The sequence below is a fragment of the Tauraco erythrolophus genome, chromosome 7, assembly GCF_009769465.1.
Source record: "Tauraco erythrolophus isolate bTauEry1 chromosome 7, bTauEry1.pri, whole genome shotgun sequence".
Taxonomy (NCBI): domain Eukaryota; kingdom Metazoa; phylum Chordata; class Aves; order Musophagiformes; family Musophagidae; genus Tauraco; species Tauraco erythrolophus.
Window position 1 is genome coordinate 52,564,292 of NC_141471.1, and position 144,179 is coordinate 52,708,470.

The 144,179-nt window shown below is 41.3% G+C and overlaps 1 protein-coding gene across 2 annotated transcripts; it reads left to right on the forward strand.

The window, feature by feature from the left end:
* The first annotated feature begins 23,199 nt into the window (after positions 1 to 23,199).
* On the forward strand, positions 23,200 to 97,396 carry STAC (SH3 and cysteine rich domain). Of its 2 annotated transcripts, XM_009981422.1 has the most exons (11): positions 23,200 to 23,316; positions 47,848 to 48,124; positions 69,922 to 70,022; positions 72,264 to 72,345; positions 74,101 to 74,216; positions 78,604 to 78,685; positions 83,308 to 83,372; positions 84,270 to 84,358; positions 88,121 to 88,172; positions 88,287 to 88,424; positions 97,298 to 97,396. In XM_009981422.1, the coding sequence occupies exons 1-11, from the start codon at positions 23,200 to 23,202 to the stop codon at positions 97,394 to 97,396; spliced, it is 1,218 nt and encodes a 405-aa protein (XP_009979724.1). The 2 variants fall into 2 exon arrangements, with proteins under 2 accessions (XP_009979724.1, XP_009979725.1); XM_009981423.1 differs by lacking the exons at positions 69,922 to 70,022; positions 72,264 to 72,345.
* Positions 97,397 to 144,179: the final 46,783 nt, after the last annotated feature.

The window sequence follows — 144,179 nt, forward strand, 5'->3', positions numbered from 1 at the left end:
TTCATGCTGGAACAAACAATACAAAAACACTAGAAGAGCTTATCTGGGACCTTGCTGTTTATCCTTCTGGCTGCAAATCCGTAGAAGTGAAAAGCATTTTGACATTTCATGGTAGCGACTGTGTCTACGTAGTCCTGTAAAGACACCCCCAGCAGCAAGTTCAAGGCTGAACGCCTCAACTGTCTGCCTGCTGTGAAATTCTGGGAACTGTCATGCAAGCATATCACCTGATATGCTGGGAGTCCACAAAGAATATTTTAAGTGCACCTTGCCCCTGTTGTGCTGACAATAGGAGCCAGTATGAAGAGCATGGCTGACGCTTGTTCAGAAAGGCCACTACTCCTCCCTCCCAGGGCGGTACATCTGTGGAGCATTGCACTGATCATGCCCCTTGAGAAACCTTGGACCTTACCACCTTTTGCCTTACTGGGCAACCCTCAGAGCTGTGGCAACACCAGGCTTCCTGCTAGAGCCATGCCTTTTGCGGGCACCTTTCCTACTGCCCTCAACACAGGAGAAATGTGTCCCATCCGCACGTGTCACCTGAACTTGCTTTGCAGCTACTGTGCGTGGGTGATGAACTACCCTAAAGAATTCACTCCTTGCAAAGGTAACTGGCACACCTCTGAAGGCTTTTTTTTCTACACAGGTTGCCTTTGCACAGAGGTCAGGTTTGCACGGGGGTCAAAATCTCAGTGTGCAACCCCAGGGTGGCATTAGCCATCCCGCCTACACCTTTTTGTAGTTGTGCTCGTGCACTTTGTAGTATCTTGGGTCTATTCAGCTTCTTTGCATGGCCATGACTGTTGTCATCTCAGCTTTACCTCTCTCTCTTCTCATCCTCACCAACAGATCCAAATCCAGAAAGTCTTAATAGTTTCAGACAGGTACCAGTTTTGCTTCTGGCAAATAGCTACAGAAAAGTTTAACCATTATGGTCTTCCTTGACATGCACCAGTCCCTCTTTGCCTCAACTGGGCTATGCTCATCTGCTCCACTTCTCTGAGGTGCTGTTGGCTTCTGCTGGCAAACTTAAAGTTCTTTCACCTTCCTCGCAAACACAGTTTCCGGAAAATCTCCTTCCACCTAATGGGGGTTGAAGTCAAGTGAGAGGATTGAGTCATAGCTACAGATGCCCTTAGGAAGCAGGGAAACAGACATTTGTTAGAATGACAGTTTTCTATCTCAACTTTTTTTTCTTTTTCCTTTTTTTTGGTTTAATGAAATATTCATTAGTTTTAAAAGTGCTTGTATCTCTTGCCTGTTTTATTCAGTGGTTCTTAGACTATTTGTCTTCAGGAATCTAATCTGAACAGAAGTTAGGCAGTCCTCACATTCTGGGCCAGATTTTGCAAACTGATTTAACTCACAGTAAGTATTTAGTCATGAGGCTAAAAGTTGGATTGTGTAGATTAAAATTCCACCACAAATGCTACAGCAGGAAAATGGTGAGAGTTCTCTAGTTCTCAAAGCAAATACACAAACAAAAAAACAAGTTCTCTGTCTTGGTAAGGGAAGAGATAATTTGAAAAAGCCTACTGTATTTGCAGACACTAATTCCTGGAAATGATACTACAAATACTCTTAGATTGATTGTGCAATATACTTGGTGTAAACACAGTTCTTCCTATCACTAATAGGGAATTGCAAGTCTTGTATATTCTGGTAACAGAGAAAGCTCATATGCCTTTGTTGCCAAGTTTTCTACATTTTATTTTTCAGAATTCAAATCAAACTTGGTTTGCAATGAAAAAAATGTTCAGGTCAGTGCATTTTCACTTCTAGTTTAATTGGAGGGTAGTGTGTCTGGCTGGCTTTGTTCGTTTGATGGTGTTTTCAGTTTGTTGAGGTTACAGTGGTTTGAGATGTCCTTTACTTGTAAGTACATAAAGGCACAGTCAGCATACAAGCTTTTCTTCAGGCCATGTTATTCTAGTATAAAGCTACTGTGTTCGTAAAGGAGTCAGTGCCTATTGGTAATGAGCAACAATCAATACTGTCTTGTAGCAAAGTCACTCTCTTCCTCTTCCCGTCTTTTTATTTTGTCCTCAAAGTGCCATTCTCTCTCCAAATACTCTGCTTGGGCTGAACAGTTACTGGTACTCAGTGAGTGCAAAAATAGTGAGGCTGCCCGACAAGGTAGGATGGATCTCTAATTCATCACTGGGAGGACAAGGCTTTAGTGTAAGCCATCTCCAAGGTACAGGATTAGATCTGCGCTTCGGATCACAGGCCAGAAGGGTGCTGGCAGTGAGCTCCAAGGTCAAAGAAAAGCTATGCACGTGTTGATGCTGGCTGGAAATGATGACTCACTTCTTTCCAAAATGATGCACCACAGTTTAATGTTGTTGTGGAGGATTTCCCAAGAGTTCCCTTGATCGCAGATTTCCTTTATTATAGACTCATCTACTGCTCACGCATCATTACATGTGTATAATGCCAACCCTAAAATAAAAATTAACAGAGTGGCTCTTCAACTCCACTTACAGAAGGGAAAGTTTCATTTTTGTATTAAGGAAGCGTATTGTTTCCACAAAGTAGTAGCATTAAGAAAAAGCCTCCATCAAGTCACTGAAATGTCCTATGTGCAGCTGGGGAGGAATGAGCACTGGGGAAATGAGGAGGAAGTGTAGAAAACTGAATCAGAAGACAGAAATGACCACTGTTTTAGTCCTTCTTTGAAAATTTAAAGAGAAGATTTTGAAACCGCTCACTCCTTCCCCTTTTCGCATTTCCACCTTTCCCCTGAACAAGAATCAGTTCTTCTCACATGCCCTGTTAGAGACTTTGTTCTGTTTCTCTCTGGTCTCTGGCATGTTCAGGATCCTTGCCTTCAGTTCTTACAGGTGCTGTTAATAGCCATTTTTCAGGAAACTTTCTGTAGAGACATCCTCACAGAAACACTCCAAGAAGTCTGCTTCTCAGGAGGAGAATTATCAAGCAGTGAGAAGAGCGTAGCAGGCAAGCTTTTCAAAATGGAGTCAAAGCTGTAGTGAAACATTTGCCTCAAGCTAAAATAAGCCAGGTAGACTAGAAGTAAAGCAATCACATGGTGCAGACACATGCTGAGTAGATGTAGCATTGCTATTTATCATAAAATCTTCCACAGTTCATTGTATAACGTAAAAAAGCATCAGCTACTCAGCACCATCATTCTCTACTCTCTCATGGTGGATTAGCACCAGGTACTGGCCGAGGGCCCCCCAGGTATCATGTAGGTACACATACATACTAAGTCACTCAGAGCGAACCCAATGCGTGCTGGATTTATCAAACACACGGTTCACATGGAAGCTGATTCTATAGTGAATGCATCTGTGTTTCTATCTGAGACTGTAATTTAGAGTATTAGATGAAGATTCACGTTATATAAAGTTGTCTCGGGGCAAGTCTGTCCACTCAGAGCATCCAGGCTCTGTAACGCACTCTGTGATGTACACACGGTTGATGCCTGTAGAAGGGCTGTCCAGACCTCTGGATTTTGGGTAGTCCACTCAGACCTAGTGCTTCAAGAGGAAGTCTGTGTGTGTTGAAATCTCAGGAGACTAGCTAAATGCCTTATCTATTCCTGAACAAAATGTATGAGGGACAAGAGGTCAGAACAGGAAAATTCAGACTTATGATAACTTTATCCTAAGAGAAACAGGTTCGTCATTTAATATATCCACTTTCTGTATATTCATTATCCTTCTGATTTCAGAAGGACTTTTCATTCCCTCTCCTCTCCTCTCCTCTCCTCTCCTCTCCTCTCCTCTCCTCTCCTCTCCTCTCCTCTCCTCTCCTCTCCTCTCCTCTCCTCTCCTCTCCTCTCCTCTCCTCTCCTCTCCTCTCCTCTCCTCTCCTCTCCTCTCCTCTCCTCTCCTCTCCTCTCCTCTCCTCTCCTCTCCTCTCCTCTCCTCTCCTCTCCTCTCCTCTCCTCTCCTCTCCTCTCCTCTCCTCTCCTCTCCTCTCCTCTCCTCTCCTCTCCTCTCCTCTCCTCTCCTCTCCTCTCCTCTCCTCTCCTCTCCTCTCCTCTCCTCTCCTCTCCTCTCCTCTCCTCTCCTCTCCTCTCCTCTCCTCTCCTCTCCTCTCCTCTCCTCTCCTCTCCTCTCCTCTCCTCTCCTCTCCTCTCCTCTCCTCTCCTTACTGCCTTCTTTCTCTCCCCTGTTTGTTTTTAAACAAAACTATTGCTACAGGAATTTTGGCCAGATTGCCCAGCAGGGCAGCGTGGGTGAAACAAGCTGAGCTTTGGCTGAAATTAATGAGGGCTTTCCATAGCAGCAGGGATCCTGACATGCTTGTGCAGCTCCACTTAGGAGCCTGTGAGCTGGATGATGGCTTTTAACCCAGAGCCCTAGTGTCTAGCTCCTCGCAGGCAGTGGGAGTGCAATCTTTTTCTCTCCATTAGAAGTGCTCTCCTTGTCCTATGTGTGGACCTGTTGTGTAAGTGGTGGAAAGGGAAGAAAGCCCTGTCACTTCTCCAGACTTCCTTAAGCATCCTGCTTCCCCTTCATGAGAGTAAGAGTGGAGTAGTTTCTGAATGACCTAAAATACAGAGATTTCTTCTGTTGGCTGCTCGCAGGGAGGAAAAGACTGCAACTGAGAGATGTTGGAAGGGTAGCTGAGATTGTTTTTCTCTTTTTAGTTGGCAGTATAGAGGCATAATAGCACTTAAGTATATATGTTTCTGGATGATCTTTACAAACATCATCACCTGTTAGCCCCGGAGAGAAAGACTTACACCTTTTTTTACTGCACTGTATATATACATTATTTCTGCCTAGTAGATGAAAACAATTGTTTTAGTTGTGTAGCAAAGGAGGAATAAGTATGTATAAATACTTTTACCACCTTTAACCTTCCTAGCCATGTATAAGGAGATGCTAGCATTTGAGAACAATTTAACTTTTTCTGGTCATACTCTAAATAGATGTGCTGGTTTTATGGGAGGGTCTGTGGCAGTGGCCCCTGTAAGTCGCTGTGAAAAGCTTCCCTACCTCCAAAAGTGGTCCAAAATTTGGCCTCTGGCCAGGTGAGACCCTCCCCATTCCCTCAGGCCAGAGCTGAGCCAGTCAATGCCTCTTCGAATGCCTTATTTAAGATGGCAGCTGCTTATTAGCAGCTTTCCGGTACCTAAAGGGGGCCTACAGGAAAGCTGGAGAGGGACTTTTTACAAGGGTGTGTAGTGATAGGACAAGGGGCAATGGATTTAAACTGAAAGAGGGCAGATTTAGGTTAGATATAAGAAAGAAATTTTTCACTCTGAGAGTGGTGAGGCAGTGGAACAGGTTGCCCAGAGAAGTTGTGAATGCCCATCCCTGGCAGTGTTCAAGGCCAGGTTGGACGAGAGTTTGAGCAACCTGGTGTAGTGGAGGGTTTCCCTGCCCATCGCAGGGGGGTTGGAACTAGATGATCTTTGAGGTCCCTTCCAACCCTAAACATTCTATGATTCTATGGGGACAAAGGAGCCCGAAGGGGGGCTGGACCTACACTGAAGAGAGGGGGGAGGCAAGGCTGGCCCCTCGGCCTCCCCGACAAGTGACAGCCCCCAGTGGGCCACTGTTACCTGACTGGAGATGGCTGCAGCAGCACGGGTTGGAGAGCTCTGAAGCTCCTCGCTCCCGGGGTGCCCGCTGGGAAGAGTTTGCCTTGCCAGGACTGCCGAGGTTTGTCGAGAGGACTGAGACCTGAGAGAAATGGCCATGCAGACACCAAGGTCAGTGGAGACGGAACTGGTGTGCTGGAGCTGAGATTCCCCTGCAACCTCTGGTGAGACGGCAGGTGGCCCCCTGTCACCTGTGGAGATTAACGGTGGAACAGAGATCCACCTACAGCCCATGGAGAACCCCACATTGGAGCAGAGAGGCCTGTGCTTGAAGGAGGTCGTAGAGCATGGTATCTGTGAGCTGCTGGAGGCTGATGACGAAGTGGAGAGGCATCTGAAGCCCGTGGAGAACCCCATACTGGAGAGGGTGGCTGCGTCCTAAGAAGCCGTGACTCTGTGGGAAAGAAGCTCGTGCTGGAGCAATCTGATGGGTAAGGATTGCATCCTACAGGAAGGACTTACGTTGGAGAAGCCTGTGGACTGTCCCACGAGCAGAAGATCCACTGGGCACTGGAACAGAGCGCAAGGAGTCCTCCTCCTTTAAGAAAGGAGCAGCAGAAACAACGTGTGATGAACTGACCTACACCCCCCCATTCCCTGTCCCCCTGCACCACTGGAGGAGGAGGTACAGCCAGGAAGAAGGGAGTGTGGGGGGGAAGGTGTTTTTGATTTCTGGCTTTATTTCTTGTTATTTCTCTGAATGAGCCATTCATTAATTAAACTGATTTGTCCCCAAATTGAATCTGTTTTGCCAGGGGCCATGGTTGGTGGGTGATCCCTCTCTCTTCTTATCTCGACCCTTATGTCTGTCACATTTTTCTCCTCTGCACCTTATTGAGGGGGAGGAGTGAGCGAGCAACCTCGTGGTGGCTGGGCTGAACCACAGTAGATGAAAGTGGTAGTAATTTCTAAGACTCCCATTCTTAAATGTTACGACAGTACTTGAAATGACTCAATGTGTGCTGGCTGCCCTATGTTGATATTATCGTGGCATATTTGCCAATATATTTTCCAGTAGCAAAGTAAATAATTAGCACAATGGGAAGAGGTTATTTGGTTAATAAACAGCATACAGTGCCAGTTCATCCAATCAATATAAACCTATTGCATCTGTCTGTCTAGATAGCGCATATACTCTATAGGACCATGGCCTCATAAATTCTAATAATCTGGGCAGGGTAATGGTGGTTGCTAAGTGGCTGGAAACCAGAAGGGATGCAGGAAGAGATGATTCAACAGTTGTGCTTCTTCCTCAAATAACCAATGATCCAAAGCAGCTGTAGGGGATACTCTGCCTCTGGACATGCTGCCAGATTAGTAGCATTTTAAAAAAAAGGCCCTGATGAACAACAGGTGTAACCGCTTCATATAGCTTGCCATGGCAGTAGAGGTTCCTATCCATCCTAGTGAGGATAATGGTAGTAATGCCTGTCTCAAGTTCTCCTTCCAGTCAAACTGAACATGATGCAGTATAACCATCTGTATAAATTGGAGCAGTCCTGCTCATGTAGGGAAGTATAAATGCAGCAGAGGATGCAGAGCAGCACCCTTAGAAAAAGTTTCCTAGCAAACCCTGTAGTACAAGTGGATTTGGTTGAACGGTTGGTCTCTTAACTCTCCTCCAACCTCCTTCAGAAGAGGTGAGGATATGGCTTTTCATACAGGCGTCATTGAGAGGAGGAGCCAGAGGCTGGAGCCCACCTGTGTGGCAGGCCACCAGGCGAGTTCACTCTGTGAGTGCAAGGAGGGAGACCTGATTATCAAGAGTAGGGTGATGAACCTTTTTAAATCAATTCACAGTGATCCAGACAACACTGACAGAGATGTTTCAGCCCCTGAAATTCTCGCTACTAAATGATGAAAGAAACAAAAGCACCAACAAATTTGAAGAGCATCCAGAGCCCAGAGAGATACACGTTTTGAGTTGGCATTTCCCCAGTTGTGAGACATGAGAAGGGAGGGAGGATGTAATGGGATGGCAGTGAGGTTCAAAAGAAATATGTAAATTAAGATTACTCCTTTCCTAATGGGACCAGTGGGGATGAGTTTCATTTTTCTTGAAGATGCTGCTTTCCAAAATCTGTGACTCTCTCTTAGGCTGTGTCTTTTTAAGGCAGTTTCTTTTTCCTTCCATCTGTCACGCAGTCATCATGAAAGCATAGTTGCTGCAAGTTTGAAAGTGAAGCTTCCCTTACCTTAAAAGAACTATTTCTCACTCCCCTTTGTCATGTTTTGACTCACTGTGATAAGCAAAACTGATAACCTTAGGTATCCTCCTCCTAATTAGGCAACAGCATTAAAACTCTTTATTAATGCCACCCCTCCTGGGTGGTTGCATATATATATATACTTTCACAGAGTAATTGCTTTCTGGCCCTCATTTTAATTGGAGTCAGTGGGGAGTCTGTGGAGTTCCACTGCCTTCATCTCCCACGGGTTCATTGTGCCTGTGACACAAATTTAGAAACAGGGAACTACTTTCCAGATCTGCATCTGAAAGAATGTGCAAGCGAGGGGAAAAAACCCCAAATCGCTGAGATGTAAGAGGAATTAGAGCTGGAGAAAACAAAGTCTTTCTCTTTGATTTCTTCTTTCACTGGGAGAAAAAAAAATAAAAGGAACAAATTGGTGAAAAAACTTTCCAGCATTTATTTTCTGGCTTGTCTAATGTGGTGCAGCTTGTAACTAGGTTAACTAAATCCTGAAGGAGTTTGAAGACCATTTGAGGTTAAGCTTAAATGTTAGTTCAGGATACACCTAATTTGCAGAAATGACCTTCAGTTTTCTGGGTCCTTGGAGTCCCAGACAAAGTGTGTAGGGAGAGGTAATATCATGGTAAAAGGGAAATGCAACACACAATGTTACAAACCTGAATATGATAAAAACTGCTTCTTCCAGTCCAGATGTTGTCAACTTCAGCTTCAGAAAAATCTTTCAGTTTTGTTGAATGTTCATATTTTTGAGGAGCAGAAAGATACCATTTGCTGGAAGAAAACCTTTCTGTCAAAGAAACTCCAACAATCCAACAGGTTGGAAGAAGAATATCTGTTCATACTTGATTGCACAAAATAGTTTTTTTTTGTGCTTAGAGAAAATACAAGTTTTGGAGATATGTACTCTCACTAGATATTTCGAATTAAATGAATAATAGTGAAAAGGTAACAGCATTGTTATTATCAGTCTTTGGAGTTAATATACGCTAAGATGGATGAAGTAATTCATATCCATCCCAGCTATTGTTTCAGACAGTGACTGCAGACGTTTCTACTGTGTACAGTGTTCCAATTAATGTTTTCTAAATTATAGTTATAATCATAAAGACTAGAAACTATAATTATTCAAAAAAGTGTGCAGATACGACAGCATGAAAAGAAATTCTGTCTCATTTCAATATTTAAAATAAGAAGTTTTGTTAATAACTTCATAAAACTGCAGGAATATAATTGCCTTTTTTGGAGCTTTTTTTTTCCCCCAACATCTCACAGTTTTGACAGTTTTCAATTAATTCCGCTAGAACTTACATCCATCCTTCATTTTTCTTTTTCTCCTTTCTTGGTAAGCCTAGCTACTAGAGCTGCTTCATGACAACCTAAAAATTCCTCAGTGCCATGAACACAGATACACATGGCTCTGCGCCTGAGTGTGTTCCGTGGTAATTGTGGTGCTAATGTTTTGCTTCTTGTCTGATAAAAGGCTGATTACTGTTGCCAGCTCCATGCACAGTTGGGTTTTTCCAGAGAGGTCAGTAGCTCCTCATCACGTCTGTCTAATTAGGCTGATTGGTTTACAGCACTGAGCCAACCTGATTGAGAGGTGTGCTTGGCTCAGCAACCTTTTTCTAACTGGTTTTGTCTTGTGTTAAACGAACCTTTGCTGATGCTCTTCCTGAGCTATTCTAGCTAGAAGCAGATACCTGACCAATATAATTCTGAAGAAGTAAAACCTGTCCTGCTGACATGCTGTGGGTAAGCTATGCCACAAATACACTGATGTCTAAGTTTTAAGTTGTGGCTGCGTTGAGAGAAAAAATGGCTGGGGAGGGGGGGGATTGTAGATTAAGGACTTGAAAGCACTTTCACATAACAGTGAGCTGTACATGGAAATAAGTACAGGTTGATTAACCTGGTTTTCTGTTTAAAGGTAGTTTGGCCATCCCAGGTTGCTTTAAATCTGCATTGTAGAAGGTATAAGCAAAAGATCTGAGAGGACTGTGCTTGTTTCAAAGGCTGTGAGGCTGCAGCAGATGTGGTTTTGGGCTCCAATTTTTGCAGCCCTTTTATAATTCAGTGATCCCATTCAATTCTCCTCCAGGGACTGAGACATTTACTTAGGACCATTGACCTCCGAAATGCAGCTTCCAGTGTTGCATAAGAAATAGATTTTGTAGTTGCAGCAGCAGTATGAAAACATATGAGGAGGGTAGGCATTGATAAGTTACACTGGAAGTGAGAAGGATGGGATAGCATTGTGCCTGGAATGAACTGTCTGACTTCTGGGCTGCAAAATCAAGAGGGAAGCAAGGGACAGGAGGAGGCTGCATGGCGTGAAGCAGAATTCAGATGTTGGTTTGTCCTTTCAATCCCAAACTTTGAGATGTTTAGATTAGTGAGATTTATTCACTCCATAGTGATGGCTCAGGAACTAATTCTCTGTTGGCTATAGTTCTTGTAACCAAAAAACAAGTATAGCACATCATGCCCAGAAAAGCATTTGCAGCATTAATATATATATCTTCATATAAAATTGGATTTTGAAATCTCTCCTAAATGCAGGATTGCCCTACGCACAAAGAAAAAGTAGCTCTTACATTACAGCCTTTAAATTATCTGTCGACTTTGACAAGCAGTCACAGGAATGCTGAGGTAACATTGAATTTAATATGGGCAAAACTTCTTTATTGTTGACCCTCGCAAGGAAGATGGTGCTAAGTGTTTGGAAAACTAAAACTATCAAATGCTTTACTGGGTTCAAGTTCTGTTATGGGTAAGTCACAGTTAATGTCAAGTGCATCAAAATTTGCAGAAATCATCTTCTAAAACAGATAAACCACCTGATAGATTTACATCAAAATCACAGACACATTTTGCAGTTTCATTTGATTGCATGTGAAGAGTGTTTCATAATCCCATATTTTGCTGTGCAAATTTAGAGTGCTGCCATTAGCTTTGAGAGGACTGCAGTGAATTCCACCATTCATGTATCTAACCCCGCAAAACTAAACCAGAACCCCACATTCCTTGTCAAGATCTGAGTTCTTAATATTCTGCTCTTTTACCTTTATTTATTCTTGAGGGATTGAAAAAATAAAATCAAATCGGTCCATTTTGGAAAACAAGGAAGCTGATACAGCTGCAGCACTGTGCAACATTTGATCCATTTTCCATTTCAAATATGCATCGGTATGTACAGCTGACATCCAAGAAGAATTTTACATTCAGAATTAAAAGCTCATTTGAACACATTTTATCCAGTGCATCAGCTCCTTTTATAGAAAGACGATCGCTCATAGCAGTTGCGTAGAAAAAGACTTACTTCAGGCACACAACAGATAAGTAAGTAAAGCATTTCCACACACACACTCTTTCCTCCTTTCATGAGCTCATGTGTCTTGATCTAATGACTCACAGGTTTGAAAGGCTTTGTCCACATCATAAATGATAAACAACGGAGAGATTTGTCTGAAGAGACGAGAGAAATTATGTACGACTGTTCCAATCAAAGGCCAAGGTAGAGCATGAGTGGGAGAGAGGAGTTTGTACTGGTGTAAGAGTGAAGGAATTAGGAGATATGTTTGGTGGTTCAATAAGTAGATTTGGTATTAGCCTTCAGACTGCCAACTCGACTAAGACCTTACAGCTGAAAACATGACTCAACAGTCATTGATAGGATGTTTTACATTGTTGGTTTAGAATTTCAAGGAGTGAAAAAACACCTATTCCTCTTCAGTTTGAATGACAGATCTTCATGCCAGCATCAAGTCAAAATGGCCAATGAGGCTGTGGTGGATAGGTGTTTATTTCTAATAAATAGGAAACAGCTATTCTGCTACATCTACGAAGCCAACTAATCAGTGACCAAACCCTAGCTTTCTCCTAAACATGTTCTGAAGCCTTCCTGCAGTCCATTCCTGAGTCCACATCATGTGAACACAGGCACACAAGTTTTATGTAGACAAATCACTCTAACCCCATCTGAGGAAGGGAGATTCCTCTGGCCACAGCTCAAAGTGGTATGGTCACAGACATTCAGAAACTGTCCCCCAAGAAGTGTTACTGTTGATGACTTTCTACTAGGTCTGTGTTGAGTCTTCAACAATGGCCAAGACACCAGCAGTGCTCTCACTAAGCAGCAGTTTGCCTCCTTCACGTTGTGAAAACCTATCCAGCTGGTTACAACACGGCCTAAGCTGACAACCATGCTTCTCTACATCTATCAATGAATCCCAAGAGAGGTTATAATGTAGTGATATTCTTTAAGTGAAAAAATAGTAGGTTAAATTTGTTGGAGAGCCCTGACAAACTATTAGATAAGGCACTCTAATATCAAAGCTAGCCTTATGAGGAATATATAAATAATTCACATGTCCAGGACTGATAGTGGAATATGAGTTGATAACTAAGGTGACTAATTAAAGCAGAAAATCCTTGTTTCCTGAACTAACATGTAACATTTGAAGGGAATTAATAGGAACCCCTGAGGCTGAAATAGGGACATGGCTTTTAAACTGTGCTGAAGTGCATTGGAATAGTTACAATTCTTTGTGAGACAGACTATACAGAAAAATACAGAAAATAGGAACATGTGTGCTAAAAACAGGGATTGTCCTTTCTGAGTAGGAATATCTGACAGCTAAGATGCATTGGTTTGGCTTTGTCATTTAAAATAGTAACTGATACTTTGTCAAGTTGTTCCCTCATGGGTAGACTCTTACAAAATGAGGGCGATGATTCCATTAATTTGTGTCTCTTCTGTGGTCCCAGGTGATGTATTTAATATAGTTTTTGTAATGTCAAGTTAATACTTGTTCCTCTTTTTCGTGCATTCTTCTATAAACTTGCTCTCAGCTTGTATCGTTCCCTCCGGTAGTAAAGAAGTTGAAAGTTGATAATGGAGACTTTAGGCTTGATCTAAAAGAAATTACAAGAGCCATCAAAATGAAACTTCTACATGTGTCTTCAAATGCAATTTAGATTCTGACTCATCTACTTTCCAGTGTTACTTCATTCTTCTACACCCATATTGTTATATATATGTTATACATACATGTGTTAATTTACACAACTCTCTAAATTCAGTTGAGCTGTGGCTTTTAACCCAGGTGAATAGCAACCAATATTGGGCCAAACCAACACCTGGACATTTCACAGAATTTTCCCTCTTCTTCCATTTGCTTTTGTCTCCACTTTCTCCTTTTTTTTTTTTTTTTTTTTTTTTGAGTGCTACATTATTAAAGGAAAAAAATGTGAAGAGCACAGTCCCATAATATCTTGACTTGTGAGAATGACAAGGTATTTCAGCAGGAAATGCAAAAATGCAAAAATTTGCCAAATGCAAATCTGCTCTTGACTTGCATAATTCTTCCTAAGAGGCTTGGACAAATAGCTGGTTCTCAGTCCAGGGAACCTCTAGGCAGAAGATGGAAGGCAGCCTAGTAATACTGGTCATCAGAAGATCTCCTAACTCAGACATTTCATTTCTTGAATTAGGTGAAACAAGCTGAACATATATGAAGAGAAAACATATGTTTTCAGGAAGGAATTTCAGCTGAACCCTAATTTCTGTTTTATAAATCAGTCACAATTGATGAGATTAAATAGTTAACAGAGCAGTCATTGATATTCTTCATGGCTCTAGGAATTTATGAGTGGTCTTCTCAGAGTTGAAATGAATACTGTCATAAAAACATATTTCACAGAGTAATTTTATATGTTTCCAGGTTTGCTTCTCTCACAGTGACTGAGATAAAAAAATAACTAGGGTAATTTGGTACAGTCAGACGGTACAAGAAGAGCTAGAAAGTGGTAAGCATTTGAAAGTAATATACACTAGGATTATTTTGCCTTTTTTCATGTCACTTGGAAAAAAAGAAAACCCACAGTTGAAACATAGTCAAAATCGATGCTGATCTCTTAGGCTAACATTGTCATAAGTGGAAACTTCAGGGAAGTTTGTCTGTATTCCATTTTTTCAGTTCTGTACTCTTTTAGGAATTTTAATTTTTTCTTGGATAATTAGATCTCTGACATTAGACGCACATAATTAACAGGGAAAATGGTTTGCATGCTGACTATAATAGCACTGTCTGATCTGTTTGCCAGATAACTGTTACGGCCTGTTTTTTCAGAATCATTTTATTCCCACAGATAGCAGCAGACGTGCCTAACTGGAACCACCTGGATTTGTTTGCAGGGATGATATCCTGGGACCTGTTACTGATGTCAGTGGTCTCAGGGTTCTGCATGCATCCTCAAAATTTCCCTTTAAGATAATCCTCTTTCAAAATATTTATTCTTTTGATAGTTGAATGTGAATGACTTCCCCTTGCCAATAGAATAATAAGACTGAAACTTCATGTGCAAAGCTGTATTGATCAGGGAAGATGTTTTTTAGAATTAGCACAGAATCTTTTACTGTAATTTTCAAAATGTGCCTCTCTGGGTGGGAGGGATATGTGTTCTCTTTAAATTGAAAATCAGCTTTATTTGTCTTTTGTTAACCAAAGTTCAGGACTCTGGTGTCATTCATGTCTTTTGGAAAATTGTCCCCAAGTCTCTTTTAATAGCCTATTTACCAGCTGCTAAGCAAAAAACACCTAACAATAAAGGACTGGGGAAAAAGTGATTGCAGCTGCTTGTATCATGTATTTTATGCTACTTAAAATTTTTTGTATTTAGATCAGCTAAAGTTTTGTTTCAGAAGAACAAAGCTTTCAATTCTGACTTATAAAGAAGTAAAAATATGGACATGACACAAGTGAAGCCAATGCCAGATTACTTTTATTTTTGTTTCTAAACATGGGGTCCAGGAGTAATTTTTAGATGTATAATAATAAAATAATAATAATAACAAGGAAAATAGACCTGAACTGTTTTGGACCAAAGTGGTGTTAGGGTTCAGCTAAATGCCCAATTATGGTCCAACTTTGCTGTCCAGGTCAAAGGCAGGCAGCTTTTACATATGGGGAAGAAAAGAAAGGTCCATGAAACATTTTTGAAAAATCCCAAGATGATTTGAGCACAGTGTATTTCAGTTAAGGGAGAAATGACTTTTAAGACATATTACAAGCATCCTTATAGCTCCACTGGCTGCAATGGGATTATAAAAATATCCCAAAGAAATCAAAACCTTTACAAACTATCTGCAGTTGAAGCAAATCATTCACAGCTCTGCACATTCTTTGCTTTTCTATGTGGAAGATGAAAATATGTTTCTTGCACAAAGGTCTCATTAGGGGGTCACACAAATACACAGCAGACTTTTTTTGTAAATAGGGTCATTCTCTACACTACTTCTTTTGATGTATGGTGTCCTTACTGCAGTGATCTTCCCCTATCATTCCAGAGCATTACTGCCTGTTATTGTGTATCATTCAACATGGCTGCGATATATGAAGCCATTACTGTGCTAAGTATGCAGCATATGAACAAATAAAAAACCCTGCTGTTTAGCTTCTACTTTTTTACTTCAATGTCTTTGTTTAAGCTTTCAGTCTTGAAAATACCATTGAGGGTTGGTTTTTTTTTTTTTCATTTTTAAAAATGCTTTTATACTTCTTCCTCCAGTTTCTAATAATCAGTGCAGAAAAGCAGAAGTTTTTTTTTCATAACAGAATGAAGGTTGGGGGGGAGCAGAGGGGAAAGCAAAGGGAAAATTTTGGTGATAAAATCTTTGAACATAGCCAAATATTTCACAAGTTAGATGTGATCTCAATCCTAGTGCCGCTAGGATTGAGTAGACACACATTCACTTCTTAAAATGATTATTTGTTTGTTTTACTGTAATACCTAAGACCAGACAGAAAGCAAAACTAGCTGCTAGATTCTGTACAAACTCAAAATAGAAAAATAATACCTAGCCTGAAAAGCTCATAGTTTAGGTATAAACCTCCAGACACAGAAGTATTATGGACCACAAGAAAATAGGATTTTAAAATCATACAGAGATATATTAGCTAAATCATCATTCATGTAACTTTAAGTGCCTCAATTATCTATGAAAAGCAATTTGTCTAATTATATGGATAAATCTGCAACATACTTCGGTATCTTGTTTACTCTAAGTCTGAAGCCATAGAGTTCAGTTATTAGGCATCTGAGTTTGAGATACCCCATTCCATGGAAACAGCAGAAAAGGTCCAGTGTGGGTCTGGTGTGCAAGCCATTTCTGCCTGAACACTTCAGAGACTCTGAGGCATCAGAATGACAATTATAGAATGGTATTACTGCAGGTGGTATGACTAACAAACATAAAGAAACCTTGAGTGATGTTTTTCTTTAATCAAATAAAGAATAGAAATATCGAAGGTAATATACTTTGGACAATTTTTCCCCTCATTTTTCTTTTATTTCTCTTCTTTTCTGACGTTTGTGCTTCTAAAAATCTTGACTGTTTTTGTTATTGAAATTGTTTGCTCTTGCAGCTGAGCTTGACCCTTTGAATAATAAGAGGCAGTGATGTGTACTTATCAAAAGAGGCAGTGACTCCAGAATGCTCTGTGTTGAGATTTCAAACGGAAGTAAGTGATTATATTCTTTCCTATTGCTTTAAGCAACAAAATATAACAATTGCATGCACTGGAGCACTTTTAAAAATGGATGCTATTTCTTATGAAGAAATCTGGTTGGAAAGGTTCTCAACTACAATGCTTAGTGGTTTTATTGCTGCTTGTAGACTTAATAGTGAGAACTGTGGTTTGTGTTGTTTGTTTTTTTCTATTTTATGTAAATTGACCTGAATCCTTTTTAAAAGATATTGATTATATTTGATAGGCTCGTAGAATAGTGATAGTCTTGACTTTACCAAGATGACAAACTTATCTTCCTATTATCATTTTGCACTGAACTCTAAGACTTTATATTGCTTTAAATAAAATAATGCAAATTATTATAGATAACCTCTTGCAGTGTTTTTAGGCTTTATTCTCATTTTTTACTCAATTAAAATTTTACTTCCCATTTTTATTTTGAACTCATAACTATGTAGAGAGATAACAACCCATCTACCATCAAATCTTTCAAATTTTGCATATTAACAAGGTTCAAGGAACAAAACCAATATATTGGGACTGTAAGATATTCACTTTCCCATCAGATTTATAACAGGCTGAACATTTATTTTCTTTATTCTTGTTTGAGAGCTGTAATAGATCATTATAATAAGTTATGTAATTGTGGGCAACCCTCATCATGCACACTTCTATTCCAGTTGACACATGCACTAATCTGATAGAGTGGAATGTTAATCTCGATAATGATAATTTCTGATATTTCTACAAAGCTGTTCTTCCTATAGGATCCAAAGGCATTTAAAGGATTTGCTGTGCATAACTGAGTTCTACCACACCCTATAGAAAAGCCTCACTTTCCTGACAAATGTCATTGGCACACTGAGAAATTCTTTTTTCTTGCAAAGCAAAATATGATAGCACAACTGTTGCAGGTTTGCAGTTGACAATGAGGTTCATTTTGCATTCAACATGCGTGTTTGTTCCTAAATATTACAGTGACAGGCTTTCTGTAACTACCTAAGACAGGAAATACTGTGCATGCACAGCCTTTTAAAAATTGGTGCCTAGCCATAAGATATCTGAATGAAAAAAAATACATATACATATCCTTGTGTTCACCACCAGCTATGCTGGGAATGTTTGCCAGATCTTATTTTGGATTCTATTTACAGTCTAAGCAAAACGTTGTTCTCAATGCATTTTCACTGACATTAGTTAAGAAATAGCTTGTGATGACGATATTCAGTACCAGAGTGAATGGAGAAAACAGGAACCTGAGATAAATCCAGTAAAGCACTGCAAGCCGTAATACCCAGCTCATGCCTGAAAAGGCTAACAAATGGACAAAGGAATTTTAGGCACAATTCAGGTCAAGGAAGGTCTAGGAAAGAAAGAGGCAATTGAAAGCTCCCTCCTATCAAAAGCCTTTCAGAAGAAATAATAAGCCCAAGATCCAGGGTAGTGACCCTGTGGGGGATTCCTCTCACTCTACCCTGGAAAAGGCTGAGAAAAAGAGGTAGATAGAGCTGGCTGAGACAATGTGATTATATGAGACCCTTCTGAGTGGTACTGAGAGCCATCAGGAAGAGTCTTAATGACTATCCAAGGAAACAGAAGTGAAGTTAAAGCAGAGTCCAGAAGGTGTGGAGGAGATCTTTGTTTTCTCTTTAAATACTTGGAGCATGAATACCCTGAAGGGATTGAATACATGGTTAAATCACCACTGCAGCAACTCGTTGAACTGGTTCAAGGCATTTCTGCTACAGTTATATTGGACCAAGTCAGTTAATGGTTGTTAAACAGTAGGAATTTCTAGGAGTGTCTGTGAGTTGCAGGAAATGATGCTACTGATTCCAGGGGCCTCTTCTTTTTATATCACATTCCTATAAAAAGTGAGAAGGAATCATATTGCCAGCAGAGATGTAAAATCAGGTCGGGACTGTCGCTGGTTATTTAAAGGTATTGCAATGCTTTTTGTAAGACTGAACATATTACATGCTGTAGCTTGGCTAAATTCCATCTTTTATAATTACATCCTCTTCTGCCCTCCTCAAACATTTCTTGCTGTCACAAGAGGATGCAGCATTCTTCTTTCTCCTGGTCTAGATGTCTGGGTAGCGGTGTTTCAGTCTCACCGGGATCTCTCTGAAAGACAGATTCAAGTTGCCCAAGATGCGGCGTGATCTCTGCGTCACTCCCTTTAGCATTGCTGTGGATGGAGAGAAAGAGGGTTTTGAAATTAATACTCGGGCAGAGGTTCCGTTTTTCTCCCTGCTTAAGTACCAGCACAAATCTCTTGGTTTGGCTTCCTCCACTGTTACTCTTTTGTTACAGTATAATCACTCCCTGAAGCAGTGGAAGGCTTCATACTTTAACTCTAGAAAATATTTTGTGATAATTTTAGTCAAAATGCAAATCACCAGTATCCCGTTAGTACCGGGAATGCTTTCAGAGCATTGACCAGCTTGCACTTCCAGCTTGATGAGCTGGTGATTGTAGCCCTTAGACGGCATTTTAACAAGCAGAATCCAGGAGGGGTTGTTACTACATTAGCTGCTCGCTGAACCACTGAGATTGTACTGAAAGCAAACAAGGGGTGTGTGACTATAAACAAAAAAAACCCACAGCCACCTGATAACTATTTTAATATTGCTTTCTCTGCTGGTACAATGTTCGCTGGTGGAGAAGTGCCCACGAGCCTGTTACTTGGAAACAGAGGCAGATGCTCCGCTAGAGCAATGGTCTGGTCTTTGCAGTCTAGTAGCCACCTGTGAGCGACAGTGGATGTTTGAGAGCAGAGCCTGGTAAAGATGTCCATGAGTACATCTGGCCAAATGCACAGTGTCAAAAGCAAAATTCCCATCACAAGTAGCACTAGAGGGGTGTCCTATTGCCGGTTTCCACAAAGACAAAATTGAATTGACTAAGAAATGAAGCTACTGTTTCTCACCTGGAACACTCTCAAATTGGACTGAGGGACTTGAGGACAGGTTGATCAAGTTTCGCTGCAAGTGCCAGAACTACAGTCTTTTTTCTGTGGCTAATAGTTTTCTGTGGCGTTCAGTCTGCATCCTCTTGGAAGCTGGGCTCTCAGTAGACTTAATTCCTCTTTCCTTCGAGTGCTCTGCTTTGTTGACAACTAGCCTGATCCTCACTGCTTCGCACATTTGTAGAGAGAGATACATAGTGGTTTAAACCAGTGGCATTTATTAATAGTATTGTCTCTATATGTTCCCTTATACCCTCTTTGCTCAGGAGTATGAGATGGTTTATGCACCAGGCAGTGAATAACGACACCTATAGCTCTCTCTCCTTTTTACTACTACTTTTTTTTTTCTCTAGTAGATACACGGGGGTCTAAAAGGGAAGAACATCTTTGATAACTACTGATTTCATATCTTTCCTTTAGTGAAATCCAGCTCTATTCATGTACCTTTTTTTTGCAGAAAGGTGTTCAAATATTTCAGTGGAACATCTCTACTGGAAAAAGAAGGCAAAAGAACACAGAATGAGACAAAACTCCTACATCAGCTTAATCTTACCACTGTGGAGCTCTACAGCAGGTAGGACTTGGCAGTACAACAGTGTGTATATATTCCTGGTGTCAGGAGCCTCTAAGATGATCTTATTGTGCCAGCTGCAGCCAGAGCTCAAGAACTGCTGGAGCCCTGATGTAGAGTAGAGGAGTAGTTCTGCATCATACTGTCACCTTTGTGTGCGGCCAGAGAGCTGGAGGGAGAGAGGATGGACAAGACACAGCACCCATGCAGTCAGCCTTGACCACCCAGCAGGTGAATGCTTGACGGCAACTTCAGGCAACATTCAAGCAGTGTTACATGGTGCAACAGCTTCAGCTGGGGGCTGAGAATCGGCTCTCATGTTTTATTCATCCAAATTGCCTTTCCCCACTTCAGAAATCTACACTCATCTCTTCACTAGAGAATCTGTTCAATTTCCTCTTGTTTAGCACTGTGCTGTGGTGCTCACATTTCCGTTGAGTACTTTCACTGAGAGACTGATCGGCAGTAATCACAAGTCCAACTTCTCAGGAGTGAAGCATGGGAGAGAGAGGGAGATGTAGGCTCATCTAATTTGATCAGCTTGTTTTGTTATACTGAATATTTGATTTTCAAAAACCAGCTCCTGTGGAAGGAAATAAAAATATAAGAAATCCAGCTTCTATTCCTTTTTAGCTTTTTTGGTAAGATTTTAGATTTGACTCATCTTTCCCAGGCTAATTGTCAAGAAACTGACAGATCAGGCATGGTTGACAAGTGAGTAATTTGGAGAAGAGAGGGAGTGCAGCAGGTGTCAGTACTAATTTGGTAAAACAACAAAAAAAAAATAGTAGAGAGTGGTGTGATAGTCGTTTACACAGTCATGACGTTACAAGCTTTTCATACAAAACGTGTGCAAGATTTTACAACACTTAGAGCATTAACTATTAACCAGCCACTCCAGGTCCACTTCAAAGGAGGACCTGTAAGTTCACTGGAAGAAGGTATTTTTGAGCCTCTTAACAGGGAAGGCTGGTTCACAACGCTGCTGGGGAACTGGAGAAAAATTAGTTTCATGATTCTCACCTGTTGCATTGCTGGGCACACAGAACAGTCCTTGCAGGGGGCAGACCCTGTGCCCTGGCCCTGACTTGGCTGGGCTAGGCTAGACCATCAGGGAAGGATACCTCTGCCAGAGCTGGAGCATTCAATCGCTGCTGCCCTGCCAAGATGTCCATTGCCCACAGCTGCCCTAATTCTCCCAAACTGTGATTCTGCCGAGTCCCCACACACTGCTGATTTTACACCGAAGCCCAAATCTCACTTGCTGAGCAGAAGAAATGAGCTTTGCACCTGGAGAATTCCTCCAGCTCTGAAGACAACAGTCTGACACTGCTTTATTTTAGAAACCAAACTCTTGGAAAGAACTTGTTTTACTTACCTGTCAAATCTGCCCCTCTGAGCTCCGTATTTGCTTGCTTCAATCTCAGTCATCACTGACACTGCCTCAACAGCAACCAGTGTTCTTGTTTTGATCTCTGTAATGGTGTTAGTGACTACAGGCCAAATAATAGGTTTTACTGACAGGCTCCTAAGACACACTTTTGCTCTGAAGTAGCTGTACAAATAGCATTGCAGCGTTTCATGTTTATTGTCTGCTAAAGATTTCAGTATCTTATATGCTCTATTTCAAAGAAATAAAGTTTTTTCCCCATCTAACTGCCAGTCCTGAAAATTCACTGGGGATTAAAGAAAAGCTGATTTTTTTTTTTCCTGGCTTCTGCATAGTTATTAAGAATACAGAGGCTGCAGGGCAATTTCTGCTCTGGCTTTCATCAGTATAACCCCTACTATCTTGAAAACTTGCCTTCACTTTCACACATGAATTATTTGAGATGGAGGGGGCCTGCAAGGCAGCTCTGAGTAGCAGTTGTGTTTCTAAGGGATGGGACTGGAAGGAAATCCGGTACTCTCCCCCAGAGCTACAAGGTACTGAAGCTCCTATCTGACTCAGACCTCAGCAAATCACCTCCAAACACCTGTACCTCCAGTATGGATCAACTAAGTGACAATTGTTTTATTCTCACTTTCTAGGATGTAAGTATTGCTTATTGGAAATGGTAGGGTGGCTTTTTTGTGTTTTCTTTGAGTGAAACAGGCATCTCCACCAGCCATATGGAGTGGGTCCCACTCTGCGAAACACGTAGCTGCTGGGAAGCGCATCCATTCAACCTTTCACAACACGGACCTTAATTCAGCAGGGAAGAGAGCTGACAGGCACCTTTGCAGCGGATTTAAATCAGAGGCAAAAACTCGAGCAGTGTAAAACTATCTGTGCCAGCCAGCAAAGTCATGCTGACCTTCTGCCAGTACTACTGCAGCCCCAAGCATGGCTTTGGGTGCTGCATCCTTGGGAATGACTGCATTAGGGGAAGCCAGCAGGGCCTTCCCAACTACTGCCTCTGCTGTGTTGCTGCCCGATGGAGTGTTATCACTATGACAACCTACAGGTATAGGATGTGCACAGTAGCGGGAGCTCCAGCTGACCGTGATTGCGTGTGCATGGCTCAGAGCAGGGCTTCCCTGCCTGGGAGGGGAGCAAAGAACACATGGATCCGCAGGTAACTCTCCCTTGACTCTGTCCTGTCACTTGCTGGCAAGTTTAGGATGTAAGGCAAGGTGGGAACTTTAGAGACATGGGCTAGCTAGGATTTTAAATAATTTTCTCTGGGATGAGGTAAGGGAAGACTCATTTTCCTCCTTTGTTTCTAGAGTCCTTCTTCAGCAAAAGGCTTACAAGAATATAAAGCTGCCCTTCAAACTCTGCCTTTTCCATCCTGTTAAAAGGTAAAATGCTTCCAAACCTCATATACGCTGCCCGTCTCCCTGCGCGTGCATGCACGCGTTACTTTCTTACACTACGATGACAGCACATGCTTCTCCAAAGCTATTCACGGCATTAGAAATACAACTCCTCCCTCCAGCGCCCCGTGTGCGTGTGTGTGCGCGCGTGGCTCCGGCTTTCTGCTTCGGCTCACTCCTCCGATCGCATCGCGGGGCTGGCGGCCACGGCTCTGCTCCACACCTCCCGGCTTCACACGGAGGCGAGGAGGATCGCGGAAAACACAGAAGCAGGCACACAGCTGACCTACAGAGCCATCGATAACTTACTCCCCTCCCGGCAGAATTGCACAGGGGAGGGGAGGGAGGAAAGAGGAGGAGGAGGAAGAAAAAAAGAAAATCCAGAGAATTCTAGTCTTGCAAATGTAGTGAAACCAAGCGGTCAGAGTTCATTTGCTCTAGAAGAGCAGAGAAGAAAGAGGACGTTAAATGAAAAAAAGCAAGAAAGGTCTGTAGCTTTTTCCTGATAGTAGCAGTGCTTTAGAGGTAAAATGATTCCTCCGAGCAGCACGACTGAAGTCAGCGTGGATATTGTGGAGAAAGAGAATGAAGTGGAGAGCACAGAGCAGCCCCCCTCTCCAGCATCAACTACCAGCCAGGAATCAAAGGTACTCAGAGAATGAGATTTTTTTTTTTTTCCTCACTCTTTCTTTGTTTTGAAGAGAGATGCGTGGCTTTGATTTTTATTTGGAGCCCAGTGCCAGGATCAGCGGTAGCGTGCTGTGAGCCACCTCTGATTGAGGTGCCTACTCTGACACTCCTACTTCTGAATTCATTCCCTGTCACCTGGACAGCTCAGGAGTCTGAACTGGGAAAATACCTGCCTTTTGAGATGTTTGGGTTTGGGTATTTTTGCTGGTGTTTGCTCCTCCTTATTACAGTAAGGGCCTGGGGGAGTGGTGGGGCTCGGGGAGAGGATCCATGCCAATAGATGTTGTAAGCTATTTTCACACTGGGCATCAGATCACTTAAAAGGTTTGATTCTTGGTTAGAAAGATTGGGGTTTTTTTCACAGGTTCGGGGAAGAGAATTTTGTAAGGGGGCTTGGGGTGTTTCACCTGCCTCACCTTCTCTAGCAGACCCATCAGTGAACTTTCACTGTTTAACGAGCCAGCAGCTGAAACAGGATGTGACAGATTTGGCACAATAATCTTTATGTACACCACCCAGACAAGGATTTTTTTTTTTTTTCCACAGCCTTTTAATTTATTTATCATTTTTTAAATGTGGTTCAATTTACGGTACTGAAAACCAACTTCTAGCTCAAACAACATGGCCTCTGAATTTTTAATTGACTTGCATATGAAAAGTTTTTCTGCCTGTCAGTGTGTTACTTGGAAGACAGAGAGGTAAAGGGAGAAAAGTAGTAACCTTACATAATGAATGTTCTTTGCAGCCTACGTGGATAATGTGCTTTTGCTGATCCTCTGTTACTTACTTATGATTGATACAATGATAGCACCTGACAGTCTTCCTATGAACTTCATAGTGATGCTAAGTGCAGTGTAAACATGTAAAAATAGGGCGGTCCTTGTCACTAGGATCTTACAGCTGGGTAGAGCCTTAGGAAATGCCGTGTGAGCAAAATAGCTGCTTGACAGGGAAGATTCGTGTTGGCCCGAGTTTAAAGGCAGTGGCTGCCTGGGTCTAACATAGGAAGACTGTTACATTATTCCACAGTTACAGCTAGGTTTCTGGAGAGTGAGTGAAAATTATCTGTCTGTGTGGGTGGAGTTCTGACGTGGGCTTTGGGATTTTTTTTTTTTATTTTTTATTCGACTCTATACTCCAAGGAGGAGAGCTGAGGCATTCCCTATGTAAAACAGCCTCTTTAAAAGAAAAGCTCTCCTAGCAGCAGTAGCATGCACTATTTTACTATTTACTATACACATTCAGCACTACTGGAACGCTGCTGCAGTCTTCCTGGTTAATGGCAAATGAAAAGTAAACGGGTTATTGGTTTAACCCCAGGCTCTAAAAGGATCCGGTTGATCGGTACCTAAATCTGCCCCTGAGACCACTTCTCTGGAATTGCTGAATAGTTATTTGGCCAGTGGGAAGCTCAGCTCCCCAGTGAGGTCCCAAAAGTAACTGGAGCCTTCACTGCACTGCCAGCACCAACTCCTCATGTGTACTGGGCTGTGCACAGGGCCTGGTGGTCTGTGCGTTCCCTGTGCTCCCAGCTATGGTCCTCGCTCAGTGCCAGGCACAGTAGTTATGGAGGTGCTACTCACGTGGTCAGACACTTCATTACAGCGATGCTTGAGGGATTTTCCCACTGGGTCACAGAGCTCTGTGCCCAAGATGAGCTGACCAGCATGAATCCTAAACTGAGAGAAAGTGAAGTGCTACATGTGGAGTTCCTTCTTGTTTGTGCATCCATGCGTTTTCAAGGATGACAACAGGAATCTGTCTAGAGAACAAATAGGCTACAAACTGGTTTATAATCAAACATTGTTATCGTCAGTTTTTCCACTCTTGTGAGCATTTGAAGCCATACACTGGAATAGACATAAGCTGTGACTGTGCAGTTGATGCCATTAGATGCATATAGATGTTTTTAGTAAACATATAATCTGCATATTTACATTTTAGAACTGCAAATGTGATCAGAAAGCATGCTGTATTGTCATTTCAATAGATGGAGTCAAAAGAACCTTCTGATCACTGGGGTAATGGGATAAGCTTTCTTTTTTTGGTCCTAGTAAGTAGCAGAATGAAAAAATTCTCAATAATTTCATAAAGATGGTCTTTGTGCTTGGTGGTGTTTTTTTTTCCTAAGAGAACTGATGTACTTCAAAAGCTAAAGACTTTGACAAAGGCAAAAGTCAGTGTGTGCCAAAAGCCTGTGCACAAGATTTTATCCCACCGTGCCCCTTGCCGAGGGAGCTATCCTGTCATTTATGGAGGGCTAAGCTTGCTTCAGGTACTCTCTGTTGCATAGGTTAACAAGTTTATGTCTGCTGCAGTTACTGTAGAACAGTTTGTGCAGTATCTAATTACCCCACAATGACTTGTTTCTGTGGCAAAACACTGTTATGACTCCAAATATAGGAACAGAAACAACATGGATAATAGCAACCTTCAAAATGCATTTGAAAACATTTCAGCAGAAAAACAATTTTGAAAAACTAATGTAGAACTAACGTAACAAGCTTGCTTCCAGTCCTGTATAATCCTAGGCAACTGTGGCACATAGTCCCTTGTAGTACCAAAGTGCAGAAAAAAGAGTTTTACCTAGCCCACTCCAGACTGTATTCAGAGGAGATACTGCAATTCCTGACTAGCGTGAGCTTGGGAGCCAGAACCTCAGGCTGCTACCAAGTAGCTGAAATTTGGAAGAATGACTCTTGTGTTAGTCACACACCACTGTCACAGGAAAGCAGCTCACTCTTTAATAAATGCTAAAGCCTCCCACCACCTTTTCCTATGGATTAGCAGCATGTTTACAGGTGAGCACACCCGGATGCTGAAAGCTGAAAGACCAGACTCTCATGCCTGTCCTAATGCATCGTGAGTGCCTTAACACCTGGACTTCAGTACAAGCGCCCAGAAAGGGGAAATCCAAATACACTTTCAATTCATCACATTTCCTAGGCCCTAAGAGCAAACCCATTAACGTGTTCTGAGTACTTTTGCCTTATGGCATAGTATGTATATTGCTATATAATGTGATTGCATCTTTTGGATTATGCGTCCTCAAGTGTTTCACACATAGCACCTCCAGTGTACTGTCTCATTAATATAACTTCAAATAGGTGTCTGAAGAGTAGCAAACACTCTGTAATTGAGCCATACTGTAGCACTATATATACTACTACTGTGCTAAAAGCCCTAGAGCTTGAGTGGTTAAGAATGCTGCAAAGCTATTAATGAATTTATTAAATTAATTTATTGCCTCTTGAAAACGTTTACTTCACACCTAAGTATGACTTGAGTGGATACTTAAAGTTTACTGGGAGCATAACTTTATGAGAGTACCATACAAATACATGTAATTGATAATTCTGTTGTGTTCATAAGTTTGTAGTTAAGGCTCCCACCTGTTTGGATCCTTCACATCTAGTTTTGAAGAAGGAAAATGACCAGTTTGCCAAAGACTTTTCTAGATCTACGACTCAGGAGGGAGGAAGTCATTAGCTAATGAATCTTAAGGGAAAATTTCCTCCTGTTGGTAGCAATTAAAGACACACTGCACACTTGTGCAATCACTACCTGAGTAATATAAGCAGAAATCTAGTGAGAGCAATCAGAGATCATACTTCTGATGTCTCTTACTTACATAAAAGTACCTTGGAATTTAATAAAGAAAACTAAAATTTGAAGGAATATGTGTCTAAATAAAAGATTCCTACACCTGGCAATATTTGTTTATGTTTTGGCATAGTTGGCACATAACTCTGTTAGCTTTCTCCTTCTTATATTTAATTGACGTTCCTATATGAAGAGAAAAAAAGCCCATCTTATGATTTCTGTAGGTGTGAGTCAAGTCATCACTATACTGTGAATAATGGCTGAGGGCATTCATAGACAGTAGAGTATATCTTAGAAAATTCCCTTACCATTTTTACGTTTTAGGGGGGCCTGAATATCTGTGTTGTTTGAGCTAGTACCAGCAGGGTTGGTCAGCACTGCTGATCTTCAAGCTATTAGTGTTTCATTTCAAGTGCTTTAAACATCTTTCAGGCTCTCCCATACACCCCAGAAGAGGTATCAAGCTCTGCCTCTGTCATTGCAGGCAATCTGTCGTGTAGAAGTTACTTATTTGTAGATATCAGTGGATATCTGTGAAGACTAACTGCTTTTTTTCACAGCTTTGCCCATTTCCTTCTACTTTTTACTAAGTCCAGCTATAATTGTGATGTACTCCAGTCATGCATCTCTGGTGTGATAGCTTTAAAATTTTCCTCTGAACCACAAATTCCTGGGCTTAACAAATTGCTTACACTCAGTTCAGTTAGGTAAGTTGAATGACTGAAAATTGGAGGGGGGAAAAAAGAAAAGATAAACTAGACCACCAAATAAATATGGCATCTGGAGTACATGCTTCACAAAATAAATGGGTCTGTCTCAGTCTGATGCTTCCATACACTGACTATCCAGTGGCCAGTACTCAGGGAAATGCAAACCATTATCTTCAAACTCAGGTATGGAAATTCAGGAGATCTAGCACAATTGTTCAAACACTAGCTAACATGCTATGTAGTACATAAAATGGAAGTTGCTGAAAAGTAGCAAGCCAAGAAAAAAGATTAAGCATTGAAGTTCAAGACTTCACTTATGTATATCCCCCACATCGGTGAAGAAGATTGAACTTACTTTCCCCTGTCCTGCCTGTCCAATAGAGTACTATTGCTTACGTGAGGTTTCAAAACCAGGTGTTAATATTAGATACTGAATTAAGGTAAACAGCTTGAAACTCCTTGGATTTAATAGGATTGTGTGGGATTTAAATCATGCAGGATTTGTGCTGTGCTGTTAAGCAGAGATCTTCCCCGCTTAAAGAGTTAATACTTTATGAGGCTCTATCGATGGTTACTCATCAATTAATATTTTAAAAGGGCAGGGAGTATGGTGTACAGCTTGTATTTCACCCTCCACACCAGATATAAACATCCAGTATGTAAACTACTGCTGTAGTCTTCAACGGAATACTGAACAGCCTAAAAAAAATACTGTGAAAGGGGAAGAAGAAAACAGTTCTTCTTAATCTTACCTCCATGCCTCTGCGTAAAATGGTGAGTACATACTAGGGGAAAGACTAGGGGAAAGAAATGAGCTTAAGCATTTTTATGTGTTTTGATGAAGTATTAGAACAAACTATGTACAGGAAGATTTTGTGAAGAGCAAGAAAGTAATACTGTACCCTATCAATAATTTCTTGAGCAGACTTGTTCTTGTATTTACATTTATTTTGACTTTTCTCTCTTTCTGATTAAAACACTCTGGTATTGTTTTCGCTTTGATATATATGTCACATCAGTTCCTAGACGCATTGAGATATTTAAGGCAAAACAGAAATGCGATCAGTTCATTCAGTTCTATCCACACTTTCCACGTTGCCAAAATGAAGAAAATGTCTATTACCTTTTGACAACTATAGATGACTCGGCTGAAATCTAGTGTGGTAAAAAAAATGCATTTACTAAAAAGTGTAAATTTTCACTGAAAAAAACCAAGTTGTTTTCAAAGCTGGAAGACAGTCCAGTCCTACCATCTCAATCTCTTCTGCTGTATTCCTTTTCATAAAGTAATCCTGTTGAATTCAGGTTTTACCACTACTGTGAAAGGCTTTCCCAACAGCTGCATATGGCTAAGGGAAGCCCTCTGCCCCTCATTCCCTCTAATTCCAGTCTATTTCTGGCCAGCTTGAGTGGCATTGTAGCTTTGATAATGTTGCATTAGTTTAAACATCTCTTTTCTATTCTTGGTGCAGGTTTCCATCATGTAAGAATTGACTTTTATATCTCTTCTCAGCCTTTTATTTTCTAGACTAAACAAGCCAGGCTGACATAAGATAAACTCCATTCTTCATTTCGTTCTACTAGCAGATCCATGTACCTGTTTCATTTTTGAATGATCTTTCTTGAAAAAGAGTGACTGAATTTGTGCATGGTATTCTACGTGAGATCTTGTACAGTACCATTAATGCTTTGCTAACTTTCCCGGAAACCGCGCTTCTGATGTTTTCACCCCTTGGTTAACTAGAGGTTCTATTTCTCTGTAATTTCCAGTGGATTCAGGATAGATTTGTCTGTCCTCATCTAAAATGGTTTGGATCAGATCTCAGGTGCACAAGCTTGCATTTCCACTCCATAACTCCATCCCTCAAGCCTCAGGCCTCCTCAGTTTTGGCATGCCTCCAACCTCATGTCAGAGGGAAATGGCCTTATGACATGCCTAATCTTTGCATCAGATTCAGTAATAAAAATACAGAGAGCAAGATCGATCTTAAGACTCGGCAAGTGTTGTTCTTTGAAGGACTCCACCAATGACCTTACTTCAACTTACTACTACTCCTTTGAACAGCAACCATCTCCTGTTGAACTTGCCTTAAAATTTCTTCCCTACTACTCTTCTTTTCAATCTTGGCTAATAGAATCCCTGTTGGAAGCATACTCAGTAATTTTAATGGAATCCAAACAGACAGAATCTACTTTAGACCTAAAACATTTTCTTTGTCTAGAAAATTGTTCATCTTTTCTATGACAACTGGTCTAGGAGGATTTAACTTTTTTTTTTTTCTTTTTTGTCAAGTACTATTGAGGTCAGACCTACAAATCTGTTTTTGCTGGGATCGCTTTTCCTGCTTCTTGAAACAGACTTCTATTTCACTTTGTATCATTTCTGGCTTAATAAAGCTTGTTAAGAAAATTTGTTCCTAGACTTCCAAAATAGAATTTTCTAATGGAGATTAACTGATTTCATTTCTCCCTATCACCTTAGCAGGCACATTGAACTGCTTTTTTTAATACCATACCATCCATTTCTGCAACTTCTTTCCTATTACTCCTATTATTTTGCCCTAGAATCATTGTTCTGGGAAGAAAGTAAGGCAGTGTTTGATAAGTTCTGAGCCAGCCTTACTGTACCACAGCTTGTTTTGTCTTTTGCTTTCCCTAGCCTGAATCAATCCATTGACATTTCCTTAAATACCTTTTACAAGAACACACTCAAATTTTCTTGACAATTAACATGCTTAGACCTAAGGAACTCTGCTTGAAAATTCCATTTTTATTTGCATATCAGTTTTTTTTTCTCTTTTTCTTTCTCTTGTTCCAGTCCCCATCATTCTTTGTGGACTCTTTGCTTATTCTAAATTTCCTTTTTGAGGTAACTTTTCATGTAGTTTGCCAGGAACACACATTCACAGAATCTTTTTATTTCCTTTCCTTTTATATTCCAGGAACTATTAACAGATTTACTTTGAAGATATTCTATGCCTCTTACACATCCAAGCACATTCGAGTATCTGACCATTTCTGATCAGTTGTCTTTATCAATGAAACATGTCTCTAACCTGATACCTCAGGGCTAGCAAAGTCCAAGGCTATTCCACAACGTATGGTCATCTGCCTTCATCAGCACTCATAAACAGCACAATGACCTGCTTAAACAGCTGTGCTGCTTTCCAGACTACTGCTAAGACCTTTGTACCTTCAGACAGACACTAGCTTGAGACCTTCTGTGCCATGCTCTGAAGTGTGATGTGATCTAAAATATATCCCTAGGGAGCTGAGGGTGCTGAAGGATTGGAATTTCTTCAAGGGAAAGAAAGTAGTACAACAAAGGTTATCCTCTTGAAATTCAAAACTTGGCTTAGAGGTTCATTTTTCCCTTAGACTTTATTTAAGTTTCATGGAAGTAAATCATAATCACCTGATAGAAAACTGTAATGACAAGCATTTCTCCTATTGCCTGCTTGAGCCATTGCTGTATAGTCTTGATAGGTAGAAGATTGCATATTTGATAAATTTCTACTCATGTTTGTCAAGCAGAGGACTAATCTTCCAGATCTGAGCACAAGTTGAATATTCTTAACACAGTATTCAGTCCTGCACAACTTCCATTTGCATAGGCAAATGGTCATTCGATGTTAAATGAGCACTGCCTTTTCTGGGCAAGTGAGTGTCTATGGTCTAGCTAAAGCAGAAGCAAACTTTGCATGTTCATTAGCAAATAGGACCAGCTGTGAGAATGAGAAATCTGTGTGTGAATGACTGAAATAACTTGACCTTGTTTTCCTTTGACATATGCTCCTTCTTGAAGAAACTACATTGATTCAGTAGACTAACTGATACAATAGATTTTCCTTCTCAGGGAATGCAACTCAGGAACGCTGCAAAACATTTACAATGGATGTCTGAAAAGCAGACTTCTTGTGTCTTTGACATCAGCAGTTAAATATGACAAATGGCTTGCATATCTTCTTATTTATTTTAAAAATGAATCTCATGTCGGTACTCTTGCAAATGTGCTCGGCATTCATAGGTGTTTTCCCATTCGCAGGTCAGCATTTGTTAGCTGACCTGTTTTTAACTGGTGACAGTAGTTTGCTAAGCACTGTCAAATGGAAGTTATACAGTTTACAGGCTGCAGTGGTGTAATTTAAAAATATCATAGCATTAATAATTGTGAGACAGAGGTGTTTCCCCGCTACAGGAGGCTGCAAGTTCAGTATGAAATTGCAGACAGAGTCCTTTAGGTGAATAACAGTGACAACTTGAATGCTTTTCTTTTCTGTAGACTTTATATGCTCCAATTCTAAGTACCATTTAAAAGCTTTATTAAAATGCCAAACGTGCACTGCTTTATTAATAAAGATCATTTTAGCAGTCTAGTGTTCTGAATAGAAAAGCAAAATGCAGCTGACCTATAGTAACTGATGATTAGGTTTAATTCAGAAAGGAGAAAAATGCTATAAACTGGTATTCACAAAGCTATTAAAATTAACATTTAGAATATTTTTTTTCTTAGCTTATTCATCCAAATAAGACAAAGAAAGGTAGGCTATGGAGACACAGCTCAGGTGAGAGAACAAAGTCAACCTGACAAATTGTTATAGCAAATACCGTTGAATATGATCTTAGAGACAGACTTGCATCTCCATTACCCCAATATTTAACTTCATTTGGTTTCTACAAGAATTACTCTTGCATAGTGAAGGGAGGCATCAGCTTTTGCTGGCCAGGAGTCAGATTTCTGGCATGATGCATGTAAGTCATCTCCTTGAACATCACATATATAGGTGTACTATTCATTATTGATTTGCCAGCATTGTCTCTGCTGATTTAAACATTGTGGTAGTGATTCTCAAAACTAAAATGTCTTGGGATTGAACTGAGAGGCTGAAAACCTTGACACAGCTTCACTTGCCTTTCTGTATACACAGGGTAAGAAATGGCCTTGGACTCAGCATCTCTGTCCTCACAAGTAAACAAAGCACGTGAGGCAAACTCCAATGTGGTAAGCTTGGCACAGTGCCACTGACGTCTATACAGTTAAATTGAGGATCCAGTTGTTAAGATGTTCACGTCCGTACACATTTTTAAACTGCACCTACTGTTAAGTTATAAACCAGTATCAATCAACTCGAAGACCCAGTATATATAACTTTTGTTATACTTCTTCATGTACATATTTATATTATTTGTGTGTGCAGCTTATTGCCTTATGTTCACACATCCTCTTTTAATGCAAATTATCTAATGAAGGAATTATTTACAAATAAACATAAGGTGACTCGTAATGATTTGCCAAATATTTCTGTTAACGAACATTCCAGTGAGATGTGTTCTTGTCAAGTGCTTCCCTCCCCCCCCCCCCCCCCTTATTTTTGGTGAAAATTTTTTTCTGTTTTCTTGTGTTCAGTTTTCTTGGTTGTGTAAACGTTCTTCAGGAAGCTTTCCCTGATTGCAGATGAAATTTTAAGTCAAAAGAGCAGAAAAATGCATTCTAGGTTAAATTGTACAGCCCCACCTGTAATTAGAGAGCAACTTTAAGCAGTTAAGTTAGTAGTTCAGTCTCTGTTTGTTATAAATGGAACAGACTGAAATTGTTTTATCAAAGGTTATTTAGAGGAACAGCCTGCCTTACGTGCTCTAAATTAGCCTCTCTGAGGGGAAATCTTTTTCCATTTACCATAGTAGAGAACTACAGCTCAGTTAAAAGCTTGAATTTAAGTAGGGTGAACACCACTGTGAATCTGTCAGAACAAGGTCTTGAACCTTGCCTACAAAAACTGGTCAGTCATCTGTTCCCCTGGCAGGTTAGTTTGTCTGACTTTCCCCTCTTCTGCCCACAGCTCCCTCAAAAGCATTTTGAAAGGCTGCAGTTTTTTTATGTCAACATGGAACAAAATCATTCAAACTTTGAAAATTTTTGCTAAGTGGAACTGCTGTTTTGCAGTCAGCCGTATAATGGAAAGCTATGCACCTATGACAAAAAGAGAGAAAAATGTGAGCCTATCCAGGCTTCAAAATGTTAAGTGCAGCTAGTAAACTGTAGCCACAAGATGAATGATGTACCAGTTTCATGAAGTATGGGCACACAGGAGTCTTTGGCAGGTTCATAGCAGTTAGATCTATCTCCTGTAGTTAGTCGTAATGACAAATGGACTTCATCTGCCTGGCCGTTATAGATCCAGGCGAACAGTTAACTTTTTTGCTAGCTCACTCACTCATTCAATATCTTTCTCTTTCTTTCCTCTCTGTTCCTATTCTCATCCAAATGCTTTAATCCAGGACTAGGCTCTTTGATACAATGAGCCAGAGCAAGATCTGTCTTTACAGGAAAAAATTCCAGGTTTCTAAGCTTAGCCAAGTTTAAAGATTCCGGTTAAGAAAACAAATGGTGGTTCTTCTGTTAGGGGGAGGGACCTTTAACAAACACTGTGTGGATGCTGTCACTCACTCCATAAGTACACTTGGAAAAAAGCAAATCCTACAGTTTGTACTTTCCCTTTCACCTATACCCAAACTGTGCTTACTTTATTTACAAAGAAATGCCTTAAGTTGAATTTTACTTTCCTTACATTGTCTGGTATTATGTGGTCTGTTCCTTGCACATGGGTGCCTATTTTGAGCTTCTGCCTCCCCAGCAGCTTAGGCTCCCACAGACTTCCCTGGGCTATAGTTCTGCACTTAGACAGCACTGGTGTGTTTAGCAGTTCCTGCTTGGTATTTGAGAAAAATGCTCTGGACAAATGATTTCTTAGAAATTATCAAAGCTAAAATGAATGCCCACAGCTGTAATAGACCTACTTGAGTCCTGCTGGAATGTAGATAAATTAAAAGTATTTCACAAATGTTCAAAAAATGGCAGCCAACCCTTAAAACAAAAATCTTAATAGCTCAATTTGCCTCTGAGGACAATGGAGCTATGACTAGATGCTGGCCATAAGCAGTAGCCACTCAGTTTAGTTAAAAAAAGTCAGACCTTGTTTAAACAAGATGAGAAAGCTAACCTACTTTTTCTGACACTGTAGGGAACATGCTGCAGTAAATACAATATTCCTGAAGTACAGTAAAGGTAACGTCATTTGGTCTTTACTACCAGCTGCTGAGTTCCAGAAAAGAAAATCTCCATTCCATGAGTTATTGTCCCTGCAGTACAGTCATACTTGTAGCTACTACTGCATATGAAACAAAAAAAAAGAAAAAACAAACAACAACTGACAGGAGAAAATTGATATAAATCTCAGAAGTTAGCACTGCACTTGCTCTTCAGTTCAGCAGTGGTCAGTAGCTCTCACTTCTGCTGTAATATGTCACACTCCTTATAAGCCAACACTACTCTGCTGATACCATGAATTGTACCTACTCTGATGGTAGAACAGACTAGGCAAAGTGAGGCACTTCACAGAAATGCTCCCTCTTACACAGGATTCATATTCATGTTCTTTAAAACTCTCTCTATCCTAACTTGACTTTCCTTTCCTCTTCCTTCTTCTAATCCCCTGCTCTCCTGCCTGCCTGAATCCCTCATGCAGCACCGTGTAACATGCTGCTCCTGTTGAAGTCACTGATATTATTTTTGTCAGACAAGGCTTCACAGTTTTACTGGTTCAAGATCCCTCACTTTTCAATCAGAGAAGTAACTCCTATTAAATCCGTTGGTATCTTATGTCAATACCAACAGCTCTTTTCTCTCTCAACACTGAAAATATGAAGTTTGGATATGCTTCATTTATTAGGTGAGCACAACTTCATGACAGTGTTACAAGATTTTTTCTTTTTTCTTTTTTTTTTTTTTTGTTATTACCTGTTTGTGTACAGGCTTTCAACCATATGACTTTAGAGGATTCTAAGGGGATTTAAAAAAACCTCTCTTTTAACATTCAGGAAAAAAAATTGTAATTCTTCAGAAAGAGTTATAGTCTTAAATTCTCTACCTTTCTATTTGTGGTATTCTGTATGTAACTTTTTTCTTACATGAAGTTAGCTATCTCAGTATAAAAACACGTTTTCGCAGTTCGGGCAGTCATTTTAATCTTGAAACTTTGATAGAGGTAATTTGAGGAGGAAAGTTGTGCAGCTGGTGAGGATAAAAATAAGATGTTTTTGTTTTGTAAGGTTGATCTTGAAACAATAGCTGATTAAAGATGTTCAGCAGCTTGGAGGTTTAGGAAAAAATACGAAAGAAATGGATTAGCCTGAGGCGAAAGGAGTCAAAGATGCATGATAAATCTCACACATTATTACTCTTGCCAATTAACATCTCCAAATAGATGTATTTACATTGCCAACTTCTTGAAGCAATGTTTAGGTCCTCAAACATCCCCACAAAGTGCCAAATAACTGTATATCCCATATATGATGTTATCATCATCAAGTTAAATAGATTCTTCATGTGGAGTATTGGCCTATCCTTACATAGGACACTGAACGCAGTTTTTCTAGTCATGACTAAAGCGTAATAGCAAGAAGACAAAAGACAGACTGAGGTGGAAACTTTCTGTACTACTAACAGGTTCCTTGGAAACTGATACAACAGGCATAATTTTCCCCAAAATGGTTCGGAAGTACTTTTTGAAAATTAGAAAACTACTAGAGTAGATGTGCTGAAAGGGATAAATGCATGCTATAAGCTGCACTTTGAGAAGAGCTTTAATGAAAAATGTGCCAGATCTGGACTAGATTTGGAAATAACCAGATCTCTGCCATCCAGTAACATAACCGGATGTGGAATGAGTAAGGAAGATGTTATCGAGGTAGGAAAAAATTTTAATTGGCACAGCATTTGTTACGTATCTGGTAGCAGCTGTAGGATTTTAGAACCGGAAATAAGAGATGAAAGAAACTCAGTGGGTACCCAAGTGAAGCATGGAGAAGCCCAGAAGAATTAACTAGCTTTTCTTGACCTGTACTTAGCTTTTCCTCCAAATCCAAGCCTCTAGGCCAGGATGGTACCAGGGCAGCTACATGGCTCTGCACTAGGACTGCTTGGGTCTTGTGGTGTCAGAACAGATATTGCCAGTGTGGCCACATGCCCTGGCCTCCAGCGTGGCTGGCAAGAAGCAGCGTTCACAGGATGGGACGGTGTGGGTCTTCGGGAGAGATAAAAGAAGGTGGAAGGCAGCAAATTTGCTGCTAGGTTGCAAAAACATGCACAAGAAGGGGAAGGGAACTGTGAAAAAGGAAAATTGAAAGTCAACCAGCAAACACCACTCATGTTCTGTAAGGCATAAGTTCACACTTATGCCATCTCCCACTGAAGAGAGTTTGAAATGGGAAGACGGAAACAAGTTGTAAAATTTGGATCTGAATCTCTGTCTGTGAATAGGCAGTGAACAAGGGAGGGCAGAAATCTATGGGATGAAATAAGCCAAAATATCTATGTTTGGGGGCTTTTTTTAAAGTCAATAGGCCATATAGCACCCAAATTCTGGCATTGTGTTTCAAGTTCATTCTTTGATTGGAAAATGAGGTAACACCATGTCAGCATTAAAGCACAGGAGCTAAGCAAGAAGAAAATAAAATATTTTTGGGCAGAAATAATTCACGCAAAGTATGAATTTGAAACAAGTGTTTAGGAAAAATAGAAGAAGCAAGAAGCATAGGTGACCCCCTGGAGCTATCTATATTTGGTGTGGAGGAGCAGAGATTGACAAGAGAAGGCTTAAAAAAGGAGGAGGGAATCGAGAAGGGTTGAATAAAGTCAGCCAGATAACAGGATGCCAAATGTGGCCAGATGTTTCTTGTGCTGCATGCAGAAAGCCTTTGTTTTTAATGCACAGTGTGAAACAGTAAAAAAAAGTTTAATTTCAAAACAAAACAAAAAAACAACAGCCCAGCAAAACTCTAAACCTTTATTCAGGAAACATGCTCACTGAAGTCAGCATGAGTTAGCAGTAAGCAAAGACCTTAGGATTTGGCCCAGTGACAATACTTTTGTAGAGCTGAGCACTTACGTGTTTTCATTGTGAAGCAATTTTAACAGCATAAGTTTGGAACCCCAGAAGTAGGAGTGGAAACACTGACAGAATATTAACTATGACAACTTCCAGTAGGTTTCAGTCTTCCTTTTGGTTTTAAGATGGTACAAATGGGATTATACAACATATGGGATCTGGTGCTGACGTTAATTTGCCCTCAGTTAGTATCAGCCTCCCTGCCAGATGTATTTCCATATTTGCTTCAAGAGACATACTACCATTTAAAGTATTATAAAACAGCTCTGTTAAAAAAGAAAGAGGAAGACAAACGAGTAAAGTAATGGAAATTATCGCCATAGGTAGATTGGCACTTTTTAGAACACTTTATTTTTTTAAAGTTCAAAGGGGTCATATTGAGATTTAATTTCCCATAAGATCAATAGTGGAAAATAGTGATGCACACTTCATAGATGGACAGACATGAGATGCGATCAAGGATGATTAATCTTACATTAGCAATCACATTCACTGCAGATTACTCATGGGATGGAAAAAAAGCAAAACTCAGGCCCTATTATTATCATTCTTGAAAGCTCTCCGCAGGTAGATACTAGTGTACCTTCCTTCACCTCAACAGAGCTGCCATGTTTTACTCTGAAATCCAGCCTTTTAATCTCCAAATTTCATTGTGCCACTTCTACCACAGCCAAGATTAGTGGATGACTAAGTTGGGGGTTACCAAAGGGAAATCACTGTTTCATTTAGAAGCTGAAATAAAAAAGAGATATCCAAACAGGGCAGCAAAATGCGGGATTCCCGGAAGAGACCTCAGACATAACAATCCAAATTCCTTCTATGTAAAGAGGCAAGATATTACTACACGTGTGCCTCATCCTAATGGGGACAAAGTATGGAGATGACCGGCTGCTTAGCAACCAGATGCCTGAGGTGAAACCCAAAGTAGAATCATAGAATCGTAGAATGGTTTGGGTCAGAAGAGACCTCAAAGACTATCTAGTTCCAAACCCCATGCCATGGGAAAGGACACCTTCCACTATATCAGGTTACTTAAAGCCGCATCCACCCTGGCCTTGAACACTTCCAGGGATGGGGCATCCACAACTTCTCTGGGCAACCTGGTCCAGTGCCTCACCACCCTCTGAGTGAAAAATTTCTTCCTATAGCAAATCTAAATCTACCCTCTTTCAATTTAAAGCCATTGCTCCTTTTCCTATCACTACATGCCCTCGTAACAAGTCCTTCTCCAGCTTTCTTGTAGGCTCTCTTTAGGTACTGGAAGGCTGCTAGAAGGTTTCCCTGGAGCCTTCCCTTCTGCAGGCTGAACAATCCCAACTCTCTCAGCCTGTCTTCATAGGAGAGGTGCTTCAGCCTTCTGATCATTTTTGTGGCCCTCCTCTAGACTCGCTCCAACAGCTCCGTGTCCTTCTTGTGTTGGGGGCCCCAGAGCTGAATGCAGTACTCCAGGTGGGGTCTCACGAGAGCAGAGTAGAGGCGCAGAATCGCTTCCCTCAACCTGCTGGCCACGCTCCTTTTGATACAGCCCAGGATACGGTTGGCTTTCTGGGCTGCCAGCGCACATTGCCGGCTCATGTTGAGCTTCTCATGAACCAGCACTCCCAAGTCCTTTTCCTCAGGGCTGCTCTCAATCCATTCTCCGCCCACCCTGTACTTGTGCTTGGGATTGCCCCGACCCATGTGCGGGATCTTGCGCAAATACAAAGCAAGATGTTGTAAACATGTACCTATCTTGAAACTGAAAGTACAGGGGAATTTAAAAAAAATGGAAGGACTATTCCTAACCATCTCTTGCTTTCTTTATGAGCTTTCCTGTTGGTTTCAGGAGGAAAGACTGGAGACAATTCAATTGTCAAACCATGAGAGAGAGAGATAGGAGCCACACAGATGTTTGCAGCTGGTTATTCCACCAGCCACATTTCATAACCTGAATTATAAAAGATCTTATGCAGCTGGTGCCACCCATGTTGGAACAGCTGTTTAGCAGCAGGGAGAATATAATCCTGGATATAAATACGAGATTTGTAGTCTTTCCCTCTGCTCCTGAGAGGAGCAGTTATTGTTTTGGTAGGTAATGTAGGAGAGGAGATCAAAGGGACAAAACATTTTCCAGCCCCGATATAAAACAAGAAACAGGTTTTGGTCATGGCTCAAGTGTTGCTTAGTTTGATTTGTAACGTGTTTTGATTTGTGCTCATGTTCATGAAGGAGAAAGAATTGACTATCATTGAGCTCAACACAATGAACCCAGCAGATCTTGCTTTGGGACTGTTAATCTGATTTTCATAAATCAGATGATAGACTTCAGAAAGCTTCTGTGAAAGATCTTGTGATTAATTAGCTTGAAATGGTGCAAATTTAGGAAAGATTCACTGTTTTTTCTGTCTGCTACCAGGCCGAACATAAACCATAGTTGGGTGATATTGCAAGGATTTTCCCCAAACTAAACTTGAATCAGACCTGTTAGGAAGTTTGAAGAAATACTAATAGAGACTAGATCTCTCAGAAGGAGACATGTAATATGCACTCTTCTCTTTCTAGATTACTCTAATATAGCTTGATTAAAGGAAAACAGAGGAATATACCAAAATAGGGCTGTTCGAAAACACAACAGCAAAAATGCTGTTAGATATAAAATTTGAGAGTTTTGGCGAAATAAATTTATTAAATGTATCGGGGGGGGGGGGAATTTTACTTAGTTTTTTATTAAAAAGCCTCACAATTTTCTGGATTTGACATTCATACAAGTATCATGGTATTTATTTTGTATGTTTCCTCCTTTTTACAAGCTGTTTTAAACTGTTTAAATGACTGTGGGTCTTTTGGAGTTAATATGAAAATACGTTTGGCAGGAAAGGTAACATGAGTTCAGGGTAAGTCATGATTGCAGAATATGTAACAGAGTTTACTCTTTTTATGCCTTAAGACTAAGTAGACAGTTTTGAACATAATGGATACAAAAAAGATTTTCCCTGAGATTTGAAGGCAATTGTTATCGTTAATAAACTGTGTTTCCTCAAATCTGTCATACTCTGGACTGCATTACTTTGTCCTGTCACATCTTATGCTGAATTTTGAGATATATAAAAGAATTTGGAGAACAAGGGAGACTTTTTCATATTTTCAGGCCTTAAAACTTTGAACACTTTATTTCACTTTTATGTCACGTGTTTGCTAATCCCGGTTCCTTGCAATATTGGAAGAAGATGTATCCAAAACTGTAGGATAATTTCAAACCAACTGCAGGAGCAATTGTTGAGAACTAGATGAATTTTTCAGGTTGGTTTAAACCAAACCAGAGCATCATACAGAATGAACAGGTCTGCTAAGCAAACACATCATTTGGCTACACGTGCAGACTGTACCTCCTGATAATTTTGAGATCTGCCAATTAGAGATGCAAACGCACAGCTTCCAAGGATGTAGTACATCAGGAGAGGGCTGAGAACATGTGATTCAGTGACATTTGTGGGAACAGTGACAACGGAGCATCCCTTCAGATCTCATGGTTTCAAACCCTGAGGCTCTTTCAGGGATTTTTGCTGGCGTGCCAATCAGAGCTTTTCATTGTAGTTAGGACTCTACGTGTGAAACACAATCACAGAAAGAGGTCTGTCTGAAAAGGTTTCTATCCTAAATAGATTTGAAGATCAGTGAGTGGATTTCGAAAACAGTACAGGGCAGGGAGAAGAATCTGAGGACAATGATCAGAGCAGCAAGAGCCAAACAGAGCAGTTAGAAGCACCAAATTAATCATTAATAATGTTATTTTTAAGTATTATGGAATGTTTGTCTAGTCCAAAATTTGACTAGTCCAATACAGTATTCTAGAAGTTTGATTTATTTATTTTTGTGTAACAACAACAAACATATTTGTTCTAATGTCAGCTGTGCAATCTGCTTGGAAAAATACACAAATATAATACATAGCAGCTTCTGCCATAATGAACTCTCTCTCTTTTGTCTGTAGTGGGTTAAAAGGATATAGCTTCCAAGAAAGCTGAGTAGGACAGACACACAATACAGCCAGATTCTCAAACTGTATAATCAGCTAAAATTGAAGTCAGTTTAACTAATTCAATTTTTACTAGGAGAGTATTTGTACTATTTATTATTTAGAAAGAAGAAGGTAGAAAAGGAGCCTGCTTTGCTCACAAATTTTATCACAGATGCTTTGCCAGTAAACAATACCAATCTCTTAAGTATTTGAAATATCCTTTTATCTTGTTAATGCTATAAGACATGGTACTTCCCTCATCAGCAAGCAAACATGCATATTATTTATGAAATTGCATACTTGCTTTGGGCATGTTATAATCTTATTTTTGCTCATTAAAATGCCAAGGCAGTGCATTTCTAAATTGAATGCAGAAAAAAACCCACCCTTGTCTGCACTCAAAATCACTTACTTTTGTACCCCTCGATTTTAAGAAGAAAATCCTCAGCCTTCATGCTCACAGAAAGTAACTACTTCTGTTTGAGCTGGTTCCTTTGTTTGCTCTTAATCAGCACAGCTAGCTGAAGCCCAGCAATGCTGCCAGGCTAGCTTGCTTACACCCTGGTAGCATCCAGTCCTTCAGCAAATCCAGTTAACATCTGAAGTATGTTCTGAGGGTTGCTAATACAAATTGAATGCTCTTTGACTCAGAAAATGGACTGTACTCAGTAGAATAGATGCTATCCATCAAGACTTTTGTTCTTTCCCTTCTTTGAAAGGCTTTTGGTCCAAGTCCCTTTTGGTAATATTCCATGTATCTTACATCCTCTTTAGTGGATCTACACAGCATCATCTAGGCCTTATGTGTTTAAGTCCTTCTTTTATAACAATGTGACAGTAAAATAATTTGGAAACTTGCTCTAGGAAGCTGAAAGGGAGAAGAAATGTTTCCTTGCTAAAAGTAGATGTTTATCTCACAGCAGAGTGAAAGCTGCTGACAGAGCATTTTCAGTCTGCATAGCTAAACGGAATAGCTACATTTTCTAAGAATTCCAGGAATCAAACAGGCTTGATGGCTCATTCCAACTGTGTTAATACCCTGTATCTAATGATATTGTTAACACTAGTGTAAAGAAAAGGATAGAGAAGAGCAAGCAATAACTGGGGGTTTTTTATTGCTAGTACGGTAACAGTGCAGCAGACATCTAATGTCTGAAAATGAGGACTTGGTTATATGATCTGTCAGTAAAGTGCAGCTGATAAGCCTGGTTCATTTGTTCATTTCTCCTGGAAGATAGTTAATAGTGGAAATGGACAAAAATAATCTCCCTATTGGCCCCACACTGCACTGGACCCTCTGCTGCTGGCAAGGATGGTTAGCAGTGGCTGAGAAGGGAACAAGACCAAGCATGCTGGGAAATAAGCTGATGTGGGCAGACTCCATGAGGGTTGCTCTGAATGCCAAAGCTGATGGCCCAAGCAAACTGATATGATATTGTAACATAGTATAACGTAACATAGAGTTTATCCTCATAACCACCATTCACACTGAGATCACTAAGGAGGGAGCTTCAGGAAGGGGAATGAAGCATTTGTGTGTAGGATGTGGAAGGAATGAGGCTTTCCCTGAGCTTTGAATGGTGAGAAGGTGTGATGAAGACGTTGTGCTAGAGAAATGGTGATGGCATAGGGGCCGCCTATCTTAGCATTTTAGTTTGATTTGAGAGTGTGGTTTCAAAGAAAATTTCCTAGCTATTGCTGCTCATCTCACTTCAGTCCTCGTTGTGGTGCTCAGAGCACAGGCTGTGTCCCATGGGGGATTGCTTGTGCTCCAGGTGTGCACCTAGTGCATGCCAGGACTAACGGGCTGGTCTAGTTCAGGGTACTCTGTGCCCTGAAATGCATGTGGTGTGTATGCTGGTTCCTCAACAGCCCCTGTTTCATTCTCCAGATCTGCTTCTACTAAGCCATGCTGATTGTTAATGTAGACAAGCTGGAGAGGCAAGGAAGAAAGAGTTTCTAGATACCAGGGAGCAGTTAGGAGCCTGAATACATTACTGTTTGCAGGGTGGGTGATTATCTTTTGTAATTGCAAAGCCTAGGGATTATAAAACAGCTGAAATCGCTGATATCTTCCCAATTTCCATAGCAAGTTCTTAAACCAAAATCATAGAAAAGAGTTATATGCTTCCAATGCTGAAGTCAAATATAGTCTTAGTGAGGTCAGGTGTAATCCCCATTCACATCCAAAGCAGTGGCACCTAGTTAATGCATGGAATGAATTTCAATAGCTGTCCTTTTGCTGCGTCCTGTTTTCTGGTCATAGCACCTAAGGAGTTGTAGTATAAGGGAATTAGGAACAGAGGAGGTGCTGATAAGCTGTGGTTCGTCAGAGCTTCCTGATCCCTTGAAGCCTGAGCATTCAGTAACTGAGGAAGATAGAGATCGTGCTGGATGATACTGAGAAAAAACATTAATCAAACTCTGAGGTTTAGCTATTGCACTTATCTCTATCTTGCCTGCAGTGTTAGTATGTGCGTTCACTGAGAGTCTGTGTGACTGATAAAGTGCTTTTAACTAGAGACAATTTTTTTTTTCCCAACTCTAATTTCAAACCATAGGAACATCCCAGATTTGATGTCAAGAGCTCATGTTCCTCAAGTGTCAATGTTGTGAAGTCTTATGATGCTATCATGAATCTAGAAAAACTCTTTTGCTTGTGGGAATTTAATTTTTATTTTTATTTAAATGAAAGCCAATTTGTACCCTTTTTTGCAGTGGAGAAAATGCGAAAGGCTTAGATTTATCTCAAATATATTTCTTAGAGTCTTCTTGTAGTTGATTTAGGGGTTTTATTCAGTCCCAACACACGATTTTTCACTGAAGTGTTGAAGTAAGTATTGAGAGGAGAACAACCCTAGTCTCAGGTTTTTCCAAAGTTCAGTAGTGTTTTTTCTCAAGATTTAGCTGTGGACTCTTTAACTCTGCAGAAAGAAATTATGAATAGCAAAATTTGCATACTGTCCTCTTTATTGATAGAGCTGATTCCTGCCTCAGGTGAATGCCATAGCAGCTCTGTTAGGAACCAGTGGCATCACAAGTGCATTAAATCAGTTTAAGGCAGATCAAAATCAAGCATATATTACATGCCTGTATTTAATTACTTTTGAAATCTTCCAATAAAAGAACAGGGCTGGGTCATAGCAAACTTCAAAATGAGGAGATAGTGGTAAGTAAGCAAGGGAAGTGATGCTTGCTTGACACAGCATAAAAATCTCTTAGGCTTTTATGGTTTTACAGTTTATACTATTTGTACAACAATCTGCCCTTGCTTGGGCCAACTTTTCCTGAGTAAACAGTCACATATCAGTACTCTATTTCAAATTCTGTTGTAGGCTTGGTATGAGAAAGTAAAGTCAGATCAAATTTAAAACCTGATGCCAATCTTCTATTGCCCTGCATACTCTCACTTATGCAAGAAGGGCGTAAACCACTCTGATCTGAGCGGTACTTTTTAACAGTACTAAGTAAATTAGCTGTGTGAGTAGCTGTGCAAAATGCTAAACATTGCCTATGTTCTGCATTTTTGCATAGTCACTTCTGTAAACATATGATTATATAACATATAATATGTGGGATATTATAGCTGCAGACTTTCATTGGTGGTTTAGGTATGCAATGTAAGCCAAACGTGTAGGTGTCTTCCAGCCTGAATGCAAATGAGTGTGAAATCCATATTTGGTTAACAACAAGTATGCCCACCTTGTCTGGAAATTATTTAACCACATTAATAGTGCTCAGGGAATCTCAGAGAGGGCTATTATCTTGTGCAGAGACACCAGCCAAATTTGTAATTGTAACTTGATCCACTCATTCTTGAATATGTGTCCTACTCTGAATGTTGAGTTTGGAGATGCACAGAGTATGCACCAGCTGCATGCTCACCTTAGTGTGTATGCATATGCTGGGACATGCACAGCCTGAATGCTGAACCACTCTTCCTTGTAAAACTGTTGACATTTCTGCCTGGGAGAGGAAAGGCTGCTGGTACATCCCTTGACTGACAAATGAGTGTGTGCAGGAGAAAGGGATAAGGATAGCAAATGCAGAGCTCCTTAAAATGTACTGCGTGCATTGTCCAAACTTGCAGCACAGTTGTTTCATGATTAAACAAATAGCACATTGCTCAACTTAGTCTTCTTGCTGTGGTAGAAGCAGTGTTTTGAAATTTAATTGACTTCATGTGGCACTGTAGAAATGGATGGCAGATCAATAATGAATGCCATTTCAGTCACCTTGTGGTGTTGTAATTCTCTGTGTTTTGCTACACTAATTAGGTCTGACTTCAGTGAGAAGCATTTCAGGAGCAAGGGGGTGAATTATTGCTGAGTTCCTGGCTGTCACTGGGGAGATGAAGTAATTTCAGTACTGAGTAACCTCAGCGATTTCAGGAGCCAGCAACTTAACAGCAAAGCAGAAGAGGGAAGAGCTCACATTATATTGGTGGTGTTGTACAGTGAGTTTGGGGCTCAGCTAGTCCATGACTTAGGATTCAGCTGGAAGAGCTTCGGAAACCAGAAGGTACTCTTACCCCATAGTTGGTGTTTAATGACTTAATTGCTCTTATTTACACATTCCCCCAGAGACGAAGAGTTTCTTCCAAACAGGTGAGTATTTCCTTCATTTGGATCCAGGGCTCTTCCTATGAACCCAGAGAGAGTCGCAGGTAAGAGTGGTGCATGCGAGATGGGCCCCTGGCTCTGATCCCTTCCCACTCCCAAAATCACTGTGGAGAAACAGCTCAGGGCATAGAATGCAGTTTGCTTCCATGTAGCAAACCCAAACACTATTAACTGGAGGCAATGGCAGCTCTTTGTCTGTTAATTGGAGTTGGGGAGTTTGTTGTGAAATGTGGGGAAGAGAACTGGCTTGTCTCTCTTCTGCAAGAGCAAGCTGTTGGTGTCTGAAGGAAGAGAGGCTTCCCCCCAGGATGCCTCGAGGCTTCTCTCTGACAGCATGCTTTCGCTGTGTCATAAAGAAAATGGATGGATCAGGTATAGAAGCTGGGGAGAGCAAGTGCTCTGAGGCCACTCAGTATGACAGACCAGTGCCATGCTTTTTTGGGAAAGTATGTGAACTCTTTCCCTTTCTATTAGTGTGAATTACGATTTCCGATCATCATTACTTCTAACATAAACAGTTTCTAATATAAACCATTCCTGCTGGTTACCACAGACAGCCTGAGTGGCATGGAAAATTTCAGTTGTTACATCATGTTCGTCCAGAGAATTGCAGCAGTGATTGAAATGATTTTGCAGTGGTTGGAATAATGCTGAGTGAAAGGTGAGAGGAAGTTATTACACTTCAGAGATAGCAAATATGAAGTGGATGCAGAGATGGCTTTCCATTTATCCAGACTCTACCTGTGGGCTGTCAGAGTTGGTAAACCCACAAATATTTGTAGCTGATATCCTCATAGCTTCTGTGCCTCACCTAGCACCCTTCTCAGCCTTCTATAAAATTTAAAGGGGGGAAGAATGAGAGGAGCTTTGATAAGGTACAAGACAGTTTACAGGTAAAGCATTTGAGTTAACGAATTTAGGTTAACAATGCCTTATTGTGGTGTTTAATAGTCTGACAATCTATACACAATACACAAATATATGTGAACGTGTGTTAACTAGTATTAATGTATTAACTAACAATTGGCTAGTTAATTATATTGTTACTGCTCTTTAGCCTTCTTTCCTTGAAAAAATAAAAGAACAAGAATTTCTCAGTCAAAACTGCATATAATCTCTGTTTCTGTCAAATTCAAGAAATTTAAGTGTAACAAATATACTTACTGATTTTACCCCTCTTGTACTGCCATTTAACAGCTGTTCCTGAACTGGCTTTACAGGCTGCTTAAGGACCATGTGAGGATGAACAATACTCTAAGTTCTCTCATGCCTGAATGCAAAGCATATTTTCTCCAGTGCATACAACTCTCTGCAGTACTTCTTTGCCGTCATAACTTAAAGAAAAGACCAATAGCAGCGTTCGTTAGGGCTATCAAGTTTATTGTCTATCAGAAAGTATACGTAGAGTAGTTTATTTTCTGATTGGGATCTGTTTTCTTTGCTCTGAAATTGCTGGTTTTAACTCTGAAGTCGATTTTGCTGTTCAGGTGGTTCAAGGTCTGATAGTGGCTCCCAGGTTCACTTGTCAACAGCACACCTCAAAACCAGGAGCCTTGTCTTGCTGTTCAGGAGGAAAAGGCAGTAATCGTAACTGGCTTATTTGTTGCAGCTGCAGAAACTGAAACGATCACTCTCCTTCAAGACCAAGAGCTTGCGGAGCAAAAGTGCAGACAATTTCTTCCAGAGGACTAATAGCGATGTGAAACTGCAAGTGGACTTGATGCCTGAGGTGAGCACGAGCACTGGGCAGCTCCCCAGCTCAGAGAGCCAGGCATCTTCCCCCACCAGAGCTCAGCAGCTGCCAGAAAACAACAAGGCTCACATCTTCCAGGAGCACATCTTCAAAAAACCCACCTTCTGCGATGTCTGCAACCACATGATTGTTGGTAAGATACAATTTTTAAATCTGCGTGGATGTCTATGCTAGAACTTGCAGGATGACCTTTCTATAACTTACGTGAACCCAGATGTCTACTTGAGAATATTAATACAAAAAGGATCTGGACTTAAGTCACATCTGCCACAGGCTAATGCAAGTTCTGTATTTGTTGACAGATCTCTTGCCTTGCAGACACATACTGTTACCACAAATCACAGGTGGCAGGCTCAGCTAGAGTCAAATTCCTCTCTTGTTCAGGTTATACTGAGCACCAAGCACAAACTCTGTTGTATGTTGCATTAGAAACAGTAGAAATCTGTCTTTTCAGTAGAAATTTGTATCCACTATCCTTACTGTCTTCCACAGCAGTAATTCTAAATCTCTTGCTCTTCGTGTCTGCCCCCACACCCTGCAGTGTCCCTAGTTCCTATTCACTGTGGCAATCGTGCCTACCTCCTCCAGCTGCCTTGCATCTCTCCCAAGTGATAACTGGGCAAGAGTAGCATCTGCTGAGTGGTAGACTCCGAGCTGCTTGTGTGTGTGTTGGCTGTCTAGGACACCTGTTTCGGAAGACCGGGTCAACAGAACAAATAACAGCTGAATTCCCACTGCAGACTTTCTTGGGATTCTTCTACCTGATCCCTGCTACTCACAAAACCTCACACGAACTTTATACCTTTGAAAGATCACCCTATCTTCTCTCTGAAACTGTCCATGGGTATGGAAGTTACTGCCAGGGACTGACTGACAGGCAGACATAGAGGACAGAGCTAATAATTTATTATCCTCTTTGGTGTGCAAAGAGAAACTCCATACTGAGCCCTGCTTGTAAGGTCATTTCTGGTGCTGTGTGGAAGGCCTGAAAAACCTGCCTTCATGCTGCAGATTACCTAAGGCACTGTGCAAGGAGAGGTCAGGAAAGAAGTGGTGGCAGGTGGTGTAGAATATGCGTGGCCACTACTGTGGGAAGCTGCAGGAGTTGCTATTCGTAAGTCTGGTCCTAGAAATTCATGTTGTTGCGACTAGCTTGTTATGCACATGATTTCATCTTCTTGCTACTTATCATCTAGTTGTCTCAGCATAGTAGATCAGGAATAAATTCAGTAGCAGTGTACCAGTGTGAAAGCGAGTGACACAACTTCCAGGTTTTTAAGCAGGACAAGGAGTAAAATGCTGCTTCAGTTCATGTAAAAGTAGTGCAATCTTTGAGTACAAACTACTGTCTGTAATTTGTCTAGCTTACTGTAAGAAACTCATGTCTCGGTGTGGAAGTCATCGCCTTTTAATAACAGTAAGGTAAGTTCTTTAAAGATGCTGATAGGATTGCAAAACCTTTTTCAGAGGATGGTACCTCCCTTTTCACAGGAGGGTGCCCAGTGTCCCCTGTTTGTATGGGGAAACTCGTGTTCTTTGGAAAAAGCAGTTGTCTGCAGGACCTTAAATCTGATGCAAGACAATCCTGCTTCCATAAATTAAAGAATAAAACACTTGAGGCCTGATTTCATCCTCTCTGCACCACAGCTTTACTGAACCAAGGGAAACAAAAGAGTTTTGATCTGGGAATTTTAGTGTTATTTTCCAGTCTTTTAACGTTTTTTTCTACTTTAAGTGGTAGAACAAGTCAAAGGGAGAAGGAGTAAAGCATCAATGTCAGGGAAGTTCGTGGGTCAGGGATTGACAGTAAGCCTGGAAGATAGGCAGTTAGTTGAAATAACTTCTTGTATGGAAGCAGGCCCAGAACTTGTCTCCATTTGTAACGTGGATGAATGTTCTATCAAAACTTGGTTTCACAAACATACACTGCAAATATAAGACCTTCGCGTTTCTGGCAGCTTCTCATGAAGTTACATGGAGATTAGCATCATCACAAACCTGCACGACTCAGCAATACTCTTTCAAAACACTGCTGCTCAAGATGAATTATTACTGGCAGCAAACTTTGCAGGGAGTAACTCCAGTTCATAAACACCCGTGCCCTTCTCCTTTGCTGGGCAATCTGTGTCCCGCCTGGGATAGGAAAGTCCTGAAGCACAGCTATAATCTTCAAAACATCGGCTTTAACCCCACCTGCCTTCTGAACTTTTTCTGTGCTTTGCTATCTTCTGAGGGCTTCGCTTTTCTGTTCTGTGTCTTAGCCACTTCGTTAGTGAAAGAAGCCTTTCATAATTGCTAAAGAAGCTAATGTGACCTGTTTTGTCTGGCGGCAGGCTGTCAGGTGAATCGCTCTGACTTCCTCCAGCACATCTTTGCTTGGAGTTAGGGCAGAAAAGGTGTTAAGAGTTTTAACTTATAATGCCTTGGAGTCTAGATACCCCGATTCTCATAGACAAATGTCTACTCTGTTCCTGTAATCCTCTCTCTTTGATCCTTACTGGAGTCATGCCTGGCTTCACTGTATTGTATTTTAAGCAGCAAGGGAGATCTGGATCTAACTCTTTGCAACTTGATTAATCCATATAAGTGTGCAACTGTTGGTTATGGGGATAGTGAAGCAAAACAGGCAGCTTTTCAGGAAATCGTGTCAAGCCTGCTCCCAAAGGCAGACTGAAAAAATTTCACTTCTATGCAGGGTCTCTGAGTTTACACTTGCAACATGGAGCCTATTTGTTCTCTCTATTTGCGTTTTTCATGGGCAGTGACATTTGAGAGTAATGAGTCTATGGCTTTAAATTCCTTATTGATGAGAATAAAGGCAAAGACAGATACATGTTTTGAAGGCTGGGGAAAGAGTCCAGGAAAATCCCGACTTGACTTTAGATGGTTTCAATTTTGCCACCAAGAATGATTCCAGGTTCACCTTAAATGGCTCTCTGGTCCATGAACTAAGCAGCTGTGTTTGGTACAGGGCAGCATGATGAACTGTGCATAGCATGAGCATGCAGTACGCGCTTCAGTCTCACTTGCGTGGCAGAATCTGTTCGTAGCTTCAGAGCGAGCAGGACACTGGAAGCAAAGGCAGCAGGCTCCCTTCGCTGCTCTTTTCACAAGAAAATTAAAGCAAAGGAACGTGAAACATTATCTTTCTACAAAAAAAAAAAACGTGTGCATCGTCTCTCTCTGATTGTTAGGCACTCTGAGACAAATGTTGCCTTTGGGATGCAACACGTGTGCCTGTTTGTTCATTTGACAGAAGTACAGTCATAAGATAAAGGCCAAATACACGTAATTGGTTTCAGCATTCAGAGGGAGAGGTTTACTAAGATCAGTATAATGTAAACTTACTCATTCAGATGCTTTTCATGTATCCCAGAGTGCAATGCAACATATTCAAAAGAAACTCTGTTTATTGGTTTGATTTCAAAAAATTAAAAACAGTATTAATAGTGCATTTCATACCTCACATGAAAGACGAGTTGAAATGTTCCTACTAACTATACCAGACTGGGGCTAAAGTTCCACCTCAGTAAATAAAAGGAAAATTTTTTACAGAAGCAGCAATTTTCTGCCCAATGAAATAAGGGAGAAATTTTCAGATTCAAGGGAGCTCTGAGGAGTGCATGGAGGATCCAGTTTACTTTAATGGGGCCTTCTAACAGCATCAAATACTCAAGTGCAATCGTCAGTTCTAATATTGAAGTCAACAGTAATAATTCACATAATTTCAGAGCAAATCAATAGTATGTTGAAGCAGACTCTGTATTCCTTTCTGCTGCTCAGTTTTCTGCTGCTGTGAGCTCCAAGCATTGGTTAGTTTAGGACTGAGGATTCAGCTCCATGGTGGGTTACGTATTTTCCTAAATATATCCACCCATGAACATCCTCTCACAGTATGACTCTTAGAAACTTGTTCATTTGGTGTTCTTACTAGTAGTATTTATTACTATTTTAATATCTAACTCCAGCAAGGGAAAATTTTGAAAATCAAAGTGTCTTGTGGAGTGTATCATTAGACCATTATTTAAAAGACACTGGTTTGTTTATTTTACATTACTGTGGAAAGAAAATCAAGTCAGAACACTTCCGAGTTTGCTTCGTGTTATCTACTATTTTCTGTGTTTAGCAAGAATGTGATAAGCTTTGGCAATATGCAATAAGGGGAGGCAAAACTGCCTGCCACCAGCAAAGACAGAAACTATTAAATTAATGTTCCATCAGATTACAGTCTTAAACTATGCTGATCAGAAGCAAGTTCTTGCTCTTCTTCAGTCTCTGGTGTGTCATCAGTCATCTCTGTGATAGTCTTGAAGAAAACATGATGTCAGTACTCTACTCTTGAAAAACATTGTGTATTTTAAAAAAAACCTCCATCTGTAGACTTCTCAACATTTTACTCATTTGCAGTTCATTTCCTGTGCTGACTCACATGGAAAAAATGTTATTTTCCACACATTCCAAGCATATTACATGCAATTAATGTATTTCCATCTAAGTCAAATTTAAGTAGTGTAGCAAAAAAGTATGCCACTTTGCTTCTAAAAATAGCTGACTTTAAAGTCATTCCTTTAAAGCTATGTTTTAAGGAAATAGCTGCTCATTTATAACATCATTGTATGTTTCTTTGTGGTTTAAAGGTGTACTTAGCAGTTTCATTCCATGCTTAACCTTAACTGACACAGAATTTTGACCAACCACCTGTTTTGTTGACATACATGTTGAGGCATCTTTGCCTGGAAAGACATCCTAGAGGAGCACAGACTTTCAGGAAAAAAAAAAAAAACCACAAAATTGTGATCTGCAATGTTCAATATCAATCAAAACCAGATTCTTCCGGGTCATGCCATCACTATCTTAGGTACCTGAGATATATGCATTTATAGTTGGTCTCAGAGCAATCGAGTTTCTGGTTTGCAGATTTTCCAGACCTTTGCAGATCTGAGGGTAAATAACTCAGTACCTGCCTTCTCAGGGAACTGACTGGGTTCCAGTCAGAGAAACCTGTAGAAAACAAACAAGCAAGCAAAAAGATGAAACCAGTAATAACCCCTAGCACAGTTTGCTTCCAGTCTACTAATCAACAGTGCTTAAGCAGTGAAATTGTGCTATCCCTTCAGTATTGACTCACTCCCACCACCGTCTGTTCTGGTTTAGCCAGTCATCCTGGAGTTTCAAACAGCCAACAAAGTGCCATGAATAATTCTTTCTGGCCACATCTTTTAAAAGCAGCCTATGTTTCTTTATTTCACTGTGCTGCTGTGGCTACTAGAACTTTTGACTGCTTTAAACCCCAAAGCTGTAATGCAGCACCCTTCGTGCAGCGAGGCTCAAAGTCGATAAATTGGCCTAGCTTTTCAAATGCAGGAATGAAGGAGAGATCTGGATTGGAGCTGTGGTCCCCCATTTTTGTTAGTTGCTACATCTGAACCTCTTCTCTTAGACTATCAGTAACTGCGACCGGTAAGCAATGGAAAATCTCTGTAGTTTGAGGAAGTGTTTATATAACTGCAATTTATGTGGATATTTATTAAACATAATGAAATTTCACAGGAACTATGACACAGTGCTCTCTGCCTCCAGTATGATCAGCTCCCTTATAGAGAATATTCTTGACTATTTTTAAGCTTGCTGCCTCGCTCTGTTAAGTAGACATTTTGGGTTGATCCAAGCCTGACTTTATTCAGCGTTATCCAGGTAGACAGGGATGTGATAAACAGTCACAGGTTGGCCGCCACTGCTTGGCAGCTAGACAAAATAGAACTACTCCTGGGAAGCGTGACTATAACTGAAGCTGTATTTCCAAGGCTATGGTAGTTCAGAGGACTTCTCCAGACCTCTTTAAAAAAAAAAAAAAAAAATCAATTTTGTTTACTTAAGCTATATTTGCAGGTTAAAGGGAAAAATAATGTTATTCATTCAGTGTTCACCCAGCCCTCCACTCCTCCCGGTCTCTCTGGTATCTCTCGGCCCAGATGACCTTGGGGGAAGTGATTTGTGTTGCCACTGCATCAGCATGGGAGCTATTCCCTGTGGAGAAGGGTAAAGAGCTGCCAGTGGGGAGATGCCTCTGGAGCAGCTTGTGAGGAAGGCTTTATATCCACCTCTCCAATGGACTTGTGCAGTCACAGCTGAGCCTTCTTGGATCCATTTTCCATATGATAGACTATTACAATATAACAGTGTGTATGTGGGTGAATGTTGTTTATTATTAACACAAGAGGGCAAAGAGTTTCCCTATGGAAAGAGGTTTTCAAAACCAGCTGAATCCGGCCACCTTTGGTTTTGATTGTGAGGGAAAGGGACAGTTGTGTTACCTTGTCAGTGACTGGTACCAGGTGCCATCCCATATGTTACTAAATGGCCTAAAGTCCCTGTCTCTCCCTCCTCCTTTCTCCAGTAAATCCACTTCTTGATTTAGAAGACTTAGGTACTTGCTCCAATTTATGCTGAATGGCTTTGGGCATCTAAATCTTCTAGCAATTTTGAGAGTCTATATGAGCGAGATTTACTTCAGTCCTCTCTGGCCTGCTGTGCTAGGGTTTAGGGGAAACAAACACGTTGTATATTTTTAACACACATCAGAAAAAAAATGATGCAAAATAATAATTCTAATGTATCTATTAGCTTGAAATTGAACCTGGATTCTCTTATGCTTTCTTTATTGAGTTAATAACTCTCCATAAGCATAGACCTTCCCAATTTTGAGAGAAACCCTGTAAGAAGAGCTAAATAAAAGCCTTCTGGAAATATGAAGTTATTCTACATTAATCAAAGTGTACAGTATGCAGTTAACTGTTAGTTATAGACTAGTCAGGTACAGATGATGTCATCTGAACTCTGCTAAATTTCCAGAAAGTGGAGAGTTTGTCTACTAAAATACACGAAGTAGGGATGAACAGATGAAAAGAGGTAGAAATACATACAGAATGTGTAGTACAGATGTGTTCCATCAGTATGTCTCCTGTTTTTAATAAGTATGACAAAAAGTATTCAATTCATACAGCCCCGCATCTGTAAAGTAGCTACAGAGGGCCACACATTATGCCTCTGTTAAATTAATGTTTTTCTTTGGTAATAAAGAGTTAAACATACTTTAAAGCAAATATTGAAAAGCAAATATTTAGTATGTTTATCCTCTGGGAGGGCTTCCTCCTCTGAGATGAGGCAAGAATGTTATCAGTAAATTGGATAATCAGGAACTGCTTAGCCGAGAAAAGAGGGTGGAAATATATTTTAAATTCTAATTTGTCCTTGAACAGCATCAAGCATGTTTCACATTTGTTACTAGATAATTTTCAAGCTCACTGTAATTTTGAGGAAATTGCTATTAATATGAAATTGCAGTTAATCTTCAGTGAAAAAAGACTTTAAAGATGTTGACCGATGTTTGCTGCCTAACTAGATGGAAAACAATAAAAATTTCTACAATCAGAATTTTAACGTGATGTTAGCCAAGATGACACTGAAAAACATCAAACACCCTATTCAGTAGTGGCCTTTGCTCCTGAGATCAGTCCTAGTGAAGAACGTAATGGTAAGCTTAAGATTTGTGAAAGACCTAGTGATGAAGCAGAATACGAGATTTATTTTTTTTTTATCTTGCTGTGTGCTTTTCCAGAACTCATATGGGACATAGAGTGTTTTCAGATAAGCAAATTAAATGCATCTTCTTTGAAGCTGACCTTCTAAGAAAACCATTATTTTTCTACTTAGAATCTTTGTCTATCAGAGTATCACTGTTATGTGGACAATTACATTGCCACATAGCTGACGAAAGCATCATCTAGAAGGGAAATTATTAGGAGCTTCACCTTACTATGAGTTGCAGAAGCCATAGAATGAGGCGATTAGCAGAAATGCTTTTGCAAGAAATAGAGCATTGCCATCATGTAGAGTAAAATGCCTGCCCACAGTTGCTTGTTCCTGTCCTTAACACAGAAGGATGTCTCAGAGAGCAATGATCCTCGTGGCTCACATGGAGCATTGTATGCTCTTTCTGCCATGATAATATGAATGCAAGCAAATGCAAGTGCAGCGATTATCTTCCTAAACTGCCTACATTTTAGTTTTCCAAGTATACACAATCTATAGCTTTTTCCTCTTCAACATAAGTTTATCTTACATGCTGGAAGATGCTGGACATTCATGATTCCCTCCCTGACTTCTAATTCTGAAAACACACTCTGCAGTTGAAAACTGTGATTACATTGTAGTTTCTTATATAACATGCAGGCAGTGGTCTTGAAAATCTTGAAATATTTCGTTTTGACCTCTTGGTTATTTCCTGCTTAATAGAAGGATTGGAAGCAAGGAAGAAAGGAGAAAAAAAAAAAAAAAAAAAAGAGGTGGATATGTCTTCCCCTCACTCCCTACAACAACTCCACTTTCCCAGCCAAGAGAGGAAATGGCATACGACTGGTGTAATCTCTGAGCCAGTGTGAGCTACAACACCATAGTCAGTTTGTCCTTGATTGGCTTCCTTGGCAATCACAAAAGAAAGCTATAGATTTGATGAACAGGAAGATCCCTCCAAATGAGGACTGGTTGTATTGATAAGGGAGCTTGTATTTGCAGTGCTAATACTGCCTGTTTTTCTAGCTGCACCTCTCAGAAGTGTAGCATTCTTTCACATCCCAAGATCTGTGGCACATGAAACGCTCCAGACGAACTTTCTGCTGCCTCAGGTCTTTTTTTTTTTGTGAAGCATGGAGATGAATTTTTAATGTTACTGTTGCTTATAGAACTCCATCATCAATGGGCTTGAAATGGGCATTTTGTTCCCCCACTTTACCTTCCTCTGTAAGCTCAGGCACAGCATATTGGCATCATCAGGGTTTCATCTGCACATCTGTTTACAGCTGCAAGGTGAGATGTTGTCTATCTTGCAGTATTTTTTACATCTAGCAAATATGGAGAGGTTACACCAAGGTGCTTAGTCTGTTTTGTTAGATCTAGTCCCTCAACACAGTGAAGCATGGAAGCCCATCTTCCGTTCATAATCGGATGGGTGTTGTTGTTTAACCTCAGTCAGCAACTAAGCACCACACAGCCGCTCTCTCACTCCCTCCCAGTGCAATGGGGGAGAGAATCTGAAGAGTAAAAGTGAGAAAACTTGTGGGTTGAGATAAAGACAGTTTAATAATTTAAGTCTAATAATAATAGTAATAATAATTTGTAATGAAGAGGAAAATAAAAAAGAGAGATAAATAAAACTCAGGAAAGACAAATGATGCAAAAGAAAACAATTGCTTATCACAGGCTGACTGATGCCCAGCCAGTCCCTGAGCAGCAGCCCCCCTGCCAACCTCCCCTCTCGTTTTATTGCTGAGCATGATGTCATATGGCATGGAATATGCCTTTGGTCAGTTGGAGTCAGCAGTCCTCTTCCAACTTCTTGTGCACCCCCAGCCATCTCGCTGGCAGAAAAGGCCTTGACTCTGTGTTAGCACCACTCAGTAACAGCTGGAAGATCCCTGTATTACCAACACTGTTTCCAGCACAAATCCAAAGCATAACCCCTTAGCAGTTACTAAGAAGAAAATTAACTTTATCCCAGCCAATACCAGAACAATGGGATAAACAGCCACTGAGTATGATAGGTCTCAAATGTCACCAGAAGGGAGGACACAGGATGGTTTCCTTTTGGAGAGCAGCAGATGAGCAATAGTCTCTGATGAGCAGTTGTTTTCCATAACAAGCTGGTGACATGCTCTGGCAGACTGAACTGCTTAGTGGTATTCTCCAAAGGTAACAAACTCTTTGTTAGCTAAAATGGAGATGATTTTTCTGAAGATCAACAGAAAATTCAACACTTAAGACATTGGTGGGGTTTGGATGCACCTCTAACAGATGCTCTTTCAAAATGCCCCATCTGGAAATTTAGGTTTTTTCTTAACCAAGAAATCAAAATGACACTGAGCTCTTGTCAAGGGTGAGACAGCATAGATGTCAATGTGGAGAGGATATGCATACCAGGTTTTATTGACGAATCAGTGACTTACAGCTTTTACCCTACTCATTCTTTTTCACACTCCCTCCCTCCCTCCCTGCTAGCATTTCATTCCCTAGGTCCCTCCTTCCTAGCAGGGATGTAACTGGTGGCCTGGAAAGGTTAGATAGAAAGTCATGTCAGTTCCTGCTGTGATGCTACTTGCAGTTACTTGTCTCAGGCGCCACTGGCCAAGGTCCCTGGGCACCCCCTGGCATTGATGTCCACGGCTTCCTCATTTCGAGGATCTTCCCTCATTTATCCAGACCTCTCCCCAGGACAGGATCTTCACCTTTCTGGGCCACTTTCTTCTTTCCAAAACCGCTTCTTTCTTTCAGGAATCCATCTCTTGGCAACAGATTTTCTTTATGGAAACCAAGCTCTCAGTTCCTCCAGTCTAAATAGTGCATGTGCATAAGAACAGCACATGATCAGCCTCTTAACTAGTGGGTCAGTCTCCTGTCTTTTTATTAATTGGAGTATTTGGGATGTATCACTTTTGTGTAGTCATAGTGTTACCAAAATTTCTAAGCAGCCCTTACTGGTTGCAGCTCGCAATTAGCAGTCTCTGTCCTTTCTAAGAGTTCAGGTGTTCAATTTCAGACATTCACCCATGCACATACACAGAGTTATCTGCTGCCTGTTTGTGTTCAAAATGTCCACTATTTTTTTGCCTATGACAGCTCCTAAATCTGAATACGTACATTGACCCAGCTCTCTGTTAGTGAGATCCAGCTACGTGCCAGTGCTTTCTGACACACTGATCTGCTTTTTTTCCTCCCCTCTCACCCCTCCCCTTCCCAAATCACACCTTCAGTGACTTCCGAGCAACAGCTTCTGTTGCACTGGAAATCATCTTGCTAAAGCAAGGTTATCTGATGGATTCAGCTAGACTTTTATTATAAGGTATATCATTGTACAGGACAGACAGCTGTAGCTACCAAGCCAGTTGCTATCCCTATGGATTTCCTTATCTCTAATAGCGGTAACACAATTATGGTGAATATTTTAATTAAGGCATTTGGACAACAAACCTCATAGCCATGCTGATACAAGCCACATTTGTAGATGAGGAAAGCTAGGACTTGAGTTGTCTTGGCTTGTTCCTACTTGAATGCAGGCTGAATTCAGACAATGCAAATACTTTCTAACCGTGGACAGTTTATGACTGATGCACTGAATTATTCCTGTTGATAGGCAAAAATCTTAGAATGCAGATTTTTTGTACTTTTGGTTTAAATTATTTAAATATTTAGAAATAAAGTAAAATTTCAGTCTAATGTTCATATTATTTTTTTGCTCTCCAGATTGAGTCCTTATTTTTTGCTCTCCAGATTGACTCCCAGGCACTTACTACTCTTTTTGCATTGCTGAGCTGCAGAAACTTCTGCACTGTCATTTGACAGAAGTTTTTCTTATTCATTTGAACAATAATTGATGCTACATGGAAGTGTACTTGTAGGTGTGCTCTAGGCCAGCACTGCTAAATGTCAAGTCTAAATTCTGTCAGGATGGAGCAGTGAAGGCTGAGATTGCTTCTTTGAGCAGATGACAGGAGTAAACGAAAGTGTTTTTCTGCCCAGCTTCTGTGATTTCACTTAGATAAGTAACTTTTTCTGGAAAAAAGAAATTTAAAAGAACTTAGACTTTGGTTGAAGGATTTAATTGGAATGTTTTTCTATATTTACCATTTCATTTTTTGTTTTCAAAACTGCTGTGGAAAAGAAACTGAAACACTTTGTTATGAAAAGTGATTGTAAAATTCCGTAAAGAAGTAACGCATTGTGACTAACTGTAAAAATAACTTTCCTGAAAACTGGTCCCACCAAACTGGTATAACTGCCCAGTTACTTACTGCGGTGTCCTGAATTATCTCTAGTCTGAGTAAATCATGCTGTCATTTACACCTGTAGATTCTGATTAGGTCCTCCTCAGCTACATGTGATCCAAGAGAAGAAATGGCTTTGGAGCAGAAGCCTGTGTGTGACTAGATCCTGAACATGTACTAGATTTGAGGCGGAGACACATGTAGTTATCTTCTCCTACCCCACTTTCCAGCTCCATCACTAGCTACTGTGAAATGGGCAAAAGAGGGAGGGAAACGAATCATGGCTGTGGTAAGTCACACATCAGAGTTTCATGTTCGAGGGCCATCACTGCAGATGCTGCTAGTCAGCCTGTGCTAACAAAGAGCAGGAACAACGCTGAGAGGTTGCACTGATGAGGGAGCGGTTTTACTACAGGAGGAAAGAGCTAAAAACCTCAGTAAGTTTGGAACAGCAGAAAGCCAGAGAGCAACTGGCTATTTACATATCAGTGGTTTTTTTTTTTAACTAAATCTTTTCTAGTCCTAATTGATCGTCCTAATCTTCTCGCACATAGCAGCCTCTCATTTCAAGCCCGTTGATGATGGAGCTCTGTAAGCAACAGGCAATGTTAAAAATCCATTAACAGAGCAGAGAGGATATTAAAGCCCTTTGCTGAGGGCAGACGGTTCTTTTGTTCTGTAACTCTTTTCCTACATTTTCAGCAAGCTCAGAGCCCTGCTTTTCGTTTCATAGCATAGTTTTTGCTGAGATACTGTTTTTTCTGTTTTCCCACTCCTCTATAACAGTACAAGGCCCTTGAAAGATCAAGATCTTGACACATGTAAGTGGCCCTACAAAATTCAACTGCTTTTTCAAAGCATCTCAAAACACACAAAAAAAGGCTGAAACTGGGTGGCTTTTCATTTCAACACATATAAGAACACAGGTACAAATAACTTGAGCCTGTCAACATGGAGGTCTTGGTTGAAATCTGACTTCATCACCTTCATCTCAAGAAGAGTTACTGAATACATTATGTTCACTAATATTACTGAGACCAAGATCAGCCATTAATCTCTACTTGTTCTTCTTTGGGACACCACCACGTTTAATTTCTTCATGTTCCCTTGTCCCTGTTCAGCTCTGTTACTGTCATCATCTCTGCAGCAGTTCAGCATCAACTCCCATAGACAAGTCCATGCTTACCTTCTTTGAGCTATTTTCCTTTCCAGCAAAGCAAACCGGTGCAAACATCTACAGGCACGGACCTAGCAGCCCAGAAAATTGTCTAGAAAAGCAGGTATTCAGATATCAGTGTCAGTTTGTTTAGAGCAAGGAACATTAGATGTGATTTATGGTGTTTGTTTTTTTAGAGGACTGGGACTTTTTCTTTCGGTAAGAGCTGTTAGTTTATTTATCGTGGCGTTCCAGCATCTTAATTAACATTTAGATGATCAAAAACCTGAGATGATATTTTAAGAAGTACGGAGGTGGATATTTCCTTTCAGGGACAGACATTTATAGCAAAGCTGCTGAATATGTGAAAAGTGCCTTGCAAAAAACCTCTTGTGGCCAAATTTTTCAGCACAGGGCAGTGAGTTTCATCTACTTCTGTTCCCCAGACATCAAGAATGAGAATCACTTTTGCACCAAAAAACAGGAAATGTCTATTTGCATTTTAAGTAAGTACCATTGTTCACGAACTACAGAATAAAAGATCTGGCAGCATTGAAAGATCTTTGTCAAGGAGTTACAGAGCTGATTTGCAAGAGAAATGCAGGCATTTCCTCTTGCTGATATGTGTGATTTAAAACCATGAAGTTAGAAAGGACTTTATTTTAGCAGGGATATTTTTCTTCCCTGTAACAGCCTTGAAGAAAAACCTGCCTATTACTGCCTTAGTTTTTTCTCAGCATGTCATTTCTAAAGAAAACTATGTCACTAGGAAGTTAGTTCTAATTTTATGCACTGTTTTGTAGCCTGCCTACATACAAGGCGACTTTTTTTGCTATTTAAACATTGGATATTGTTATAGGAAAACTGGGTGGGATAGGCACTCAAACAGACCCACATCTCTCGGTGGCATATAATCTAAAATTTATTAATTTGGCAGGACAGGTGTCACGGTTGGATATCAAGTCCTGTTCTATGGAACATAAAAATACAAGTCCTAGCTTCTCCCCATACCCTATTTCGTTTAGACTGACACAAGGTGGACTCGGAAACAGGATGCTCTGACCAGTCAAGGTGTCAGGTCCAGACCTGGTAGCCTTGTCCCAAATGGAGGGGTTCCTCCTCTAGCTCTCACATGTTGTTGGATGTTGCTGTACAGTGTACCCCCAACCCAAGATGCTACTGATTTAACCTACCCACAACTCTGCACATTTTGAACTGGCAGATTAAACTGTAAAAAAAAAAGAACCCAACGGAAAAATAAATCTCTTATTAAAGAGGAAAACCTTTGAAGTCAATCCCATGCTGCCATTATTCATGAAAAATTGCCTAAATTTTTGCCTAGTTTTCTCTGTGTGTTTTCATCCTACATGTCTGTTATTCATGCATAGAGTGCCTTTGCCACAGTGTTCAAACGAGCGTAGACTATCTAGTCAGGTCAAGAGAACGGTATTCGTAAAGTGCAATTTCATGTACTTAAAAAAGGAAAATTGATCTTTTTGAATCATCAAAATGACAATGCCAAGAATTAGAACAATACACAGCGGACCACAAAATTATTATGTCCTCTTTTTATTACTTTTTTGAACAATCTGTTCAGTCCTGTATTTAGCAGTGGAAAGCGCAATGGGAGGATCGCTAATAGTATTGGTAATTTTATGTGAATATTTGTGTACCAGTTAATGCATCTGACAAGTGTGCTTCCATCAACTTGAATTATCAGTCAGGCAACAGATAGCAGTGACTTCCAGTGGCCATCTAGGGTGGCTGAAGAAATCTGTGTTCAGGCTCTGATCTATAGCTCATCTGATGACCAGCTGAAGATCTGCACCTCTGTCCTCGCCATGAAGTCAGCTGGGGCAGGCAATGGGGTCCCAGCATCAGAGAAAAAAGCAGGAGGGTGCCAGGTATTAGGGCAGAGAAAGAGGGCAATTCTCGAGGTGGCAGGAAGCACCTAAGGAGGCTGAAGGCCAGGGAAGGGCAACCAAAGGGATCCCCAGCTCATCCTCACGAGCCTAATGATTTGGGGGAATTAGGCTCAGGATTTTTAACTTTAAAGGTGTGGATGTCCTGTATAGAAAATACCCTTTTCGGATCTGCTTGCAGCTCTGGACTGAAGCAGAGCAGAGGAAAGAAGAGGGTGAGCACTTCTCCAGCAGCAGCCAGCTGTGGGGGCAGGAAGTAGCCATAGAGGAATTTTTAAAAATAGTCTCCCTTTCGAAATCAGAGCTTTTACGCAAAACCAATTAATTAAAAATGAAGAAAGGGGTGGGAGAGGAGATTGCGCAAAGACTACAGGGGCATCAGTACCATTTAAGGGACTTTTCTTTCTCCTTCTAAGGTGACATCCTAAACCCCTCACTGCTATAATACTGGCCCAGCTTGCTTAAAATTCTCCATTTCCCATAAATTCTGGCACAGCGACAGCTTTCTGGTGACAATAGCAAATGCGCTTGGGGAGAAAGGGGCAAGGCACTCATTATTTTTATCAGCCTCCCACAGCAGAAGTTGAAGTTCTATGGAAAATATGTAATTTTAAATGTATTTATTTATGAAAGATTTAAATCAAAACAATTCTTGACTGGCACGTTCCTCTCAGCTGGAACGATAAAAAATAGTGGTTGGGTCATAGCTGGATTAGCTGGAGGTGACAGCCTCTCTGTGTCTCTTTCCTTTCTTTTTTCTTTCTTTTATAGGGCTGAGTCTTTTTATCCTCTCTTTTTTTTTTCCCCACTTGAGTGTAAGTGCCTGATACAGTTATCTTTAAACAGTCAGCATAACATCATGTTGTTACCAACTTTTGCAGTTTTCTTTCAAATTTCTCCAGGCTATAGGGCTCGTTCTCCCTCTCTAGCTGTTAATCTTATGTTGAGTCTTAAAACAACAGGCAAAAAACATCAACCAACAGTGCTGCAGCCATAGCTGTGCTGTCCAAGAGGATGATAAAGGTTCCCTTTGCGTGTGTGTGACAAACATAAGTCTCATTTGCGTTCCTTAGGATAAACGTCACTTTCCTGAAATACAGAGTAGTTACTAAATTACTTTTATAGGAAAGACAGACATAAAGACTTGAAATCAAATTCTGCTCTGTCTCCTCTGTCTCTCTCTGCCTCCAGATATTTCCATTCACCTATATTGAGGTGTTCTGTTTCCATTTAGGCTTCCTCCATAAAAGACTTAAATTTACAAAAGTGATGCAGTGTGTCACTTTGGTAATTTTTAAGGTCAGATTATCAGAACAGTTTAAGATTAATTTTTCCATGGCTGTTCTGAAAAACTTAGCCACTGGTTTAGATATTCAAATGAGAGCTGACCCAGTCATAGTGCATTTCTAGCAAGGCATTATTAAACATGACCTGCTTCTAAAAACAATGCATCCTTCCAGTGCTGAGTGTCTGGATGCATTAGCTGGTATCTGAAGAAAATGACTGCAGCAGAACCTCATTGGTAAGTTTAAGAGCTACTCAGGTATCCTAACATGAAATTTTCTCATTTGCTTCCAGTGAAACACTGCTTCTTTTGTAAGTTTTAGCTTTTACATTTGCAAAAGGAATATCAGTCTTTACAGACTGAGAGATAATTTATAGATACATTAATGCATAGGGCACATTGGACATATGTGCAAATGTATGTGTGAGGGTTTTTTTCCTATATGAGATCATGTTTTTCGTCATGAGCCAGTAATGTGTACAGGCAGCCCAGAAAGCCAACCATATCCTGGGCAGCATCAAAAGCAGTGTGGCCAGAAGGTCAAGGGAGGTGATTCTGCCCCTCTACTCTGCTCTCATGACACCTCACCTGGAGTACTGCATCCAGCTCTGGGGCCCCCAACACAAGAAGGACATGGACCTGCTAGAGGGCGTCCAGAGGAGGGCCACAAAGATGACCAGAGGGCTGGAACACCTCTCTTATGAAGAAAGGCTGAGAGAGTTGAGGTTGTTCAGCTTGAAGAAGGGGTAATGGCTTTAAACTGAAAGAGGGTAGATTTCAATTAGATCTAAAGAAGAAATTCTTCACTCTGAGAACAGTGAAGCACTGGAAAAGTTGCCCAGAGAAGCTGTAGATGTCCCATCCCTGGAAGTGTTCAAGGCCAGGTTGGATGAGGCTTTGAGCAACCTGATCTAGTGGAAGGTGTCCCTTCCCATGACAGGGGGTTGGAACTAGATGATCTTTAAGGTCCCTTCTAATTCAAAACATTCTATGATTCTAGGAATTTCATGACTACATTGACAGTTATGTTTATGGGCATTACGAGTCAGCTAAACATGTTCAGTGCTTTCCATTCTAAACCCCCAGTTTTAGCAGCTTGCAATTTTTACAGCTTAAATGTCAGCATCTGGGCCAAATAATACTATATTAGAGACACCTCTGGCAGTTTTACCCATTAATACCTCAAATGGGAGCCATTCCATCCAAGTTTTGGCAAATGTGCTCATGTTGCAAGGCATAAAGAGACAAAGACAGTAAGTCCATAGGAAAGACCATGAGGCTATTAATCACCTTTTATTTGGAATTAAGCTAATGTGGTACTCAAGAGATGATGTTTAAGGACAAAAACTGACCAATGACAGTAAAAAAGAAACATTGAATAGAGCTCCCCATTCATTGAACACTGTCCAGTGGATGAAATAGTGTGACCTGAATAAAAATAGTGACAATCACATCCCTAGATTGCAATCAAAAAGTGACTGGGAAGAACCTTCGTTCTGATATGCTCAGCATTTAACAATTTGATCAAGTAACCTTAGTAAGAGGGTGGGAAGGATGATTACTTTTTGAAGGTAATAACAGTCCATCAAAGCTGTTAGTCTACTCCCGCTTTGAACGAAAACCAGAGAAAAAAAATAGCCCACGGTGAAGACCATGGTGAGGCTGGCTGTCCCCCTGCAGCCATGGAGGCTAACGGTGGAGCAGAGATCCACCTGCAGCCCATGAAGGACCCCACACCAGAGCAGGCTGATGCCTGCAACCCTGTGGGAATCCCGTGCTGTGAAGCAGGTTCCTGGCAGGAGCTGAGGTGCCGTGGAGAGAAGCCCACGCTGGAGCAGGTTTGCTGGCAGCACATGTGACCCTGTGGGAGAACCATGCTGGAGCAGTCTTTTCGTGAAGGACTGCATTCCATGGAAGAGAATCATGCTGAAGCAGTTCACGAAGAACTGCAGCCCGTGGGAAGGACTCACGTTGGAGAAGTTCATGGAGAACTGACTGCTGCAGGAGGGACCCCACAATAGAGCCGGGGAAGAGTGTGAGGAGTCCTCCTCATGAGGAGGAAGGAGCAACAGAGACAACGTGATGAACTGAAGGCAACCCTCCTTCCCCATTCCCCTGCACCACTGTGGGAGGAGGAGGTAGAGAAAATAATAAGTAAAGGTAAGCCTGAGAAGAAGGGAGAGATGGGAGGAAGGTGTTTTAAGATTTTTTGTTTTTATTTTCTCATTATCCTACTCTGATTTGATTGGTAATAAACTAAATTTCCCCAAGACTGTTTTGCCCATGACAGTAATTGGTGAGAGATCCTTCCTTGTCCTTATCTCGACCCACCACCCTTTTGTTATATATTCTCTCCCCTGTCCAGTTGAGGAAAGGAGTGATAGAGTGTCTTTGGTGGGCACCTGACATCCAGCCGGGGTCAACCGCCCCCACCATCTCAAATATAAATGCTCTCCTTACTCTTCTACATGCTTCAATTTACAGAAAGATTAACCCATTGGGAACAAGCACACCACAGAGAGGCTTTCAACTTCAAACAAGCCCTAGCACCCTATGGCAGATAAGTGAAATGATACAAATTCTCCTCAGTCTGCCTTGTGGTGGTGGTGGTGTTACTACTATTATTATCATTTATTAACATATTATTTTTTACTTTTAGTCCTTAATTCCACTTATTTTCTGCTATTTAATGCATGTTCAGACCAAATCCCTAGCTTTCTCATGCTCTCTGGGGGAATTTGTCAGCAAATATTGTTTCAACACATTGCTATATCCTGTGCTACTACTTTAAGCATAATGAAATACCTCACTTAAACCAGCGTGACTATAGGTACTCACTCAGCTTTACATAGCTTGTTTGCAAGATCCGTGTTCTGCCTGCTTTTTCCCCATTTCAAACTACCAGGATGCCTTCCAAAACGAGCCCCATTCAGGCAACTGCAAAGCCAACAAGCTTGCTTACATGGGAGGCCAAAAACTGGTGCAACGAGTCAAACTCTTGTCTCATTTACACTTATATCTAATATGAATCTGTGCTTCTTCATAATGTTCCTCAGTTCTGAAACTCAGGAACTTTTGAATCAGATACATTGCCAATATATAGTTGTCTAATCTCTGGCATGCATTTTTGAAATAGCTTAGCCATGATTCTGTGAGGGGGTTTGATTTAGGTGGTGGAGATCAGAAACTGAAGAAAGAATTATCCTGGGGAGGAAAAGAAAATGTGTCTTGCAGAAATGCCATTTTCAGAGCTTGAGAAAGGGTAGTTAAGTGTAAATACAGAACAAATGATGCTTCTTCTTTAAGCCCTTTAGTTATTCCTCAGTGAGAGGCAGGGAGATACATGCAAATTATTTCCAAGTTGCCTAGTCCCACAGTAAACTAAGTAGTCAGAAATGACAATGAATTAAAGATCGAAGCTTTTGGTAGTTATAGGGAATTTAATTTTGATGTAGACTCAAGTGTATGACTGAAATACTTTTCCTCTCTTTGAAGCTGCTATTTACCTAACCGCAGTTAACAAATGGCGTTCAGCAATAGAAATATTGTGTTGCTCTTTTGTAATTTATCTTACTCATTTTCACATGAACACAGATATTTGTTCTGAAGAAGGTGGGATTTGATTTTTGAAAGTAGCACAGATACTTTGCATTCATTTTGCACATCATTTGGATGCACAGCTCTGACAAATGTGTATCTTCTGTGATGACACATTTATAATATGTAAGGACCAATATCTGCCTTGTAATGTTAACAACAAAATGGCTGGAAGAGCTTAACACAGCCAGCAGAAAGGACTGTGAGACTGACTGCATTTTCAGCTGAGTCTCAGAAGTAAGTTGGTAAAGCAGGTAAGAGTTATGCCGGTACAGATCACCATGAGATAATTAGACCCTGTGTAAGCACTGACACTAAATATGCGTTGTGTAAGCAAAGCATGATGTCATTTTCCTTCTTTTCATTCCACTCTATAAATATAATTTAAAATGTAGAGGAAGTGCTGTTTTCTCGCTGTCAGTTGTTGACCATCAGCAAAGGTGAGTCAACATCTCACCGTAAGTAATAAAAGCACAAAGCCTCAGAAATCAATATTGGTTTGAGCATGCGTTATTGAAAAGAAACTATAACTGAAAAAATCCTCACAGCACAGTAACCCTAGTGAAACCACACAGAAAAAAATCCCAACAAAACAAAAAAAAACAGGGATGTGTTCTTCTAGTAAGTCCTGTATTTACTACAAAAACAGGCTCCAGGAACAAGGCTAGACATCTGCACATAGCTGAGCAGTGAGGTGCCGTGCATCAGCTCAGTTGAGAGGGGCCAGGCAGGCAACAAGCAGGGAGCAGGCACTGACCCCACTCCATGGGAGCCCTGGGGGTGCACCCTCCACTCAACCCCGTTCACTCCCCATCTCTTTAGCAGTCTCAGTAAGAAGACTAGACTGAGAGGATGTCAGTTCTCTGTCCTATAAGAAGTGCACAAGTGAAACATCTGAGCCTGACTCACTGCAACCGCCCTGAGCTCCTCTAACCCACCTCTATCTGGCTTGAAAGTGGCTACTTCAGGGACCTCTTCCCTTGAAAGCAGTCCTGTCAAGGCTCGAGTTTTTTCACCAATTTGATGAGTCCTTCCCTGGAGTGCTGCTTTCAGACGTAGCATTTCACTGAATGAAGTCAGCAGCATGTACATGGTGTTGACTACTCAAATAACCAAGAGCTACATGAGTACTTTCAGATGCAGGATCCTTCTGACTAATATTCCTCTCATGTCTGACTAATGAGGGCTGGTTAAAATGTCAAGAGTTTTTTGGGGTTTTTTTACTACCTTGTTTCTTACTCATTCTCACAGTAGATGATAATGAACTGACATGTTGTTTACTCATTCGTTTGTACAGTCCTGTGGGGATAAAAGAGTTGCTGCAGCTTAACCACTTCTGTGTAGTGTAGGAAGTCTGATGGATGTATGAATAAGAGTGACTGTTCCTGCCTGGAAGCAAACAGACTTGGCTCTGTCATTTAAGAGTAGGTCCACACTGAAGATAATGCAGAACTACTGTTGCCCAAATGGGAGAAGTCTGCTTCAGTACAGCAAAATTTCTCCTGGAGCTCCCCTACCTGCAGCTCTGAATTTTTCCACTGCCAGTGAAGGAGAGCAAGGTCACACCCATGGCATCCTCACTGACTCTCTTGGAGATGTGCAAAGAGCCCTTCCTGCACCCTCTGAGCACTGACCCAGGGAAGCGAGAGCAGCAGTCCCCAGGCACATGAATGGGCAATGGTAAAGGAGCTGGCTTAGCCCTCCCACACATCTCTGGAGCTACCTCTCACCCACCAAACCTGGACCTCCACTGATGGCCTGGCTTCCCAGCACAGCTCCAGAGCCTGAGTGCTCCTTCAGTGGAGCTTCCATGGCTCTCATGCCAAGCCCTTGCAAAATAGCAAAGGGATTTTGCTTGACATTTGTGAAGCAGAAACATCACTGATCAGACTGTCATACAACAGAGCATAATCCAATATATACCTAAAGGCAGCAATAGCCTAGGAAAGAGCCTGGGGGAGAAATGCCTAAAATGGAGAGGCTGTAAAGAAAATGCATGTATAAATGCATACTAAAAAGAGTAGGCAAGGTGAAGAATGCTGTCAATATTTACTCTACTGCAACTGACCTCCCCATCAGCTCTTTCAGGTCATTTGTTAAATGCATGGAAACTATTGATTTTGTCTAATAAAATCATTTCCGTGCATTTCACAGGGACGACCGCTAAGCATGGCCTGCGCTGCAAGGCTTGTAAGATGAGCATCCACCACAAGTGTGCGGACAGCATCGGACAGCAGCGTTGCATGGGCAAGCTGGTAAGTGAGCAGGGCAGGGCAGCAAGTGCAGTGGGAGGCACCAGCTTGTGCTGGAGCCGCTTACTTCATGTGCCTGGCCCCTGGCTGACATTTAGCGGGTGCATTAACAGAACCGACACCAGATCACTTTACTGAGGTGGGCAAAGTACAGCCAGATGGTGTCTTGTTATCAGTTTGGGCAACTGCTACCGCTCAAGAATCTGAACAAAAATGGAACACAAATCTAGTCTGCTTTGTGGATGTAAAAATATAGTTATATTATCCAAATTTAGCTAAATAACAGAATTAATTCCCTTGATTTAAACTGTGCTTGCTGTAATGTAAATCTCTCGAGGAATGCTATAAATTAGTCAAAATATTTCAATGGAGTTTAACAAATGAAAAATCCTTCAGATTATACTTTATTGTTTTTTCCACTGTTAGGGCTCAAAGAAAAAACATAATTCATCTTAAAAAGTGGATCAAAGGATATTTCACAAAGAGACACTACAGAGTTTGAAGCAATCACTCAGTAGGAGAAGCTGGGAGGAGACCTGCCCCTGTATGAACACAGCACCTTAGTGTCTGGGTCACCTTCTGAGCAGCAAATTCTCATTATTGGCAAAGGCAGGACAGTGTGTTTAAAACAGTTCTAACCCAACTTGATAACTTTTATGAGAATACAGTTATTTTGGTTACTTTTGGAAAAAGAACTTGGGAAAACGACCATCTGGAATATAAAAACTGAATACATGTATTCATGTTTCAAATGCTCTGATTTGTTGCGACCTGAAGGCCCCTGAGACAAATATGAGCAAAAACCAAAGAGTTTCACTGTGTTAAATAATGAAAAAATGCAAGCATTGACTTTAAAAGGGCTAGAAAACCTACCTTTCACTGGAAAGACCTTTCTGTATTCAGTGAAAGTTGTTGTTTATACACCTGAGGCAAATCTTAATGCATTTAAACTATAATCATAGTCCTAATGTGAGGCATTCTGGTATAGGAAGTTGGTCTTTGAAGAGCTGAATGACCTCATTGCAAGGCCTGGACAAGCCAAATATTAAATCATGTGAATTGTTTCACACATTTCTTGATTCCAGCCTCAGCTCTGTGGTCTCTAGTTTACAAAAGCAGAAAAGTAGAGGCCAAATTTACAGCAGGAAGTCATCCAGCAAAGTCACGGGAGTTTAATGAGCTAATGTTGTGTCTGAATCTTGTTTTGGGGCAAACCAAGGCTGGAGAATCTGAATTCCTCTAAGAAACCAATTTTTTCAATGTCTCCCTCATTCTTTCTCAATCTATACTGCAGCTTATTAACAAAAGAACTAGTTGTCTACCTTTTTTTTATGTGTACTGAACACAGGATATGGAAAATACGCACATCTCCATGAGGCTTTTCCACTTCTCACTGTGACTGGTAGTTCTCACAGCCTGTAAAAATTAGACATCTGAGAGACTTGTTTGTGAATCTCTAATACCTTGAAGGGCATCCCCAAAGACTTAGATGTTAGCACCTTCATTTTGGGTACTCAGCCTTTGCCTGAGATATTTGCTAGCTGAGGTAGTAAATAAAGAGGTAACAGGAAATGTTTAACCTTCTAAGAATGGGTTTTAGAGTGATATAGGGCACCGTTATTTGCCATATTGTGATATTCTTTAATGGTATAGGTTGAGTTGTTATAATGCGTTTCTCTACAAATGGACATTGAGAGAACATCTGGTGACGACTTGAGGGGTTTTTTGACTTTACAAGAGAAAAAAGCAGTTGAAGCTGCAGTCAGTCAGCAGCAAATCTTAAAAAAAATCTATAGAAAGGCTCTAAATTCCTTGGATTTCACAAATGCATGTGTGAGAACATGAGGATTTGGAGTTAGGGTGGGGAAGGATAGTCACGTGTTTAGCAAATGCAAAACAATGCAAATTCACTTTACATAAGAAGAAAGGGAGAGGGAAACTTCCCAGAACCTCTAATGATTCAACACTTCTGCTGTAATTAATTAGTGCTGCTTTTGTGTAATACAAAAGAAAAAGGGGAGATGAAAATGAGCCCCTCCTTCCACACAAATACGGGAAATTGTTTTTTTTCCAGGAGAAAAGTCAAATAAATCCCTGATCTCTAAACCCCACAGTGACTCAACAGGAGGCAAATTTCCAGCCTCGCCACACTGTTATGCCATTAGCTGAAGAGCTGAGGTTGTTTCTACTAACTCAATCATGGCATCCATGCATTTCACGTGTTTTTGCTTTCTCTCCCTCCAGCCAAAGGGATTTCGACGGTACTACAGCTCCCCCCTACTCATTCATGAACAGTTTGGCTGCATCAAAGAAGTGATGCCTATTGGTAGGTTTTGATTGCTTTTCTGTTCAGTCTCCCTTTGGCAGTGCTCTGCAACAGCAGCGGCAGACTTCCAGCTGTGGTATTTACCCTCAGCAGCCTTCCAGCTCCTTTCAGTGACTGGATGTCCTTCTGCCATCTCAGGAAAGGACCACTTCAAAGATACAAAGCTGGAAGAGGAGAGGGTGTGTTTATTGTGTGTTTCACTCAAAACCCTGTCTATATAACCTCTTAGCAGTTACCCTGTCTGTAGGAATAACTACCTGCAATCAAGGTAGGAACTTAAAAGGAAGGAAACACTGGAATATTGAGGTGAAGGTCTGAGCTGGGAAGAACTAGATAAAAGACAGATCAAAACAGCTGGAAGCATTCCAACCACTGGTCTGGCTTCTGAGGGATGTTGCCAGATTTCTTACTGTCCTTCTTACTTTTGCTTACTTTCGTTTCTTACTTTCCTCATATTTTTCCTTATTGACCGTGTCTACACTGCTCACTGTAATACCAAATTCCTGAAAAGAAACATTTTGAAATGAAGAAGTTGAGTTGATTCAGAAAATATTTCTCTTCACCAGTACTCTGACCAGGCAAGCCTGGGAACACAAAAAATGAAGCCAAAACTAGGCAGTCAGTTTAAAATTAATTGTCTAGGGACATTTACTTTGTTGTTTTCAGCAGGGTTTGGTTTTGTTTTTTTTTTTTTAAAAAAAAGTTAATTACATGTATTTCATCTAAGTTTCTCTTTCTAAAAAACATCAGTCTTTTTTGTCAGAAGTAATAGAAAAATCTAGAACAAACTCTGGCTAAAAAATGACATGTGCTTTGCTCTCATTAAAATTCAAAATCCTTTGTATTTTCTCAGTACTTTGGCCAAAATTTCCCTCCTTCTACACAGTGCTACAAATGTACTGTATTCTACGTGTTTACTGCCGTGTACTATGAGGGAGGCTGAGGTCTAATGATGCCGTATGTAGAAGAGGATTTGAACTGAACTTGCTTATGCCAATTGAAGACACCTATTTCTTTGCTATGGAAGATGACTTTTGGGGCCGGCTCTGAGGGAGAGTGGGAGTGAGAATTGAATGGACATACACCAGTGGGGGTGGTGGCCTTTCTGGCTACCCCTAGACTGAGCTGAGCAAGCTGGAGCACATTCCCAACAGCAGGCATCTACTCACACCTGCCTCCAGACCCCATATGGCCCCATACTGGGGATGTCAGTACCTTTCAAGGAAGATCCAGGCCATCCTGTTAGCCTACATTAGCCAAGTAGGAGCACTGTGAGGATAGATGGATAAAGGTGATGGCCCACCCATACCACAAGGATGCTCAGGCACAATGCAAGGTTTTTCCCTTTAAGCATCTACTGTTGAGAGCAATCCAACAGGTCAGTGGTAGGAACAGGCAGAAAACATGGATTAAACCCTCCTAGTACTTTGTCTTCCTTACCTCAGTGTAGGCAACATCAGCAGTGATTAGAGAACGAGGATGGCAGGAGAAAAGAGACAAGGCAATGGCAGGGTCCCAAAGAACCTGTGTGAGCATAGGAAGATCTTTACAGGAGCAGAGAGGCAGCAGAAAATTGTTAGCAAAAGCCAATTCCACTAAGTTCATCAAACAGTTTTTGTCAGGATAATCTCCCAACTTGTGTCTAAGCATGCTCCTCAACAAATTGGTAGAGGCAGATGTTTCTCCAAGTGGAGCAGGAACATGGCTAGAAGTATCCTCAAGGGATTGATGTATGTTTTTCTCCTTCTGTTGCAGCCTGTGGAAATAAGGTTGACCCTGTGTATGAAACTCTCCGCTTTGGGACTTCCTTAGCCCAGAAAACCAAAAAGGGCAGTTCTGGAAGTGGGTCTGACTCTCCCAACAGAAACTCTGTAAGTATCCCACACCTTTCTTCCATTTTCTTTCTGGAGGAGGAACAGATATTCATTCACAGGAGTTTGTATCAGAGTTCACAAAACTTGTATTTCAAACTGTAAAAAAAAAAAAATAGTCACTGTCAGCTTCCAAAATGAGACCAGAAAAAAATATTATTTTTGCAAACTCGGGTTTAAGTATCTGTTAGATGACTCTCGAAAAAAAGAGAAAAATACAAATTAAATTAATATTCTTCTTTTATCTGATTGGAAAAGGAAATTATATTCTTTTGATTTTGTGTACCTATGTAAAAGTGGCAGAGATATTTAACTGTCATGCTGGAGTAGAGGCATCCTGTCTGTTGTTGATGGTGAACATTCACCCTTCATAGAAGTAATAGCACTGTGTTGGAGTCCTCAGAGCCTAGATTTAAAAGTACAAGCTCCGCTGTACAAACTCAGCCAAAATTAAGCTACTACTACTGCAACAAGGCAATGGACTGACACCTCCACCTCTGCCCAGTGTAGACTCAGGAGTTGAGGCATCACAGATTTGGGCTCCCCTCTCCAAAACTCAAATACAGGCAGGTGTGCTCAGCTTGTCATATCCAGACAGGGAGATTTTCACCTTCATGTTAATCTTTGTCATTCACTCTCTCCTATCATAAAAGTCACCCCCTTAAGGCCCATGACAGAAGAGCTGGAGAAGGAGGACAAGAGCAATGATAGTTCTCTTAGCCCTGCCTTTGCTAAATCCCAATCTAGTTCAACAGCAACAATTACCAATTTCTTCCTTACAGAAATGGTTATTTCAACACTACAGGGACCCATGAGATCAGGGGCTCGTTCATGGTGTTGAAAGAACATTTCATATCCTCTCAGCCGTCATAAACAGGCACTTAAGCCTATGCTTTAGACTGTTTTTTCTTCTAAGAGATCCTCCCCACACTCCTGCCCTGAAAAAAAAAAAAAAAAAATCACACCTGAATACACTGGAGGCTAAAGCTGATAGTCATATCTAAAAATCAGACCCATACTATCTGACAATCTCTCCTGCACTCACCTCAGAATAAAAGTCACCAGGCACAGAGACATAACGAGACTTGGTCACCAGGCCTCAGTGCAAATATTTACACGTTTAATTTAAAGTTGGGTTAATATCTGTTTATGTTGAGTACAACACTGCCCTGGCACTTAAATGCATGCTTACTCATGTGGTTGAACTATAACCTCAGGTGGTATAGGTGGCCTCTAAACAGACATCCATCTGTGTCAGATGGGAAAGCAGACAAACTTAAACAAGAACTAAGTAAAATCTGCAAGGGAGTTATTAAAGGACATGTCCTCTATCCACCCTTGATTGCGCCTTAAAAGGAATTCCGTAATTTCCATTCGTTTTTAAAACCCAAAGTGACTCGACCACCTGTCGCATTGTGATTACAGTTCTTTCTTTCAGTTATTAAATTTACTTTGAAACAGAAGTTCTACAAATGTAATTATTGCTTTCTAAATCAATAAAGCCTTCTGTTGAATTATGAATGACAACTCAAGCGTAGAAATCACGAATGCTGTGTCAGCTTGCCCTAGGGAGCTGATCATAACTAGGTGGAGTGTGGGTGTAGAATAAGGAACGCAAGTTCATTATGGGAAATTCTCCAAGGTAATGAGTCTGAGAGGAAAATATAACACGTGTCAGCATTTAGAAAACAGAAAATATTAGAGAGCTGAATAAACACACATGTGAAACCATAACTTCTACCAGTGCAAGCCTGTGGATTGAGACAAGGATAAAAAACAGAGGCAGACACAACCTTGATCCAAACGATGGGGCCATGGAGCTTTACAACTGCGATGTGTGCCCTAGGAGCAGGCACTGACCAGTGACCAGAGCAAGGACATGACACAGAGCCCTTAGAGCCCAGGTTTAAAACACATCAGAGCATGTGAGCTAGCAGCACAAGTGCAGCTAAGAACGCATAGGGACTAAGATCTTTCCCTAGTGGTCCTCACTACTGTGCTGCTCTGCTTCTCTTAAAGCAGAAGCAGCAATGCAGCTATGAGGTTCACAGCAGCACTGGGGCTTTGCGGCTGGGCTGTGCCCTAGCCTTGGGAGCTGGGGAGTGCTTCAAGGTTCTGCCATGTCACCAAACCAGGGACACCAGGGACATGGTGACACCTGGGATCCTACTTCACCTTGCAGGTAGTGTTCAAGCTGTCAAAGGGCTTGCTCTGGGTCAGAGCTGCATAGCTGCTCCTGCTGAAGGTAGTTAAAAGCAGCAGCAACTAGCCTGGGAGCCATGCCCTGCTTCTACAGCCATGAAGCTTTCAGGACTGCAGTTCGTGTCTGCACAGAGTAGAGACAACCATCTTGCTCTGAACTAGCCAAAGTATTTTTAACATGACTGATCAGTGTTTTTTCAGCCTGGATTCTGCATTTCCCATAAAAGAAAGTGGCCATATGCTCCAGATTTACTACCTACTGCTTCCTTCAAAAATGTGCTTCTGCAACCCACATTTACGCAGAAAGTCACTCAAGGTGATGTAAATATGATTCCGATTCTTGTTAGTTTTTTGTGGATCAGCTTCTCTCAAAAGCAGCTTTGTACTTCTATCATTTCTATTAGATCATTTCTTATATAGCTCTTGACTTAAAAAATCATTAAAGACAACTGAAGTTACTTCAGGAGGTTTCGGATGAGGTATATACTGAAGAGACAGTCACTGTACATCCTATATGCAATAGGACCCGACAAAATATGAAGCTAATCAGCAGTTACAAAGCTAGTTTATGAAGACTGAGGAACATGCCGTAGCAATGAGCCAAAGAATAGCTGAGATGTACTATTTCAACGAAGCCAGTCTTTCCCTTCTCCACTCAGCAACTGGAATTCCCTAGGTATGCTCTACACTGACTCTTTGTTAGCATTGCTATTGCAGTGCCTTCTCATTCAGGGGTGACCTATTTGTGCAAGATGCAAGACCAACATGACCTGCTGCAAAAGGCTGGGTCTAAAACCAAGGCAGAGCAGTAAAGTAGAAGGCTCTTAAAATAGCAAGGGAAACAAGATAACCACAAGATACCTATGACATAAATCTACTTTTAACCTCTTTTTTCATTAGTATCCTTGGATGGAGAAATAGCTGGGAAAGTACTAGATAGGGGAAATAAAATTGTCAAAGTACTTTCTAAAAAAACCTTCGTTGTCAACACTAGTGAAAGGAAAAAAAAATCTGAATTGCTTTATAGATTTTCATATTTTGTACTCCCTGAACAAAAGCAGTGAATGTTCCTCATTTGACTTTTCTTCCTGTAACACAGGCAAAAGTCTACGAAGCAAGGGACAGAGCTATGCATACAGTATAATTCTAGAGTGTCATGGAATAATGAAGTTAAATCCTTCCGTGTGTCTTAAAATCCTGTTAACAAGAAATAAATAAGCTTAGGATCATACCAGGATTTACAGTTTTTCAGATGAGAGGGAGCACCCGACTCAAGTTCAATGTTTTGCCGTTTCGTGGTTATCGAAGATGTTTTACCCAAAAGAAGTCACATGTGGAGAGTTCAGAAACTGAAATTCAGTGAGGGCAGATTCAGACAAAGTTGTCTGGAGCAGCTCTTGGTTCCTGTCTGGTTATACATGGAGAAGCTGACTAATCAACCAGGGAATCCAGTGCCTTATGCAAAGTATACTTCTGAGGCTTGAGATTACGTCATCCCAAGTTTTCCTACACTGTCAAACAATGCATCCCTGATCATGATTGACATTAATATAGTACAAATAAGAAATCATAGTAATTCTAGCAACGACATTTGAGTTTCATTTTTCCCTAATCATACCAGCCAGATGACTGTTTAAAAAGAAAGTGAAGGCAGATATTTAAAGGCTGACTTCACCAACTCCATCACACTCTAGCTCCTTCTTTCACAGCATGTTAACAGAATTAGAGTCATCCTTACATTACAGTTATTTTACTGGATAATGAATTAGTGGTCAATAAGTTACCAGTCAATAGTTTCAATTAATGTCTAATCTCCTTGGTAAGCAGCTATTTAGTATACCTGCAGGGTGTATAAATTCCCCCAAGCACCTTCTATTTTATACGGAGAACCACATTGTTTAACATAATCCTTTGTTCCTTAACTTTCACTTCACTTTATACTGCAGAAATCTTTTGTACTCCAGACTGGAAACTTGGTCTGGAGTTCTTTCTGGGCTTTTACTGCTTCCTGTGAAGTAGGTATTTGTTGTGCATCACCAGATGCAATGTTTTCTGCAATCCCATTAGGCTGACTTGCTCTGCTCTGAAAGCACTCAAGTACAAAGGCTCTTGTGTGATCTTATTTCGCCTCATCACTCCCTTTTTCTGGCTTATCCCATCTCATTTGCTCTTTCTGTCCCTGCAGACAGCTGACCTGGCAGAAGTTCCTGAGGAAGGTGATAGCTCTGCAGGCACCCTTGACATAAGCAGGAAACGCAGCAACAGCGGTGAGTGCTGCCAGGCCAGGATAACATCTTCAGATGTATAGACCTGTGTGCAATCTATTTCAGATGGTTTTTTATGGCATGTCCGTGTTTTAGCAACATTATGGTTTTCAAAACGGGAGGTGAATGGGGCATGTAGTTGGTGTAAGAATTTGGGGAATTCTTTTTGACATTCAGATGAAATCCAAGCCACCAGTTTCCTTAATTTGTGTCCAGAGCCAACACTGGACAAGGTTCAGGTCCATTCCTCATCTCCTACGGTTCCTAAGCATGGCTGTAGACTTATCACTTAACATGCTTCAGTTCCACATTGGCAAAGTGGAACAAAAATAATATTTCCTTTCTCTTTCATATGTTTGACTTGTCTATATGTCTCTATACACGATAACCTCTTTGGAACAGGAAACGAATCATATAATATCCATGTGTCAGTGAAGTATCCAGCACAAGGCATCTTGATTATAATTGCAGCTCCTCAGCACTATAGTATGTGCCCAGTAATATTAATAGCCTGATTTCTTTGTCTGCTTTGCGGTACGAGAGTAATGTTTTTACAGCATTGGTGTGATGGGATTTCAAGACCATCATACCGAAGGCTTAGTAATGAAATCTCAGCCATTGAGGGATGATGTTTGTGACCCTGTTCTTGAATTCAGTCATGGTGAGAGAAGCTATGAGTACAAAGGGTTTTGGAGCACTAAGCAAAACTTCAGGCCCAAAGCATCACAGAAACTTCTCTAACAGCACCTGAAGCTCACATGAGATGTACACTACAAAAATAAATCACAGTGAGCATAGCTTTCTTCTGTTAGACCTCCAGTGCTCCTTACATGCTGCTCTCAGTTCATGTAGGTGAAATGCCAGCTTCAGCTCTCCATTCCTATTTTATGCTAACTCCTCATTCCTTTCCTCCCCTCCTGTTTTTATCACTTTTCTTCACTGTGTTCCGCCATTTCCTCCTTCTCATTTTGTGAACATCCCATCTATGTTATCTTCTTTCTTCTGAAAATTTTTTTAGGTTTTCTGTCTTGCAATTGCAAGTTGACCTGACCTGGTTAAAGATAAAGAATTCTGCCTGCTTCACATAGTTTAATCCTGCCCACCTGAGATTAATTTAGCCCTGTCTGAGTTTTCAGAGAACTTTTTATTTCATTGTCATCAGTAGTTTCATTTCTGAACCCCAAAGAAACTTTTTTCTCTGAGATCTGCATTCACTGAATGCACTGAGAGGCATTCAAGGAACTTACTCAAAGAGATTAGTTTAAAAACTCAGCATGTGTCAAACATCCAAATAACTTCCGTGGCACATTACTGATTCCTTTGATCAGCACTGGCTTTTTCACAATCCATCCTTCAGAGGCTCAGGGTATAAATTATGCATCAGTTACTCCAAAAATTTCCCCTTGGTAGACTTTTAATAAACTGCCCGCACTGTTTGCACAAACTATGGAAATCGCAGAATCCTTTTCAGACTTTAAAAATCCTCGCTTTTTTTTTTTTTTTTTTTCCGTTGCTGCTAGGGCAAACAAATATGAAAATAGATGGATTTCTCTTGTGCGGAGACGTGAACTACATACCTCTATGGTCTTCAAATTCAAGTGCCTCCTAGTAATATCCAGAGACCATGAACTAAACAGAGATTAAAAATTTAACAAAGTAAATTCAAAATGTTTTTACAGAGTGATTCACCACTGCTTTTCCTTAGTTGTCCACTGCCTCTTTAGCAGGCAGTTCCACATTAAATCCTTGATGAATCTGGTCCATTCCAGTTCTCTTTTTTTTTGGCTTTAAAAAACTTTCTTCTGCAAAGAAGATTTTAGGAAAATGTACATTTGAGATTCTTTGCTTAAATGGAAACAGCAGAAAAGACACAGCCTGCAGCAGAGTGGAAGGACCCAGAACATGTGTGGCCATGTAATGGCTCCTATAGACTCTTGCAACAACAACTTCAAGGGAAGATTCTTTCATTCAGGCCCTGACACATACACTATGAAGCAAAGCTTCCTAGTTTACAACTGTGAGATGGCATACCTGATTTCCAGCCCTGTAGCCTCCTCTAAGCCAGTTATACTCCTTCACTGCTGTGAATTACCATCCATAACAGAAATCCTGCAAGCCAAAATGTACTTTAAGTGACATATATGAGCCTGTTATCAACAGGGATTTGAGCACTTTCCCCTCCAGTCAAATATGGGGTGTTTTTCCTGCAAACCCAGGTTTGGTGAGCACTTCTCGACAAACACAAGGATACAGTCCAGCTCCCTCCCCACCTGCTGGGTCAGCTCCATGGTTCTCAAAGCTGTACAATAGTAACTTCGCTTTATTTTCTGTCACCAAGCAGAAATTGCTCCAAACATGCTGCTGAAATACTTCCACTTCATCCGGTGAACGACTTTCTGCAAGTCCAAAATGCTTCTGGTTACACAACTTGTTATTCACCCGATAACTTACTCAAACTTTTTCTGTTTGCCACCCTACCTCCTTTTCCTCTGGACACAAAAAACAAAGCATAGTAATTTGAGTAAGACCTAAACACTGCCAGATTTTAACAGTAGTATTTTACATCCCTTTATAAAGATGTCTGATATAAATACACTCCTATACTAGAAGACGTAGGAAGTTAATTTTATTTTTAAGGTTTTCCCTCTGGTACTGATGACAGTTTGCAGGGTCAGAGTCCCTCTACAACAGCTCTTGGTGAGGAGCACAATGAGGCCCCCAGGTCAACTGCTGTCACACCACCTGGAGACAACTTGGGGCATTTTCAGGTTAAATGGTGCAGGTACTAGCTCACATGTTGTCTTCACATTCACACATTGGACTTTATGACTACAATATTTTCTTTCGTTTTATCAGAGAACATGTGCTTTTTGTGTGCTCGTGGATGTGTGTCACTTTGTACAAAATCTTTCTCATGCCTGCTGTGGCTGCCATTTTACTTATCTTTCCTGTGTTACAAGAACACTATGTTTTTTTTCGATGTCTAAGTACAACTCTCTACTATCAAGGGACCTTACTGTTTCTTTCAGAAAACTTCATCAAAGACTCTTTGGTTGTAATTTACCATGTAGAATAGTCACAGAAATACATGTTAATAGAAGAAAGGGTGAGCAAATGAAAGAACAAAGGAGGAAAGAAATTCAGCAGTTTGGTGTTGCCTGGCACCTTCTTTCCCCTGAACATACGTAACTGTATCACAGAGAAACAAAAAGAGTATGCACTCAATCAGCTTGCTACTTATTACAATTTTGGAGATTTCTGAATTGTTAGAGATTACAAAATCCAGCTTCTGCTCAAAACACCTGCGGAAGTAAATGGTGGGAGAAGATGCTGATGGTTCAAGCCCCTCAAAGACTCCACTTATTAAAATAATATTCAGACTTTATCCAGAAGCAAAAAACATCAGGCAATTCTTAAAACGTGAAGGGGGAATTCAGTCAATGTATTAAAGCCACTGTGATTTTTCTAGGGAGATAACTGAGGCATCAGTCGGCTCATGAAGCAATTATGATAGAGGGTAACTGATTAGATATCAGGTATGTTAGGTGCCATGGCTGTTGTCTTATTCTGTCAGTTTCTAATTTAGTAACTTAAAAGCAAATTTTCACATATATAGTTTTGCATCTCAGAAAACCCACCCCGATTTGAAAACAATTCAGGTACCTACCTCCTATAAAATCAGAGAGAGGGGCAGCATATCCAGTGCCTCCCAAGCAGAGACTACTAGAGAGAGAGGTCAAAGGCAGCTATCAAACATTTAGAGATAGAGGGTCAAAGAAAGGATTTTTACATACAAACTTCCTGCAATATTACTCATTTATGGTCATCAGGTTTTTCAGATACTTTTAAATGGAAATCTTGCTCGTCCTAAACATAGAATCGTAGAATCATAGAATGGTTAGGGTTGGAAGGGACCTTAAAGATCATCTAGCTCCAACCCCCCTGCCATGGGCAGAGAAATCCTCTACTACACCAGGTTGCCCAAAGCCTCATCTAACCTGGTCTTGAACACTTCCAGGGATGGGGAATCCACAACTTCTCTGGGCAACCTGTTCCAGTACCTCACCACTCTCAATGTAAAAAATTTCTTCCTTATATCTAATCGAAATCTCCCCTCTTTCAGTTTAAATCCATTGCCCCTTGTCCTATCACTACACGCCCTTGTAAAAAGTCCCTCTCCAGCTTTCCTGTAGGCCCCCTTTAGGTACTGGAAAGCTGCTATAAGATCACCCCGGAGCCTTCTCTTCTCCAGGCTGAACAGCCCCAACTCTCTCAGCCTGTCTTACATGGAAATACAACATTCAGTGTAAGGAAAATGCTGCTGGATTTTAAATAGTAATGAAACTAGGGGACCTAGATTCTATTCTCAGTGCTGTACTTGTGTATATTCATCTGATCAAAATGGTTTATTTGTTGCAATTGTAAATTCTTCAAGACAGAGATTGTTTTGTGCCATGTGCCAGTGGTATATGTGGTTTTGTTGGAAGTGTAGAAGGGTTCAGAGGACATCACAAGGCATCAAAAAGTAAGGATGAAAGGGAAGAGATCAACAAAATAAAGGTGATCTTGTTGACCTGAAGAGGCTTAAACTACTCCTAAAATGTCATGTGTTTGCTTTATTTCAGTGTTTACATACTCCGAAAATGGCACAGAACACTTTGGAGAAGAACCAAAAAGTATACATTCCCCGGTATGGGCATAAATTTTGTGAGAATGCAATGGGAATGGGGAGTTATATGAAAGTCTTTTTTTTATGGATAGCTGAGGACCTTAATGAGGTCTGCCAAGACACTATTCTGGAGAAGCATCAATATCTGACTGTCATGTTCATATACCGCTTTTGGGCCACTGCCCACAGTTGGAAGCAATATACAGGACTGGATGGCTCTTTGGTTTACCTGTTATGGTCCCTTTTATATTCTTCCTTTTATTACAAATTGATATTGTGAACACAAAAGATCCAGTGGCGAGGCCGTGTCATTACAATAGAACTGCAGTAACATAGAAATCACAGATTTGGTTTGTAAAATTGTTTGGCGTTTGGTTTAGGTGCTTCTTTTCCTCCAGATTACCAGTGGATAAAGGGAGGAGAGAGAGTAGTCAGTCTTTGTGGAAAGCCCAGTGCAAGCATCTTTCCATTTAAGTGAATATCCCATCCTGTTTTTTGGACCTGTGCACTGTACAATTCTCCATTCCTAATGAGGACTGTATAGCAGACACCTTACATAATGCCAGTAATACACTACTGGGCTTGTAAGAGTCATACATTAACAGAGAGAAAAAGGCAAACTCGTTTTCAATCAAAATCTCATCCAAAAGACCAACTTGTCCAGATTTCTGTTGTATTCTTTGGAAGCCTGAAATTTGATCTTGGGGTTCGGATAATCTTATTTCTAAATGAAGATAGTTGCTGCCTTAGTGCCTCACAGTGTGTCTGAGTCTTAGTCCTCCAAAGTGTGAAATCAATGAGATGATTCTGGCTCATTTCTTGGAAGATCAGGCCCTGGTTCCTCAATATCTAACAAAGTGAACCAAATTCCTGTACAGGACAGATATTTATATTTTCTCTTTCTCTTTTTTCTTGAAGGGACCATTTTGTAAAAGCACGTTACAAATGAACACCTACGTTGCCTTGTACAAATTTGTACCACAAGAAAATGAAGACTTGGAGATGAGGTAAAGTTGATTATTTTTTATAATTTATTAGTTGATTTGACCCATGAGAACTGAGGCTCGTATGGCTTCAGGAGACAGTTCATTCTGACATTTGTACTAAACATTTTTTGTAGAGGTATCCAGTTACAGATACAAAAATATTCTCATAGATAAAAAGCTGGTGACCAACTTTTTTGGCAATAACACAATAGATAAAAAGTTTCAAAAACACATCACTTTAGGAGCTAGATGGCTTTCAGCTAGAAAATATTCAGTTTTCAGTTGCTTTTTTTCTTCAACCAGGATTTTTCAACATGGAATTCCTCACCAGCTCTCATGCTAATGCTGAATATTTTACCAGTCCTGTTTGATGTTCCCTCACTTTCAGATTATGCTTAAGAAAAGAGAACAATGTCCAGCTGCTGAACGACAGTGTTTTTACACGAGAAAGATGAATTCCAATCTTTGCAAAATAACATTATAAATAAAATTTTTAACACTTCCTTTCTACGTTCTGCATCAGTTGCTAGCACTGCAAGGTCTAATCCAAGCCCACTGAAGTAAAAGGACATCTCTTCTTTTAGTACAATTAGTTTAGCTCATGCTACTCACATTTTGTATGGTCTTGCTAGAGCTCTTGTAGTGAAATGTGTCAGCTCTCTTCAAGGCATGCCCTATATCAAAATAATCATGCACATGCCACAGAATTTAGAGAATTGCCAGAGAAATGCCCCTCTCACCAACATCTCCTTTACTGAAAGCCTTTTTCCTGTTCCCAGCTGTGCCTTCTCATCACCCTGGAACTAAGGGGTGGGATGTAAGGCAGAAATTATAAGCTTCCCTCTGATTCTGCTTTGCTGACATTTCCTCATCATTATTTTAGGAATGTCAGCTCTTCAGGAAATAACCACAGGGTATGGTGACCTTTAGTGCAACTTGCCAGCTATTCTGCTTGAGGGATTCCACTTTCCATCCTGCTCCTTCAGGAACGTGTTCCAGCTTGTGCATTTGTTCTATGAAGAGTAACACCGCTCAGACAAGCCTGCACTGAACTACCATCCTCATCGAGATATGGCAATCCAGAAAACACCTCATTCTCCAAAATTCAACTCTCTCTCATATTAGGGGAAAAAGCAACCTGCGGTCTGCAACCTGGACTGTCATGACTAACAACCTCTTTCCAGAGACACCAGCCACATTTTAGACTAGTGTTACTCAGCTACAGCAGCATTGTTTGACCCATGGCCAGAAATTCAGTAATATATAGGTTAAGGCTGTTTCATAAAGGATGCCAAATAGCTAGTAATGTTGTTTGGTCACTGCAGAGCCAGGCAGGATTCAGCTCAGTTGCATGAATTTTTCTTTAACATAGTTGAGTTGCTGGAAATGGGTTCAGCATAGTCATGTTGTCAAGACTTGGTGTCCTTGGGACCCAAGTCAGGGACCAGCTGAACACTTATCAGCCCTAACATAATGAAGGCAAGGAGCAGGGAAAGAATCTGAGCTAGGAATTAGAGTTAGGGAAGACTTCTGGAGATCTCAGCTCACCTCTGAGGGTATGCAATGGGTGGCAGACTACTGCAGCGGAGAAGTGCCAGCCTTGATTTCAGCAGCAATTAGTATTCACCACAACCTTGATCTCTTCCTCAACAGCAGGAGCAGCCAGTCAGATTTCCCAAAGCTCTGGCATAAGTCAAGTAGGACATTCCAGTAATACACTTCTAAGAGATGGCCTTATTTTACTATAAGTAGAGAGTCCAGGAGGCAGGCAACCCCAGGTTTCAGACACTGCAAGTAATAGAATAGAACAGAACAGAACATTTGGAAGGGATCTACAGTGATCATCAGTGCTTGTCTGGCCACTTTGTGGCTGATGAGCACCTATCTTGCCACCTAGAGAAATTTAGAACACTGATGCAGAGCAGACAGCTTATCCAGGATTGTGATGTACAGGAGAAAAAGATGAGATCTGAGATCTGAAAGTGATTGCAACCAGCAGTAAACACCAAGCAAGTTTCTCCCTTTCAGGGATTAGCAACATTAAGTCTAGGAAGCAAGAGTAACACAGGTCCAGTTGGGACTTCTATTCTGGAGATTAGAGACATCCATGTTAGCCTTGTGCTAAAAAATATCAGAAAGCAAAATCTGCAGGTCTTGCATCTAAAAATCTCAGTGCTCACACCACTGACATGAAGAGACTTCAGGTTCAGTTGCCATCTTTCTCTGTCAGCCAAATATATGTGCATTTTCAGAGTTATTTTTCTAACAACCTGGCCATAGGATATTTGGAGGATGAGGCTCTCTAAATCCTTCTTGTTGAAATTGTTCTTCCTTGCAGTGTAAGGGCTCCAACCATGTTACAGGCTGTTCACTTTAGAGTGGCAAGATGGGCTCCCTCAAAACCTTTTCAGGTGTTTTATACTAAATATTATCTGTAATAAGGGACTCAAATGTCCTTTCCTATGGAAGAAGTCTTTTACCACTGGGATACCAAGTTGTCCTTTTTCTCTAGCTTCCTTTCTCACCTCAGCAATATTTAATTATTCCAAGCACATTAGAACAACTTCCTGAGGAGGGCTTCAGGGAAACCCTACCCTGTTGCCCTGTTGAAAGTGCCTTTCAGTAAAAGCTGAAAAACTGGTTCAGATCATGCTGAAAGACTAAATACCTGTTTCTCCAATTTTCAGCAGCAATGATAACCATTGGGCAAGTGGACTAAAGAGGCCCAGCTGCACCCCACCTCCAGCTGCATCCTAGACAGGTCCACAGCTTCTATGCACGCTCTGGCAGAGCCTGTTAAATTGGACCCATTATCCATCACGTTCTCCAGATGAGTTTGCAAGGTCTTGTGCTGGTAACTCAACAATACAGTGAGCCTAACAGGAAATGCAAGGAAAGTTGAATAATTAGGGGCCAAACATTAATTTTATTAAGATCAAAGAAATGGCTTTTCTCAAGCAGACAGAGCTTTCCGAGGTTAATCCATTTGGAAATGGGCTGCCACTTTCTACAACACAGCACTATTATAATTACATAATAACGTTGATAAAGTGCCACCAATGGAGGGAAGGAGGTCAAATAAGTGTTCGACTACCTGCACAAAATCAGCTCAGCACATTTGGCTGTTAGCATTTTTTCATGGTTTTAACCCGGCAGGCAGCCAAAAGAAGAAGAAAATTAACTCTATCCCAGCTGAAACCAGGACACATTTCCAGCCAAATTATTCTCCTAGCTCTGCTTTGGAACTAGTCAGCTGGATGCTGATACTTAGCAATTACAACCCTGCACCACACATTATAAAGGTAAATACGTCCCATTCAAATCAAAAAGACATTCCTGGGCAGAATTATATCCCTGCTGACTAATTGCCTCTGTCAGTTAAATAGAACTATTTTCCTGTTGCCTTCCGTCTGCAATCACAGCTTGAAAATACAGATGATAAAGTGGTGTGTCCCAACAGAGTGAAATGTCCTGAAGTAACAAGATAATGCCTGTAACAAATAGGAACTGTATTTTTAAAAGTTTCTTATTAAACAGCAAGCAAAAAATCCAGTTCACAGATGTTGTCTTAAAATAAAGATCTAGCCCCAATATACAGACACTCTCTACATTATCACGTATGATTTTAAAAAAACTTTGCTGCCTCATTGAGTCTACCAGCAGTGAATGCTCAGATAAGATGACCAGGGAAGGACTACCTTCTTATTAGAAGGCAATTGTGGAAGCTGGTGCAGCAAAACAATTAAGAGTAATCTTAATCTACTTTTCTTCTTCTAATTACAGGCCAGGGGATATGATCACTCTTCTGGAAGACTCCAATGAAGACTGGTGGAAGGTATATGCTAATTATTTTATATTTATCTATTTTTTTTCCTAAGGGAAATGTATGTTATTCTCAATACTGAACTAATGTTAATGACCTTCTTCTATCAATATATTTTCTCAACAGGGGAAAATTGATGACAGAACTGGATTTTTTCCTGCTAACTTTGTTCAAAGAGTGCAACACGATGAGAAGATATACAGGTGTATCAGGACATTCATTGGCTGCAAGGAACAGGGACAGATAACTCTGAAAGAGAACCAGGTAAGTTCTCTTGTGCCTGATTCCCACTGCACTTGAGCATCCACCATTCTGACCAATGACTAGAGGGAAAGTTGTGCATGATGAGCACAGGCAGATGCTGTTCACTGCAATTTTACTACAAAGTCTATTATTTGTATGGTACTCATGTCTAGTAGCCAGTTAAGAGCAGTGTTGGTCTTGTGCATATGCATACCCTCTGCCATTCATAAAGATACTTTACATGTTATTCACTCTCCCACTGACTTCAGAGGGACAGCTTGAAGAGCATACATTCTTAGAGGTAGATCTTGTGTGCCTGAAAAATGGTTTGGTTTTCTCTTCACTGTTAGAGCAAATCTAATAAAAGACAGTAGCTCCCTCCCCAGACCTTGCCTTGCCTAAAGATCTAAATACAGTTCATTGTTTTGGCTTGAGCAGGAGCAGAGTTAAGACAGCAACAAGCAAACATGTAAATCTTAAATTTAACTCTTATTCACCAGTTGCAAAGTATCTTTAGTCATTAACTCCTTGTGTCACCACTTCAACAACCTCTCTACAGGCTGTAATTTATTCTAAATTAGAAGTGCTACTGTCAGTTCAAGTACACCAAGGGAGGACTCACAGGGTCCATTCATCCTGCTGTACTTTCAGCAGCTCCTTCTACTTCATGTCATTTGGACGGGTTCACAAGGTGAAAGCCAGGGCTGCCATTATGGGATGTGCCAGTGATCTGACTTTAAATGTGATTTTAAATTTTTACCAGACATTTAATACATCCAAGTGTCAAGACTGGTGATTCTGGGGTATAAATGCTTGTTGAGGTAAGTGAGAGAAGGATAGGGCTCAAAACCTACATTAAGGGACAGTCAGGTTTGTGGCATAAGCTCATGTGAATAGGAGGATGGCTGACTAAGGGTGACGTACAGCCTGGGTTCTCTGACATCTGGATGACATAGAAAGCTAGATTTTTCTCACTGCACCTTGTGAAGCCTAGTGTTCTTCCATTTCATTAGGAATTTCTCTTCCTTTGGCAACTGATGTCACATCACCAGGAATTGTTTGCCTTACCATGCCTGGACAACTACTGATTTTAGTAACGTAAAGCAGAAGTCAGGATGAGGTGGTCTTCAGGGCCATAGGTTTTTCCACGCAGAACTTCTGTAATGCTTCACTCCACTGGTGGATAAGGTTAACTTGTACCTTTACTGCTGCTGCCTTGTGGCATAGCAAAACATACAAGTGATAATAATCCTTGTGTACACACAGCTTTTGAGAGGAAGTTGTAGCAATACAGTAACCTGAATATTTTAACTATCCCTGTGCACGTCATACGTTGGGTAGCCCTGAAGTTGTTAGAAACAAAAGGTACTTAACATTTTTACCCAGCAAATCCTTTGATTGTTTATATATCTGCACACAGAGGGGAAAAGAGAAGCATAATGGGAGGTTTTTGCACCCGTTGTTATGTAGTATAAGGAAGGCACAAGGGTAAAGCTTGGGGGAATGATAGTGTAGGAACATGGCGTGCCACCATAAGGTCAAGGTCTGAGTCCTTTCTCATCAGTGAGCATATCAGATCCTCTCTGTTAGAGCAGCTGCTGCAGCAAACAGTGAGGGCCCAGTTTCTTGTCTCATTTCTCACAAAACCACAGTTTCCAAGTTTCCAGTTTCTGGCAGCTTCATCTAAACACAAGGATTTCCTATTGTCCCTATTTCATAATAGGCTCACAGGGGTGCTCACCATCAGGAGCTCATCATCGTTTCTGGTAGGGCAGGAGGTAGAGATGAATTCATCCTGTCTGTTCATCCTGAATTCATCCTTCCTCTTATTTTAGCAAACTTTTTCAGCCCTATCTCAAACCCACGCAAATTGTGAGGTTGAATGTGAATGCTGTCGAGTCCTCACTCCACATGGGAGAGGCTTCAGAGGACAAAAGAAATAAATATTTGGTGTAAAACAGGGGTCAGAGATCAGACTGAACAAACACAGGAATGCAAAAACATGAGAGGAAAGAAGTGGAGCCAATAGATCCCACTCCATCCTCTCACAAATTATGCAAAAACGGGACATTCAAGTGGCTTCAAGGCTATTTTGAGTAACTTCCAGTCTGAGTAATGTCCAGTCACAGCAAGGTCACAGACACTCATCTGCTTCCCACTGTTCCTCCGTACAGGGTTTGAGCCCCCCATACCAGCCCCAGTGAGAGCTGGCAGCCTGCACAGGGCCAACGTGCAGCAGCAGCATGGGATCAGGAGCACAAAGACTCCCGAGCCCAGTCTCCCACGGCACATGTACCCGCCATGGAGATCACTGGCTGAATAGCACAATTTTTAATTTCTTTTTTTTTTTTTTTTTAGCAGAACACCTTTGCCTTCACTGTGGAACAACTCTTATTATGAAAAACATTTTAATTGTTATTGGGAATTTTTTAGTTTAAAATTTTAGTTTATATGTCCAAAGTCAATATTTTTTCTTCTTTCTTCAGCCATTCCTTCTATTTTCTGTCCCTTATTTCCCTGTTGTTTTCCGTGTGAAGCAGAGAGAGGGGTGCAATAGGGAAGACATAAAAAGAAGAAAAAAAAAAAAGTCATCCAAATGGGACTGCTGGGAAAAGTTTGGCAGAATTATTTTCTTTCTTTTTTTTTTTCTGTTTAGTTTTGTTCTGTTCTGTTCTATTTGGTGATTTCTGTGGGATGTAACCAGCCATTTTAGCTGTCTCTAGGCACAGTGTCCAGAGTGCTGTGAGCACTTGCAAAGCTCTGACTTGTTCCAGATTAGCAAGAAGGAGAGATTATTCATTGCTACCAGTTCCTGTCAAATCTCACTTCAGCTAGAAAAACTCTTTAACCAGTCTAATAAATTCCTGTGACTATAGTACAGTGAATTGTCTCCATTTTATACTGTTAATTCACTGAGTCAAATTCAGCAGGGTCTAACGAGTTCAGAACCATTCTGACAATGAAGGCAAGAACGATATGCCAACAGGAACACTTATCCAGTGATAGTAATATGAATTTTCAGTATATTGCTTGATACTATCCACAGTTTATACTGCAGGTCTCTATCCTCTTTGTGCCTTATATGAATGTTTCCAGGTAGAGAGTCTATTCTTGTAAGGCAAAAAGTAGTGCATTCCCATCACAAAGCCACAGGAATACCTTAAGAAAAGCTGTTTCAGGCAAGCAGAGATATTTTCAAAGTTTGAAGCACAGTGGGTGAAGGCTTTCTCTGGAATCACTTGTGAGTTTCATGTCCTGGGAATAACATCAGCTTGATGCAAACCGTTATGGCAAAGCTAATACTCAAGGCGAGGCCTTAAGGAAAATCAACACAATTTGATCACCTATCTTGAGCAATATGCAGGAGCTAGTCTTCACAAAAGACCCCCCTGAAAATTTCATTATGAAATATGAAACCCAGCCTCGGGGAGAAGTGGTATACTGCTTCAGAGACATCAACATCTTGGAGCTTAGTGTTCACTGACAGATTTGAGTGTCCTGAAAAAAATTCAGAAGACGACTGGGCACCACAGGGCTCAATCAGGAATCTGTAGAAGGGAGGCAGAATTAGCCCCTGACATCAGTAAAGCAAGATTATTTACAGGGAAACCAGAAACAGCCAATTTCTGTGGCTTTCTACCCTTTTAAGCTGTCTCACACACAATACTGGCTGCATAATTTCCAACTCTGATTGATTGTACTTGGATATATAAAGTTTTCTCCAGCCTGTAACTTCTGCTCTAGCCTACCCGAGTTCATTATCACATATTATACAAATGCTTCTTTGCACGACTGCATGCTCTGATTTGACCTTTTTCACAAAAGAAAATGTCACGATTTTGAAAAGATGTATCTAACAGATCATCAACGCTTGGAAATGCATCACTTAAAATGCCTCTAACGTTTTTGATCATCCTTATTTTTAAAGAAGTCATAATAATCTTTTGTTTGAATGTCTGTTTTTACTCCTCTTATTACATCCTACTTAAACAAAAGAAATAACCTCTTTAAAAGAAACCTACTCACACTCTTCACTGGCAGCCTCTCTGATGCCTACAGTCACACTAATACAAACCACTGTGGAATTGGGCTTTTTGTAATTAAATAACACAATTGATTTTAAATTGCACAAGTGATCTTGTGCAATAGAAATGACCCCAAACCATGACATTTACAACAAGACTGGCAAGCAGAAATTCTCTGCCTCATCCAAATGTGGACCGTGAGTTTACATAAAGGTCAGTGTAACAGATCCATTTTGCAGTGGAAGTGTTTTATAAATGCCACTGATGTAAACTAGCCCTGTTACTGAAAGCATCTCCCAGCCAGCTTCCGTGATGACTGCAAACGGGCCACTACTGTTGTGATGGCCACAACCTCCAAACCAGAGCTGTCAGCCTTGCTGTCACCATGGCACCACAGGTCAGAGGACAAACTTCCTTCCTACCCCCAACACGCAGTCACATAAATTTCAAAAAGAGTGGCTTTTAGGCCTGTGTACATTAGCAGCTGCGTGCTGATCTGACCCAATCACCCCAGAAGAGTCTGGCAATGGGCTTAAACAAATCCATGAGGTTAGGCTTAAGAAGGCAGGATTGCAGTCCAGGTCTCCAGCTCCAGGGGATTCACCTATCTGAAGTCTTCTTCTGATTAGTCTGGATGCTTTGTTGCTACCTGGCTTTTTACTTCACTGCCTAGAAATTACTTTGTGTCCTCACATTTTTCATCCTGGGATACTCTAAAAGGAGCTGAACTTCTAAAAGCATGACTCAGCTGCCTTTGAAAATCAGTTTGCATTACCGTGAATTATGCATTCAGACTGAGTCACTTAAAACACAAACCCAGCTCAGAAAGTGATGTTGCAATTCTTATGTGCTCCCCAGCTGTAACTGCTGCACTTCACAGCTAGGCTTAAAGGGAAAAGGGTCTTTTTCCAGCTATCTCTGATTGTCATCGATGTCAGTCTTGCTGAACAAGGATGGGTGTCCCCATTCATTCATACATACTGAATGACATACAAGTTTTGCAAGAGTCCAGTACATAGCACAGCCCATTATGCATCCAGTTTAGTCTAGGTCATCTTTAAAACCCTAAATAAGTGCTGTAGGTAAAATAAGCTGGTGTTCCTAGTCCAAAAGCTAATGAAACAGCTGATATAAAACCTGTCATCATCATTTGCACTATAGTTGAATGGGTATGAGAACTGAACTACTTACTTTTCATCTACAAAGCTCATGTAGGCAAGAACTTCACTGCACAGGCAGCAGCAGATGTAGAAACTCAGTGTCTCTGTCCTTTCATTCTTACAGACAAACAGAAAACTTGAGCTTTCAAACCTCTCGAGCTGGCACTGTCTGCAGGCTCCAGGACAGCTCTTGAAACTGTACTTTCTCATAACCAAATTTCTACTTCATCAGGACTGGTCTGTGACTGACAGATGGGTTAAATATATGGGAGAGCAAAGATAAACTAAAGACAGTTGCAGAAAATTAGAGCAAGTTCAAAGTTACTCCTGGACAAAGACAATTTACCATTTGAGCCCAAATTTAAAACATAGGACTTAGAAGAACAGGAGAGTACTAATGACCGTGCAGCTTAAAGGATCATCTCTTAATTGCTCATCTCCCCATCTGCTTGGGGTTGACTGATGAATAAAAAATCCTGAAGGCAGATGTTGACAAGTTCAGACAACAGTCACGATCCAAACAGTTGCTTTCTTTTTAGTGTTATTTTGATTTTTTAAAACAAATGAGATGAAAGAACAGAGAAGTGACTTTATAATACTAGATCCCACTTTCATCTGATTCTGAAGGTAACTTGATGACTGAGAAATAGCCTGAGATGTGGTTTCTTACCCTGTGGCTTACTCCACTACTAACCTCTTGAGCCAGAGTGCAGGATAAAACCCCAACTGTTTATCTCCATTTGTTTTGCTACCAAATTCACTGGGGAGTGACTGCTCAGTGGCTCACTTTGTCAGACCAGCAGCCTTCCCCCCAAAAAATGCCAGCTGAAGTAGCTGCCTTTTTCAGCAGTTTCCAATTTGATACAGCAAACCGTGAGCACCTGGTAGTAGCTATGGGACCTCGTGCCTTCACAGCAATCATGTTTGCTGTCTGTCACCAGGGCTAGTCCTCAGCAACAGCTGATTCATCAGGTGAAATCCAAAACTCTGAATACCACCATGCACTTACCTGGGCTTACTCTTGATTTACACTCACCTAAGAAAGTCAGGAGCAAAATCCCAAAGCTACAACTTGTGGGTGAAATACTTGGCAGCACTCACAAAATGGAATGAGGACAAAAGTGGCCAAAGATGGTGTTGTGTTTCCTCTCTTCTGAAACTGCAGAATTTGGAGCAGCTTCAGGTCTTTGCAAAACTCTAGCAGCTGTCACAGCCCCAGGAGGTCTCCTGAGTCACATAGGATTAGGAAAGTGTGGCATATTGTGACCAAGCTCACTCTGCCCCCAACACATCCCCTTCCTTTGGAAGGAGTGGGGAAAAAAACTGCCAGACAGGGACTGGTGCATGCAAGGCGTAGTGTATTAGTGTGAGAGAATTTCAGCTGGAATTTGGGTGAATTCAGACCCATGTATTAGTATGCAGAGTCAGAGAAGTTCTTACAGAAAGGCCTTGTATGTCTCATGCCCAGTGAAGATCTAAAGCTATTGCTGTAGCAGAGCACTCTCGCTGATATCAAGGAGCACTCAAACCAGCAGCAGAACTGAAAAAAAAACTCTAAAAAAAGACCAGATCTGCCATCCTTTTTCACTCCAAAGATAAAGAAAGCCAGCGTTCATAGAGTTCAGTATTTTTATTTTGTCCACAAATCATTCTGCTGACAGTACAAGACATCGGGGAAAAGCACTCTGTTCTCCCAATATGTTCTGCACAGCACCAAAGGTTAAGCAAGAAATGCAGCATGGCTAGTGAGCAGTGCAGACCTGCTTCAGGTCCCTTCTGGAGATCTGACTACTTTTGGGGGTTTCTTTGGCCCATGCAAAAAGCTAGAGGTCTTGCAGACACCTTTAGTTAGGAGGAAAGCACGGTAATGGAGGCAGGCATTCCTTTTAACCAGCCAGGTCTATTTATAGAGAAGCTGCAAAGGCTCATTTCCCACACAGCAGCAGGGATCAACCGAGAAGGGGCATCTTTCAATCAAGATGCTCTTTCCTACTCTTGGATACTGCCGTGCTCAGCTATCCTCAGTCTGGTGCTTCTTCGTCACTTTTTCTCTCATCATTGAAGTTTTCATAGTCTTTCTTAGAGACACAGATCAACTTTTAGCAGTGATCAGAAACACCTGTCTGTGTACGTGTGCTTTACACCTTTCTGCTTCAAACGGTGATGTGGCTGGAGAGGGAGCAGCTGCTGTACCAGAGATTCATGACACAAATGGACTTGGCTCTTTTGCAACAATACCTAAACTAAACAGCATCAATTCCATACCTCTCCCATGCTTTCTGTGTGATTTCACCCGAACAACAATACTTTTTTTTTTTAATTGCATGTCAGCTCTGTTGGCATGCTCAGTCATTCTTCCCCAGGGATCCAATTCAGTTAGTGTTAAGTGGGTAGCTTGAGTAAGAAAATTAATGAGTCCATTTGCTTTCCAAATCTTTGTTTGCTGGTACAGGGATGCACCTGACCATTTCAAAGTACTGGAGGTGGCAAATACGAAGCAGTTTCATCTCCTTTTTATGACCTTTCATTTCCCTCTGGCAGCATCGGTGTTACTAGTAAATTTTATGTATGTAATGACAGGAGGACAAGCTGGCCCAGAACTTGGATGTGATATTTAGGTGTCATCATACAATCCATAACAGTCATGTTGAAATGCATGGAACATTGCCAAGCCAATTTTTTCATTATTTCATACCCTCTGAATTATTGCAAACACTGTAAATACCTGGGAGACAGAGCCCTTGTTAGTCCAGACAGAGGGCTTTAAATACTTGACACTGACATCATGAGAAAGTGGTGAGATGGTCTCAATAGGACCCTCAGTTTTACAGCTATTTTTTCACTTTATTTGATTAGTAGGAAATACATAGCTCCTTGGCACAGATGTTTGAAACCAATTCTTTATTTCATGCAGCTCTGTGCTCAAGTGCCCTGTCTAAAGTACCTGTGCCACTAGGCTTTCAAATGGCTCAGCCGTTACCAAAAGTATTTCAGGATGAGCCCTAAAATGGAAAGGCTTGAGATCACAAAGATCTTCAGGAAATGTAAACTTTTACCATGCTGTAATATTTGTACTATTGTGAAGACCATACGGTTTCACCATAATTGCCTCCACTTGGAGTAGGTGTTATGCAAACACACTCACAGATCTGGGTTCAGATCAAAGACTTTGGTATCCACAACAGGCACAGGCACCTGTAGATGCAAGAGTTGAGTAAATAACGTAAACCACTACCCATCTGAGAAGTACATGGGCTCCTTAAACATGCAAAAGAGAATTTGCTTGCATTCAGATCAGCTGCTACAAGTGAGCCACCTTGGCATTGTGATTACTTTCCACCAACTGTTGAGGGAGCCAGCTAGCTCATGATCTGAAATACCCAATCCTCTCATACACAGACAACTAAATCACAATCGTTACAATAGACTGAAGTCATAATTCAGGTTTCAAAATCTTTGATCCACCACAAAGTTCTTAATGATTTTAATGTCTCGCATGTATATGTGGCACTTCAGGGAGGCAGGGGGAAAGGTAACTCTAAATAGGTGAGTTTGAGTTTCTTATCAAAGCAGTGAGACTCTGAAAGGGATCGTTCTACTTATAGAAGTAACTAGCAGGATGTCTAACTCAGCTGATAAATAGCCTGGAATGATTTGTTGCTTGATCATGGCAAAGAGTTTATTATTTTCATGTTTTCTTTGCATTCAGATTTGTGTGACTTCTGAAAAGGAACACGATGGCTTTATCAAAGTATACAGCGGGAAGAAGAAAGGTTTTGTCCCCATAGATGTCTTAGAAAACATCTGATTTCAACAGCCCGCTTGCTGCAGTAGGAGCCCTTTGTTGGCAATGCCTGTCTGCCTCATCTCACACTGTGTCAACCCAGATGGGCTGTCTTGCAGATGTTCAGGGAAACAGCGAGAAAACTGCAACTACAAGAAGAAAAAGACATTTAGACTGCCACAGCAACACTAAGGAATAAGAAAGTGCAATGTTTGACAGGAAATACAGTCAGAAACCATAGGGAAGTGGGAGTTCCTTGGATACTAACAGGAATAAGGAAAAAAAAATTCTGAGCTGATTTCTGGTGCAAGATGGCTGTTACGACCCTGATGGAGACAAATAGCTTGTTCTGAACGACTAAACTCATGTCCTGTTCTTGTGTCTTAGAAAACTGTTGGACTGCTTTCTTGTTTGAAGTGTGTGTGTATTTAGGGGGGAGGGGGGAAATACCATTCAAACTGTCCTTGTACTACAGTCCAATGCTTGTAGTAAAGTGTGGCTGTGGTTTTACAGTTTTGTCCCCAGTATCAACAGATCATTTTAAGCGTTTAATCCTGGTGTTTAGTCTCATAAAAAAGCAGTTTGGAGACGCCATGTGAATGTCAGTCTGAGAAAAATGCACTGTGCCCTGGAAGTCGGCAGCTTTCTCTTTCTGTGCAATTTTCCCATGTGAAAGAGTAGCGAACTTGTATGTCCTTTGTTTTCTCTGTATACGAACAAAAGCTCTCAGCGTACGTCAGGTGTGATGGCTGCTCTCATAGCTCACAAAAATAGGCGGTCCTCTGATTCACAAGTCTGCTTGGAAGCTTCCCTTTGCGTTTCCTGCACCTTTATCTGGTGATACACAAAATGGGCGAAATGCTGGGAGAGCACCACAGGCTTGAAACGTTTTATATTTTTCTGTGTTTATTGCACTTAAAAGATTTTATATATTAATCCTATTTATAAAAAATAAAAGTTAACTAATCCCTTGGAAGACTGAAAAAAAAAGGACAGACTGAACACAGAAGTGGAGTCTGTAATTATCACTATCCAGAAGTCGTGACAGAAAGGCACTGAGTGTCTTCGCGTTGTATTCACACATCACAGGCGTCATCTTCAGTTGCTAAATAGAAGTTTTGCAGATTCAGCAGTAAATACACTGACATGAACTCTTCCTTGGCATAAACCACCGTGAACATCCTGTAAATCCTCTCCATCCCAATGAGACTGTGCAGACAGGTGTGTTTTGTCCATGTAAGCCTCCATCTTCCAACATGCTTTGTGCATATGATCCTGTTGGTACCTGGAGAGCAGTCTGTGGGAACTGTGGATCTTGACCAAATTATACATGTCAGCCAGGTGCCAATCCTGTTGTAGAGCAGGGGCCTTACGATGTTTAAAGACAGGGAACCTAATTTCCAAGTATTTAATTGGATGTAATTGCACCAAATACACTTAAACAGCTTAGCATGTATTATGACGTAGAGATAAAGTCCTGTCCCAAAGCTTCCTGCTGACTTCATGCCTTATTTGACCAGACTAAGACAGAATGCCAGTCTTTACTGCGATTAACCCCAAATCAATGTCCTAAATCCTGACACTGCAAGAAGAAATCCACATGCTTCCAGGTTAGTATAGGCCTTTGCAGAGTTGACACTATTTCTAAAAACAAGCCATCAGTCCTGCTTCCAAATACTGGGGCAGTTTGAATCTGTGCTGCAGGTCTCAACAGTTGGGTTGCCCTGTATGAATAGCTGATCTTACACAAAGCCTTATGAAATCCAGTGCAACTCTACACATGACCAGAAGTTCACAGAGCAGATCAGTCTTCAACCTCTCAGACACGCATTTTGCAGCTCTTATGTATCACTTAACTGCAGAGGAGAACGTTGCAAGGGTGTCAACTGTGGAAACGTGGTCTTTCATAGCGTAAGTGATCTATACCAATTATTAATGTCCTCCTGGGTGATTGAAAGTATCTGATTTCATATCTTCTGTGGAAATATCAGCAATTTATAAATGGGTTTTTTTCAGTTCAAACAACATTTGCTCAGCTCATTTTCCTAAGTAACCAATAAACTCAGTGGGAGGACAGAGGATTCTGATAAGCCTTAAAGATCAAGAGGAAAAGCAGTAAAGACATATTAATCCACTCTGCTTTATAAGATTAATTTTTTTATATGTTCATCCATTCAAAAGAAAAAGTCGTGTTAAAATTAAAGTATTTGCTACTTTTGACCAGGCCTGTCAAGTGGGCAAAGGAAATCTGTATTAATTGATACGTGTGCTGTTGTTTACATAATTGCATCATACTGTGATTCCCTCCTATTTCGGTCTTCTACGATTTCAGTTTATCCCTACAATGTGTATCATACTATTCAAAGAATTATATGGATATTACCTACAACTCACAATGGCCTTTAATCAATCTCAGTTTTATTCCTTTTTATACTGAGCAATAAATAATAAAGTGACTGAGTAAAAACAAAACAGACCTTATGTGGACTGTATTACATCTGAGAAAACATTGCTTCTGAACCAAAGCTTTAATGGTTATCTTTTCTGTGTGTTTTTTTGTTTTGTCTTTCTACCGGGCTTTTGCTGCTGTGTGATATGGAGATGTAATTTATGCCTAATTTAGCAAGAAGCACATACATGAGTCTTACTTTAAGCATGTGATTCATTGGCTATTTGCATGCCTAAAGCTGAAGCACTTTGCTGAATTAAGGTCGTTTTCCTTAAATTTGTTTTGGATGCCTTACTCTGAATCCAGAGGAGTATCCCATCTTTTTTTTTGCCTACCATATGCAGTTCACAATAGATCCTGCATTAGCAAGCAGTTAAAAATCAGACAGAAGATGGAATGGACTTTATCTGACGTATGCTCAGAAAAATTGAATTTTAGGAGACAAATGTTGTTCACATTTAATTTAATATTCTGCTTAATAAAGACTACGCAATGGTTGGAAGGAGAATAGCAGTGTACATTTCTTGGCTGCTTTGCATCAGACTGTACCATTTTCAGTTATCCACCTTCAAGAATATGCACTAAACCCATCAGCAACAGATTTTACTGGGCATTTACATATAAAATCTACAGCATATGAGTTTGCCACGTTTAGCAAACATTTCCAGAGTAGTTCTTCTGCAATGTATGTAGCATGTGTAGACTCGGAGTGAAATTTTGTGGTGGGCCCATCCTGAACAATTGTTTCTGGCAGATAAGAATGTATTTTAAGCCATTCAACATCTCATTGCAGCATAAAACTAGCTACAGAATATTTTCAGAAGTGTTAGGAACAGTTGATCAACATGAATTGAGGATGAGCTGCCTGAATCATGATTTCCTCCTGTTCGTAAATAACACAATATCTTAGTTTATTATCATCTTTCTCTACTCCTGGCCATTTTGACTCAGTGACTTCCTTCTGAGACAGATGCTGCAGTGCACAGTCAGCTGTGAACTCATTGTCCCAGGGGAGCTAAGATACTTACTCCTAAAAACACTGTGTATCTTTAGCATTGCTTACAGGCCTTTTTTTGTAATTATTTGTTGAGATTCAATTGACTAAATATAGAACCCAGTGCCATTGTAGACAGGATAGGTTGTCAGAGGAACCTGCACAGGTCCGGCAGGCAGTGACATTGGAGATTTGGAAGAGCCATGACCTTCTGAAGAGGCCACTGGAGACCATGTAAGTTATCTAAAATGGCACTAGACAGATGTCTTTGGGAAATGAACCTAACTCTAGACAGATGTCTTGGGGAAATGAACCTAACTCATTTATTTTAAATATGTGCAGACAAGTCTGATTTATTGAGCACTCAAATTACATCTTTCTTTCCCTAAAGAACATTGAATAAATGCAGCAAATCACATCAATCTTGTCCCATTTAAGTCCACGGTAAAAGGAATCCTTGAATGCCACAGGGACTGGAGTTCAGGTATTATCTTGGAAAAGGCTAATCAATGTTACTGTTTTCCCAAAAACCCATGATGTAATTTGTCTGATCTAACTGTAAATATCTAAAATTAAGCTAGTAAATCAATGTGCTTTCCCCCTTCCCCAGAAAAGAGAGTAACAAGCACTTTGGTACTATGTTTCGTCTAACTGACTGAAGATTTCTGCTTTTCCACGACTTAGATTGTGCCTCCAAGTGCCTATTTCTACCCATTGACAATCAAGGGAGCACTGGGTAGCTGGGTCAGATGTAGACCTCTGCAGGTGTAACATCTGTATCAGGGCAGAAGAATTCCTAGCCCTGATTTCTGGCTATGTAGGTGTAACATACCTATGTGTAGTACATACATCTGACTATCACGTGTCTGTTTGGTACGTTTTACAATGACTCTGAAGTTACTAGTCACGGTTATTATTAGAAATTAGAGAAGAGGTGCGTTTTTTACCCCGTTTTCCTTCTATATTTTTCTTTACTGGCTGGTGGACAAGGGTGGTTTCCTAAATAGAACATTTTGCATTTAAACACAAGCATAACTTTAATACTATATAGAAATGATCCTATTAAGGACATTTTAATTTAAAATACTGAACATGAAGAATATTAGCATGGCCCTATCCCTACCTGTAAGAATATTGACTATCCACAAGTTCCCAGAGCAACAGTAGCACACACTTACCATATGCCTAGGGAGGCAGTTTTGTGTGTGGTTCATTTTCTATTATTTCAGTTTTTCTGCTGGACAATGTTCTGAGATGCTACAAATCACCAGACTGAATAGCACTGGTCGGGGTAATCAGACCAGGGTGGGTGTTGCTGTGCTCCTTCACACACAACAAAAAGCAAAATGTAGATACGTATTTTCTGTTCATTGATGATACGCTTATCAAATAGCTCATACAGCAATGAAAATAAGCACAAAAGAAAGAGAACAAGTACACAATACGTCAGGTTCTCTTTAAAATCATGAGAGAGGAGTGTGAATGACATGCTCATGCATACTCCTGTACTTTGCTCTATTACAAATAGAGTCAGACTAACACAAGTATTTAAATTCATATTTAAGATATTTCATAAAAATCTAGACCCAGATTATCATCTAGATTGTGGACACTACATTCTATAAAGCAAGAAGAATAAATATTTTTCTCGCTGGGAATATATGTCATCACGACGTTGAGTTTTCCATGGCTAAAAAGAACATCTGAATCTAAGAGGTACGCAAGAGTTATTTTTAAAACCATTCTTTATATAGAAAATTGTTAAGTGCCTGAGGAATGAACACTTGGCAGGGTCTCCACAAAAGAGGCCTAGAAAAACTATTCTAGGGCTGCTTCAGGTCAGCATGTACGTCCATCTCCTGAGTGGCTCAAAGAACTCAATGAAACCTACCTAAATTAACATCGTTTGTTCAAGCAAACAAGCTTAAATTAATTTAATTTTATTGATGTACATACCAGCAACTCATAAAGATATATAGATATATACTTATATTTTACACTCGTTAGTGTCAACTCAATGGCAAGAGCCTTTAAAAATCTGTCCTGACTGATTTTTTTCCTTATCTTAATGTAATCAGCACCTACTTAGGATGGTAATTGGTGCCCAACAAGTACTGAGACAGACGGCTATAGAGACAGAGAAGTCTAGCCTTGACAAGTTTTATCTGTGTTAGACAAAGCATATAACGTATAAACGCAGAGTTACAGACAGCTGAACTGCAAACACGCAATACATTGAGCACAGTCAAGACACTGGCTGCTCTGAAATGCATGTCATTCATCAGGCAGTTAGGGCTGCATGCTACATACAGATTGGGAGCCTGAAAACATTGTCAGAACAACATGTAAATCACACCTCTCTGACCTGGCTGCCTCACAATAATGAGATACTGAAAATATAGAATAACTTCTCCTTGGAGGCCTGAAGGAGATGAAGACAGGGAGCATTCCTATGGGCTTAAAATAAAATTTAAAAAAAAAAGTGCTAGTGAGTCCCACATACACACCATGAAAAGGGCACGTAAATTTACCTTCACTAGAATGAAGAAAATCAACATCGAGTAATTACTATGCTACCAGCGGTTTGCCAGCTGATAGAGTCAGCAGCTGACAACACAAAACTGAAAGACTGTGAGAGACTGTTTCAGCTTTGCATCACAAAGAGCTAAAAATGAGAGGGAGCTGTGGGTAAAGATCAGACTTTTAAAAGAAACAGTCCGGTAGCGGTACTGAAGCAATCCCTCAGTTTGTCTTGGCTTTTCCACACAGCGGGACTGGTCTGGGAGGCCATGGCAGCGGCTCCCACCCCACGCTCTCACCCGAGGGCAGCGCTGCAGCTGGGTGAGCACAATCGCAGAGCAGACCGCCGGGCTGTGCCCGGAATGCCCGGCCCATGCCTACAGAGCCTCTTTCCATCTGCTCATCCTTCCAGGGATCATGCCAGTTTTGTTGCTGGCTGACCACTGCTCGCCCTTGTGTCTGGCATGAGAAAATAACCAAAATTATCCCAAGCAAACAGAAGCCAAACAAAGCAACCAGTGTGGCAGCAGTCCCCAAAACCTCAGAATATGGCCTTCCTGCACGCCCCTGCGGTATCGCAGACTGCACCAGAGAAAATGGTTGTTCTTTGTGCCTTCCTGCAAGAGATTGCTCCCCTCTGCTGGACAGGCTGCAGCACCTTTCTCACCAACACACCAGCCATCCTCATTCTATACCCATTGAGTCTCACTCCCTGTCCTGCCAGGAAAAACCTTTCAGGTCCATCGAGTGCGTCTGCTCTGTTAAATGCTTGCTGTCTGTACTAAATCAAGCAAGTTGCCCCAAAAAAGGCAAGGCTGGCGTTGGCCCTGGCTCAGCACCTTTCCTACATGGGCGTCTTCTACAAACTGGTTGGAAACCCTCACTCAAAGGGAATGGAGCTGCTTTGAAACACGTCCCTACCAGCACTGGGAATGGAGAGTGTCCACTCCTATGTGATCAAAGATGGTAGGAGAAAAACAGACGCTACCTTATTTTAACCCTTTGGAAGAAGTCCAGGTACCTAAGGCCCAAGTATTACATGAGTCATACTAAACATGGGAGAAAAACTTCTGTTTTCAGCCCATTCATATTATTTATTACTCTGTGCCTCCATATTTTGGCTCAAGAAATGCAAAGTGAATGCAATTCTCTCCTGTTTTCACTCATTCCACATCTTAATCATCTGCCGTCTAGTGTCTTTGTACTCAGTCTTGCAAAGGTCTTCCCTCCTTGGCTTTTCTCCTCCTGTTAAAGGCGATGCTTCCTGTGGATATTATCCAAGGTACAGTGAGAAATTTCCCTCTGCAGGATGGTGGGGTCAGGCTTCTGTATGTTGATATTGTCCCCTGGTACATAGCAAGTCGCTGAAGACACCCCTCTTCATGCTGTGAACACCAATGCCGAAGCAGAAGGAAGGGTAGGCAATGATCTTCATGAGCACTTTTGTGTTTTGAGAAGTTCACAGAGTGAATGGACTGTAGAACATCTGATCTCCGCTGGGCAGCATCCAGCCCCATTGACATACCTGTACCACAGTCAGGTCTGAAGATGGCTGGCACAGCAATCTGCTTTGCAATTCATTCCTGCTGTGAGGAAGTGTAGGGTCATGTTTGGTTTGTTTTGGGGTTTTGATCCATAGTAGACCCTTTAAACAGAAGTCCCTAGACCCCAAACAGGTAATGTAAAGACGAATTATTTGACTAGTGGTACTGAGTGTGACTGAGACTCCCAGTCACCCACAGTAGATTCACCTGCCACTCTTTCATGCTTGCAGGCACACCTAAAGTACATCATCCTACATTAGTAGGCACGGGGGAGACTAAGCTGACAGCACATGTGGTATGTATTACCTAAGCACAGCTATCGACATTACTAAGCATTGCCTGAATTGACTAAGCTATTTGAAGCCCAGTCCTGCCAGGAATGAGATAGCAGCTGCACTGGGAAGAAGCTATTACAGTATAAATAGAAGGTTATACGGTAAAAATAGTATCTAGATCCCATGGATTCAGTTTCTTGCTTAACGATGGACAAGGTACTTCATATAATGGTACTGGAACTAAAAATGAAAGTTAAGGCTGTGCTGGGACAGCCTAGAAAAGCGCACGGGAGTAGGGATGTTTTTTCAGTATTTATATAGTTTGCAGCATTTTACCATGTAAATAAAATGGTGTAAATTAATTAATTAAATTAATAATTAATTATTTATTTAATTAAATTAAATACCATGTAAATACAAAAAAAAAAAAGCCCGAGACAAAATTATTAGCTTACTCTTAACCATCATCTTACCCACTGCTGTAGTTTTCCTGTAGAGAGGTGTACAGTCCTGTGGCCTCTAGAGACTACTGTAGTACAAGTTATGAGTACAAATGGCAGGCAAATCTGCTTTACTGGCATCCTGAAACAAACTCACAGGTGCTTTGTGGAAGGAACAGAAAATAAGTTTAATTCCTGTACATAAATCTTTATTGGACAGTAAAAGACACTTTCTACAATCTTCCTTAGAAGGGCAAAAGGTCCCACATGCCCAAACTGGAAGAGGTAGATTTCTTCTTGAAGACTGCAGCACCAAGAGCATCACTGTCCTCCACATTGCTTGCAAGACTCTGCTCTTTACAGACCTCAGAGACAGCACAAAGAAGCTGTGCTGGCCTTCCATTCAAGTATCAGGAGTGCAATGGGACGTGCGAGCCTGCATGCAACGTTAACTGGGACAATCTTTGTATTCTGCACACTAATATGCATTTTGTGCGAAAAAAAAGGTGGCACACCTGTACCTACAGCGTACTCCATGCAGACGTAATGAAGCCTTGGGTGTAGGCTGGGTCACAGCTGCTCTGCAGCACCACTGATGCACAGGGTGAACACGAACTGTGCAGAAAGCATCGCTTCCCAGTCTATGTTAAGGCAGTGTCTGCCCAGTGTTGACCATATTATTTTTACAGGTCATGTTCCTCTGTCTTGGTTTTTCCAAAATCCCAGTGGCTTTTCAGTTGGCTTGCGTGACATTAGTAAGGATTGCAAAATACAGTCTGCTTTGCTGTATAATGTCCTTTTCCCACCCCCAAACACACAAACCCACTCAATATAGTGCATCAGCTGAAAGATGGGATGCTGGAGCAGACACTCAGTCCTTCATCTGACAGCACTGTACTTACCCCTCAGACTTCAGTTACACAGAACCTGCTAATTGAGAGGGAAGGTCCATAATTCCTTGAGTTTCAAGAGCTCTTTAAGAAGTCTTCCTGCTTCAGTGCCCCAATTAACTCCCTCATAGATTTTGCACACTAGTCACATTTAATGCTAGCGATTAACGAAACAATCTGCTGCAGGCCAAAGGCATCAATGATGCCTCTTGCCTGCAGTGCTGTCTCTGTGAGTGAACTCCTCTGCTTGTCAGATCAGCGCAGCCGTGGGTGGCAAAGGTAATGGGAACAGTCATTTTTACTCTTGTTCTTGTAGGGTGGTTCCACCTCTGGACTAAGCCAGGTCATCCTCAACCCCAGAGAGTCATATTTGCAGGCAGGCATCACCAAGTAGTGCTCTTTGCAAGTTTTAACTTAAAAGCCGGGTGGATACCCCCTGGCCCTTCAGAGTAATGCTACTTTCATAGCCAGCTTTCAAAGATTTTGCCCTCTTGTAAGAAAGATTTCACTCTGTTTTAAGTAATATCATTGTGGCTTTTGTCTCAGACCAGACAACGAAAGACCTGACAAGTAGATGGAGCAGCATCTAATGTTGTAGTCTCTGAGCCTTTCCACAGAAGATGAAGATTCAGCATCTGCTTAGTAGAAACCCAAACACAGATGGGGAAAGTGCCTTCCCCCCACTGCCTTGGGAGTAAGGAAAGGAAGAGCTGTCATTGCTAATGAGATATAGAGCAGGTGATGCAATTATCATCTTAGAGCCTGAATAGGATGAGGCAGATGTTGTTTTCAGGGTTCATTACTTTATCAGTGACACCTGCTAACCAGCTTACATGGTACCTCCCCAGCCACACCAGTTACAGCCTAATGTAAAATGAACTGGTTTGAGGAAAACCAAAACACAGTAGGTAATATCAAGGCCATCCTTGAGGCTGACCTTAAACAGAGAGAGTCCCATCAGGGATTGAAAACAGGGTTATAACTTACTCTTAAATGAAGTAAATACAGCATTCCTGCTTCCTGAGTCTATCTCCAAGCTTGTTTGTCACCACAAGTCCCTTCTTCCCAAAACAGGATCATCAGCTTTGCACAGAACTGCAGAGAAATGGTGACTCTCTGCTCATCTGTAGGCTGAGAAGCAAACTAGTTAACCACAGGTTCGAGATTATTGTAGGAAGGAAGGCCCAGCTGATGTTCACCCGATCAGATCAAGCGATGCTGATGAATGGAAGCAGCTCCCACTGCGGTGGGAACTGCACAGGGAGATTTGGGGTATGTAAAAATCAGAGTTGCGTGTCAAATTGCAGTCAAGCACCTGCAATAAGGCCCAACATAACAGAACACCACTCAAATAGGAAGGATGTGTTTGAGAACCTGGTTTTGCCCTAGAGAAGATGAATGAAAGTGGGAAGACCTTGAGAATCGATTTAAACCCCTGCTGCCTGAGCGCAACAACAACAACTGTATGCCGGGTGATGCTTGGATCCGTGTTCACACATGCTACTGAGGGCTGAGAACAAGTGGACAAGAGCGATAAAAATCCATTAAATGTGGGACAAAAAGTGAGTGAAGACTGTAAAACGCTTTGAGAATCTCGTACCACTGGAGCCCAAAGTGTTATCACGACACAGACACCTGGCAGCAACAAATACTCTGTAAATCACTCTTGACTGAATTAGATTAACTCCAAGGGCACACATGGGTAGGTCTAAAATCACACCCACAAAATGTGTTGCTCTTGCTTTTAGGCTTGGCTGGATTGTGGAGAGCAATGTAAGACCTCACTCGAAGGGAGAGGGTGTTAACCCTGTCAGCAGGCACCGAAGAAATCTATTTTTGCCACCAGCCCAACTTGACAAGAGAAAAGAACTTTTTCTTTTCAAGTTGTGTTCACTCATTTAAATATTTTTCAGGTAGTTAACACTGGGCACCAACAGAGCTGATGTTCCTTGAAGAAAAGTGAAACATTTTTTACCCTTCTCGTCTTCCTTCCTGAAATGATTGAGGTGAAAGAAAGGTTAGAAGAGTCTTTTCTGGGTTGTCTCATTTCTCTTTTGTCTTTCATGTTAGTTCCAGGAATGGAAAGTCATTAATCACCTATCAAGGTAGCAGATAAGAGTTGCCTTGGGGTTATCGAGGATTGGAAAAGATCATTTAAGCATGGTAATTAATTGAAATGAGTAAGATGGGGACAGACTCTTTATTCAAAAGTAAGTAGCAGGTGATAGGCAACAGATTTGGACTGGTATTAAGAAGAATTGGGTGAGGAATCTTAGCTGACAAGGATGAAAAGTAGAAAATGAGTTATAAGGTAAAAAGAAGTGGTAACTGAAAGGAGAAAAAGGTTTATAGTGATAATCCCAGTTTATTTATTGTTTTAAATTATTCAGCTGGAAACTTCTGACTCTACTTTTCCTCCTAATTTTGTTAGTCATGTCAGTACTACACAAAGCTGTGGGAGCCAAACATCAGCCACATTTGAGGCTCCAGAAGAAGAATGTTTCAGGCAGTGATTGCATTATGCATCTCTGTGACAAAGTATTCTCTCCCAGTTAGATTTCAAGCACACCACAGTTATATATCCCAGAATGCTGCAGCCACAGAGCTGCAAGTTCTCGTTATATCTTTTGTTGGTTTTATGCATTCCAAAGGACTCCCTGGCAAGCTCCTGCTGACCACTCGCCTCTCCCAGATTTGGTGCATGGTTGCTTTACAGGGACAGGCAATATCACCAAAACACCTCCTGCCTTTCTGAATGAGGTACTAAAAGCCGATGAAATAGCTTGCTTTGAATAGCCAGTACAACACAATAAAACCTGCTCACAACCTAAAAATCCTTAAAAGATTCGCGAGGCCTGTCCTTTGAAAAGCCCTACCACGAGAATAACTGAGGATGAACCACTTTTTACTGTGTTCTGCATTCATGAAAGCCTCTGGGAGCTATGACTTGGCCAACATACAATCTTTTATCCACAATCAGTTTCCATATGGTTTACTTCTACCTCTTTGTCAAGCTCAATACATTCTCCACCAAAGGAATTTGTTGTCCCATATCGATGCAAAAAATTTCCTGATGGCGTATTCAGAGTTGGAATTTCATCAAGATAAGTAAATCAATCGAATCAAATGCTTGTTTCTAGAAATTGCCATTTATGTAAGAAAAGGGCATTAGAAAAAAATTAATATGACAATGAGTGCTGTTTCTTATACATTTAGATGTTGGAAAGATGCAGTAGTGCTACAGGGTGTTGTGGTGTCTATTGGTAGGGTCTGCCACGCTTCCCTGTTGAGCCTATTTGGATTTTCAGCCGAGGTCTGGTGTGGCACAGTAAAAACACACCAGAGAGTAGGCAGAATCCCAGTTTGCTATTGGAGCAGCTGTCAAAAAAAGCTTTGATCTCAGAGGAAACCTGAGGAAGGGAAATGTTTCCAGGAGGAAAAATTAATCAAATTCACTGATACTATCAGCTGGTTGCAAATTGTTACTCTCTAGAAGAAAGGAGGAAAAAGGTCTGAAATTGCATTTCAGAGACAATTGTATGTTCAGAAGTCAAAATTGCTCTCCTGGCTGTTACTGAACAGCTCATAGTCTTTAAACTGAGGCAGAGTAAGTTTTCAGCTTCTCTGTGCCTGGAATGTCTGTTTGCTGGTGAATCCTGACATCTAACAGTCAAAGGTCAGGGCTTCTTGGAAGTTGCCTCTTAGACTATTGTCCTGGAGTAGTGACTTCCAGATAAATTAGCAACCTCTCAGTCGTAACTCTCCTTTCACCTTCGCACGAAAAAGAAACCCAAACAACAAAAAGCAAAGAGCTTTTGTGATAGCTGGCAAAATAAAAAAGCATTCACCTCCTGGAGCTGAAAACTGATCTCTATGCCACACGCGTGAAGCATCCGGTTATGACCTCTTGATTCCTGCTGAATAAAAGACCAATTTTAATAAATCTTTGATGCCTTCTAATCAAAGCTCAATATTTGGTGCAATAATTTTTTTTGCATAAATATCCTGTTAGGATTTTGGCTGGAGCACGCAGAGCTAGCTTGATCTAAGCAATCAATCTTGAGGAAATTGGAGAAGTTCATAATAAGCTCTCAGTCATATTTGCAACACAAGACTTCTCAGTTTAAGTCCTGAAAGACTCTGAGCAGCTGTGATTAAAGTTCACACACTGGGCTGTCATTTAGTGGACATTATACTAATTACAGTCCTGCTGGCTTCAGAGGAGAATTGTTCTGCTGTCTTTTAAGATATCAAGACTGTTGTAATCACATATATTCAAAATAAATTTCAAAAAATTGAGAAATAAATCTCAAAAAAATAAAGATTCAAGTAGCTACTTCATTAAGATTGGGATCTTTAAACTAGTTCTGCTGCAAGAGGGCAGATTCAACTTTCCGAAAATGATGTGTTTTTCAGATGTGCTGGCTGGTAAATTCACTTTGCATGCACTATTACCACTCAGTATATGGAGCATGACTCATGATACATCACAACACAGAGTGATAGCTGGAGAAAATTGAGCTTCTGGAAACCAAGATTAAAGGGGAAAAGCCACGGGAATAAATAATACAATAGATAAATAGGGCTGGAGCATTCAAATGAGATGTCTCAGAATAAGTTTTGACCTGTTGTCTAGCCCCTGGTAGTGGGCTGTGGGCACACTTTATCCTTTTAGCAGCCTAAGGAAAGTGTGAAATAACTAAAAGTGAAGCATTAGGCCTTCTGCTACAAAATCCAAGTGTGCTAGTACTTGAGGGTAAGAGGCTCGTGTATTTTCCAGCATTCTCTTGTTTTTAGTTCTCTGATAAACTGCCCCGGGGCCACCAGCCAGCTCTGCCCATCTGCAGCCTGCAAGGATGGACACCTGCAGTGAATGCTCCATGACTCAGGTCACAGGTAAGCCATTCCCACCCAGCAAACCCCCAGCTTGGCTTCTGCAACTCTACGCTGGGTGTGATGGGTTCGAGCACAGCCACACACCTTCCCATGGGAGGCAAGTCCCATGCAGTCTGGCTTTGCCCCCTCTGTAGAGACATTTGTGACACAAGTGTAAGTACTGCACTCCTATCAATTTTTATTTTTTTATTTTTTTATTTAAGAGTCTGACTTGAAAATTAGTCTTGCAGTTCTTCCTATGAAATTCAGAATTGTCAGGTGGTGTCTTTTATGGTGCTACATGGTTTCAAGCACTGCTTACAACTAAAAAATCTCTTTGCAAATTTTGCTTTGGTTTCAGGAAGAGAATATGTGTTGTTTCCAGTATTTCACACTCCTCCATATCTACAAACGCACATGCAGAGCACAGTGCAGGAGCCAAGCAGAGCGTGCTTTGCCACCTCTGCTGCTTCCCTTTGGGAACAGAAGAGATGGAAGGTCTGGCAACTAGGAGGAAAACACAGAGGGGACAGGGAGATACCAGAGAGCAAAGAGAAGGAAGAGTCCTCTAAAATCTCTTGCTGATATTATGGCTCAGCAGATAAGCACATGTACACAGGTAAGTTAATTACTGGGCCTTTTTTCTCCAAAATTACTATCTCTCAGAGGAAAGATGCGGGGCTGATCTTATAAAAGGGTGGATGGCTTTAAATTAAATTAAAAGAAGACAATAACCTCATAATGGCTTTTCCAGAACATAGGCATCCTTCCAGCAAAAAATAATCTGATGTTACTGTAAGAGCTGTTAAGATTTCACACCCAAATCGCAAACTAAATCCATGCAACTCATATTATTTGTTATTCTTAGACTTAACTAGCCTCGCACTGAGCATGCCACCTGCCCTTTTGTTCTGTCCTGCTTTCCATAATCAGAGGTGAGCTGCTGAAACACTTCTCAGAAACACTGGATATACATCATGCCCAGGAAAGTCATCTTGTGTTTGCCTACCCACACATCCTCCCACTTGACAAACGTCTTTTGTTAAACCAGCACCACAGAAAAAACAACAGAAAAGATCGTGTCTGTCTTTGTGCAAGTGCATACAGCACTTCAGTGTTGATCACCCTTGAAACAACTGGGAGCAAAGTTAACACTGGCAACGGCCCCTATTTTCCTGAAGAAAACAGTGGAATCCCAGAGGAGTAAATGAAATATCTATGCTCCATCCTTGTTTTTTAAATGATGGCCTTCGTCCCCAGTGAGTCAAGCTCCAGCGGTGCCGGAGGGTTTTTGTGTGGGCAAAAATGTTTAACTGCCAAGAGCTCATGGCGGGATGTAGGTCAGACTAAACAGGTCCTAATCCTGCTTCCATTGAAGTCAGCTGAAAGACTCCCATGGAGAATATGATCCTACCTCTCATCGCCTGTGTTTTAGTGTCGAAAAGAATTAAGCAGCAGGTTAAACAAGATGGATTAAGAAAAAATTTTTTCAAAAAGAATGTGATGGAAGACGGGGAGAAGGAAGGGACAAAGACTGATACAAACCTAAGATTTCAAGACAATGAGAGATACATGAATGAAACATCACCATTAATAATTATAAGTTTTAAGATGAATGTGTACATGTATATTCCTTAAAGAAAAACATACGAGATGCGGTGAAGTGTATATATACCCACCTAAGGATGCTACTGCCAGGGAGAGGGTCATGCCATATAGATGGCCAGTAAAGGAGAATGAGGTTCCAAGTCACTTCTGTGTGAGGCTATACATCCTGGGCAAAAGGATGGTAATCCACCATCAAATCCCTGTCTCTGTCTATGGAGGGAGTCCAGTGCAACAATGTGAAAACAATCCATTGTTAAACTTTCTCTTGGTTCTCTGATAAAGCATGTAATTGCTGATATTAAAGCCAAGAAAACAGAGTAGAAACCAAACAAAATTCATATGGAACAAGTTGCAATGCATAAAAAACTGATTCTATGTTTTTCCTCGGTGTTTTTAATTTTCATTTTTTATTTTCTACATGTTAAAAATTAGAATTTATGCTGAAGATACCAGTGAAAGCTCTAGGACTGTCAGGATCGGGAGAGAGGAGCTTTCAGAGTATGTTCAGTACAGTAGAAATTGTATTAAGAAGTGCTAATGTTGACGCTGAAGTTCCAGCTCAGCACTAGACAAATATCGGCTCTAATCTTTTTGGAAAGTCATGGCAAAAGGTACTCATAAGGAGGTGAGCAGCTCGTAAAAGGACCCATTCAAACACACTGTGTGCTGGCACCTGCAGACACGAGTTCTCTCCCAGACGGATGAACAAAAAACATTTTTTGCTCTAAAACAGAGAAACCACAGAGCTTCAAATCAGGACAGCCACATCCTGAAACTCACTGAAAAGCACTTAAGCTATACAGGCTTCCCACGCAACACAAAAGTAGCTTCAGCAGGACACTGTAGGGATTTTAAAAAAAAGATCTTAGGATGCATTAAAAAAAAAAAAGATGAGGCCTACTGTAAGGGACATTGAGTTACCTGTGCAGGCAACACAGATAAGATGACAGATGCCAGCTACAGAACTAGTTGCAATTTATGTGCTGAAAAATCTGATACTGGAAAAGGCATAAAAAATGATACCAGACACTTCAAAAATTACTTCCAGTCAGGTGGTTATTCAAAAGCTCATCAAAAGGATGGTTTCTGAGTAATTTGTTCACCTGATGTTATTACTTTCAGAGAGCAAGGCCAAGGCCAGTGACAAGTTCTTTATTCCAAGACAGACATAAAAAAGCACCAAGGACTCAAAGATGAATGAGACAAGTTCAGACCAGAAATAAAGCCCATGTTTTGAGGATCAAGTTTAACTGATCAGTTGGACAAGGTACTAGAAGAATGGCAGAGTTTTGGTCTGAGAAAGAGATGACTTAGAAAATAACCTTCACCCAGCACAGAAGATACTAACCTCCAAACAGGAGTAACCGTGCAAGATCAGGAATAACCCAGGAAACATAGGAGACGGTGCAAGGGTCACGTCTGAACTTAAACCTCTCTGAACCACTGTTGAAAATCATTGTTATTAACCTGAAATATAAAACGGGAATGAATTACTGAAAGTCTTTGAGAGGCCTTTCATTGTAAGTATCCTCGCACTAAGTTATTGAGTGTGCTTCAAAGAAACAAAAAGGAGCAATTGAGCTATCCAGGAACAAGGAATGAAAACAATTTTAAGCCTTAAAAATGGCACTTACCTTTTCAAGAATTGTTGCCCAAGTGTTTGCAGCATTAGTCAGAATTTTCAATTGTCTAATCACAGTTAATCTCAACCTTGAAACCTGCTATTAGTCGGCCAGCTGCCGGGAAGAGGAGGGGAAGGTTTTGGTGTCACACGGGTGGCAATGCAAAGCAACCCTAGTGAAGTCAGAGGCCACAATAACGTAAAACACAGGGGAAGGTGTATTCTAACCTTGAGGATTGCACCCATGCCAGTGAGACTGGCACATGTGTGTGGACATGTGCTCAGCCAGTCCTGTCATACACAAAGAGCTTCCCCAAAACCTGCTCTCCTCAATGGTGACCGACACCAAGCTCTTGCAAAAGTAGGGGGGAAGTGAAGTACCATAAACTGATCCAATAGCCACTTGTGCTCTCCTATACTCTGAGGCACTGGTTTTACAGGGGAAAAAATGATGATCTTCCCCAGGCTACCTCAGTGGCCAGTCCAGTGGCCACACCTGGAGGCATAGCCACCGTTTCAGAGACTCAGCTGCCAACTTGGACAGATGTGGACCTGCAGCAGCAGGGGACAAGGGGAATAACAGTCACTCTGGGTCAGGTGCATGAACGATTTTCTGTTAGTGCTATTACATGAGCCCTGAATAACCCAAGCATGAGTGAGACTAAAATTTGGATAGTCCCAGTGTATCAACTTTGCAGTTACATGTTGCAACCCCAACTACCAACGGCCACACAGAAAAGCTGATGTATGCTAACGGAGCTACCACTGACTTAAGCTTTTAGCTTAAGAAGACAGGCACAAAGAAGTATGACCCCAATTCTTCCAAAGATAAAATTGCTATCCAGGAGGAGGTTTGGAAAAACGTAATTTTAAAGAGCTATACCATGAAGTCCCACCTGTTTCTTAAAGTCGGACAGATCTGGTGTGCAGCGGTCAGCCATGGGCATTTATATATCCTTGGTGTGACCGGAAGACATGCTGTTGTGTGTCTGCTGGAAATGACACAGAACATTCCTGATCAGTGCTTTGAAAGCTGCTTTTCCCCTCCTCTACATAACGATGTAATCTTTTCACATGATCCTGGGAATTATCCTTTTTCCAGTACCCCATTTGACTTTGTTGTTGATGTCATGGAAAAAAGGCAGTCAGTTGTTTACCAGAGCATTCGATTCCTTATCATCAGATCTGGCTATGAATAATTATACCACATATTAATGCCATAGTAAGCCAGCTAATGGGCTACAGACGCCTAACAAATAACAGGATGAGAGAAGAAAGGGCAGATTGGCAGGAGGCTGTTTGCCTTTGCGAGGGTTGAATTATAGAACTGGCCGGGCTTCAAAACTATGAATCATTAAGAACATGCACAAAGCAGTTTTACATCAGTGAGCTCTATTGACTGTAGAGGAGCTAATATTGATCCACTAAACATATGGGAGTGGGGAAGCAGGTCCCACATAGTTAAAAAAGTGTTTTAATGTCTGTCCTTTGAATTGTGTTAGTTTCCTGAAACACCCCCACACTTCTGACATCATGACCAGACCTTTATCCAAAGCCTTTGAAATGATACCTGTTTCCTTTCAGGTTCACAATGACAGAAATCTTTGAAACATGGCTGAAAAAAGATGATTGTGAGTTAGCATGCTTATCATATCTTGTATCTCCCTTGTCACCTTAACCCTATTTGCAATATCTACACTGACGTCTCCATTAATGGAGATGTTTCTGAATATCAGAAAAATACAGAACTGACTTGCCTTTACTTAGTAGTTGGAACTTATCTTAATTTGTGCAAATAGGACAAAAATATTGCCTCATGGTGTAACCATTGTATGCTATGTTGCAAACCACGACATGAGCAGCAAGGAGCCGCTGTGCAGCACTTTGTTCTTCACTACTGCAAGGAAAGAAGAATGAACTTTGCAGACCATGAAGCAGTGCTGACCCCAGGGAAAAGGTGTCAGACTACAATTGCTTTGCTACCCATAAAAACACTTTGTTGTCCATTATAGGAGATAGCACAAACTATCCCATTGACAATTAGAGGCTAGTTCATGGGGCAACAACAGAAAAAAACTTACACAGAAATTATATTTAGCCTGTTTTATTCATGCAACTTAGAGATCCTGGACTTACATCAAATGGACCATGATCATATGGATTTTCACCAGTGTGTTCTATCACATATTTGCATACAAATGCATACATAAACATTTGGCATTGCTGGCATGTAGTATGCAAACACTAAATTTAAGATCTTGACTATAACATGATTTTTCTTTCTGTGCTCAGTTCATGCTGCTGGTCGTATGTGGAGCTTTGTAAAATACTTGCATCTCTAATGGAATCTTAACATTTTCTTGAATTTGGTCATAATACTTCTCGGCAGCATGATCTCCCATCCCTAGTGACCTGTTGCTAACAACCTCTGTCTTTGTTCTTCCAAATATCGCAGTCACATCCCTGTCACTGTGAGCCATAGCAGAGTGCTAAAAAAAAATGGAAGTTGAACACAGCCCTCTTCTTTGATTCTGACAAGCAGGCACACATCTATGAACGCTTAACTGTCTTGGCAGCCTCCAGTAATAATAATCAGACCTGCAGCCTGTTGAAATACAAATACCTCTGCAGGGTAGGGTTACATGAAATACAAGACATTCTTCAATTCAAATGCTGATTTTCCGTCTCTCCACTGTAAAGTAGTAGTGAGTGTGTGATATGCATCTGTTTCAAGGAAAAGTCTGTTCGCAACACAACCTCCACACATTGTGGCCTGTGCACCAGTAAACAAACTAGGCGTGATGGAAAGCTATCATTTCAGGTTTAGCTTTTGGAAACAAGAATATATGCTCTTTACAAAGGGGATGAACAGGGCACAGAGCTCTTTCTTTTCTCCTGTTAATCCAACCCGTCTTGCGGAAAACCTGAGCTATGGCCCTTTGTGACTCTTTTCCTTTGCTTTTATGTAAGAGAAAGAGAGGGAGACCAGAGGAAATTAAAAAAGCAAGGGAGATAAAGTGATGTCTCAAATGACCAAGACATTGAAAAAAATTCAAAACCAGCAACTCACTTTGAAGTTTCCAAGTCTCTGGTTCCCCAGACCCTTCCAGAGAACGAATTTTCATACATTACTACGGGGCATCACATTATTAGCCTCTTCTTCAGAGAAAGCACATGTGATTTAAAATGATGAGAGACAAATAAATATTTGCTCTAAGATTAATCTTGACATGCAAGATCTTTGGGAAGGACCAATTAAGGGCTGATTGGCTGCCTGCCTTGCACGAACATTTGTTAATTTAAAATTTGATAACTTTAAGTCACTCAGTTACAATCAAACTGTAAGTCAAATTGCAACTTATTTTTCCCTAAAGTGTTTTTCGAAACAAAAGAGATCACTGAAAATATAAATTAGCACAGAATATATTCAATATTTACAATCTATCTATGTGCAGTCAGTAAAGGATTTCACCATAGAGAGGAGAGTGTAAGCTAATGCAAACAGACTGGGCATGGCAAAAGCTTTCATTTAACATCAAGTGTATGTAATATAACTATCTTATTACATACTTCTGAAAGAAACGCATTACAGTTGACCTGCACAAATGAGAAGAAAATCTGGTTTACAGAGTAAGGAATGAAAAAAATGAAAAAGAAAGAAAACCTTATTTCCCTAAATAAGCTGTGAATACTTGAATCTTAGGGAAACTTGGCAGCTTCTAATAACTGAAAGTTATTTATGGTACTTTCACAAAGATAAGATTCACATCTTTTGCTTTATGATACATTTTTGATCATTGTTATCCAAAACCAGTTCAATTAAAAAGCAAACTTTGGTATAGTGTGATTTCATTTCTTTTGCATGAGGCTTCTAATAATCCTAATTATTATTGCAATAATCCTAATACCTGTTAACTGTCCTCCCTTCCAGTTTCACACTCTTCAGCTTGGACAACATCCTGGCAAAGCTTTCACTTCGACTCTTCTCAGGTGTCGTGGCTGTTGGATTTAAACCACTGCACTGCGTTGTACATCCTCAGTTTAAGAGGTCTTGTACCTGTTGGACCTTGAGCAAACTCTATAGAGGAAACCAAGCAAGTCCAACAGGAAAAGGAAACTTGCTCTGTCTGGGGCTGTGAGTTATCTTCTCCCACAGTGCAGTCACTTGGCTTGATGGAAGGGAAGAACTGACCTTCAGGAATGGTGGGCAGATACCAGAAGAGAGTAGACCTTCCCTGTTTTGCAGCACAAGGCAATGCAATCCTTTAACAACCACAGGGCTGGAGAAGACTTACTTTAAAAGAGATCTCAGAATTTCATCTGAAAGAAGAACCAAGCATCTGGGCGGTCGTAAAGACATGAAAGACAACAAGGCAAGACATTTGCTCTGTCCCACCTGAGCTCTGGATATCATGAGGCTGCCTCATTTTAAGTTTTGTATTTCTCACCATCAGACAATTTATTCAATGCTATTTGAAGCAATATTGCAATACAGTGAAATAATATATCCCCACTGCTCCTTTTCGCACTGATCCTGTGCTCTGCTTAGAGCTTGGATTTCAAGGTTTCGTGTTTGTTCCCTGCACATAGAAGTAATTACCTCGGCTAGATGACAGACAACATTACTTGCAGAGTGGCACTGGCAAACCCAGTAAATTAACTGAGGATCACATAACTTCACAAGCCCAATTTCAATGAGATGTTAAAGTGAAAACTTTTTTCAGAGTTGTAATTTTCTGGGCCATCTCCACCTCCCAAATGAATTTTGCCCAAGAAGGAGGCTGAAGAATGGAGATTGCTATCAATAAAATCAAATTTGCAAGAGAAAGGGCTGTACTGCTAGCTTCTTAATGGGAGGCTTCGGTTACCTACACTGCTCGTCTGTGGTTTTTAGTCCAAAAGTCCAAATTGCTTTGGATGTTAACACTGTCACCTGGACAGAAACTTGATCAACCAGCTATGAATTCAGGGTGATGGCAGCAAGCAACAGCACGAAGCTGAGAGATGAAGTGTATGGTCAGATTCTGCCCAGATCTGAGGGTTTGGGAGCTTGAATACTGCGGCAAGGTACCACAGAAGTGAATTTAGAAGATTGATTGAAAAATACTGAATGGCAATTACTGATTTAGAAGAAGGGGCAAAAGGTCGATGAGGAAGAAGAGCAAATATTACTCAGCAAGAACTATACATGCTGGTGAGGACAAAAGCAGGCGAATCGTTCACCTCACAGGATCACAGCAGGCACAAGGTGCCAATGGCCATTTCGGGGCATGACAATCCAGTGAGCCCAACAACTCGTTTCCAGCATGGGTGAGGACCAATGAGAGCAGCAGTCGGCAGCTGGTGCTTGAGGAAGGCAAGAAGCTCAAGGCATGCAAAGAGTGGTCCTTGCCCTGACTTCAGCCTCACTGAATTAAACCTCTGAGTCACCCCGGGCAGAGCGGTCCCATTTCTTACACATTCCCAGAGAGGAGAGGATTTACAGTGTGCGTCCACCTCGGGCTGCAGAGAAGAGGTCGGATAACATTTTCCAGGACTCAAGGAGGACAAACATCTGTGATACTGCCTGGCTTCCCCCTGACCAGAGATATTCCCTGCAGCAGGAACTCTTCTGAGTAGAAGAAAGTTTCTCTGAACATCCTGAACTTGTCCCATTGCCTGATTCAGGTCTTTGAAGAGGGCTTGGGTTTGCCCTCCTGGTTGCTCTTGTGCTTCTGGGGACCCAGACCCCAGTGTTCACAGCATACTTTAAATCTGACGTGGCCCTGTTGACATCAACTCAGATTCCTGTCTGCTGGTGACAGTCAAAGCAACCATAGGCTCACCGCAACCAGGCATTGAAACCGTACATATGGCTCATACACATACAAGCAGACTCAGCTATGGAGACCTGATCCACCCACATTTGCTCTGCGGTAGCTTTAATTAGGCTGAAACCCAAGAAACAGCAACAGCTGTCTCTCCTGAAAGTCACAGCTCCTGGGCACAATATACACCATTCATAAACACCTGGTGCAGGATTTAGACCTGTTGCAGTGTGCTTACCGGTGGGTATTTTAGCTCTGCTAGTATGACAGCACTACATCTTATTTAGTTCCGTAATTAGAAAACTCAGGATTCATGTGCAATAAATAATTTTTGTATACACTTTAGTAAAACAACCTTTGGAAAGGGTAAATGTTCCGACATTTGCAATGGCAAGGAAACAGGTTTCTTAGCCAGGTTGCCTACTTACCTTCCCATAGACTCACAGGGAACCACCCCAGACCTAAAAGCCGCACAGCCACACTCTGGTGTCATGAGCTCCTGCCTACCTCCCATCTTGGGCCAGCACTCACTGGGACACCTCTCCACTGTCCAGGTCAGCCTCACACCTTCCTGCCATGCCTCAAGGACATGTTTCTTGCCATCTCTGTTGTGCCTTCCCTCCCCATCACCACAGGTCATCAGGATTGGGTCAGCATGGGAAGGTTCATCCTCCTTCTCACCCCAGGAGATTTCTGGCTGTGGGACAGGGGATGAGACATCTTGATGAGAGTAGGCATGCAGGCAAGTGCCCCTTTTCCAGCTTCAGTGACTTACAATCACAATGGAAGAAATACTACTCGCTGGTGCCTTCCACACCTCCCCACTGGAGGAGCAAGGAAAAGAAACAGAGAGAAAGCAATTCCAGATTGACTTCAGTACACTTGCTAAGAGTGCTCCCTGCCTGCCAAATCAAAGCACCATGGTAACAGCAACGAGCAAATTAATGAATTAGAAAACACTGATCTTTGAAAATTGTAGCTGTAGCCACGAAGCCCCATACAAGGAGGGAAAAAAAAAAAAAAACAAAAAACACGCCACAAATTCAGAGGCACACAACACAGATCTAATACAACTGCACAGCTCCTTTGCCCAGCCAGAGAAGGGTGCCAGATCACAGCCATGTGCAGGAATCTGAAGGATTGATTTCCAATAGGAAATTGGTGTTTCGTCCACTCTGAATTTTGCTTTTGTTGCCATTACACTTTTTCAATGGGAGCCCTTTGAAGGGAGAATTTAATCTATTCTTATTCTAACAGTAGGTTAATTTACAGTGAAAATCAGGAGACTGCTCTCCATTCCAAATGACACTGCTTTTACTAGTGCTAGCTTCTTGCTCAAATAGCAATACAAGCAAATTTCAGAAAAAATCTGTATCATCTAAGTCTCAGCTTAGGAAAATGAGCACAAGTAAAAAGTCTTGATATTTTAGGTATTCATGAGGTGTTTGCTATTTTTTTTCAGAGGGTTTTTTTGGCCTTCAAGCAAATGAGAGTTTTATTGTGGGATTCAACAAAAGAGTAGGGATCACTTTTTTGATGCTTAAGGAATATCTCCTAAATGCAAAGAAACAAAAGACCAGCAGCAGTCTCAAAGCTTTTGGAAAAACGTAAGAAATGGGCAACCTACTGAACAGCAGAGCTGCCCCAAAAAAGGGAGAGATTGTTGATTAACAGCTAAGAGTTGTGATGAAGGATTAACAGCTGAGTTTTAGCTGTCTTGAACTGGAACTGAGGATGACACATCAAGACAAAATGCCAGACAGACAAGCTGAGATTTCATTTGGACACAAGCAGATGGGTCTGGAACAGAGAGATTGAGCTGAGGCTTGTCCATATAAAGACAGTAATTAACTTTGTACTTACAGATGAGTCAGGTACACAAGAAAAGAGAAAGAAACCACAGGCAGACTGCTCTACAAGACTCAAAATATGAGCTAATATTTTCCTTCCCTGTTTCCATGTCCATGTAATAACGCGTGCATTTTCATGTCACTTGCTTCAGTGATTTCTTATTTTAACACAGAAATAAGATTTTCCACAGCCCTAAGCCTTCAGAGTCATCCTGCAATACAAAAATATGGTACTGACAACAGTACACATTTTCAGAAAAAACAAGATGTGTTTCAGTTTTGACAATCTTACAGGTTACTGAAATATGTACAATCAACAGTGAGTTATGTATTAAATACTGTACGTGAGTGAGAAACATTTTATATGACACTTTGAGAAGAGAAAAATGAAGTCTCACTCATGCTCCTTACTGACAGACTTGGAGACTGAAGCTATCGATCTTCCTTTTTAGTGAACAGATTTGCAATAGGACTTGAATGTTGTCTCTCGAGTCTGCTGAGAGAGCATCAAGCATCTAAATCAAGGTGATTTAGATGACAGAGGGTAATTTCTTTCAAGACAGGACTTGTGTGTGGAACTTAGAGGTTCTTTGGCTTCTGCAGCCTCTCTGGAAATGATGTGTACATCACAAGACAGGGTCTGGAGTGTTCTGTGGTCAGCTCGTCTTCACAGAAACGTGGCTACTTCAGTGTGGTTCCCAATAGAACATGAAAGACGTGGGGTGACCCTTTATACTAGCAGTAGGACACCTTGACTGCTAATTGAGCCAAGACCAACAACCTATTCAGTAATGTGTCAACATCCCACTCTTGCCTCACTCACTGGTCAAAATCAATGCTGCAGAAGCCTTTCTTGGACAGCTTGGAGATGAAGACTATCTTTAGGCTGGTGCTTAGAAATGCAATCCAGTTACAATACCTCTAAAAATCTGCCCTCTGCCTGAAAAAGTCACATCCATGCCGACTCTGATTATTTCACTGTAAGCTTCTGGCCGCTTCATGCTTTTGTCAAAGCCCCAGTACCCACCAACACATAGCAGCCCTCAGCTGCTTTCAGCAGCTGCAGTCCTCAGTAGCCACCAGCTACTCAATACCAACGAATATTCTCATTGCAGTTACCCTTCTGCCCACCTCCTTTGGTGCCTCTTCCACCTGCAAGATCTTCAGGCAAAGGCATCACTGCTGCATGGGTTCGGTGCCCAGACCCCTGTGCTGATGTGCACAGCAGATGTGCACTGGCTGTTGTCCAGGCAGTACCACAGCAGCCATGATGGCTACGGGGATGCTGAGGCTGTATGATGGATATGGTTATAGGTGTATGGGTGCACCTCTGTAGACAGCTTTAAAGGGACATTCTGTTGCATGTGACGTTTTCAATGCAGGGTTGCACCTTCTGAATAAACATCAGTTTTACCAGATCCAAATTAAGTATATATTCCTAATTTAGTTTGCCATTAAGCATATTTTGCAGTTATCTTTATTAGGCTAAGAAATATCATTAGAGCTCTGTTGGCTAAATGTAGCTATTTTCACTCAAGTACCAGAATTTTCTGCAGCTTCTTTGTCTCCTCTTTTCTCTTCAGGTCATTTGATGATTGACGGTTCAATGTACTGCAAGAACATTGAAGGGTAAGAGATTACTGTGTGCTGCAGTTAGAGGGTCCATGCTGCATAAAAATGTGCTCTCTTCATTATTACCTATTTGACAAAGATTTAAGAGGGTTTTGCAGCTGAGGGCCACATGTAAAAAGACTACAGATCATTTCCAAAAGACAAATTGCAAAAAGCCTGGGTAATTTACAATGAGATATATCCACCTACATTAAGAAGTTGATGAAAGTATATCTTTAGGGTGCACCACTGGTGCACACCACATCATGGGAAGGAAATTGGAAATAGCAGGCAGCAGCACAGCTGGCTGAAGATTTTCAGAATTACATATTCTTCTACAGGAAGATGGGGTTCTGTTGAACTAGGAAAATCTCTGATGTTTGTTTGTTTCTCTGCTCGTTCTACTATTAGCAAAAGGAAAGTCACACGCTTTTTTCTACAGCTGTGTGAAAAGGAAAATCTGCTGCTTCTGAGCTGCTAAAGAGCACTGCTGGAGTTGTAATTCGTTTCCCTGTTGCTCTCACTTTCCCCATGGGTCTGGGGCCACAGCTGGATCAGACATTGCCGGAGACATGTCAGCCTTCCCAGAGACCCCACTGATGCAGCACCCACAGTATCGTGTCTCCCCAGAGAGGCAAGGGAGAAAACGTGGCATCAGAGGCACGGCACATCTGCCACCAGCGCCAGGAGAGACACATAACCTCCTGCCCTGCTCTCCTCCTCTTTCCTCACCTTCATGCCCTGGTGCTGGTCCTGAGCGCTTGCAATTCACAGTAGTCATGATCCTATCCTGCACAGTGCAGCCTGAGAACCAGAGCTCAGCCAGAGAGCAGGGAAAGGGTGGGGAGGAGGGCCGGGGAGCTGCAGGTCCCATGAGGGTAGTTCAGGCAGATGGAGAAACTAATGACAGCTCACAATGCGCAAAGCACTCAGAGAGAAAGCCAGATTTACATTCTTGTGTGTTGATCCAGATTATGGGAACCCACATTAATCTCTTATTTAATGCATGACTGCTCTGCAGTACCAGCTGTCAGGAGCCTCATACGCTCCCTGGTTCATCCATATAATCCAAAGACACTGGGAGCAAACTTTGATGACCTGAAAGGTCGAAGAGATACTAACCCACAATGTTGTAAATCACCTTATAATTTACAGATAATTAGCTGATTGGTGAATGGTCAGATAACAGAGGCAAGAAAGTGCTATCAACAAGCTTTAGAATTCAAGCTCATCCCAATGATACACACATCTGAGTCCATGGACTCCTTTGGAGAGTGTTCTCAGCTTTAGATAAGAGGCACCAAACACAACCTGAATGCTCCATAAAACCAAACTCACCTTTGCAGGGAGTAGCACAAGGGCTACATTATTTTAGCTTGTGCTTGATCTGCTTTAATGTTTGGTTTCGAACAGCACTGAAAATGCATGCTTTCATCTTTGCCACTTTTCAATAACAAAACAAAGTAACTACTACAATCAATATTATGAATAGACACAGAAGAAAATAACTGTTATTAGGAAATTCCCTCTCTTGCCTAAATGGGAATGATTCCCCTCTAAAAGTAATTCCCACGAACAGAGTTTCCAGCGTCTCCTTCCCTTAGACACTCTCTGATCCCTGCGTAGCACAAGCTCACCGCCTCTTCTCTGTGGATGCACCGCTCTCCACCACCCTGGCGCTTACTTTCATAAACCTTGTAGGAAATTTTGATCTTTGAGGCAGATACTCTTCTGTCAGATATGACTGATGTTGGCAAAGAGTTTGTAGGTAGGGGGACAGGTACACTGAGAGTGTGATCATACAGTGAACCAAACTGAAGAGAGCAAAGCCTCAAGATGGGAGCTGCTTGCAGCCAGATCATGACATCACCCGATCAGGCTCCATACCTGGAGAAAGTAAACCACTCAGGGAACCTACAAAACATGTAACAAAGAGACAGAAAAATGCTGAGCAGATAGAATGAGCAATGATTCAGTTGTTTGCTTTGGCACGTGCAAGGAAACCCACAAACTTCTTGCACACAGCACTCCCAGTGCCTGCACTGACAGCAATTTTGCCTTCTAGACTTTAGCTGATCAATGTTCGTCTCAAGGCAGAAAAAGGACAGGTAGATTCACTGCCTGATCCCATACGTGCAGCTCTCCCTGTCATCCTGAGTGGCCAGACCCCATGGAGAAGAGTGGCAGAGGAAAGCTGTCAGAGGTGACAACACTTCTCTCCCTCCACGCTCTCTCTTGCCAGAGACCTTTTCCAACCCCAGCCAAGAAACTGGAAAGGGAACATCTGCTGGAGGTCTGGTGGTGAGAACGTGACTGGTGCAGCACAGCTGCCAGGCCACCGTGCAGCAGGGAGGACCAGCATGATGAGCGAGGTGGCCTGTCAGAGGGTGGCTGAGCAGCTGGTACAGCCACCGGCTCCAGGAACGGCCCAGGAGGCTCGCATGCAGATACCGTCTTGCACATAGATTTGTGCAAACGTTTTGCTTGCCTAGGATCTCATGCTATTCTTCTGCTCATCTCTGTCTGAAAAAAAAAGGTAAGCACCTGAAGGAAGAAAGAGACCAGGGAAGAAGAACATCCCTAGTGCAAAGCAGTCACTGAGTAACTTGGGTGTCCTCATCCTAAGACAGATGACCCAGTTCAACTCCCTCCCAAGTCACAGGAAAGGCTCTCATGCTCTGATTCCCCTTCTCCCTTGCTTAACAAGCTACTTTTCTACAGCCTGGGTCCAAGTGTTTCCATTCTGTGGTTTTCAGAAACTTCTCTATCGTCTTGAAGTCAAGTCAGCAAGAGACAGATGTATCCAGACCTTCTAAAAGTGTCACCCCACAACTCTATGGGCTTAGGACAGGCAAATGCCTATAGGGTCCACTAAGCAGGTTTTTATCTTTCTCATGTCGACTGTGTATTTCTGCCTAAGAACACAATCCTGTCCTGCCCTTTCCCACTCCCAAAGAGGTGCAAGTAAGCAAAAATAAAGTAGTTGTTTTCTTGGCAGAACAGAAAGCACGTGTTTTCTGTGAGCCACCAAAACAAACGAAGTTGTCTAAATAATTTCCATCAACTCTAAATTTAGTAAGCATCACAGCACTGCTTACGCAGTACTCAACTGATGGATGAGATGCTGAAAGCACACCAAACCTCAGTGCCACTCTGAATACCATCTACTGAATAAACTACTCATGTCAACAGCATCAATAGGCAGATGCATTAATGACAGCGCCTTGCCTTGCTTAAATCAGGGTCAAGCCTTAGTCAAGCAGGGGCAGGAAGAGAGATTACAGTCTGAAGGCGCTACAGCTTGGAGCCAAAGTCCAACGCAACAGCCTTACAAAGCAATGAAGGAGTGTGGAGGTAATTTCCTAGTTTCATCCCAGGTTCAGCAAATCCATGCTCTAAAATAAATTAAGAGATCCTGAGCTGATCTTGACAGAACTATTTCACCTAGGCAAAGGACCACACTACTGCAGCTATATTTGGTCCATCATTGGAACATATAATAAGTGCTAGGTAGAAATCTCATCTTAAACAGGCTCGAGTACTCAATCACAGCAACAGAAGGAAATTTGGATATTTCTCTGCACCCACATTACTGTTTCTTCTTTTGTCTTAACCCAGAATGCGGTAACAGAAAATAGACATTGAGTTAGGTCCAGCGAAAGAAATATTGAGACTTACTAATCTTCTATTGTTCCTTCTCCACCATCTTTGCTGGAATTTGGGTTTCATGGAGTGCTGTGGACACATTGACCTAATGGTTCATCTGGAAGGCTCTAAGAAGTTCCGTGTTCAGTGTCCAAATTAGTCCCCTAAGTTGGTCTCCCGAGGGTTTCAGATGCTTTGCAAAAGAAAAATACGTCTGACTTTGGGTCTCTAGTATGAATAAGTGAAACAGAAATGCTATGTAAGACCATGCAGACAGGCTGGAAGGGTGAAACAGAGGCTCAGATGTTGTTAGAGAAACAATCAATGTCTTGTCTGTGTTGTTGCATGTTGTCACATACTTTTCTGGTTCCACAGCCCAGTCATCTGAGTGGTTTTTGTTATTATTACAAAACAAAAGGGAAACTTGTAAAACTTTAGACTTTGCCAGAGAAAAAGAAGAAAATCCACCAGCGTTAAAAGTCCTACTGACAACCTCGACAAAGGGTGGAGAGTAGGATTTCAAGTCAGCCAAGCAGTGAATTAGGGTGGATTTGTGGGAAAACATAAGCAGTTCTCGTTACTGCTGACGGTGCCAAAATTGTCAGAGCATGTGCTTGACCAAAGATCCGTGTCTGAGGCTTTCCTGGACTGCTCCATTCACATATCAAAAAAAGTGAAGAGCTGGAATAAGACAAGACAAGTACCAGAAGATTCACTTTGGAGAGGAGTGAAGAATACTAGATAATCTTTAGGGTCTCTTCCAGTCCATTCTGTGATTCCGTGATTACCACAGCAGTGCTCTTCATTGCCTAGAAGACAGAAAAGAGATAGTAAGGGAAGTGGAGAGTTTCAAAATTATGTCAGAGAGTGTGAATGTCATGTTCTGTTTGTTAGGAGCCTTCAAGTCTCGTCAGGAAACAGTTCATTAGAAATTCCTCTGCAGCTAGTACAAAATGTCTGCTCTGAATGACTCGAGTATTCTTTAACCTCATTAACAAGCTCAGATACAAGCATAGTGCATCGAGAGTCATCGCAGTGGCAGACATTATGATAGTTATAGTGCATGTAGGAGCTGCTATACGACATGTATTGTAATGTTAGCAAATAACCAGAGTGCTACTAGTGATACAATTTAGATAACATGATAGTTTGGAGTTTGGTACTTTTAGAAAGTAATTTATCCGACTTTTTGTTAGACATCGAGGACACCACCATCAAAACCACATACCAGCTAAAAACACCACTGTAGGTTAAATGGTGGTTATTTTTAACTTTCTTTTCCTTACTACTAGTATCAGATTCTCCAGTCAGGCTAAATCTCTCACTCAAGTCTTTGACAGTGCGAACCAGATCCTAACTTCCTTGCACACAGAGGAAGGATGTGGACACGGAACAGTAGTCAGTTAAATAGTCCATATTCCCAGACACGCAGGTGCCAGCCACGTATGCTGTACACCAGTAAGTCTGCTTTGCCAGCTCATCCTTACATCCTCTTTCCTTTCAGCTGTGAAGGGGAATCCAAGTCTCACTGTCTAACCTCCTGGTACCTACCTCCACAAAGCAGCTTTACTCCCTTCTTTAGCTGTGCTGGCATCTCCCAGACACCTCTGCTACATCACCGGTTAGAGATCTCCAGGAACACGACTGGCATAATTTGCAAATTTGTGCATCTTTGACCTTCCTAGACAGTGCAGAGGAACAGTTCTCTATTTCTTATTTGTCCTTGGGCAATAAAAGTAGTGGGGCATAACCTTCATAGGGTGGCATTGATTTAATATTTCTGCAGATTAACTTCTGCCTTATCAAGTGCTTGAGTTTCTTTGTTTGGGTTTCTTTTTTGGGGGTTTCAGTAAAATGCAGCACAAGGACTCTCCCACAGACATCTTCATGCATTAGCACTTACAAAATCAGATCCTGTTGTCATTCATTTTATCCTTCCTTTTCAAAGGGAAAAATGCAAGCAACTTGCTATGGTTAAGGGTAGGATGGATTGCTGTTCTCTGTAAAGATCACTTTTTATACTGCATTCAGGCTTCTGTTTAGTGCAATTTCATTAAGATTAGAAAATACCTGTGCTTTCAATGGACATTCATCTCATGAGCCACCAGAAAATAAAATCATCTCCTTTGCTCTAGCTAGTCATTGTCTGACAATCAGGAGCCATATCATCGAATTTGAGGCTAACATTTTTCACATACCTGGAAGAATAATGCGTATTTCCTCTCTGTAGACAGACCAGAAGGCAATAGCAACATCACAGCCTAAGCAGCTTTCACATATTACCAATCTTCATGCCCCAGAGTTCAATGAGGAACAGGCTGACACCTATGCAATGGGGCATCAGACGTCCATCCACTTTGTTTGTTTTGTTTGGTTTTTTTTAAAGTGTATTCATCCTCCATTTCAAATTATCTCTAAATTATGAATGTTGCATATTTTACCTTTGTCACTCATCCTTAGCCGATTAGATACATTAACCATCATCAACCTGTAACCTCTATGGAGACCACTGGGTAAGTTTTGTTCCTATATCTAAGAATCGCCACACCCAAGAGTGGAAAATCCAGGAAATGGAATAAAACTCCAGTGAACAGCAGCTACATGACAACTGTTTAGACCAAGACATGCAGAGGAAATTGGATACAGAGGAAGCTCTAGGGGATGTTAAATATGGATGGAGTACCTTGAAAGAGAAAAGACAAGATGATGTGTCATAGTCTGAAAAAAAGCACCGGGTTTAAAGATTCACTGCTACCAAAAAGGGCATAGTCCAGTACAGTCAGAGACCTGCTGCATTCCCTCATGAAACACAACTTAACAGCCCTTTGGCAGATTTTAGGGGACATCTATTCATTCTGAAAGACTGAGGCCAAAAAAAGGGAGGAAAAAAAAATCAATACCACAACCTGGAGAGCTTTTTTTAGTGCTTGCCATTTCAGAATGATGACAGCTAATTACAGCAACTGCTCTCGTTATGGATGACTTCTGCTCACAATGAATGGTACCTTGTTACGGGAGCACGCCAGGGAAACGCATCAAATCACTCAGCATAAATCCTCATCCCTTCAAAGCACAGCAGAATCTGGCCCCTATTTAGCTGTGCAGCCATCCTTCCCCCTCGAAATTTCCACTAGCAAGGGCTTACTGCTCTAATGGAAAACACTGCAGCAGTACATCTCTGTCTGGGCTATACATGACCCATCTGAGCCTAGAAAGCTACAAAAAAAAAACAGCCTGACAAAAGAGAAGAAATAATCAATGTACCTATGGTCGTACTTCATGTTACTGTGAGGGATGCGCTCATGGTTGGTTTTCTGCTAGTGTGCTAAGGTTTAAAGGAACATCTGCGTTCCTGACTTGTTCTCATGTCTGTGAACAAATTCATGTCACAGACCGCTTGGTTAGCTGGCTACTTACAGACGTCGAAGAACATATGAAACTTTGAAGGAAGTGGGGGGGTGAGACATTACTATGAAAAGCAGGCAAGAGATATTTGTTTTGCATCTTTGCTAAATGGTCATGGGAATAAAATTAGAACAAATTATCTCTTTTCTGGTCAGAGGAGGAAAGTTGTTCCTACCTTTCAGTGAGCTAAGGAATCCGAACTCTTCTATCACGATGCTGTTTGTGCATTCAAACACTTCATAAGAAAAAAAAATCCTTTCAAATCTCAAAATATAATTTCTATAGCAGGAACGTTAAAAAGGTTATTTAGACCATGTGACATGTCTTTCTTGATTTTTTTCCATATAGAATTTTTTCATCTCTGCTGCAATTTTTCTACAGTCCATTTTGGCCTCCATTTTCTTTCCATAAGAATCTCCATTGAGCTCCAGGCTTTACTTTTTTATTCTTAGTCAAATTAATTGAATCACATTGCAGACCTGTAGCTCTTCTTGAATACGGCAAAAGAACTATGTTAAATCCAAAGCAATTTGAATCCCATGCTACTGTACATTGAATTACTTTGCTAGAAAAGAGAGAAGTTCAAAGGCTGTATGAATACAGAATTATTTTTTTTAACAATTCATGAAATTGCTAAGAAGCTTTATGCAACGTTCGGTATCTGTATAAAATACAGTGATAAAATACTCAAATACCATGATGAACACATGCACTTCAAAAGTAGTTTCAAAGCTTTGATGGAGCACTTCTCACTTAAAAGACTTTGTGTGCAAGCAATGTGAAGGGTTAAAAACTCCACCAATTTGACCAAAAAGGGGAACAAGATTGCTTTTGTATTTATTGTGTTGCACACCAAAGCAATGTGCCTTCTTTTCTAGAAAGGCTGGGAGTAATATGTTCAGAAAATATCAGCAATGTTATCACTCCAAAAGGTTAAGAGAAGGATTTACTTATCTGTAATGATTTATGGAACTGACAAGATAGTGTACAAACGGGGCTAGGAAATGCACGGGCAGCGAATCTTAGAAGGAAATCATTGTGTCACGGCACTGAGCAGACAGATCCTTTTTGTAATGAAACAAGTGTTCTAATTCATAAATCATGTTTGCCAGGAATAAATAAAAACAGAATCAAAGTTGGTACATCCTGTCTTTACCACACACTGAGCAAAAAGGTTCTCTCCCTGGAGCATAACAGAGAAGGAAGCATTATTTGTTGATCTACTCCAACAAGGCATGTCTGAGTGATGTTTTCACCCTTAGTGTGGTGTTTGTGCTGTATATTATCAATATTGGCTGCTGATGTCGAGGTCTCAGTTGTCAGCTAAGTGCTCTGCTGTGACTTGGGTTTTAAGCAGCAAATTGTCAATGTCCCTCCAAGAGATGGACACTGCAGTAAAACCTGTCATTTACTTTAATGGTCCAGATGTCAGAGAGAAGTTTTGTCATGGCATATGAAGCTGCCTGATTAATTCTCCCCCTCTGCACGGAGGCCGATGGGATTGCCATGCTTACCCATCCAGCAAAGGTCCCCACATAAATTAGCCCAAGCAATTTCCCAAGGCATAATAAATAAACACCGACCTCTTGCTGACACTCACTAGATGGCATTACAGATGAGATGTACCCAAGGACATACTGTTTAGGTTCAGCAAATTTCAACCTTAGGGCACAAGCAATACTTGATACAATGCAAGAACCAACCAGAAAAACTTCCTGGACACACCCAGGATAACCATGATTTGAGTCGCATCCTCTTTACTTATTGTAAGCTATAGCATCTTAGATCTTGGATCAGTACTGGATCTTCCCTTGCCATTAAAAGAGAGCAGCTGGTAAATTACACTGCAAAAGGTATCAACTCTCCTAATTTTTATGATCTAAAATTTAGGCACCTGCGTTAAGGCAGTTGTCTGGTCACCCTCCATAGTTGACAGAAATTTGTCTCCGTATAGCAGTTCATGTCATCTGTTTTAGATATTTATCCCAGAGTGTTCTTCAGAGGTGCCTCTCTTTTACCTTTAAGGAAGAAAAAAATTCACTCAAGGTGTTTGAGGTGATTTAAGGTAACAATGCAACTGTGCACTTGAGCAACAAACACATTTTGTTTGCCTGAGACTGCTCACACTCTAGAAGCCTTCTTCAAACAAGAAGTGCAAAAATCTGTGTTGAAGCTATTAAAGGCAAAAGAACAAAGATACTGGGTCAGACCAAAAGTCTGGCTAACATAATATCCTGAATCTAACAGTGCCCCAGAAGATGGTCAGAGAGGCATATAAAAAAAAAACAGGACATAGTTTGCTATTTCCCTGATTTGTCTAGCCAGCATCTAGCATAATTTATCTTCAGTACAATCTTACCTCTCCATATCTCCTTTGTGTCACCAGAATTAAACCAGTGAAGTTTTAATCAAAGCATGTGCAGATTTTCTCTATATCTGATTCAGCAATAGTGTAATTTCTTGTCTATACAGGCAGCCTGCACCAGAACCTCAGTGCAGTTACTCATTCAGGTATGGTTAAAGGTCCTTGCTTGTGGAATAGGATTTTATTCATCTCCATGTCCTAACATAAAGCAGAGGTTAAATAGACTGCCTATACACTAGACTACAGGGCGGTATCATGATGTCCATACATTCAACATAATCAGCAGTGTGAAAATGGGAAACTGGTCTTGAGAGAAAATACTCAAAAATGCAACTATCCTGCAGTGGACTTTGGTTTGGAGCAAACGTAGACTCAAAGGTGAAGACGTCCACTGTGTGCCAGTGTCTCAGATGGGCTCACCTATTAGAAGGAATGAAAAAAAAAAAAAGTTTTTCAAAGTGAATCTCAGGTTCCAATCAAGAAAACAATTGCATATCATGTGAGCCACAAGTACTGGGGAGAGGGAGGTTTGCGCCATCTATAATGACCTTTTTTTGTAAATCTTGTGCCTTCATTGGACCTGCCAGTCCTAGTAAGGGTATGCTTTTAAAACCGTAACTTTGCAAATTTGGGCATCTATTTCATATGTTTCTGTGCATTTCTCAAGACTGAGAAAACCAAGGCAACGTTTCCCTTCATTGAAGGAAAACTTCACATTGACTCCTGTTAGCTTTGAGACAGTTCTGTCCGAGGAGACACAGAAAATACCGTGAACATGCACAGATGTAGACCTAGCATGAGCTGAAGGTAGCTGTGCATCCTGTCTTTGCCCAGGACTTGAATACACAGAAAAAGGGCACAGAGTTTGCTGCATCACAGGGATGGCAACAAATGCCAGGAGCTGAACAGCGAGAGCTACTAAGGACTGGCACTTTTACAGGCGAGAGACAGCAGACAGAATAGAAACCAGCTCCCCGTAGAGGCAGAGGTGTCTTTGGCCCCGACAGAGGAAACATTTGTAAATCAGGGCACCGTCTGCGTGCTGCTTCAGTTTGCTTTCTCCAGTAGCAGCAACCCACTTCACAGACCCCCCTGGTGATGCTCCCGCGGATGATGTACTGAGCTTTTGGCAGACAGTATCAACTTGTCGGTACAGGACCAACAGAGCTGTTACAGAGAGTCATACCTGTCATCCTTCCACAAGGCACAGAGCCTTCGCATTCAGCCTTTGTGGTGAGCAGGCGAGAGAAATGGGGCTTTTATTCCTTTCCCTCTCTTTCTCAGGAACTTTCAGTATTTAGCAGTCTGTGAAAACTGGAGCAGGACTAATGCTGGGAGGCAGAAGTGCTTTTGGTTGACAATGTGCAGGGATGCTCTGTATTAGTCCTGTCACTAATCTGTCACTTCCACTTTCTCCAGCTAAGAAATAATAAGCCAGAAAACTTTTAAAGTATTCTAAAAAACTTTCCTTTCCTTTCCCCAGAGTCACCAGCCACACATTAGTCCACATTATACATTACTGTCTCTCACTGACCACTCTTTATTCCAAGGAGCACAAGCTAGTTGCAGGGATGATTTAGCCCAGATAAAAATTCACAGAATCACAGCATGTTAAGAATTGGAAGGGACCTCAAAGGATCATCTAGTCCAATCCCCCTGCCGGAGCAGGGCCACCTAGATTACATCACACAAGAATGCGTCCAGGCGGGTTTTGAACATCTCCAGAGAAGGAGACTCCAACAATTCGACTCAAGCTTAAAACTATTACAATACTATACATTTCATTGGCATTTCAGAGGAAACTAAGTTGATTGATGGGGGAAAAGAAAGACTTGTCTGAAGTATAATAGTGTCACTTTTCTTATATTTTCTACAATACTTTGTGTCTGAAACTTCAGACTGCTTTTCAGATATTAATAAATTAACTTTATTCATCCTAAATAATGTATCTTTCCCCCTTTTGCAGAGGCATGAAAACATCAAATGAGCTTCTTGAAATCAGAAGTGATTTCCACTTCTGAAAGAGCTAAGAACAAACTTGGACTGTTCTAATTCTCAATTCCATCCTTGGGCGATAGGGAAATATTTTTGAACCAGAGTACAATAAAGGGTTAACCATCCTATATTACATGAGATCAAAATGAATCCTTCCCTGCATGTAAGGAGTAGGCTGCAAGATTCCTTTGTTCCTTCCTATCTATCTCACATGAAAAGATGCAGGAAGGAAAGAAATTGCTTTGTCTAGCCTCAAGAAAATAGTTCCAGTTCCTCAGGCTCAACCACACTCAGACAACAGTGGAGACAAGAAACTCTCTAAGTTCAAGATATTTGTTGTATTTCCCTAATTTTGTCCCTATCCATGCACATGTTACATATAAAAGCAGAAAGGGGAAAAAAAGGGAATAAAAACTAATAAAATGAAAAACCCCACTTTTTAATATAAAAACTTGAAAACTTTAGAATTCAGTTCATAATTCTCAACTTACATTGGTTCTCAGTATAGGCACGATGGTTCGTCCTGCCTCGTGGACTAGCAGTGGCAGAACTTAGTAGATTTCTGTCAGTGGAGAGCAGGAATCAAAATAACAGCTGGCACGTTACATCTTATATGTGCTCTGCTTGCATTTTATACTTGAACAATGGTAAATATATAATTTTTATGCACAGCTCATCAGATAAAAACCATCTATTTCTCTGTTTACCTGCTTCCAAAGTAATCAAATAATTAGTTTTCCAATTAAAAATCCAGTTCTGTCAGGCACAAAAAAGTACAGACTGCAAAAACACTAAGATGCCTCCAAACCTTCCAGACACGTTCTGATTGGTGATGCACACATGTTGGCAAAAATACAGCTGGGAGACAAATAACCTCCACAAAATATGGAATATAAGAGTCCCTTATTACAGGAGAGGGCAGAGCAGCAGCTACCTGGGGCAGCTGTTTGGGAAGCCCGAGCAACTTTCACATCTCCAAGGTTTGCATCTCCTCCCAAGGAAACAAAAAGCCCAATGTGCAGTAACCTCCTATAGCCTCACAGTCCCAAGGAGGCTTGGCTGCAAGCAAGGTGTGTATGTAATCCATACGTGCTGTCAATCCTTAAGACAACACTGGGTGAAATGCCAGAGGTGATCAACCAGCCCATAGGATACCTTCACGTGGGCCAGTTGTGACTGTGCACCTCCGCAGCAATCCTCACGGATCTCCTGCCCTGTCTTCGTTCCATGCTAATGCCAGGCATAGGGGACACTGGGATTCAACCCTTCACATCACCAGTTGCAAGCTGAGCTCCTCACATCTGGCAATGAAGCATCCTTGCTTATCAACACAACTCTGACTTTTACCTGCTTCCCACACAGGGAATCCCAAACCAGAGATTTAGAAAGGGTTGGACTGTGAACTATAATAAAATGTTAAAAGTATTAACGTTAAGGTTTGTGGGGAGTTTGCGGGTTTTGTTTCTGTTTGTTTTTTTTTTTTTTCTAAAACCACCAACTGAAATGCCACATGATGCCTCGGAGAAGCTATACTCTGGATGCCTAGCATCCTCCTAGAGCCTGTGCTGTCTGGACCAAGCTACAGCTTCCATGGTTCACTACAATATCTCTTGCTGGTCTGGAGGCACTTGAGATCATGGTAATTACACAGCAGGTTTGGGAGACTGAGAACGACTGTGGTGCTGGAGAGGAGTTTGGAGCAATGACGGCTCTAATATAGCAAAAGAGTGGTGTTTCAGAAATGCTTTGAATTTAGGCTGAAGTATTTCAGTTTGGAAACAAAGTGCACGTGCACAATTTTTAATTTCCAGTTGCTTCATTTTCTGAGTAAATAAAAGGTACTGAATGACATACACAGACATTTCAATCCAGCAGAAATACATGCAAAAATCAATAATGTTCTTTCAACAATTGCCGTCCTATGAGAAAAAAAAAAGGGGGGGGGGCAGGGTAGGGCTGCCTTACAGAGCCCTTTCACAAAATGGATCATGCCCTTCTTTCTCCTCACTACATCCTGTCACACCAGCAAACTACAATTTCTGCTGGTGTCAGAATGACACAGACATCATGCTTAAGAAAGCAAAAGAAGAAGATGTTTTCCTGAGCCTGATCCCTTCAGAGCTGCTGCTGTGCCTGAGAAAAGACCAGGTGTTCCCATGGTTAATCCCTGGGAACACTAATCCCTCCTGTGAAGTTTTACCCAGGAATTTTGCCAGTGGGTGAGGGTGCCTGTTGCCGCAGCTGGACGGGTCGCACCATCCCACTCTGCCCTCCATGCAGCCCACCGCCTCCACCCACAGGGACTGCGGGGTTTACTCCGGGAACACCGCTCACCACAATTTAAGAGAGTGAGCCACGTGTTGTGAAACTTAATCATCGCTGATATATGAATGCAATTACCTTGTTCGGTGTTTACATGAGGGATCAGTGGTAAATCCGACATTAAAACCTTGGAGTCCGGACACCCGGCTCCCAGCTGCCTGCGGTAACGCTGCTTATTCCCAGTGCAGAGCATACCTGTTAAAATGAGACAACGCTATTCCCCACAGTTTTCATGATACAGAATGCAGTAAGATTACATGTAGCACCGAGTTTCCATTCATAAATTGTTAAAATCACCTACGGATCTTCTAAAGAGATGTTATCTCAGTAACATGTCTATCTGTTACACCGCACAGTTGTAAGGTAAGTCTACGAGGAACCCACCCAGTTACTAACTTCCATGCCAACTGACAAACTCTTGTTGAATTATCTCTTACTGACACCTTATGAACAGAGCTCTCTATGAAGTGACGACAACTTACTGGACACATGGTTTACCTGGGAGAATTCCGGAAAATTCAGTTGCACAAAATGAACGAGAAAAGTTTAGAAATGTTGATTAAAAAATTATGTTTTCAGGAAAATAATGTTGCTGTCCTGAGGCTTCAGTAGTCAAAAATAATACATTCAAGGAATATTTCCTTGAAAGTAGGCTTATGTTAGACAATCTAATGACTCTTTTGACCTTCTAATCTGTAAACCAGAGCAGATACTAATTAAGAAACTTATTGGAAAACAAGAGGAAAAATTTCAGTTGAATGAAATTGTGCAGCAGATTAGAAAGCACTATTCTCAATTAAGGTTTTGAACCGTGATGCCATCATCTCACATTTTTCCAACTGGCTAGGACGCTAATGTTTCGAAACATTTCTAACCAGTAATGCACATAGTAAAATTAAAACTAAACTGTCAGGAAATATTCCTGACACGGGAGGGAACGTTGTGTTTGAAGCACATGGCTGTGCTTCCCCTGTGATATCTGTGAAGGCACAGTAGCCATCAGACAAAACAAAGACTAAAACTAAAGAGGCCCAGCTCAGATGTACCAAGCAGAGATGATTTTCTTGCTGAGCTCAAATATCACCAGTAGAGTGAACCATCCTCCTTCAGGGAGTCACACTGCTTTTGGGCCATGGTTAGCATCACCGGACAAATCTCACACCTCGACCTTTGGATGCGCCACGCTGCACCAAAGGTGCTGGAAGAGGACTGCAGCATGGTGGGTTATAAGAGCTACTTCACTTTTCTTGCTCGACTCATTTTTCCCCCTCCTTCTCTCCTCTTTTGTGCCACGAAGCAACAATGGGAGATTTTTTTCCTAAACATCAACAGAAATGCATCAGCTTCTTAAACGAACATTCAGGGGAACTTTGCTGCTCTGCAGCCCATGAGGTACATACGATTTTGGTGTTTAACACAGGCATAGACAACTTGCTGGAAACAGCACCTCTTTTGCTGGGCATAAATTAGGTCCTTCCAAAGTTTTTCTTTGTAATGTTTTGTGTTCATTCAAATAATGAAAAAGGTTATAGCCTTCATAATAATTATCTCAAACAGAGACATTAATGAATCATTCATCAAATGAAAGGGAACAAGTGTTATATAAAATGCTTTAGAAAACTTCCCTTTGTTCCAGTAATTTAGCAGCTGGCAGCTGCCTCGTCTTTACGCACGCACACAGGGGGATTAAAACAACAAGAGAAAAATTGGGATTAAAGATACCACGGCCAAAGGCTAGAGGGTAACATTTTCAAAAGACCCTGTGTGATTTATGCACTCACATCCTTCCCAAGAGCACAAGTTTTGAATTTCCATGACACTTCTCCCTTTGCAGAACCATTATGGGGAAATCTAGTTCCCCTGCCAGCACCACAGCCCCCCGGCACAAAGGCAAATGCACATCCCCACCCACAACCGTACTGTACCTGTACTGCCCAGCTCTGGGAGCCCCTGCACCCAGACAGGCTCCCCACAAGCCCAGGCTCTTCTCAGAGACTGGTCCCTAGAGAGGTAAACCAGTGCGACCAGAAGAAAAGCACTGTCACACCTCATGTCCAGAGCTGCTCCTCCAGGCTGAGCATGAGAGCTCTCTTTGCACACTCACTTCAGCTGAAGTGCTTCTTCTGCTGAAGAGTCAAACCTGCCCACTTGGATAGTCATATCTGCTTGCTTAATACATGTGCTTTATCATCCTTAGTTACTTAAACAGAAGACAGATGGCTGCCATTGGGCAGGTTTGAGGATTTTTCCATTTCTCTCCTTAGTGTGATGGGTAGCATGTTATTGAATAAACAGACAAGCCAGACCCTGGGAAAGGTCAGGATTCATTATGAGTAAGAGGAAGCAACTTATCCCTCACATGAATATAATTGGGCCTGACTTCCATTAACGCAAGGCAAACAGGCAGCTTCCGACTGGGTACCTCGAGGGAGCGTTATAAAAATAACTGCAGGCTCAACCAAGTTTAGCCAGATGAGAGTGAAGACCAGCACAATAGCTGACACAGAAGCACAAAGGAGACTGCAGGTGGCTGCTTGCCCCCAGACAAGTATTTTCCTCCATCCATTGTAAGCCCCCCAAGTTAGTCTGGAAAGAACAAAACAGGGGATCTTTCTAAGTACTTTCACTGCGTCTTTTGTGAAGATTTGATACTAAAGTAATATTGGTTCCTCTGGCTAATACTCGTATGTTTTTGACATGATTCTTTCCCTGCTGTTACTTTTCAGCCAGACAGAATCTAACTCAGTAGTCGCTATCCCAGGAAGATCAGCTGGTCGGATACCCCTTGGCTTTAGGAAGACAGGAGCACCAGCACAGTTGATGCTACAGCCAACCTTACACTTACGCTGTGGTCAGATGAAGACATTTGTAATTGACGTCTCTAAAAAGTTAACCGAAGTCTTGCATCAACCCTGGAGAATATAGTCAAGAGCAGTGTTTTACCAGCATATTTCTGCTTTGAACTCGGGCATGACCTGCCACAGAGAGCCGGCAATGACATGCCCAAATCCGGTTCAGATCAGGCTAATTGCACTGCTGTAACTTCCAGGATAAACAGCTGCACCTGCTTGAGCTGGTTTAATCCAAGTTTGCTCAGCAGATGTTTCAAAACAGTGCAAACACACATTGTAGTCAGTAGAGCCCGGCTTTGTACCAATGCATCAGCACCATTCTCGCACAGAGAAGGTGGATTTGGTACGACCCCCCAGCCTTACCCTGCTGCTCTGGGAGCCTCTCCCAAGTGCTAGAAAACCAGACACCAACCACCCCTGTGCACGGCCACATCAGGCAGCCGAGGTGCCTTCATCTCCCTGCAGCTTCAGGAATGGGGCAACTCAGTTGAGCATCTGTCACCTCTCTGCAATTATGGGATGGAGCTAACTTTTGCCTTAAATCGTCCTAAGATGTAGTGATCTTCAGTTTGTACCATCACATTTTTAAAAAGTAGACCACAGGTTCTGGTGGAGGCCCACACCTGGATTTGCTCACATCTTGAATGGTTTTTCATCCCTGTGTGAGGTAGAGGCCTTACCACAGAAGTTAGAGATTGACTTCTTATGAAAAAAAATAAAAACCTAAAATGTACGCAGTTTCACAAAATTCAGTTTAAGAAAAATAGTGAAAGAGACATGCTTAATGAAAACCTCCAAACTCAGTTCAGATGAGATCAATAATAGAAATCAGTACTGAATGTAAAAAAACAATGGCATTATAGAACAAGACGTTGAAGTTCAACCCACACTCCAATGGGGCACAATGCAATTTCCAAATACATAGAGGTCCCATCTCTCATCCAAACCTCACAGGTATGAGACTCTCCTGTCTTGCAAAGTTCATATCATAATCTTGAATGATAACACCATTACTATGAAAGACCGTGCATGAAATATAGATTCTTTGGAACATAGGTATATGATAATACACAATATATCTCAGTCTAAACTATCGCAAATCTGAAGTGAGGCAACTGCAGGTTTAAAGCCCAGTAGACTCACTCACTCTTGTTTTTAACTCGTGTAATGACTTTTTTTTTCTTTTTTTTTTTTTTTGCTGCCTCAGGAGAGTTTAACTTTTTAGAACTCGATCTGATGAGTCTGCAAATAACTGTCCTGAGTTTCAGCAATCCACATCTAATTGGATGAATAGCAATGCAAAGCAATATGATTGCTGTAAGCTGCCTGTGTTGGACAGGGAAGAATCTGCCCAAAGAAGTTAAAAACTGCACTAGTCACTCCCTTTGCCAACAGCAAGAATTTTTCAGATGAAAAATGTTTCTTTTTTGCTATTCCATACCCCTGAAATTATCATAGTCTATTAATATAAATGCAGAAAATAGCACCATTCAAGGAATGCATGTTTGTTATGTAAAGTGCCATAAACATACCATTAAAGTCAGACTGTGTTTAAGCCTCATCAGTTTCAGAATAGATGTGGGTGCTCTTCTGAATGGACGCCTAAATACGCTGTACATTTTGCAGAGCACCTATATCCTCAGAGGAGGTCTGAGCTGGCTGGAAAAGCACAGCTTTCCTGCCAAGGAGCGGCTGCTTTCTCGCTCAGCCTGCGCAGGCTCTCAGGACGCTGCAGAGATGATCTGTGGGTTGAGCCTCGTTCACCTGAGTTGACATGCTCCATTAGGTATTAAACCTCTATCCTGGGCTGCATGCAATGAAGTGTGGCCAGTAGCTCGAGGGAGGTGATCCTCCTCCCCTACTCTGCTCCCATGACACCCCACCTGGAGTACTGCATTCAGCTCTGGGGCTTCCAACACAAGGACATGGAGCTTTTGGAGAGGGTCAAGAGGAGGGCCACAAAGATGATCCAAAGACTGGAGCACCTCTCCTATGAAGACAGGCTGAGAGAGTTGGGGCTGTTCAGCCTGGAGAAGAGAAGGCTCCGGGGAGACCTTCTAGCAGCCTTCCAGTACTTAAAGGGAGCCTACGAGAAAGCTGGGGAGGGGCTTTTTGCAAGGGCACCTAGAGATAGGAGAAGGGGCAATGGCTTTAAACTGAAAGAGGGGAGATTTAGATTAGATAGAAGGAAGAAATTCTTCACTCAGAGGGTGGTGAGGCACTGGAACAGGTTGCCTAGAGAAGTTATGGATGCCTCATCCTTGGAAGTGTTCAAGGCCAGGTTGGATGAGACTTTGAGCAACCTGAGCTGCCTCTGACTCCTGATTATTAACTAGCTCCTCCATGCAAGGTTTCACCTCCCTCCCAGGCATAGAATCATAGAATGGTTTGGGTTGGAAGGGACCTCAAAGATCATCTAGTTCCAACTCCCCTGCCATGGGCAGGGAAACCCTCCACTACACCAGGTTGCCCAAAGCCTCATCCAAGCTGGCCTTGAACACTTCCAGGGATAGGGCATCCACAACCTCTCTGGGCAACCTGTTCCAGTGCCTCACCACCCTCTGAGTGAAAAATTTCTTCCTTATATCTAATCTAAATCTGCCCTCTTTCAATTTAAAGCCATTGCCCCTTGTCCTATCACTACACGCCCTTGTAAAAAGTCCCTCTCCAGCTTTCCTGTAGGCCCCCTTTAAGTAGTGGAAGGCTGCAATAAGATCATCCCGGAGACTTCTCTTCTCCAGGCTGAACAGCCCCAACATGTTACAAAGAAATTAAGGAGAAAGTTTTACTGGTGCCTTGTGCTATCAGGCACCGCTGTTGTTTATGGGAGGACAGGGGAACTCAGTGTCAAAGGCCTGGGCCTTTGCTGGAATCACCCAGTGCTCATCTGCCTCTCCATTGATTTAATTTGGACATGGATGAACACAGAATGCTGGCTTCTACTCTGCGTGGGTCAGAGGGATGGCAGCTACCGTGGTGTGATACTGTGGGAGTTGCAGGTACTTGGAGCTGACTCTGCTTCCCTGGGCGCAGATGGGCACCGAGGGAGAGCAGAAGCACTAATTAATTTGCAAGGCTGGTTTGATAAAATGGGTGATAAAATGATGGGACTAAAGAAAATCACTAGCAGTACCAACACTCGTGACTGAGGAGGGCAAGGTCTTCCCAAAGAATGATGGGTATGACTAGTCTGGTTTGGACAGGGAGGAAACATTATTTCCTCCTGTCGATTCAAAAGAGAAAGGGATTAAAAGGCTTTTTTATATCTTTTCTGTAGTTCCTTGTAAACAACGCCACTGATGCTTTCAAATGAACAGGAACATCCCCAAAACGCAATAAAAGCCCTGACTCTTGGCTTAGCTACTACAAGGAAGATTCTCAACATTGAGAAACTCAGGTAAGAGTTTTCTGCAGGTCTCTCACTGACAACAAACCTGGTAGGGGAAAAAAGCCACATATATCTGTCTTACAAAAAATATCATAAGAAATGCAACACAGTATTTTGTCAATGAAAATTGATTAGAGACATTGCTCTGCCCTCCAAAATGCTTTGGCAACTTTCCCAAAAGATGTGATTTATTTTTTTTAATCTTTAATGACTCTCGAGTCATGCAACAGGCAGTTCATGTAATTCATTAAGCTACATTGCTGCTTTCCTTGCCAGCAGCAAGCAGAAAAACACAGACTTGCCCTTGCACCATTTCTGTGCCTATCGATTATATAATTGGGTAAGCAAATT

Bases quoted from the DNA above. Each gene is read 5' to 3' on its own strand.
- STAC (XM_009981422.1), top strand. From the start codon at position 23,200: ATGATTCCTCCGAGCAGCACGACTGAAGTCAGCGTGGATATTGTGGAG. The intron at 74,217-78,603 runs GTAAGTATCCCA...CTGTCCCTGCAG, and splicing joins ACTCTCCCAACAGAAACTCT to ACAGCTGACCTGGCAGAAGT. The intron at 83,373-84,269 runs GTATGGGCATAA...TTTTTCTTGAAG, and splicing joins CAAAAAGTATACATTCCCCG to GGACCATTTTGTAAAAGCAC.